General features: G+C 40.2%; 1 protein-coding gene across 1 annotated transcript; it reads left to right on the top strand.

The window, feature by feature from the left end:
- Positions 1 to 13,177: 13,177 nt before the first annotated feature.
- wnk4b (WNK lysine deficient protein kinase 4b) lies at positions 13,178 to 125,920 on the top strand. Its single transcript, XM_063016047.1, has 21 exons — positions 13,178 to 13,813; positions 55,246 to 55,418; positions 57,525 to 57,745; positions 61,219 to 61,376; positions 87,918 to 88,006; positions 90,152 to 90,371; positions 91,590 to 91,998; positions 95,087 to 95,289; positions 98,121 to 98,194; positions 102,235 to 102,370; positions 102,474 to 102,590; positions 106,570 to 106,743; positions 108,006 to 108,063; positions 109,205 to 109,333; positions 109,474 to 109,602; positions 110,717 to 111,540; positions 113,854 to 113,947; positions 119,219 to 119,714; positions 122,891 to 123,096; positions 123,263 to 123,357; positions 125,312 to 125,920. The coding sequence occupies exons 1-21, from the start codon at positions 13,223 to 13,225 to the stop codon at positions 125,312 to 125,314; spliced, it is 4,599 nt and encodes a 1,532-aa protein (XP_062872117.1). The 5' UTR covers positions 13,178 to 13,222; the 3' UTR covers positions 125,315 to 125,920.
- Positions 125,921 to 126,672: the final 752 nt, after the last annotated feature.

Below are 126,672 nucleotides of genomic sequence, written 5' to 3'. Positions count from 1 at the left end.
ATCACAGTTAAATTAAAGGTATATTTTATCTAAATTAACATTTAAGGTAAATTAACACGGTGTTTTTAATCATTGGCTTTGAGTAAAATACTTAAGGGTGGCATGGTGGCTCGGTGGGTAGCACTTCTAAAAACGTGAAGCAGGTTACACAGACCCCCAAAATCCCTTGCTGTGCACTCACTGTATATTTTTGATTACATGTATTCTTTTAGTTTTTATTTAGTTTAATATTTTATTTAACTTACTGGGTCCTGGGTATGATGGGTGTGAGTTTCCTTCCACAATTCAAAGATGTGCAAGTGAGGTGAATTGTAGATACAAAACCAGTAACTACCTGTACAGTCATGAATGTAACCAAAGTGTGTAAAACATGATGTTAAAATCCTTACTCACTCTCTTAACCGCTTATCCAATCACAGTCGCGGGGGATAAGCGATAAAGAACCACAGATAATTCCACAGTCTGAACAATTCTGATCTTTGATTGGAGAGACATCTGAAGATCTTCATTCATTCTTCTTCTGCCAAGTGCCGGTCTGTGTCGTATTTCCTGACTGCCGGAGCCACTGTTGGTAATAATTGATACAACTGTGTGAAAGCTGTCCACCACTTTGATATCTCCATTAATGGTAAAGTTAGTGGTTTTTCCTGTAGTCATGACCTCTGACTCCGTCATATTGAGCTTAAGTTCCATCTTTAGATTCTTTTCTCTGTTCTTTAACTTTCCTAACAGTGGCCTTAGGGACTTCCTGATATCCTGTTTTGTGTGATTGATCCACCATTCTTAAATCCTTGATTATCTTTCTCCAGTCCTGTTTCTATCTTATTACAAAACAAAAGAGTGAAGAAGAGTCGAAGTACACTAGACTAACCAATCAGCAAATTACGAATGTGGTAGCTGCTCACTAGTATAATATAACGTATTTATACAGTATAATTCTACACACCTACGTGGGAACGTGTGTCTGTGTTACGGCATTAAGTGGGTGACAAAAGATTTTAAAAAAATCAGTAATTATCAATATGTCTGTGTGATCTTGTCTTTGGTCCAGAATAAAGGTCAATGGTAGCTCAGCAGTTAGTGTACTGAGCTAGTAAAGAAGGTTAATGGTTAGAAAGTGCATAAAAAGTCCACCTACAACCAGAGGAAGTTAAAGCAGTATTAAAAATCCCACCAATGCAGCTACACTTAATACACTCATACCAGAGCAACACACACTACCATGTTTTTACCATGCTGGTGCTCTGTCGCCTCACAGCAAGAAGGTCCTGGGTTCAATCCCCAGGTGGGGCAGTCCGGGTCCTTTCTGTGTGGAGTTTGCATGTTCTCCCTGTGTCCGCGTGGGTTTCCTGCGGGTGCTCCGGTTTCCTCCCTCAGTCCAAAGATGTGCAAGTGAGATGAATTGGAGACACTAAATTGTCCATGAGTGTGTTCAATATAACCTTGTGAACTGATGAATCTTGTGTAATGAGTAACTACCGTTCCTTTCATGAATATAACCAAAGTGCAAAACATAACGTTAAAATCCTAATAAACAAACAAAACCATGCTGGTGTCAGTGTGGTTCTGAGAATGATCCAAAGCCAAACGTCATCTTATCAGTCAAGGTTCTTTTCACTGATTAATAAGTCATTACAAGGAATGATAAACTGTACAGATAAGCTCGAGTTAGTAATTGTATTCCCACAGCATTCATCTTTATAGTAGGTTCATCTTTATCATCTTTATAGTAGCTTGAAAAAATATTGAATGAACATACCAGATAGGTGTACCTAATAAAGTGCTCTATATAGATGTATATTACATCTAATATTTTAACATTGCACTTTTCTACAGAACTGTACGTATATTCAGGTTTATTGGAAAATAAAAATAAAATGAAAGCAAATACAATTCATATAAAAATGGTTTGGGACCTACAGTGCCACCTAGTGATCATAATGACTGCAACTTGAATCCTCATCCTCTTGTGTCTACATTTTGTTTTTGTTTAGATCCTGTAACATTTTTTAAATTTAAAGTAAGACTTAAAGGTGGCTCTATGGTGTAGTGGGTAGTGCTGTCACCTCACAGGAGGAAGGTCCTGGGTTTGATTCCCTGTTAGGGTTGCTTTAAATGTGTGTGTGTATGTCATGTGATTGGCTACATGTCTGGAGTGTTTTCTACCTTTGGTCCAATAAATCAGACTAGTGCTGGTAAATTTGGTTCATTTTAGGGACTCAGGTTAATCCGAGTCACTCAGTAATGTGATCCGGTTCACTTGAGTCACTTGAGTCACTTGTACTGACATCTTGATTGCAATTGATTTACTGCATGAAAATGCATCCAAATATCACTTGTCCTCCGTGCACTCATCTTCTGTAAATAAATACTTCTCTCTTAATTCTCTTGGCACCTCACACTTCTCTTGTCAGTGACAAGTTGACACTTTTTTTCTAAGTGGAATCTTGATCATGGGGGAGAGGGGGGTGGACTCACCTATTAATCAGATGGGTATATTAATGGATCAAGGGTTAAAGGGGGATGGTCAAGAACAAATTGCCATGGTATCCTCACCCAGTCAGGCAGCCACAGTGGCACCAAAACTAATCTACACCTTTACTAATCTATACCACTACTACTGATAATAATAATAATAATAGCATGTGCATAAAATCAGCCACATAACGAACACCAGTGTGTTTAACCGCTTGTTTATTGGAAAATTTAACTTATTACTTATGTTCACTGACTAGAGTGAAGTCGGTTCAACCAAATCACAGTCTGCAGTGTTTCCGGTAAGTCTGCTCACTTGCCTTGTGTACTTAACAGCAGCCAGTCAGAGGACTCCAGAGGATCCCGGGTTAATTGAGATTTCGGACTCGTGATTCCTGATTCAGTACAAAGATTCGAATCATTAACTTGGGTGATTCAGGAACCGCCCAGCTCTAAATCACACCCATGCGACCATGACCAGGATAAAGCTGTGGTAAAACAGACAATGAATAAATTAATTAATTGTGTCCATTGTTCAGTTGGAGAGTTGTTTCTACTACATCAGCTATAGTCACAAGTAACTTCTTTACCAGAGGCCATCTTCCTACCACGACTGAGAAGATTTCATAATCCTGCCTTTTTTCATTGTGAAGAATTATAATCAGTGTGCTCATGGTTCTGTGCTTATCTGTAATTTAGAACTTGTTCTACCATGAAAACATGCTGTGCAGGAATGAATGCAGGAAGTGCATTATTAATCTTCATGTGATTTACTCTGTTTTTAGATCAGATGGGACATGAGGAATTAAACAAGAAAGTTGCTAAGCATTACTTTTACCTATGCTGTAACAGTTAGGGGTGCTGGAGTCTCATGCTAAACTCTGCAAAATTGATGTCTTATTATTAATGATTTTAGTTATACTTTAACTTCACCTTCTGTTTTTTTTTTTTTTTTTTTTTTTTTTAACCCCAAGCTGGTTCTGACATGAACATTTTAACAATGCTGTTCCTACTGGACTGCTGGATGTGATGGGAATCCCCCGTTGACTGCTCTCATTATGTTATACAAATAGATTTGTCTGGACTTTACTTCTAAATTTAAGGATTGGGTCAGCCAAAGAGAGGAAAGGACCTGCCCACCAGCTGGGCATTTATGAATATGAACCTGATGACCCTCAACTACCAGGACCAAACCTTTGACATGTACGTAAGTAACACACAGAAAAAACATTTGCATACTCTTATACTTCCTTCTGGTTGGCTGGAAGGCCTTGGTTAATTCTTCATATTAAAAGGTCTGCTACACTAGCCCACCACCCTGCATAGTTTAAGATCTTGAGTTTAAGTCTTAGTGGTGCTACCCACCACCCACCCTGGCTGTGCACGCAGTAGTCACAATTGGCCGTGCAATAGCAAATTCTTCTGTATGGTCAGGGCATAAAGAAGCAGCCGGTGCCTTGACATGTGTTAGAGGGGGCAGGTGCTAGTCTACGGCTCTCCTAGGCCAGTGTGGGGATAGAGCAAATGAGAAATTGTAGTGAGATTCAAGATTTTTCTACTTTTGCACAACAAATCCACCATTTGGGATTGTTTCAGCCCAATTAAACCCCTGATTATAAATGGTGGCATTAGACTTTGGCTGAGTCTCAAATAGTGTACTTGTGTAGTGCATGTTAAAGCTGTAAAGAACTGTGCAAAATTCTAAAATACTCACTATAAACTAGAATGTTAACCTTAACATAATGTGTTCACAGCCATGTAGTTAATAACCAAAAATTAAGTGACCCTGCAGAATATGATGGATCGACCCTGTAGAAACACAGTAATTTACACCACATCAGACTCAGCTACTTATAAAGCAGTTTACCAAACTAACATATCTTTATCATGTCCACATATTATTGACCACAGAGTGTATATTTATTATGTGTTTTTGGAAGGATTACGCAACCTCATTATAAGTACAGGTCAAGATTTTCTGCTGTTGTGAAGCCCTTAATTTTTTAACCCACTTAATGATTCAACCTCTTGTGCAATGTCCTGTCAACCCTATGTCACCTTTATTACCTATACTTCACTATTGGTCTTGTAGCAGCACTACTAAATCTCCAGCGAGTAAATATTTTACTGCTTTATGTATGGACATAGAGCTTCTATCTTTTCTTTTGAATGGTTTATAAAGGAAACACAGGCAGCTCAGACTACACATCAGGACTTACTTGTATACTTACTATAATAGTTTATATACTTATTATAACCCAGTTTTATACCTACTATAACAGTTTTTATTATTTCTGTGGTCACCCTTACCTCACCACATCATTGCCTCACTTTACAGCTGTTTCTTATAAACCTCAGTCCTTGTCACCTCTATTAATCATGTGCAAATATCCTCCAACTATGAGTGAAATCGTTTCATTTCTTTCTAACCACTGAATAGGAATGTGTTTGTGTTAAAAAATTCAATTTTTTAGTCTATGTGCTACACACTGTGTGATCACATTAGCTCTTAAAGTCTAAAGTCTATATTTCATTTAAAGTCTATTTTTAAGGGTTTTTTTTAGTAATTTTTAATATTTTATTTATTTTCACCCCAATTTTCTCCCCAATCTAGTTTTTCCCCAATCCAATTTCCTTGATTATGTTATGCCTCACCTCTACCAATATTACCCTCCACTGCTGACTGAGGAGCTTCAAAACTGACACACAGCCCGACATGTGTGCAGTACCGACTGCATCTTTTCACCTGCACTGGGCGAGTTTATGTGCGGATCAGCCTTGTGTACAGAGAGCACCACCCTGATCAGCATTATTCCCAGCTCTGTGCAGGCGCCATCAATCAGCCAGCAGAGGTCATTGAACCAGTTATGAGGAACCCTGGTTCGGCTAATACCACCCTGTGAACAACAGCCAATAGTTGTTCATATAGCCCGCCAGCCCAGCCGGATGACGGAGCTGAAATTCTATACAATGTATTCAAAATCCCAGCTCTGGTGTGCTAGCATATTTTACCACTGCGCCATTTGAGTGGCAATATTTATTATTTTTAGATTTTCTTTTTTCTTGCTGTAAAAAATTATTTCCCTGAGGGGATCAAGGAAGTCTCATCAATAAATGACTGTTTTTATTTGTTTTCTTTTAAACTTAATGCTATTAAGTACTTAATGCAGTTTCTTAAAATTCCCCTTATTGTGTTCATTTTAAGCAGTTTAAATGATTACGAGTGGCCTTTAAATGTCATCTTGACACTTATTAAAATACCAAACCCTATAAACAAGAGCTTACAATTAGGAAATGCCACCCTTGTGAGAAATATGGCCATTATCTGGTTATCTTTTTCTTGAAAGTTGTCTTGTTGCACCAGGTATAAAATATATTTATATATAAAAATAATCTTTATAAAAGTTTGCCACTGCTGAGTCATGAACTGGGTCATTTTGCAACACAGTCTTAGACTAATTAACAGGAAAAGTAAGTGACAGGTCAGTGGTCCCTTGAAAAGGTTACAGGTTGACCCAAAAACCTTTGAGCCCTTAGACAGCATTGCATAAGGAATTATTATGCTACTGGTATTAATATATGACCAAATGGATTTGAGAGTACTTCGGAAAACAGTTGTCTTAACTTAACACAGTCTATTGCTGCATCAAGAAATGCAAACTATTAAATATGTTCCAGAGTTAGATGAGTCACTGAGATCTCTGTGCCACTGATGAAAAGAATCCTCCACATTCAGTGAAAGGTGCAAAAGCCAACATCTGTCATGGTATGGGAGCGCCCACAGCATGGGTGATTTTCATGTGTGAAGGTACCACTGACACAGAGGTGTATAGAAAGACATATGCTGCCCTTAATGTAACATATTTTTCCATTCTTTTTACTTTTTGCACTTAAATAAAGGTTTAAGAGAAAGAAAAAAACAAATCACAGATTTTTCTTCTTATTACATTTCACAAAATGCCAGTAAGTAAGCTCTGGAGGCCGCTCAGGTGGCACAGTGGTAAAAACACACGCTGAACATGCTGGATCTCGAATACATCGTATCGAGTCTTAGCTCTGCCTGCCGACTTGGCTGAGCGGCCACATGAACAACGATTGGCCTGTTGTTTATATATATTGAAGCCGGATGGGGTCTCTCTCTCATGACTAATGCAATTACGACCTCTGCTGGCTGATTGATGGCGCCTGTACAGAGATGAGGAAAAAAGTGCATTGATCAGGGTGTGTCTCTCCGTACACAGTACTGATTTGCATGCACACTTGTCAAAGTGCACGTGAAAAAAATACATACGGCTGCAACCCACATGTCGGAGGGGCCGTGGGTTAGCTTCGTTCTCCTCAATCAGAGTCGGGGTTGGCATTAGTGGAGAGGAAGTGTGACGCAGTCGGGCAATTAGATGCGCTAAATCGGGAGAAAATGCATAAACAAACAAAACAAAAAATGTGCATAATGAGCCTTGGCCGCCCATGACCCTGTCGGCGGTTTACCACTGTTCCTTCCTTGGACCACTTTTGATAGATACTGACCACTGCAGACCAGGAACATCCCACAAGAGCTGCAGTTTTGGAGACGCTCTGATCCAGTCGTCTAGCCTATTCGGTGTATATGCAGTTTAAAGCAAAAGTTTGGGCACCCTGAGTTAAATTCCATGTTATATAGATTTCTTAAGTAAAAGCAAAACAACACATTCAGGATACAAGATACACTAAATATATCAACATGTCACCACTTGACTAAATATGAAAGATTTGCACATTTTTTCAATATTTTAATATAACATCCACAGAATACACACATTTACAAGGAGGTTTCCAAGCTTTTGCATAAGACTGAATAGCAGAGAATTCATGTTAATTAATGATGCTAATGTTCCACTCAGATAGATGAGCATGTGCTGTTGGGTGGAAGCGAGAGGCCCAGCAGCAGCAGATCAATGTGTTCATGTACTGATAAAACACACAAACACATGATTGAGTGCACATCCACGTTTGCACAGTCTTGCATGTTTTGGCACGTGCATAGAAAGCACGTAAACCAGTTTGGAGCAGAACAGTAACAATTTCATGCTGGTTGATCCTGCTGCCACATCTGGTTCAAGCACAGCAGGCATGGTACATGATTATTCGGTTAATTTCACTAACTGCTTTATCAAGGGTATAGTCGTGGTGGTTGCAGTGTTGGGTGCAAGGAATGTACAGCAGAGGTCTCGACCACCGGGCCTTACCCGGTTGCACAGAAGGAATAAATAATTAGAGATCGCAACATCAGCAATGAAAACACTGCTTTTTTTACGGGTATTATTGTCCTCAATCACCCCTAGGTGAAAGCAGCATCTCATTGCAGCGAACAAAAAAGCTAATTTGTGAGTAGTACAGTTATTCTATTTTAAATCCCCCGCCCCTGCCAGTCAGTGAAATTATATCTTATATGAAACCAATCCGTGGTGCAAAAAAGGTTGAGGGCCGCTGCTGTACAGGATGCCAATGCATCTCAAGGCAAAACACCAACATACATTACAGTACCTCTCACTTGCTGATACTTAGGTGCAATTCAGAGCAGCTAATTCATGTTTTTTTAAGGTAGGAGTGTATTTGATCACTTGAGTTTAATTTAAGTTAATGATTATTAATATTTATTCATTGCATATGTCCATTCCAGATGCACACAATATCTTTTTGCATTTACATTTTCGGCATTTGGCAGACGCTTTTATCCAAAGTGACTTACAGTACTGTGACAGTATATTGTTTAAGCAATTGAGGGTTAAGGGACTTGCTTAAGGGCCCAACAACCTGGCAGTGGTGGGTCTTGAACCAGTGACCTTTCCATTACAAGTCCAGTACCATAACCCCTAGGCTACAACTGCCATTTATAAGGAAAAACGTATGTGTTTATAGACACAAAGGCTTTTTTTTTTTTTTTTTATTGAAGGACAATGGTAAAACAGACAATGAATGTTAGAATTAATTGATTAATTAAAGTTCTTAAATAATGCTTCTAATAATAATAACACAAGAAAAAAATTTTTGTTTTTTTTTAGTTTGCAACACTTTTAATGGAAAAAACAAGCACAAATGTCTGCAGATGAAACTGTGCGCACAAGCTTTTAGAAATAAATAAGAAATAAAAACAAACGTCAAATGAAATATAGAACTTTTTGACATTGATTATTATGTGATCATCCCAAGAACTGTGTCATTAGAATTTTGTTACTATAAGTGCAAACTCCTTTTTATTTATATTTTATTTATGACTTTTTGTAGTTTCTCAGTGCTTTACATCTCTCCATCTGAAGCTTGGCATTATGCTTGGCAATGTAAGGCTTGCATACAGCGGCTCGGCCATGAAGCTCCTGGTGCACAGTTTTGAGCTGTTGTTAATAGCAGAGGAAATTTGAAATTCTGTAGTTATTGAGTCAGTGGTGCCTTATGCACTATGCACCTGAGTTGGTGTGATTCCTAAAGGCTTTTGATTTATTTATTACAGTTGATTGTGGGGGAAAGAAATGTCACTAACTGACTTGTTGGAACAGTGGCATTCTGTTACGGTACCCCACTCAAATTCAGTGAGCTCTTTAGAACAAATGTTTGTAAAAACAGTCTGCATGGCTTAGTCAAGCCAAAATCAAGTCAAATGTATTTGTATAGCACGTTTTACAACAGACATGGTCTCAAAGCAGCTTTACAGAATCCAGGACTGATAGACCAAAAAACTCTGTTGAGCAAGCCAAGGGCGACAGTGGCAGGGAATAACTCCCCTAAAATTGCAGAAAAAAACCTTGAGAGAAACCAGACTTAACAGGAACCCCCATCATCCTTCAGTTGCCTGAAGAATAATTTAAAATTTTAAGCAATCTTCATTATTCAGTCCAGTCTGTAATAAAGTCTGTAGTGAGTTCTGGACATTTCTGGTGCAAACATGCCAGGTTTCAGTCACATCTAGCAGGAGCAGCATTGTTCTTCACTTGCAAACAGGTAAACAGGTTTCCGTCAGAACCACCTCTAGGTAAACAACAGAAACTGTAGTTAAAAAGTGAAATCAAATCTAAGTGCTTGATTTTATACACCTGTGCCAATGGGACTAAATGAAACACCTGAAATCAGTGATTAACAGGTGTGTCCAAATACTTTTGTCCATATGCAGTATTTTTTAAGTTCTCAATTCTTCCAGTACAAAGTTTCATTGAAGATATTCTAAAGATTTGTAGACTTTTTTCTTGTATTACGTAACATATCACCAGCATTATTATGTTTTCTTATATTTTCTTTCGTATGTGCATGATCTGCTCTATGGTGACAATCATGTGATCCTGTTACTCTGTGCTAATGTAAATACATGATTAGCCAAACAAGACACAACAGAGTCACATGAAAGCTTCATGCACTTGCATTCTTAAAATAGTCAAAAGTATGTGGACACCTCTTTTAATCACTGAATTTAGCCAAACATATTACTAATAGTTGTATAAAATCTATAATACAGTATAACGGGGAGAAAGGAAGTTTTTTTTTTTTCCTGTTCCAGTATAAATATGCTCCTGTGCACAAAGCAAAATCTAAAAAGACCTGGTTTGTTAAGTTTGGTGTGGACAAACTCCAATAGCCTCCACCTTAGCCCCACTGAACACCTTTGGGACCTGTAGATGCTTCTGTAGTGTGGGTTACCCTGTTATGTCGGAATAATCCTGATGAATGATGAAGCATGTGGTGAAAATATATGAATGATTATGTGTTGGTACGAGTAAATCTCCCAAAATACAGACTTGTTCAAGATGGTAGATTGTTATGGGTAAATAGATGAGTAAAAATAAATATAATACACATTATACTAATTATCTCACCTACCTATGAGGTTTTTCTCGTTTTAAAACAACAAAAACAAATTTTAGTGACAAGTGTGCATTATATAAATGCTATAGTGGATTTATATTTGAATACATTGTATTATTTTATTTTATTTTTTTTTAATATTTTGTTTATACATTTTCTCCCCTTTTTCTCCCTTTTTAGCGCGTCCAATTGCCCGATTGCGTCATGCTTCCTCTCCACCAATGCCGATCCCTGCTCTGAGGAGAACTAAGCTAACCCATGCCCCCTCCGACACGTGGGCAGCATGCCGTATGCATCTTATCACCTACACTTTGACGAGTGCAGTGCAGCTCAGCGTTGTGTACGAAGAGACACACCCTGAGAGCACTCTTTTCTCATCTCTGTGCAGGTGCCATCAATTAGCCAGCAGAGGTCGTAATTGCACCAGTCGTAATTGCACCCCATCTGGCTTAGTCCCCGCCCATATCTGAACAACAGGCCAATTGTTGTTCATGTGGCTGCTCAGCCTTAGCCGGCAGGCAGAGCTGAGATTTAATATGATGTATTCGAGATCCCAGCTCTGGTTCCAGCGTGTGTCTTGATGTAGATCTTAAAAATAAGATAAGATTCCTTTATTTATCCCCATGGGGGGAAATCTGAGTGTTACAGCAGCTCCAGTACAGTGTAGTACAGTAAATATAGTAAATAAAATAAAAATAAAGTAAAATAAATTATAAAAAATATTGACTATTAAATGCAGTTACTATTATACAGCAGTACAACAAATATATCTATACATATATCTATAAATATATCTATAACTATACATATACAGTATATGTATGACAGTTGTGTAAAGTGCCAATGATAAAAATGAACAACAGTCCATCCATCAACATCCAGACCGTTATCAGCAACACGTTCAAAAGCCAGGGTCTGTCATGGTATGGGGTCGTGTCAGTGCCCTTGGCAAAGGTCATTTACACTTCTGTGATGGCAGCATTAATGCAGAAAAGTACTTAGAGCAACATGTGCTGCCAGGGACGTCATCATCTTTTCCAGGGACGTCCATGCATTTTTCAAACAGACAATGCAAAACCACATGCTGCACACATTACAAAGGCATGGCTGTGGAAAAAGAGGGTACGGGTACTGGACTGGCCTGCCTGCAGTCCTGCAATAGAGAATGTGTGGAGAATTTTGAAAGGAAAAATGTGACAACGACGACCCCGTACTGTTGCACATCTTAAGACGTGTTTGCTGGAAGAGTGGGACAAAATCAAACCTGAAACATTAAATCGCTTGGTATCCTCGGTGCCAAAACGTCTTTTACTCTAAGTGTGGTGACAAGGATTGGCAACATTACAAAGTGGTAAATGCTTTACTGTCCCAACTTTTTCTTTTAAATGTGTTGCAGGCCTGAAATGCAGGAATGGATGTTAATTAATAAGTGAAATTAAGTTGACCAGACAACACATGAAATATCTCAGGTTCATCCTGTCTGTGATTAAATAAAAGTCAAAGTAAATGTAAGAAACTCTGTGTTTTTTATTATTATCTGCATTTTCCATGCTGTCCCAACTTTGTCTGATTTGGGCTTGTACAACCATATAAAAAAAACACAATCTATACTACATTTACATTTACTTATCCAGAGTGACTTACAGAAGTGTTTCCATAGTAAACATTTAATTACTCTAGTTTAAGTAAACAGTCCAAAACAGTCCAAGAACACATCTGCTAGAAAACGTGTTTATTTATTTTTTTAAAGAAATGAATGAGTGTTAGTAAGTACAAGTTAGCTTAAGTGCTTACTGAAAAGGTGGGTTTTTTATCGTTTTTTAAAGACAGCGAGAGACATGGTCAGACAGACAGAGGAAGTTCGTTCCACCACTTGGGTGCCAGTACAGAGAAGACCCTTGATGCTTGTCTTCCTCTAGTCCTGGGTGGAGGATCAAGTCGAGCGAGACTATAGTAATATAGGCTCGGATATAGTAACTATATAGGGTTACTCTTTTTTATTTAAATTAGAAGCTATATGACCTTTTTTACAGCATTGAAAATGTGTCAAATGTTGGGTTGTGTTGAGTATAAACTTGAGAGATGTGGCTCACTGGCCACTATTTGTTGTCTGGGTGTAGAACACATTTGAGTATATTGTTACTTAAATGACCAAAACTGATTGTCCAACATTGGTTATTAGTTTAAAAAGTTTTTAATAGCCACGCAAATGATGTGCCCACCCCCTAAAATGCAAGCATGTACCAGCTGTATGGATGTGTAATGCTGTGGTGAGTCCAGGAGGTGGAAAAAACACTTGTAGAGAGGTTGGTAGGAGTAGTCAGGGGGAGGTGCACGCTGCACAGTCAGAGCAGGAGGCAGCCACGGCCAGGCAAATACACACAACGCGTGGAAGGAAGCCAGTGTGTAAGAAGTGCGTGGACGTCTGCTGAGTGACTGCTGAGAGCGCATTTTAATTCGTCAGTGTTATAAAGCTGAAATCGACCCCAAGCAGGACTTGATTTCGATTATTCGGATATTTGGTTTGTGCTTTGGAGTTTTGTGTAAAGAGCGTGTAGAGAGCGTCCTGAAGCAAAGTGTTGATTGTTTTTAGAATTAAAACTCTTAACATCTGTCATGGACCAGTGAGGAAAACTGGACTTCGAATATTCGAACATTCGGATTCTTTAATTAATCGTCTGGATTCTTCTCTCTTAGAGCTTGCTGAACAAAAGCGAAGGTGTTTATTTAATAGTTGTTTTTTGTTTTTTTACAGTATTGCTTATAATAACCGTGCAGCAGGGCAGTGTTTCTGTAATCGATTATTCGAAATGTTTTAACACGCTGTTAAAACGCATCTAAGTTCGCTTTAATTCAATCTCCATTATGGACTGAAGTGCAAGTGCTGGTGCATGTGGACATCGAGGACGCTTGCTTTATGATGTCTCAAGCCGGAGTGGACACGGGACTCGGTTTTTCCAAGTTACCGGCTGTTTTTAACGATTCGTTCCTGACGGCGCGTCTCCGGCGGCGCAGACACTCCGCCACCTCCAGGCGCAACGCGTTCCGCTCGAACAAAATGCCCACGGCCGAGGAGAGCACCGACTACCGGGAGCGCAACTTTCCCACGCTCACAAAAACCCTCTCGTGGTCTGCAGATGACATTTTCTCTGAGAGCAACGCCGGCACGGAGCGGCAGAAAGCGCCCGAGCGGTGCGCGCGCTCTCCCCGCTCCAGCTCGAGCTCCCCGCCGCGCGGTACCACGCGCCACTCCGGTGAAGGCAAGCCGAGCTCCAGAGCCGCGCGCCGCAGCACCGACTCCGAGGAGGAATGCGCGGCTAAACCGGTGACCTCCCCGTCCAAGTGGGAGCAGGAGAGGGAGGATGAAGTGGAGACCAAAGCGGTGGCGACTTCGCCGGACGGAAGGTACCTCAAATTTAACGTGGAGATCGGGAGAGGATCGTTCAAGACCGTATATAAAGGCTTGGATACGGAGACCACGGTTGAGGTCGCGTGGTGCGAGCTGCAGGTAAGCGCGAGGGTTTTTGTTTACTCTGGTTCAGGTTAAAAAACAATTGCTTTGCGCCTTACATTACAGGTACAGTATACAGTCTGAGCAATTGAGGGTTAAGGGCCTTGCTCAAGGGCCCAACAGCAGCAACCTGGCAATGGTGGGGCTTGAACCAGCGAACTACTTATTGCTAATTGATTGCCTTGATTGTTTTTAAGTCAGACGCTCAAATCAGTGCAGAAACTCAAGTGATACTGTCCACAATCAAGCAAGCAAGCCTTACCCTGCCATGGACAGCACACCTTTATATTCGGTTGATTACATAACCACAGGTGGCAAGGTGGCTCAGTGGGTAGCACTGTTGCCTCACAGCAAGAAGGTCCTGGGTTCGATCCCCAGGTGGAGCAGTCCAGGTACTTTCTGTGTGGAGTTTGCATGTTCCCCCTATGTCTGCGAGCTCCAGTTTCCTCCCACAGTCCAAAGACCTGCAGTCAGGTTAATTGGAGAATACAACATTGTCCATGAATGTGTTTGACATTAAACTTGTGAACTAATTAATTATATAACCACACTAAAAGCAGGAAGATTCGCTTGTTTTCGCACAGCATTCTTTAATCTGTAAGCCTATGATCATGCAAAGCTTGCCAGACAGTGGACAGTGTCTCAAATGTGTCAGCAGCCTCATTACTTTGTGGTTCTTGGATTACATCAAACCATCTGAATGTCCTCTCAGCAAAATGTTTTCTTCCAGACCTTTCAGGATACCACTTTTCCATGTATGTTGTAAGGATTGCAGGCAAACTAGTCCTCTTCATACTGGCATTATAAAAGTAGGTTAGTTATGACTGATGAAAACGAAAAAATAATAAATATAAAAATATATAAAAAATAAATTAGTCATTTTAATAAATAAATGCAGTTTTAACTGTTGACTGATAGTGGTGAGCCGAAGTGAAACTTACAGATCACCACAGCCTGTGTGGTCTGAATGTAATTGTTGCAATATACTGTACACCAATGAGGCATAACATTATGACCACATCCTTGTTTCTACACTCACTGCTGTGTCTTATGCACTCATACCAACACAACACACACCAACACACCACCACCATGTCATGGTCACTGCAGTGCTGAGAATCATTCACCACCTAAATAATACCTGCTCTGTAGTGGTCCTGTGGGGACCATTAAAGAACAGGGTGAAAGCAGGTTAAAAAAGTATGTAGAGAAACAGATGGACTACAGTCAGTAATTGTAGAACTACAAAGTGCTTCTATATGGTAAGTGGAGCTGATAAAATGGACAATGAGTGTAGAAACAAGGAGGTGTTATGCCTGATCAGTGTATATTGTTGACATAATTTGATTTCTTTCTAAGACCTGTCATAATTTAGAACTTAATTAAGTTGCAATATCTTTATTCACTATTTTATAAGTTTACATTTTCAACATTTAGCAGACACCTTTATTCAGTACTTACAGTACTGTGACAGTATACAGTCTAAGCAATTGAGGGTGCATCCTGGCAGTGGTGGGGCTTGAACCTGTGACTGGTTGATAACTAGTCCAGTACCTTAACCGCTAGGCTACAATGTCCCTAAGTAATAATACTTATGCTCAGGTTATGTAGACCAGTACCTTCAAGCTAGCAGCAAACATGGATTTACACCGATCAGCCATAACATTAAAATGACCTCCTTGTTTCTACACTCACTGTCCATTTTATCAGCTCCACTTACCATATAGAAGCACTTTGTAGTTCTACAATTACTGACTGTACTCCATCTATTTCTCTACATACTTTGTTAGCCCCCTTTCATGCTGTTCTTCAGTGGTCAAGATCCCCACAGTACCACTACAGAGCAGGTATTATTTAGGTGGTGGATCATTCTCAGCACTGCAGTGACACTGACATGGTGGTGGTGTGTTAGTGTGTGTTGTGCTGGTATGAGTGGATCAGACACAGCAGCACTGCTGGAGTTTTTAAATACCGTGTCCACTCACTGTCCACTTTATTAGACACTCCTACCTGGTTGGTCCACCTTGTAGATGTAAAGTCAGAGTTTTGTGCTGTTTGAGTTGGTCATCTTCTAGACCTTGATAAGTGGTCACAGGGCGATGCCCACGGGGCGAGGTTGGCTGGATATATTTTTTGTTGGTGGACTATTCTCAGTCCAGCAATGACAGTGAGGTGTTTAAAAACTCCATCAGCACTGCTGTGTCTTATCCACTCATACCAGCACAACACACACTAACACACCACCACCATGTCAGTGTTACTGCAGTGCTGAGAATCATCCACCACCCAAATAATACCTACTCTGTGGTGGTCCTGGGAGAGTCCTGACCATTGAAGAACAGGGTGAAAAGGGGCTAACAAAGCATGCAGAGAAACAGATGGACTACTGTCAGTAATTGTAGAACTATAGAGTGCTTCTATATGGTAAGGAAATACCTGAAGTCTCAAAGACTATACTGTCTTTCACAGCATTCGGCCACTGAGGTATTTGTTTTGTTTGTCTGTATTTTTACTTTGGTAAAATGTCATTTTACATGCTGTGTGTGCTGTTATTGTGTTTTAAAAACTGTGTATATTTTCTCATGAATACTGTGTTTAGTTTTCACATTGGATTTGCAGAGAAGCCTTTGGGTAAACCAGTAACAAGAAAGCCACTTGTCTGCCTGTGATTCAGGGCACTTGAATGACTGAACTTATGGTAGTGTGGAGGGGGTGGTAGGCAGTTGCATTTGGGCCTATGGCATTAGGAGAGTTCATGTTAACATATTTCTTGGGCCCTCTTGTATCAGTACTTGTTTACTTACGGCTTATGTTATTTACCAATAATTTTACACATTATTTGTCAGAACATTGTGAAATACTGTGTAGTATACCTGTCCGGGGATTACTAGTGGTTCCATGAACTTTGTCCTTGCAGAGTATCAAACCATTTGCTCTGACAGGAATGTTTAAGGTGTTCTTTAGAAAGCTTCATCACCTTCACCATGACTGCTAGTTGTTGGATGAAATCTTACCAACCAAAAGCAGAAGAGTTTATAATGAAACCAGGTGCAGCTTGAACTAGAACAAAAATACATCTACATTATGGCTAATTAATACAGACTTTTGATTAATTTTTTTTCAATCAGTTATTGTCTTAAGTAAAACAGTGTTTATACACCGATCAGCCATAACCTTAAAACCACCTCCTTGTTTCTACACTTACTGTCCATTTTATCAGCTCTGCTTACCATATAGAAGCACATTGTACTTCCACAATTACTGACTGTAGTCCATCTGTTTCTCTGCATGCTTTGTTAGCCCCCTTTCATGCTGTTCTTCAATGGTCGGGACTCTCCCAGGACCACTACAGAGCATGAATTATTTGGGTGGTGGATGATTCTCAGCACTGCAGTGACATTGACATGGTGGTGGTGTGTTAGTGTGTGTTGTGCTGGTATAAGTGGATAAGACACAGCACTGCTGCTGGTGTTTTTAAATACTGTGTCCACTCACTGTCCACTCTATTAGACACTCCTACCTAATTTGTCCACCTTGTAGATGTAAAGTCAGAGACAATCGCTCATCTATTGCTGCTGTTTGAGTTGGTCATCTTCTAGACCTTCATCAGTGGTCACAGGACGCTGCCCACAGGGCACTGTTGCCTGGATATTTTTGGTTGGTTGACTATTCTCAGACCAGCAGTGACAGTGATGTGTTTAAAAACTCCAGCAGCGCTGCTGATGATCCACCACCCAAATAATACCTGCTCTGTAGTGGTCCTCTGGGGGTCCTGACCATTGACGAACAGCATGAAAGGGGTAATTGTAGAACTACAAAGTGCTTCTATATGGTAAGTGGAGCTGATAAAATGGACAGTGAGCGTAGAAACAAGGAGGTGGTTTTAATGTTATGGCTGATTGGTGTAAATACAGGTAAAACAGTTTGAACATCTGCACCCTTTATTATTTAAATTTCATTATCATGTTTTACCACCTTTTTAACCCGGTCAGGGTTGCAGCAGGTCAGGCTTCCCTGGAGTCACAGGGCACAATGCAATAACACACCCCAGACAGGATGCCACACAGCAACAGCATTGTTATTTATTTTGAAATGGAAGCTTATACTTCATTCCAGACAGACATCTGTGTACATTCAGTTATTTGCTTGTCATGTTGTTGTCTAGGTACTAATGCAGGGAAGCAGCAGCTTAAGCAGTGGTTAAAGTACTGAACTAGTAACCAAAACGTTGCTGGTTCAAGCCCCTGGTTGAGCCCCTGAGCAAGGCCCTTAACCCCCATTGGCTCACATTGTATCCAGACATAATTGTAAGTCGCTTTGGATAAAAATAGTCTGCTAAATGCCATTACAAATATAAATAAATACTAATGCTTCCATTATTACTATATCAGGAATAGTTTAGCCACTTACTATATGTGAGTAAATGTGGAGGCTGTCAGCATAAAGCTAACATCTTTTTGGTTCAGTACTTCCCCCACTGTATTTTTCAGGGTTTCCCTGGGTTTAATAATGAATTCCTGAGGCCTTTTGTAAATTAAATGCTTAATAGTACAGCGACTAAGCTCTTCTTTTACTAAAAAAAGCTCTGTGGTGGGAATGTTTAAGGTTTGCCAAGAATACTTACCACTAAAGGTGGTGAAATGAGGTCTGGATTTAGCTAAAACCTTGAGCGGCTTTGTAACAAAGGCTTCTTATGTCAAGATTCACTTAAAGTAGCCTTGAAGCTAATTACCATTCATTCATTGTCTGTTTTACCTCCGCTTCTTCAGTTCATGGAACCACCCTGGTCATGACGCTAGTCCATCACATAAAACACACACACACACACACACAGACACACAGACACACACACACATACATACACACCTAGGGCACCTTAGTATCTTCAGTTAACCTGACTGCATGTCTTTGGACCGTGGGAGGAAAATCCACACAGATACGGGGAGAACATGCAAACTCCACACAGAAAGGACCTGGACCGCTCCACCTGGGGGTCGAACCCAGAACCTCTTGCTGAGAAGCAACAGTGCAGTTGTGACCTTGATTTGACACCAGTGCAGTGACGGGTTTACATAATAAAGTAATACTATTAGGCACCATGTTTATATTTACTCTAGGCATATTATCTATCCAGAAGATTTAGGACTGGGTGATACACAATATAGTTAAAAGTATGTGGACAGCTGTACTTGAGCTTGCTGAGGATCTAATTTGAAAACGTTCAAACACCCCTTTTTTTTGCTGCTATAACAGCACACATGTTTTATAGAAACTGTTGGGTAATGCCAAAGCTTTGAAATAAATCAGCTTTGTAGACCATTTGCAAGGAAAATTGTAAAACTGGACCAAAGAAACATGTCAGTATAAAACAGGGAAAAACTCAGCCACAGTATATTTCCTAGACTTCCTTTTTAACTCATAAATGACGTCCATCCGAGTTTATGGCTTTCACTGCAGGTTACAGACATGGTGTAACAGGCCCCCTTATTATATTATACAGTATATGCAATAAACAGCCTCTGTTGCATGTTAAAAAATAGCAAAATGTGACTGTTTAACATTAACTTAAAACCAACTTAGTGGTTTAGTTGGTAATGTACTGTAGGTGCTGCACAGCTCCAGGATCCTGGGGACCATAGCTTGACCCCCTGCTTTCAGTCACTTGTACTGTGTCACTGTAAACTTTAGTATGATCTCTCAGTGTCCATTTGCAATTAGTACAGTTACTTTAGTTTCTGTACTAAATGCACCCAACCTCTGACAAACCTATCAGTGAGTGGATTAGCTACCCTAAATTATGTTGTGTCCAGTGTTACACACACTGAAACTCAATGAATGTGTGTTGTTTTCATGTTTAAGCTTTTTTCCCCACCGCTTCCTTCATAAAACAGTCGAATACACAGAGCTCACACTCTCAGGTTTCTGTATCACAGGCAAACAGGAAACAGTCATGTCTTGTTTCCCAGTTCCACTGTATCTAATTGCACTGACTGGATCATTTTCAGGTCTTTTATGAGCTAAAGGTAATTAAAGAGATAAGTGAGTATGTGAGCGCTGGTGGCTTTTCAGGACCACAGCTGTTTTTCTAGCCTGGCAAAATGTAACTGCAGCCAATGTTTATGCTATTTTATTGGTTGGTAGTTTTTCTATAGTGCTGCGGTTAAAGGAAGTCTAGAGTTTGTTATGGGGCCCAACTGTGGCAGTTTGGCAGTGGTGTGGCTTTAACCAGCAACTTTCATATTACTAGTCCTGTACCTTAACCACTTTTGGCATTGGTAATTTAAGAAGCAAATTAATTAATTGTTAGTTTTGTTTTGTTAATCATATTTGAGTTTTAGTCTGTTCTTAATTGGTATTTTTTTTATTACTTCTTACTTCTTATTTTTTATTTTATTATTCTTTTTTTTTATTATTACTTCTAGTCAATAAAAACAATATTGCAGCTCCTCCAGGGATGTAACATGTTTAACATGGAATTCATATTTGGCTTAAAGACGTGTAATGCTTAAGTACTGTTTGCAGAGAAGCAGCCCAGTTGTGTGGGGTTTGTTTAAAAATATGATTTACTATTCATATGGAAATACACTGATCAGCCATAACATTAAAACCACCTCCTTGTTTTTACACTCACTGTCCATTTTATCATCTCCACCTGCCATATAGAAGCAATTTGTAGTTCTACAATTACTGACTGTAGTCCATCTGTTTCTCTACATACTGTTTTAGCCTGCTTTCACCCTGTTCTTCAATGGTCAGGACCACCACAGAGCAGGTATTATTTAGGTGGTGGATCATTCTCAGCACTGCAGTGACAATGACATGGTGGTGGTGTGTTAGTGTGTGTTGTGCTGGTATGAGTGGATCAGACACAGCAGCGTTGCTGGTGTTTTTAAATACCATGTCCACTCACTGTCCACTCTATTAGACACTCCTACCTAGTTGATCCACCTTGTAGATGTAAAGTCAGAGACGATCGCTCATCTATTGCTGCTGTTTGAGTTGGTCATCTTCTTGACCTTGATCAGTGGTCACAGGACGCTGCCCACGGGGCGCTGTTGGCTGGATATATTTTTTGTTGGTGGACTATTCTCAGTGCAGCAGTAACAGTGAGGTGTTTAAAAACTCCATCAGTGCTGCTGTGTCTTATCCACTCATCTCAGCACAACACACACTAACACACCACCACCATGTCAGTGTCACTGCAGTGAAGAACAGCATGAAAGGGGGCTAACAAAGCATGCAGAGAAACAGATGGACTACAGTCAGTAATTGTAGAACTACAAAGTGCTTCTATATGGTAAGTGGAGCTGATAAAATGGACAATGAGTGTAGAAACAAGGAGGTGGTACAACAAAGGTGTACAGTACAACAAAATTATTTCTTTGCATATCCCAGCTTGTTTGGAAGCTGGGGTCCGCCAATATAAGCACCTCTGGAGGCCTTGCTCAAGGGCCCAACAGTGTAATGGGTAAATAATTGTACAGCTATGTGTGAGGTGGACAGTTAATGTGAAATTGTAGATTGCTAGTCACAGCAGATATAATAAGCTAAGCATACAAAACTGCAGCAATGCTGTACAACTGGTTATAAATACAATCCAGATGTGTTTTAGGTACAAAAAACCTTAATGGCATTGTTAATAACTGAACCTGTATTATTATGTGGGTTGAGTGACATATTGTTTATCAGGCATGCCACTTTTTACTGCCTTAGCTCTTTGTAAGAATCCGGTCCTGTTCCTTTATTAAAACATGCCCTACATTTTGCTTTGTGTCCCTGCGCTCTGTGACATTACCCAGACACCCTGATCTTCCAGCACAGTAAGTCATCTACGAACACAGTGTTGGTTCTCTGATACACCTTTAGTTCAGGATTTGTTTTTTTAAATAAATAGGTATTTCTTTAGAGTTACAACATACTTCAGGTCATGTTAGCTTTTGTTACTTTCCAACTAGTCTGTGCTTTCTTGTGTCCTCACTCCCAGTGCCTTACATGAGCCTGTACTTCAGTACACCATACCTGTATTTGTACATTTTACTATTTTTAGTCAGTGAGGTTCTGGCTTTTTTCTAAGCTCCACATTTCCTGCTTTACCCATGCATTTTTTTGCTAGACTATCTAGCCAACAATAAGATTTAGCAGCCTGCCTGTGATTTAAAATGTATTAGTCCTGTTGTACAACACTTTTACCCAATTAGCTCATGCACAGCTAACTAACCTGCCTTTTTCCTGTAGTTTTTCCCCCCTACAGTACCTGTGTTATTAGTCTGTCTAAAAAGTCTTTTTTGGCTAAAATTTTCCAAATCCAAACAAGGATCAGGTAACACAAAACTAGAACCATTTAGGCAATAGTTAAGCTCAAGGACACACACAGAGAGAAATATGGGGCTGGTTTTCTGCAAATAGTGCTGGGGCATTAGACATTACTGAATAAGACCTTAATGAAGTGATGGATATATTAAAGGATATATTTAGTCTCATCAACCATTTACATTTATAGCATTTATCAGACACCTTTATCCAAAGCTCCTTACAATTAAGGGTATACATTGCAAGCAATTGAGGTTGAACCCAACAGTGGCAAGCTGGCAGATGTGGGGCTTGAACTAGCAATCTTTAGATTGTAAATATACACTGATCAGCCATAACATTAAAACCACCTCCTTGTTTCTACACTCACTGTCCATTTTATTAGCTCCACTTACCATATAGAAGCACTTTGAAGTTCTACAATTACTGACTGTAGTCCTGTTCTTCAATGGTCAGGGCCCCCACAGGACCACCACAGAGCAGGTATTATTTAGGTGGTGGATCATTCTCAGCATTGCAGTGACACTGACATGGTGGTGGTGTGTTAGTGTGTGTTGTGCTGGTATAAGTGGATCAGACACAGCAGTGCCGATGATGAGTTTTTAAATACCCACCCACTCACTGTCCACTCTATTAGACACTCCTACCTAGTTGGTCCACCTTGTAGATGTAAAGTCAGAGACTATCGCTCATCTATTGCTGCTGTTTGAGTTGGTCATCTTCTATACCTTCATACGTGGGATGCTGCCCACGGGGTGCTGTTGGCTGGATATTTTTGGTTGGTGGACTATTTAAAAACTCCATCAGCGCTTCTGTGTCTTATCCGCTCATACCAGCACAACACACACTAACACACCACCACCATGTCAGTGTCACTGCAGTGCTGAGAATCATCCACCAGCTAAACAATACCTGCTCTGTAGTGGTCCTGGGAGAGTCCTGACCATTGAAGAACAGCATGAAAGGGGGCTAACAAAGCATGCAGATAAACAGATGGACTACAGTCAGTAATTGTAGAACTACAAAGTGCTTCTATATGGTAATTGGAGCTGATAAAATGGACAGTGAGTGTAGAAACAAGGAGGTGGTTTTAATGTTATGGTTGATCGGTGTATGTGCTGGTGTTTCAAATAGCAACATAAATAATTAAATGATTGTTTTTGCTTACTGTATTTCATAGATTCAGTTTCTTCATGCAGTTTTAAGCTTATCATTTTATTATTTTATAGTTATTTTACTCTACTTAATACCTTAAAAAACAATCTATGCACTTTCTGTTAGGTGTTACCAAGTTACCAGCTATAGTCAGTCATGTAGTCAGTCAGTCAAGCCCCACACACGGGGTCAGGATACCATGTGACTAAGTTAAATGATAAGATAGAACTTGCTGCACCATCATAATAAACGTCTTAAACAAATATAATCTGTGAAGCCTAAGTGTATGTAAACTTTCTAGCTAGTATAGAATTTACCTGATTAAATTATAATGATAATGACTTTGCTCTTATCTGCCTCGTCAGAGCTTTAAAGAAATTCTCATCATGCCATTGATGTACTGATTACATTAAGATTTGATCACATGGTATGATATCAGGTTTTAGATTGTAGTATTTTTATTTGAAGCATTAACAGGATCAGCTTTGCCCTTTTGGCAGGTGTTTTCTAAGAAATAATGGTACCAGCAATTGGTTACGTAATCCTTTCTACTCCACCTAAAACTAGCAGGACCACATGCTTTCACACTTTTATGTTTTAGGTCCCAGTGCCTAAAAGAACTGAACATGAAGTACAATAAGCTCACGCTGTATTCATTTTCTCAGTATTTTTGCACAGGTGAACCCATTACAAAACAAACTTGTTACAGTAAATGAATAAAACGAAGCTTGCCAGGCTCTGGTTTATCAGAAATGCTTTTAGCTTCAAAAAGCCTGGAATTAACCTGTCAATCAGACATGGGTTGATTGTCAACCAGCATTAGTAAATAGATGAGAAGGTATTTGTGTTGTTATCTGTTCAAACAAAGGCTTAAAGTACAGAAAAGTCCCTAAATGCTGACTTCATAAAAAACGTCCCATTCTGTTTGCTTGCCATTGAAAAATGCCTTTAAATAACAAGGAAATATACTACATCGACAAAAGTATTGGGACACCTCTTCTCATTTTTAAATTCATGTGTTTTAGTCACAACAATTGCTAACAGGTGTAAAAAATCAATTAAATTATATAAAAGTAGGAAATTATATTTTTCCAACTATGCAGTAACAGTTTAAGGAAGGCCCCGTCCCTGTTCCAGCATGCCCCTGTGCATAAAGTAAGCTCTATAAAGACATAAAGAAAAGCTTGGTTTAAAGAAAATCCAGTGTCCTGCACAGAGCCCTGACCTCAGCCCCAGTGATCAGCTTTGAAATGAAATGGAACACTGATTGAGGCTTTCTTGACCAACATCAGTACCCAGCCACACAAATGTTTTTTGACTTAATGAGCACAAAATCTCACAGACATACTCCAAATCCTTGTTAGAAACCTTCTCTGAAAAGTGACTGTTGTTATAGCTGAAAGATCACACAGAGGTCACTCAGATTTAATATTACTTGTTTTTGAAATGGGAAGTCCAACAAGCTCATGGTCAGGTGTTCATATACTTTTGTCCATACAGTGTACGTAACATGGTTAAAACAATATACATCAATGAAATAATAGAGCTGCAGTTCAGATTTCTAACCTCATACAAATAGTCCAGAGTCCTGAGGACCTGGGTTCAGACCAGTGATGGCATAGTTACCTTGAAAAAGTAATCTGATTACTGATTACTGATTACTCCTTTAAAAAGTAACTTAGTTACTTTATGGATTACTTGATTTTAAAAGTAACTAAGTTAGATTACAAGTTACTTTATTAGTTATATAATGCGGTCCGCTAATGTATCCCATAATGCAACTGGAGCTGCGATTGAAGCGGAATAAGAAACAAGAAAGACGCGGAAAACGGAGTCCTCTGTTTACAAGTGTAAGTAAGATAAATAAAATAACATTTTTAAAGACAAATAAATAACAAAAAGACGATAAATATCCTACATTTTGGCGAGTGGGATTTGTAATGAGTCTGTAACCATGGTGATATTACGTCATCACGTCCCCACGTCATCACTCGGCGTTGGCCGAGTAGTGCACACTTCCTCCAATCTAGTGCACACTCTGTAAGTAACCGATTCCGGACGCAGCCCGTGACTTAACTGTCGCATAGGCCAGACGTCACTCCCCGAGACGCAAGAAGAAAGCAAATATATATCTTTTTACTAAGGAAAATGACAAAAATAGTAACGCACAGTAACTTGGATAAGTAACTTTAATCTGATTACTGGATTGGAAATAGTAACGAGTTAGATTACTCGTTACTGAAAAATGCGGTCAGATTAGAGTAACGCGTTACTAAGTAACGCGTTACTAAGTAACGCGTTACTGACCTTCACTGGTTCAGACCTTGCTTGTTATTAATGTGTTTTCTTAGGGTGCATTTACATTAGAGGAGACAAAACCGCTTTTGCTCTGGCTGTGCCGTTGTTACCTATGGTACCTCTGAGCAGCGCACACCTGCACACTTTTGCCTTGTTGGGCTCAGGATTTTTGCGCTTGCACCTGATTGAGCTTTGACCCAGTTTGCTGCTGACCTTTTCGAAGCGCCTCTGATAAGACGAACTGCTTTGATAAACAAAAGGTGGTTCTTACAATTTCTCAGCACCTCGAGCTATAACACAAATTTAAAAGTGAAACAGTAGGGAAAATACAGCTGCACATAGATACATGTGGATGCTTTCAAAGTGGATTAGAGGGTTATTTTACACAAATGCGTATTCGTGTCATGGTCACTTTGATGAGGTTTTACCGCACGACTTAAGCCAAGCTCTGAGCAAAGCATCGATTTGTGTCGGGGCTTGCGGTGAGCGAAGCGCAAAATGCTTCTCATGTGAATGCGCCCTTAATGTCCAGAAATAGTTTGTCTGTGTAATTGTAAATAGTTGTAAATAAATGAGTAAATGAGTGAGGAATAAGTGTGTCGTCCTGTCTTGTCCCTAGATTAGGTGGGAATCCAGCTCCTTGGTGATGGAATAACAAATCCAGTGAATTTTGTTGAGGTACAAGCAATAATAAATGATATCCTGTAATTGATTGCATTCCCACTTTGTGCCCAGTGTTTTGTGGTAGGCTTTAGACCCCCTATGACCTTAATTATGATGAAGCGGTCATCTAAAGGCTTTACTGGCCTTTGGGAAAAATTGTAACTTTTCCATTATGCACTTGAATGTGTGTTTACACTAAGCATGAGGGCATGGAAAACCAGAAGTCACTTTGTATTACATGACCATGGCTTTGTTGTGTGCAAATACTGCTGTCTGCTGATCATGCTGTGCTTTAATCAGTTGATCCTTTCTGGGTATTTATAGTTAGGACTATAAGTCCTATAACACCTATTAATTAATAGATTGCTATTTATCTTGCATTACTTATATGGTACAAACAATAGAGGGATACTTAAGTATAGTGTGTTTCTCTATTTGTGCCATGACTCTAAGTGTGAGTCTGTCGCTACACTTGCTGGAGGGTGGGCGTGCCATCCAGCAGTCAGCCTTGGCTAGCATGGGGCGGAGGTTGCCGATACATTTGAAACATTTACATTTTATTTTCGGCATTTAGCAGATGCTTTTATCTGTAGCGACTTACAGTTGTGACAGTATACAATCTAAACAAATGAAGATTGAGTGCCTTGCTCAAGGGCCCAACAGTGACAACCTGGCTTTGGTGGGGCTTGAACCGGCAACCTTTGAGTTACTGGACCAGTACCTTAACTACTAGGTTACAGCTGCACTTGGATGGTGCAGCAATCGAATGTGCTGGCCAAACATTGCGTAGGTCCGAGTCTCCAAATTCTACTGTCTAGTAACTCAGCGGTTAAGGTACTGGACTAGTAATCAGAAGGTTGCTGGTTCAAGCCTCACCATCACCAAGGAGGCCACTGTTGGGCCCCTGAGCAAGACCCTTAATCCTCACTTGAATCACTTAAATTGTCAGAATTGTAGGTCTCTTTGGGAAAAGGTGTAAATGACTGAGGCACTAGCATGAGTGGTAGAGAAATACAAAGAGCACAGTGTGGTCTTCCAGACGTGTTTGGGTGCTCTGTAGGAATCCGTGGCTGACTAGCGTAAAGAAGAGGTCAGAGAAGTGGGGGAAATGCATAAACAATCAATATTAATAATTGCAACATGCTGCTAATGTCATTTGTCCTTAAGGAGTTCACATGTCTGTCATCCGTGGCTGGTTTGAATTGATTTCGCTTTAGTTTTCATACACATTAATTCAAATGTGCTTATTTGTGACTGAACGCCGGTTTGTTGTGCGTATCTATGAAGTTAGAGGGTCATATTGTTATCAAAGTGTAACCCAGGAAGTGTACAAGATGCTAGCAGATATTCCACAGAGTGTGTTTATATACGTAAATAGCATGAATACTCGTGTGAATAATTTCTCACCAGCCTCTGTGCAGTGTGGATCTCAAATGACTTGCTGCTTAATTATCCCGGCGGCAGGTGGTCTCAAAGTGCCTGGAATTACTGACTTTAGCAACTTAGCAACCGCTAACTGAGAAAGTGAAACACAGGACGGAATTGTTCGTGACTGCTGAGCTGAGACTTTCAAAGGAATACTTTACTCAGAAATGTAAGCGTGGTTAATGATTTCTCAGAATTTTGTCGTACTGATTTGTTTGTTTGTACACAAATTGACGCTGAATGACTTTCCTTTTGTCTTGCCCTGTAAAGGACATCATTAAAAGTTCACCAAATGTCAAAATGTCTATTAAACTAATAAATGTTTAAAAATCATGGTTAGCATAGTAATTTATTTTGCTTTTAGTTTAAATGACTTTAAACAAGTATGAAAAAGTGTTTGTACACTACAGTACATTAACTAAGACATGTGGACATCCCTATTATTATTAGCTGTGGACATCAAATTATTGAGTTCAAGCATGCATTTCAGTTACAACCATTGCTATTGGGTAAATAAAATCAATTCTATACAATAATGAATGTATGAGGGTTTTTCTGTGCAGCCGCTCAGATGGCGCAGCGGTAAAAACACACGCTGTTCACCAGAGCTGAGATATCGAATACATCGTATCGAATCTCGGCTCTGCCTGCCGGCTCAGGCTGAGTGGCTACATGAACAACGATTGGCCTGTTGTTCAGATGGGGCGGGATTAAAGCCGGATGGGGACTCTCTCCGACTAGTGCGATTACGACCTCTGCTGGCTGGTTGGTGGCGCCTGCACGGAGATGGGAAAGGAGTGCGGTAGAGAGTGTGGCTCTCTGTACACAGCGCTGTACTGCACTGCACTCAGCAAGTGTAGGTGATAAGATGTTCAATTGCTGTGCACGTGTCAGAGGGGGCGTGGAGCAGCCTCGTCCTCCCCAATCAGGAGCAGGGACCAGCATTATTGAGAGGATGCGCTACAGTGGGAAAAAAGGGGGAGGGGGGGGAGTTTCTGCGCATTTTTAACCCTATTTCAGAAAGAAATGATATAACTTTTCTACACAGTCACCTTCTGGTGCATTTTTCCAGCGTCGTACCAACTTTTTAATGCTGTCAGCAAAAAATGTTTTTGGTTGAGTGTGTAGCCACTGATGCACTGCTGCTTTCACATCATCACATGAAAATCTTCTTCCCCTTAAAGCTTCTTTAAGCGTCCATAACGGTGGAAATCAGATGGTGCTAAATTCGGACTATAAGCTCTCTCAGTCTCGCAGACACAACCAATTACTACTCCTTCCACCTTCACCGTTTCCAATGAAAATATAAGATCTCTCGTATGTACCTTCAACTTTTAACAGTTTGAGAAAGGCCTGTCTTGTTCCAGCATTACTGTGCTCCTGCGCTTAAAGCAAGCTTTATTAAGACAACTTTGATGAGTTTGATGTTGATGAGCTCCGTTGGCCTGCAGAGAGCGCTGACCACTACCTCAGTGAACACCATCAGCCCCTGACCTCATAATTGCTCTTTTCACTGATTGAATGATACACATTTGCCAACACACACTTGATAAAAGCCTGGTTGAATGGTAGAGGCTGTTATAGCTGCAAAAGATCGGTCAAGTCCAAGTACTGTGGTTTTACAACAGGCTCATGTAAGGGGGAGGATGCCACGCAATGCGAATCCTGCTAATTACCCATCACGATTAAACACATACTACCTGAGTGCCCTAAATACCTAAGGGAAAGACAAAAAATCTCCATAGCTGGAACAATGAAAGACATTTTTAACCTTGGAAAAACAGAAAAAAATTTGAACTTCATTACAATCACTAAATTAGGAATACACAAATAATATCAGAGACTATGTAATGGATACAAATAACCCACATAAACCTTTTCTGCCGTGAATGTAACTCACAAGAGTAAACACGGCATTAAAAGATAGATAGATAGATAGATAGAGAGACAACAAACTCATGTTCAGGTGTCTACACACCAGTGGCGGCTGCTGGTCTTTCAAAGAGGGGAAGCTCATTGTCGGCTTACATCATAAAATTTGTCAATTTATTTATACATAAATTCTGTCCTCCGTTCCTTTTCAAGAAAATGGCCTGTGATCTTATCGAAGAAATGGGTTGCAGTTTGTCTTTCGACTTCACTCCGAAGCTCCCAGTGATTAACTGATGGTGTAGATCTCAAAATAGCTGTCAATCAAAACGGGATTCAGCCTTTCGACTGATCCTCCAAGCATCTTGCAGAAGCTCCGTGTCCAGACCCGCCCACAGCTCCATTCACCCCCAGAGACGCTCAACGTCCGGGGGCGGGACAAAATCGTGGCATTTATCCAATGACCGGCGAGTTTCGAAGCAATGAAAAAAAGCGTTGAAGTGAATAGACGCTCAGCTTCCGCGGGCAAATGCATTGACGCTACGGGAATGTATGAGAAGTTAACAAAATCGAGTCAGTCGATTTGTGATAAGTAGCTGATTCTGAACGAATTCGTCTTCGAGATGAACGTGTTCTAACGCATTTGTAGTCAATGAAATGTTAACACAACTGTACATATTTGACCATTTAATTTTTGACATTTTAGGGGAAGCTGAGCTTCCCTTGCAGTCTTAGAGAAATAGCCACTGGTACACACATAATGTACTTCCCACTTATCTAAAGTGTAGATCTGGTCTACACCACACTTCAAATGGTTCTTCCTGGTAGGGAAATCATGGATTGTTTGATTAAGTCTGTCCATACAATAGAGTATTTCCTGTCTCTGTCCATGAGCTCTGCTGCACTGTCTCATTGCTTTGATCATGAAGGATGAGAGATGGAATTTGCATTTTTTCCATCCTGTTTAGCCTTGCTTTTTCCTAATGGATGAGTCTAATTCGTTCTTACCTTTGGACTAAATATCTAAACAGAAACAGATTGTACAGAAAATTGAACGAGGCTGAGAGATCTGTCTTTTGTTACCTCGGATCTGTCCCCACGTTTACGTTAGTCAGTACCCATAAATCCAGGCAGTGTTGGATTTTGATAAATCAGATGACTTCCACATTTTCTATTGTAAAACGTGCATGAGTCAGAGGACGGATGCTTCCTGTGACATGAGGACACTGTGTGCATGTAGGAGAGAATGCCAGGCTGCTGTGTTCCTAAACTGTACTGTTTCTAAGCTATTACTGAAATGGCATGCACATCATTACAATAACCTCTCAGGGTCTCAATCACAGTGGCTCTTTTGCATTTGATCAAAGACTTTTGTCAAATACAATAAGTGGTGATTTGGGAGAAATGCATAACTAGTGTACGTGCAATTTGGTGACGAATTAAAGTAAGAAAACCTTTAAAAGCATCATAGTAAAGCCAGAATTGCTTAAGTGCACCCTTGCATAGAACGTCATTCTTCTGACAGATAATAATTATTATTATTATTATTTTTAAAATTCTATTCATACATGCTCAACACATAGGCGGTGAAACACACTAGCTCACCAGAGCTGACATCTCTAACTCGTTGGTTCAAATCTCAGCTCTGCTACTGGCAGGCAGGATGCCGTAGTTTCTCATAACTGGATTTCTCATAACTGATGCAATTACGAGCTCTGCTGGCTGATTGATGGCGCCTGCACAGAGTCGAGGGATAATGTGATCAGGGTGTGTCTCTCCGTACACTAAGCTGATCCGCATATGAACTCACCTTGTGCAGGTGAAAAGATGGAGCCGGCTAATGCACACGTGTCAGTCTTGGACTCCTCAATCAGAATAAAGGTTAACATCAGTAGAGAGGAAGCGAGTAATTGGATACGACTAAATTGGGAGAAAATCTATTAATGCTTTTTCCCCTTTTCCCCCAAATCTACATATATTCAGTTAGCCAGTTGCAGATCCCTACCATGACGAGAAGGGCCGTACCCATCACATGCCCATGTGTGCAGTTGCCAACCGCTTCTTTTCACCTACCAGACATTGGTTCAAGCAGAGTGCATTATTACATACGCAGAAGCAGGCACTGCTCTCCATTATTCACTGTCTCTATGCAGACGCCTTCGACCAGCCATCAGAGGCTGCGATTGCAGTGGTAATGAGGAATCCTTTTGAGCGGCCCATAGAAAATACAATCATTTTGTGAGATACAAGTGGGATACCAACCGTAGGGACTGAAAGAGCTCAGTTCGAAGGGTGTGTAGGGAGAGAACTGTGTAGGGAGTAGTGAGTAACGGTTTATCACTATACAAGAAGTTGAAAGTGAAATTTACCCATGAATCACTTTGTGTCTTTGGGTTAAGACAGCTGACGCATTATCTGAGAGCAGCAAATGGTTTAAGCAGGATTATGTTGGAGTCTGTGAATGCTATTAGTGCCATTAATTAACTTTTACAAAGCTAATGTTAACTGTGTAAGTTATCCTGAGCTAAATGTTGACTAGTAGCCTGTTTAGCCAAAATATTACTTTTGATAGCAAAGGAGCAGTCAAAGAACAGTCAATGCGACACTGCCTTTAACGTGATGATGTTGCAGGCTATTCCGAAGGAAGGGATTTAACCAAGTGAAGTTCGCTTAGCCAATATTACATGATTAGTGTGTATTAAAATCCACTGCTTAAGGATCCTATGGAATGGAATGCAGCTGGAGTCAATCATGTCTTTGTAGGCACCCAGCCAGCAGATAGCACAGCTGAGATTCAACTCAAACGTCAGCGGTGATGGGCTAGCGCGTTACACCGCTGCGCCACCCGAGCCTACAGATGTTTCTTACCCCCTGCATTTGCTTTGTCCCAACTTAAAATAATTTAAATTCCCCTGCACACTCTGGTGACCTCTGCCACGTGGACAGCACCTCGCGGGCTGAAGAGGGCCTCAGGATAGCTAGTAGAGTATAGAGAGCCCTCATACACACAGAGGATCTCACTTTCTTACCGTTTTCTCTGTTTCTCTATTGTTTGTGCCAGCAGTAGCCAGATAGTAGGGGTTGCTGTTGCAGCACTGCTTCCCCGCTCGGCCTTTTCTTCCTCAGACACGGCCAATTGTGTCTGCTGTATTCACCTGCTGAACCACCTGAGCTCCCTTTCTGCTGATGGTGTTGTGTTTTGATAGTGGTGAAAAGTGCCGGACACTTGAGTTCAAAACGTCCCTTAGATTTTAAGTTGGGTTAAGATCTGGTTAGTGCAGAAGCTGTAAGTCAGATGTATTTGTATAGCGCTTTATACAATGGACATCGTCTTAAAGCAGCTTTACACCTGATTAATATTGCTTTTATTTTCATAAAACCACTTCAGATGATTAAACGTTTTAAAAAGGATTAAAAAGCCATTGAATGGCAAAAAGGTTTAAACTATTCCAGGTTCCTTTGTGATTCTAATTAAATTAGTACCGTTAGTTCCAGGGTTATGTTACTTTTTCTCTGAAACACCGTATCACAATAAATCTTTTTATAGCTCCAAACTCCAGTCACGATTTAAACCAAACTTTAGATTTGCCGTGAGCCTGCTTTTAAACTTCACGCCAACTTTTTCCATGTTGGTGGGTAAATCAGTTCCATGTAGAATATCATCATTTACTATAGGTATTAATGGGCTGTACATGTTTCTTACGGGGCATCACATCAGTCTAAACAGGTGTTATAGTATTAATAATAATGGTAACACTTTACAATACGGGTACATAACTAAGCATATACTAACACTTAACTACCAGTTTATTAACAATGAGTTAATACATCAACTAATAATTAGTGCATCATGAATTAATGAGGAATTAATGATATGTATACATTAACAAATTAATGACTGACATATGAATAGCCATTAATAAAGCCATCTGTTAACTATTAACATATTATTAAGTTATGCTGTTAACTAATAAATTACTTACTGTATTAATTAATTAATACAGTACCAATTAATTAATACTGTAATGCACAATAAATTGTATATGCAGAGACTATTTAAATTAGACACAGTTTATATATCATCTTTATATATACATGTATATAGGTCAAATTATATATCTGTAGTTATCAGGTCTTGAACAACAGTTGTAGTTGGTGTTTTTGAGAAGGTAAATGGAATCAGTATTCTACAGTTTTCTTGTCCTTTATGTTTCACACACAACACTGAATAAAGCTGGGAAATGCATGGAATTTTTTTTTTTGACATTTCCATATACATAACCCATCACTGACCAACTATTTTTGGATGGTAGACCATTCTCAACACACCTGTTATCCTGGTAGTGACATGTTAATGTGTGTTGCAACAACATGAATGTTTCTGGCAAAACAGCATTGCTGAGATGTTGTAGTGTGCACTTACCTGCCCCTTTTATTAGCCATATCTACCTTGCAGCTCCACCTTGCTGTTGTGCTATAGTTAGACTATAGCCCATCCATTGTTTACTGGATATTTTGGTTTGGTGCACTGTTTCATGATTCAAATTTCAATTTTTAAATAAACTATCCACTTAATAATGAACTACATATTTACACATCATTAGTTAATGTATCTATGCATCATGAAATTTGTCTACATTCAGCATAAATTCATGATGATGTGCCCCACCAAGTAAAGTCATGACATACATATACATTTACTAGTCATATGTATACGTATATTAATAAATCATTCATTAAGTATGAGTAACTTACAAATTAGTGAAATGCCTGCTAATAAGTTGCATATCTTTTGAAGTCCATCTACTAAAATGCACAACGTCAAAGTGTTTCTTGCTACATAAAATATGAGATCATAAGAAACTTTATTGTCTTTAGCATATACTTATACTTATACTTATAACATATACAATTATACAAAAACATCTTTACACTGTAAAATGTGATAAGTTGATCTTACTTAAAGAAATCCAGGAAACCAAGGTTGCTTGACAGAAGAAGAAAAACAGAAATACTGTGTGAAACAGTAGAGCAATCTCACAGGGATTGAGGCAGAGAGTTCCAGAGTTTAGGAGCTAGTGTTTATTATAAAAAACAAAACGAACTAAACATCAAGTATGTGGACACCTGACTATGAGCTTGTTGGACATCCAAATATAAAACCATGGTTTTATTACGGAGTTGCCTCATTTGTGGCTATAAGTCTTCATTCTTCTAAGAAAGTTTTCCACAACATTTTAAAGTGTGTCTGTAGAAATTTGTGCCAGTTCAGCTAAGAAAACCTGGCTTTTAGTTCTCATTCCAGTTCTAGTATGGTTGAGTTCAGGCTTTTTGCAGACTACTGGAGTTCTGTCACATCAAACTTGTCAAAGCATACGTTTATAAATCTTTATTCAACATAATTTGAAGCATATGTGGTTCCAAAACACCAAAGCTCATTAATTAGAAGGGTGCCCACATATGTTGGACCATATATTGTAGCTCATAAAAAAAAGCATATACAGTGTATCACAAAAGTGAGTACACCCCTCACATTTCTGCAGATATTTAAGTATATCTTTTCATGGGACAACACTGACAGAATGACACTTTGACACAATGAAAAGTAGTCTGTGTGCAGCTTATATAACAGTGTAAATTTACTCTTCCCTCAAAATAACTCAATATACAGCCATTAATGTCTAAACCACCGGCAACAAAAGTGAGTACACCCCTTAGTGAAAGTTCCTGAAGTGTCAATATTTTGTGTGGCCACCATTATTTCCCAGAACTGCCTGAACATCATTATCATGCTGGAACACTGCCCTGCGACCCAGTTTCCGGAGGGAGGGGATCATGCTCTGCTTCAGTATTTCACAGTACATATTGGAGTTCATGTGTCCCTCAATGAAATGTAACTCCCCAACACCTGCTGCACTCATGCAGCCCCAGACCATGGCATTCCCACCACCATGCTTGACTGTAGGCATGACACACTTAGCTTTGTACTCCTCACCTGATTGCCACCACACATGCTTGAGACCATCTGAACCAAACAAATTAATCTTGGTCTCATCAGACCATAGGACATGGTTCCAGTAATCCATGTCCTTTGTTGACATGTCTTCAGCAAACTGTTTGCGGGCTTTCTTGTGTAGAGACTTCAGAAGAGGCTTCCTTCTGGGGTGACAGCCATGCAGACCAATTTGATGTAGTGTGCGGCGTATGGTCTGAGCACTGACAGGCTGACCCCCCACCTTTTCAATCTCTGCAGCAATGCTGACAGCACTCCTGCGCCTATCTTTCAAAGACAGCAGTTGGATGTGACGCTGAGCACGTGCACTCAGCTTCTTTGGACGACCAACGCGAGGTCTGTTCTGAGTGGACCCTGCTCTTTTAAAACGCTGGATGATCTTGGCCACTGTGCTGCAGCTCAGTTTCAGGGTGTTGGCAATCTTCTTGTAGCCTTGGCCATCTTCATGTAGCGCAACAATTCGTCTTTAAAGATCCTCAGAGAGTTCTTTGCCATGAGGTGCCATGTTGGAACTTTCAGTGACCAGTATGAGAGAGTGTGAGAGCTGTACTACTAAATTGAACACACCTGCTCCCTATGCACACCTGAGACCTAGTAACACTAACGAGTCACATGACATTTTGGAGGGAAAATGACAAGCAGTGCTCAATTTGGACATTTAGGGGTGTAGTCTCTTAGGGGTGTACTCACTTTTGTTGCCGGTGGTTTAGACATTAATGGCTGTATATTGAGTTATTTTGAGGGAAGAATAAATTTACACTGTTATATAAGCTGCACACAGACTACTTTTCATTGTGTCAAAGTGTCATTTTGTCAGTGTTGTCCCATGAAAAGATATACTTAAATATCTGCAGAAATGTGAGGGGTGTACTCACTTTTGTGATACACTGTACATTGATCAGCCATAACATTAAAACCACCTCCTTGTTTCTACACTCACTGTCCATTTTATCAGCTTCACTTACCATATAGGAGCACTTTGTAGTTCTACAATTACTAAATGTAGTCCATCTATTTTTCTACATGCTTTTTATCCTGCTTTCACCCTGTTCTTCAATGGTCAGGACCCCCACAGGACCACCACAGAGTAGGTATTATTTGGGTGGTGGATCATTCTCAGCACTGCAGTGACACTGACATGGTGGTGGTGTGTTAGTGTGTGTTGTGCTGGTATGAGTAGATCAGACACAGCAGCGCTGCTGGAGTTCTTAAATACCATGTCCACTCACTGTCCACTCTATTAGACACTCCTACCTAGTTGGTCCACCTTGTAGATGTAAAGTCAGAGACGATCGCTCTATAGATGCTGTTTGAGTTGGTCATCTTCTAGACCTTCATCAGTGGTCACAGGATGCTGTCCACAGGGCGCTGTTGGCTGGATATTTTTGGTTGGTGGACTACTCTCAGTCTAGCAGTGACAGTGAGGTGTTTAAAAACTCCATCAGCACTGCTGTGTCTTATCCACTCATACCAGCACAACACACACTAAGACACCACCACCATGTCAGTGTCACTGCAGTGCTGAGAATTATCCACCACCCATATAATACCCACTCTGTGGTGGTCCTGTGGAGGTCCTGACCATTGAAGAACAGCATGAAAGGGGGCTAAAAAAGCATGCAGAGAAACAGATGGACTACAGTCAGTAATTGTAGAACTACAAAGTGCTTCTATATGGTAAGTGGAGCTGATAAAATGGACAGTGAGTGTAGAAACAAGGAGGTGGTTTTAATGTAATGGCTGATTGGTGTATATATTATTACAGCATGAACAGTGTATCATAAAGATAAATGCCTTTATTTGTCATAGTATATACAGATACATGTGTACAGTACAATTAAATTCGTTCTCCACATATCCCACCTTGTCTGGCGACCCTGGAGAAGACAGGGTTAAAGGCCTTGCTTAAGGGCCCAACAGTGACTGCATAGCAGAGCCTGGATTTGAACCGACAGTCTTCCAACTGATAGCCCAATGTTATCAATTAAAAGACACTAGGCCACCACTGTCCCATGCCCATAAGTACTTACTGTTTATTAGGCACAGAAAATAATATTACAATACAACCATCACATATAAGGTGGGGTACATTTCCTTTGAGCTGATCTGTTAGTCTTTATTAAGGTGCCACATTAATCTGTGTTACAGAGATTTAAAAGAGCAGGAGAAGATTCATCGTTCTGTTATGTAACAAAGATCATCCATTGTTCCTTTAGTTCCCCGGAGCAGACAGACCTTTTATTGCCTGACAAAGGATTTAGTGCCAAGAAGAGTGGACTACGAGTTCAGACATTTAATTAAAAGAGAGACAGAAAAACTTGTGTTTTTTTATTTTTTTTATTTTAACCTTCTTCTTCCTGTGTGATTTAAAAAAGGACTTATGTTTAGGTTTCTTTAAGGTAAATGCACCATTCCTACTAGCCCGTTATTGCATATTTATTAGTCCCATACAGTCTGTTATTCCCTTTTGAGTACCAATATCAGTCTAATGCTAGCCTGCAACAATGAATCAATGTCAGACTTCATTTTACATGCTTCAGTCCAATCCACTGACGTTTACTAAAACCTTACACAAGAACACAGGATGCAAATCGACTCAAAGACTCTTTCGTCATGCCTGACTTTTTGTCACAGTGACTTTTTCATGACTTGTAGAAAAAAGGAACGTCTCAGTTACTGTAAAAATAGACTTACACTGAAGTGTAAGTCAGTAATTTGTCAGGTTTATGCAAGTGTGGAGCAAAAATTGCAAAAAAGCAGCCAAACAGATCACTACATGTGTATGTGCACTACAGATTATAGGCATGTAGGTCTTGATGCAGGTGCATCAGCAGCACAGTGACAAGAATGATCATTATTGATTATGGAAGCATCATCAGAAAGGGGTGTTTGCACCACAAAGTGCTTCTGGTACTTTAAAACTGTCTCACATTTGTTCAATGTGTGTTTACAACTGGGTTTACAACCAGTGGCGACGCTACACTGCCCCCTCCCTAATGGTCAACCGTCCCGGTGACCCACTCACCAGCGTCCACTGGGTGGCTCCATGTCCGGACCGCACCCCATTACACTGCCAAGCCGCTCTTCCACCCACTGCTGGACCGGGCACCCTGCCCCTACAGCCACCTGGGCTAGCGCACTCAGACAGACCGGGCATATTGGCCCACCGAACCACCAGAGCCACCCAAATGCCACAATCCCACTTCTGACACCAATGTGGCGCCGGCGAGCAGGAAGGATAGCCTCTGGGCTGCAAGTGAGCTGCCTTTGACAGTTCATTCAGCGGTTTAGGGACAGACACCCATTCATACACACATACATTCATACAACAGACAAACATATAAGCTACTTACCCAACCCTCACCGCAGCCACCCCACTCCCAACAACGGGATACACGGCTACGGTGAGCTTAGACACCACTGCCGCAAGGCTTTCTGGGTAAAGCCCGTGCCGGCCCCCAGTGGCGACGCTACAGTATATTGTCTAAGCAATTGAGGGTTAAGGGCCTTGCTCAATGGCAACCTATTAGTGGTAGGGTTTGAACCAGCGACCTTTTGATTAGTAGTCCAGTACCTTAACCACTAGGCTACAACTGCTCTACACCCCGAAAGTCTAATGTAATTCAAATGGAATCAACCAAAAGTATCTACATTTCATTTCTTTTTAATTTCAAATGACCACAGCTGTAAGTCTATGCGTACTAAATATACTGACTGTACATGAATATACATTGATCAGCCATAACATTAAAACCACCTCCTGGTTTCTACACACACTGTCCATTTTATCAGCTCATGGTCAGGACCCCCCACAGGACCACCACAGATTAGGTATTATTTAGGTAGTGGATCATTCTCAGCACTACAGTGACACTGACATGGTGGTGGTGTGTTAGTGTGTGTTGTGCTGGTATGAGTGGATCAGACACAGCAGCGCAGCTGATGTTTTTACATACCGTGTGTCCACTCACTGTCCACTCTATTAGACGCTCCTACCTAGTTTGTCCAGCTTGTAGATGTAAAGTCAGAGACGATCGCTGATCTATTGCTGCTGTTTGAGTTGGTTATCTTCTAGACCTTCAGCAGTGGTCAGAGGACGCTGCCTACGGGACAGTGTTGGCTGGATGTTTTTGGTTGGTGGACTATTCTCAGTCCAGCAGTGACAGTGAGGTGAAACAGATGAACTACAGTCAGTAATTGTAGAACTACAAAGTGCTTCTATATGGTAAGTGGAGCTGATAAAATGGACAGTGAGTGTAGAAACGAGGTGGTTTTAATGTTATTCCTGATCGGTGTACATTTTACATGTAACCGTAGTTTCAGTGGTAGCTTAGTGGCTGAGGTACTGGAGATACAAAATTGTCCATGACTGTGTTTGACATTAAACTTGTGAACTGATGAATCTTGTGTAACCAGTAATTACCGTTTCTGTCATAATTGTAAAGTGTGTAAAGCATAGGTAAGGTTAGGTATGAAATGAAAACAGTCTCTTTTTGTGGTAAATGGGATGCTTTTGATGTTGAAATGTTACTTAAATTAATTGAAATTAATTAATAAGTTAATTATTTGGTGTTTGTAATACAAAAACTTTGTACCTCTGTGGTTTCCGTATGGTACCAACCTAATAAAATTAACATAACACAATCATAACATAATAATAACATGAAAACGATGTCAAAAACATTTGGTGACTTTGGAAAACAACATTTTTGTGTCTACGGAGTAAACACTTACCTTTTGAACTATACCCCATGTGATCTTACTACACATGAGTGTTATGCTGTAGATGCCCCCATACATGTGTTCATCTGTAAATACAACAAGTTAAAAACATGTCGGTGTTTAAACTCATGCAGGACAGACTACATAATCATGCATTAGCAAGGTTACTGCGGTTAGAGGGATTTAAACTGAGCTCTGATCTGTTGGTGAGGGGGGTAACAGTGTTACAGTGTTATTAGCTGTATGAAGTGCTATTACAGGAAATGTGTTATGATAAGCTCTATCTGCTGTAGCACAGCTGCCACTCTTACCTATCCTGTCCTTCCATAAACACTGTAGCATAAAGCCAACACTGCCTGTTCCTGATAAGACCCCATCAATACTCCTCCCTCATTCTAATTAATGTGCACGCGTGCGTGTGTGTGTGCACACACACACACACACAGAGAGTGATAGGAAATTCCTATTTAAAAGGGCACTAAAGATTCTACAACAATCAGCCATAACATTAAAACCACCTCCTTGTTTCTGCACTCACTGTCCATTTTATCAGCTCCACTTACCATATAGAAGCACTTTGTAGTTCTACAATTACTGACTGTAGTCCATCTGTTTCTCTGCATGCTTTGTTAGCCCCCTTTCATGCTGTTCTTCAATGGTCAGGACCCCCACAGAACCACTACAGAGCAGGTATTATTTAGGTGGTGGATCATTCTGAGCACTGCAGTGACACTGACATGGTGGTGGTGTGTTAGTGTGTGTTGTGCTGGTATGAGTGGATCAGACACAGCAGCGCTAATGGAGTTTTTAAACACCTCACTGTCACTGCTGGACTGAGAATAGTCCACCAACCAAAAATATATCCAGCCAACAACGCCCGTGGGCAGCGTCCTGATGCGTCAGCGTGACCACTGATGAAGGTCTAGAAGATGACCAACTCAAACAGCAGCAATAGATGAGAGATCGTCCCTGACTTTACATCTACAAGGTGGACCAACTAGGTAGGAGTGTCTAATAGGGTGGACAGTGAGTGGACACGGTATTTAAAAACTCCAGCAGCGCTGCTGTGTCTCACACACTCATACCAGCACAACACACACTAACACACCACCACCATGTCAGTGTCACTGCAGTGCTGAGAATGAACCACGACCCAAATAATACCTACTCTGTGGTGGTCCTGGGAGAGTCCTGACAATTGAAGAACAGCATGAAAGGGGGCTAACAAAGCATGCACAGAAACAGATGGACTACTGTCAGTAATTGTAGAACTACAAAAACTACAAAGTGCTTCTATATGGTAAGTGAAGCTGATAAAATGGACAGTGTGTGTAAAAACAAGGAGGTGGTTTTAACCTTTTGATGCACAAGCTAAGCAAACCCTTTCTAATGCACAACATGGGTCAAAAATGACCCATATTCATCCATTCAAGAATATGTAAACAGCTAGCAAGCAAATAGTATTGGACATATTCAAGATTCAAGAGCCTAATCTTTGGTTGTCTTTCAAAAGATCAGTAAATATGTTTTTGACTACAAACACTTACAAATGTCAGTAGTTTCTGTCAAATTCCATAGTAAATACATAAGGGTCATTTTTGACCCATGTTGTGCATTAGAAGGGTAGTGATACAAAAATGATTTTTATTAAAAAAGTAAAAAATATAAAACTGATATAAGGATTTGTGATGATCAAAAACAAGTTAATTGAGGAATTAATGGAAGCTTGAATGACGAAATTAATTTATTGCAAAGATGTAGAAAATAAAAACTCAGTTGGGTCACTTTTGACCCAGGTTGTGCATCAAAGGGTTAATATTATGGCAGATTGGTGTAAAATATATGTGTTAAAAAAAAGTCACACATACTTTGCGGCTTAGGCACAAACACAGCAATTCAGAAACCCTAACCGGTGCACTGTATGCAAAATAGCTTCTCTGTGTAATTTCTGTTTGATGAGTTCACCACCATGCACATGGCCTGACAGGTGAAAAGACAGTCCTGTTATTCACTGCACCAATTCATGATGTTAGCAGACATGCTAATGCTTGTGCTACACTGAATTAAATCTTAACAGAAAAAATAACTTCAACAGTATGCCAAACTGAAACTGTCATAAATGACATGGAAAGTGACAGTGTGCACCTGGTTTGTTTATTTTTTTGAGGTTTTAGGTAAACTATTTAGAAAAATGCATAATGAAGGGCAGTTGTAGCCTAGCGGTTAGGGTACTGGACACTGTATCTAGAAATAAATAGCAGTAACTATTATATATTCAGTATATTTTAAATACTGAATTCTGTTAGCTAGATTCTAATGCCACGCACATCTACTTACATTGACAAGCATGTGTTTACCAGTACAGCTTGCTACAGTAGCACACAGTGAAATATTCAGAATATCCTGTCAGTGTTTACGGTTGTAAACTATAATTATAGTCGCAAGAGCTCTGGCGTCGTCTCTGTTTTGACATGGCTTTTAAATCTTGTCATGTGATACCCTACAACACTCCGGCTTATACACTATATGACCGGGCGGCACGGTGGCTAAGTGGGTAGCACTGTCTCCTCACAGCAAGAAGGTCCTGGGTTCGATCCCCAGGTGCCTCAGGTCGGGGTCCTTTCTGTGTGGAGTTTGCATGTTTTCCCCGTGTCTGCGTGGTTTTCCTCCCACAGTCCAAAGACATGCAAGTGAGGTGAATTGGAGATACAAAATTGTCCATGACTGTGTTCGATATAACCTTGAGAAGTGATGAACCTTGTGTAATGAGTAACTACCGTTCCTGTCATGAATGTAACCAAAAGTGTAAAACATGACGTTAAAATCCTAAAAAACAAACAAACACTATATGGCCACAAGTATCTGGACACTTTTTCATAAGCTTGTTGGACATTTAATTCCAAAACCACAGACACTAATGTGGAAATGACTCATCCTTTGTGGCAAAAAACATCCCTAATTCTTTTTAAAAGGCTTTCTATTGTATTTTATATTATTTAATTTATTTTAAAGTGTATTTGAGAATTTGTTGGACATATAGTGTATCTGTCAAGTTTTAGTGATTTTAAAGTTTCAAAAATAAAAAAAAGTTTTAATCCACAGAGTACTTATTTTTTGCTGCCCATTATTTATTTACTTTTTTTGCATTTTTCCCATTTTTCCACCCAATCTAGTCATATCCAATTACTCGATTGCATTATGCTTCCTCTCTACTGATGCTAATCCCCACTTCTGATTGAGGAGAGCCAGACTCACACACGCCTCCTCAGACGTGTGCAGTAGCCGACTGCATTTTTTCACCTGCTTGAGGCGAGTTCATATACAGATCAGATTTCTGTACGGAGCGCCACACCCTGATCAACACATTATTCCTCGACTCTGTGCAGGCGCCATCAACCAACCAGCAGAGGTCGTAAATGCATCAGTTATAAGGTCCCAGCTCCGGCTTCCCACCCTGTATGAACAACAAGCCAATTGTTGTTCATGTAGCCGCCCAGCCCAGCCAGATGACAGAGCTGAGTTCTGAACTGACGAGTTTGAAATGTTAGCTCTGGTGTGGTAAAGTGTTTTACCGCTGCGCCACCATCTATCTCGTTATAGGATAGTGGTACTGTAGGTCTGAGCCTAGCTGGAAACAACAAGTGCAAGATAGGAACATTACTTGGACACAACTAACAATTATTTATACAATCAAAGCACTAAGAGAAATCTCACATGGACATGAGAAAATTTTTTTAAAGACAGTGACCACAGGGTGCTTGGGTGGCCCAGCAGTAAAACACCCTAGCCCACCAGTGCTGAGATCTCGAGATCTTGACTTCGAATCTCAGCTCTGCTACTGGCCGACCGGGTGCCAAGACAGACGTGATTGGCTATGTTTGAGATAGGCGACTATACAGAGATGGAGAATAATGGAGATCAGTGCGTGACACTCCTGATACTCATCTCTGTGTAAAACGTGCCTTATGCTGGTGAAAAGAAGTGGTTGACTATTACACACATTACACACAGTGAGAAGTCTGTAGGGTGTGTGTTAGGTACGGCCCTCCTGTGTCAGGGTAGGGGTCTACATCAGTGGAGGAGATACAACTGGGTAATTGCATATGACTAGATGACAGAGAAATAGAGTAAAAAATTATAGTGACCACTCCATACTAATCAGTTCATTTGCTGGTATAAGCATAACTGTGAACACACATGCGACTTCGACACATGCATTCTTGTGCTGCCAGGCGGTTTGTCAGCTTGTTTTTTTTCTGAGAAAGGATTATTCCATGCTGTCAGTTTGACTTTTGGCACCAATAATTTGGAAGATATTACATTCCACTCTGCAAACATTTTTTAAAACCCAGCTTGTTTTTTAACATAGATTTTGGACCGCTCCACATTACAGAAACAAGGAGCCTCAGTTTGGTGCCAGCTCTCTTTAAATCGAGGCAGGATATGTTGAGTACCACTCTTTCAGCAGTGAGGTCAGTTTAAATTATTTTGCCAAATCGCCGGTTATTTGCTGGCGTAGGAAACCCAGACCAACACTGATCTCCTGTCTAACAGTAGATCCACTGGACTGAGACCAGCCCTTATTCCTACCAGCTTGTTAGTGCAGATTGCCCATGCTGACGTAACTCATTTTAAAGTTTTGCTCGGAGACCCATTAATGCATGAGGACATCCAGTGAAATAGACCATTCATAAGATAAGCCATTCGTGAAGTGAACCATCAAGGCCAACCAAATTACTGTTTATTTAAACTAAACACTTTTAAAAATGAGGCAGCACAGTGGCTTAACGTGCAGCTCTGGAGTCCTGCTGACCAGTGTCCAATCCTGGTCTTCTCCAGTTACTGTCTATAATGTGGTTGGCATATTTTATATTCTACCCACCTTCAAGAACCATGCAGAATGTGGACTGGGTCATATTTGTGTAAAAGTGAAGGGTGCAGGACCCCTAAAAATAAATTGAGAATTGGAATATGCAAGAAATATACAACACAAAAATAGATAAGGAGCATCATATGTACATAGAATAGAATTCTTTTATTTGTCATATATACACATACACGTTGTACGGGCACCCCTGGAGCAGAGAGGGTTAAGGGCCTTGCTCAAATGCCCAACAATGGCTGCATTGCAGTCTGGAGACAAACCGACAATCTTCCAATTGATAGCACAAAGTTCTACAAACTAGGTCCGAGAAACTAACACATGATAATACATTATAATTAGGGCTGGAACCGATCCGATACTCCGTATCCGTATCGGTCCGATATTGGCCCAAATCACTGGATCGGATATCGGAAGGAAAAAAACGTGTAATCCAATCTGAAACTCTTGCTTAATGTAAATAACACTTAATGTAAATAAGGCCATTGTTTGTGTGTAAAGCAAATAACACACGAAAATACGTTCCAACAGAGTGTTGTAAAATAATTCAGGGTTCAAACAATCGAGTCGGGTTTCACGAGAACGCTACATTAATGTCACACACGCTCAGTCGGAGACTATCATTTTCTAATCTCTTCCCTACACACTCGCTCCATGTACCCTCGTATTGTACACTTAACATTCTTGAAGGGCCAGACAATATATATGTAATTCACATTACATGACAAGTGTCCTTTATTGCCACTTACAATTGATGACATCATTAACATGTGCCACTGATCTACAACTCATCTGCAACAGCCATTCAGAAATTAAAACACACTGATCTACTTAAACTTTTAGCATTTTAAAAAATCATCTAGTACTGCCATATCTAAAAACACTGTTTAAACACAATAAAAATCGTTTTATAAATCACTTTATAAATGATAAAGCGGACTTGGATAAATCGGCCTTGTCCCGGCTTGGAGATCTCTCACATCCTCAACGATTAATCCATTAGTGTTATGAAATAAAACAAACTACACTGTTTCCCGTTTTCCTCTTCAATATCCAGCAGGTTTTTTTAATAAGCGTGCTTTGTTTTTTAATAATCTAAAAACGTGACAGAACTTTAGCGAAAAAAACAACAACTCTGCGTCAATTCTAATTGGTCCATCACGTTTGATTGACATCCATATCTTCCAATTGTAGACACTTTTGTTTAACAAATAAAAACAGCAGTTTTGCATAAGTGTGATGTTGTAGGTTCTGTATTTATTTCTTTAGAATATTTGTTTCACAGTCTGAGCATTGTTATTTAGATAGCTAGTTTAACCATGGTGCATTGAGACGTATTATTACTGCTTAGTTGTTTGAGAGGAGAAATGACGGTATCGGATTGGTATCGGTATAGGCAGATACTCAATTTGCAGTATCGGTATTGTATCGGACATAAAACAGTGGTATCGAGCCAGCCCTAATTATAATTACTGCCCTACTAAATTCACAAGAAAATTTTGAAAAGTGCCGCATTTTACGGCACTTAGTAAATAACACTCATACACTCATAAATTGAATAATGTCCATGTTTTCACTCCCCCCCTCTGTAGTCACATAATCGGTTGGGAGTTTTCCAAACTCAGTTACCTGAGTCGTGTTTTTAGCTGCTTTACACTTCGACATTATGGACATTTTGTCTAACCGATTGCTAATGTAACTGAGCGCCTTTAGAGTTTGCTGAGTTTATAATGGGCCCCTGGTGGTGCATTAGATACCACTAAAAAGATGGAAACATGTAAAAGAATATCTATTTGTCATCAATAACCTGAATACAGTGGTATAGTGAAATACTTTTACGTGTGTTAATGTGTAAAAATGTCAGTAATGTACAGTAATCTTATATAATATTGAAGATTTAGCATCACAGCATTATCACATCTGTACTTTGTAGCATAAACAATAAGCATGATTACAGATCACAACACTAATGTATCTTAATCTGTTCATGAGCTTTGGCTGTATTTTATGCTGTATTAACTTACTGTTAATGTAATTGAGTAACAGTGTTGCTTTACATCGTTAAACAGTCCTGAAGTCCTGAAGTGAATCTCGTGCTATTGCTACATAATCAGATCACTAATTTTGAGAAAAAACTATAAACAGAAATGCCACTAACAGAATTATTATGCAATAACCGCTCATAGCCAGTGCTTTCAGCCTGTTTGGTACTTCGACACCCTAATTAAAGCCCTGGCTTGTTGATAAACAGACACAGACATGCCAGTGGAAAATGAAAAGTGAGAACACCCAGTCTGTGCTACCTAGAAACCACAGAAATCAAATATGGAGAGTAGAGGACATTTGGGGTTATTGGCATTGGCCTGGCCGGTGGGTAAAAGTGTGGCTGTGATATTTTAGGAAACCTGTCTTCAGAGTCAGATGAATAGCTGTGCTGTTGTGCTCTTTAGTCTCGCCCCCATCCCGACACTTACGCAATAAGTAATTAAACCATTTATTTTATTAAACTATATAATACATTTTATAAAATAATGATAATAGTAGCAGTAGTAGTAAAAGAAAGGTAAGAAAAATTAATGTTATCTATTTTATTAATTTTAAAATAAAACAAATTATTTAAACAGTGAATTACTAAACAATAAATTGATATCTATCTGTCTGTCTGTCTGTCTGTCCGTCCGTCCGTCCGTCCGTCCGTCCGTCCGTCCGTCCATCCATCCATCCATCTATCCATCTATCTAATAGCACGGCAGATAGGCATAGTTCTGTAACCAGCAACCCCTGCTGGTCTCTACATGGTGGCATGGTGCTATTCTCTAGGTTTTTTTGTGAAACAATGGACTTTAATACGAGGACTTTAAAGTTTAATGTTTTTTTTAATAAAACCTGAATTACTTGCAGTGTTACTTCTGGTAAGTGTCTTTCGTGCTGTTTGTGTGTTTTTCCTTGACTATTTTTCTTTGCCCTTACTTCACTTTTCCCAGAATGGGAATGGATTATGTGAAGAGCATTTACAACACCTTAGTCTCTTTATTAATGACTTGACTGATTATAAGGTTCTTTATTCCTAATCGGCATTTTATTGCACTATTTGTTGGAGACACTCAATATAATGAAAACCTTTGTCTATGTTTGCATTTGGATTGTTAGTTTTGAAGATAAAGTTGGGGGGCAACCCAATAAACAGCACCCATGGGTATAGAGCTGAATGCTAGCTCTGTAGTTTATTACTCTTTAGTCTTGTTCATGTTTAATTACCTCAGCTTTTAATGATCACACTTGAAATGCTCTGAATGAGATGAACAGGGGACTCTGTTTTAGACCTTGGTGTTTATGGTGCTTGTTGATGTTCTGAGCTGAAAAACTGAGGCAGGACTTGCTTGAGCTCCTGGCTGTGACGTCTGGCAGTGGCAGTACGTGAAGCAGTCTACTCAAACCAGCTGTGGAAACACAAATACATGCAAACTGCCGAACAAACCTTGTCCTGAACTCACTTTCTACTAGTACGTTTGTTCAAATTTACAATGCAAACACTCACAACATTTACAGCGACAGGAAAGCAAGTTTATAACCACTTGTGTTATTATTTATTATACTTTTTTTTTGTTTGTTCTCATTCCCACCCAATTCAGCTGGAGTCTATCTCTCTCTCTCTCTGGCTGCTCCTGTCACACACCCCCTCCAACACACGTGCACCCACCAATTGCTTTTTATCACTTGGTCTCAGTGATGCACTGACATCTGTAATCAGCCGCCCCTTGTGCAGGCACGTCAGCCAGAACCCTACTTTGACAAATGTCCCTCCTCCCCACAGACACACAGCCAATCGTATGTCTGTGTAAGAGCCCGGTCGTGGTGACCTTGAGATCCCAGTGGTGGTGAGCTAACACGTTCGAGCACCGTGTTAAGACTTCAAATAATGTCTTTTGACTTTGTACTTATACATCTGTATGAAAGTTGCATGTATTTAAGTACGTATACAAATATTTCCTCAAAATAAAATTATATAGACATTTACAATGATAATTAAATAACTTTTTTAATTAATTAGGTTTAATTTCGACCCACTCATTTTGGCTAGTTTATGTTGATCTTCCAATAGACAATTACACCGATCAGCCATAACACTTCTTGTTTCTACACTCACTGTCCATTTTATCAGCTCCACTTACCATATAGAAGCACTTTGTAGTTCTACAATTACTGACAGTAGTCCATCTGTTTCTCTGCATGCTTTGTTAGCCCCCTTTCATGCTGTTCTTCAATGGTCAGGACTCTCCCAGGACCACTACAGAACAGGTATTATTTGGGTGGTGGGTCATTCTCAGCACTGCAGTGACACTGACATGGTGGTGGTGTGTTAGTGTGTGTTGTGCTGGTATGAGTGGATCAGACACAGCAGCGCTAATGGAGTTTTTAAACAACTCACTGTCACTGCTGGACTGAGAATAGTCCACCAACCAAAAATAACCAGCCAATAGCACCCCATGGGCAGCGTCGTGTGACTACTAATGAAGGTCTAGGAGATGACCAACTTAAACAGCAGCAATAGATGAGCGATCGTCTCTGACTTTACATCTACAAGGTGGACCAACTAGGTAGGAGTGTCTAATAGAGTGGACAGTGAATGGACACGGTATTTAAAAACTCCAGCAGCACTGCTGTGTCTGATCCACTCATACCAGCACAACACACACTAACACACCACCACCATGTCATTGTCACTGCAGTGCTGAGAATGATCCACCACCTAAATAATACCTGTTCTGTGGGGGTCCTGACCATTGAAGAACAGGGTGAAAGCAGGCTAAAATGTATGTAAAGAAACAGATGGACTACAGTCAGTAATTGTAGAACTACAAAGTGCTTCTATATGGTAAGTGGAGCTGATAAAATGGACAATGTTATGGCTGATCAGTGTATAATTACTGCATTTCAAGACCAGAGAAGTTAGGCAATGCAAATGTGACTTGATTTAGTATATTGTTTGGAAACCTTAAGTTATTTTGACTGTTTGAGGTGTTTAGTTGAAATGTTCATATTATCCTCCAAGTGTAGTTTTTTTTGTGGGAAGCCGATAAGTATACATTCTTCTGTTTTGTGTCCCAGCTCATCATTCCATGCATTTTTTCCTTTCAAAACATCTAATGGCTTTTTAGATATGCATCGTTGTGCTTCTCCTTAGCAGAGTACCCTTATGTGGGGTGTAAGATAATTGCAGGGCAGCTTTTTGTTTACTGTGTAACTGTTGTTTTTACTGCTTTTAGTTCATCCAGCAATTCTTTTCGAATGACTTTAGACTTCTTTCCTACTTTTCTTTGTTGGATGTTGAAAAATCTTAAGAGGCACCTGATCACAGCTGTTCGTTTAGTAATGGTTCATCAAACTTATCAAAGCATTTTTACTAAAAAAGGGAATCTTGTCATTAGCTTTGTCCTTTTATATGTTGTTTAAGTATATTTATTTATTTATTAGGATTTTAAAGTCATGTTTTACACACTTTGGTTACTTTCATGACAGGACAGGTAGTTACTGGTTACGCAAGATTCATCAGTTCAAGTTTAATGTCAAACACAGTCTTTAAAGCAGACAGTCCACCGATACCCCTTTTCCACCGACGTGGATCCGGCTCGTTCCGGTTCTCGAACTTGATCTTGAACCAGTTCTGCGTGTTTCCACTGAATAAAAGAGCTTCCAGACAGAGAACTAGCGTTCTAATCTGGCACCACAAAATACTTTTTTTTTTCAGCGTGAACCGTGACGTCATCGGTGGGCGTGTAAAAGTCTAGACGTTTGGGTGCTGTCACATGAGAAGCTGTAAAACCGCTGTGCTGTTGCCTTGTATGGAGTTTAATGCTGCACTTCCAACTTTTAAAGTTCACCTGATTACATTTTGATCCAGTTTTCCACTGATATTTTCAAAGCGCCTCAAAAGAATGATGAACTGTGTGATATGACGTGGTAAAAGCGACCATACGCGGAAAGTACGAACAACGCTCTACGTGAAAAATAAAGCGTAACATGGCTTGTTGTACTAAAACAACTGGGCAGTACAGAGCAATTATAACCAGTAATAACAGAGAGAAATGTAGGGTTCTGTGTCGTACTTTTAGTACATTCAGCCACATTACGCTTTATTTTTTACGTGAAGCTTTTTCCACTCTCCCGATTCAGAACCCTGAGCTGCATAAACACCACACGTGAAGTAAATCCAGCTAACCACAGATACATGTGAAGCTTTTAGAGTGGATTTGATGGTTATTTCACACAAATGGATATTCGTGTTGTGGAACTTCAGTGATGTTTTATTGCTCAAGCCGAGCGCTGAGCAAATCGGATATTTGCGCCGAGGGTCGCGGTAAGAGCGAAGCGCAAAACGCTTCTCACGTGATGCACTAAAGAAAGCAACAATGGCGACAAACACGTCTACGTCTTCTTATCACCAATAGTTAAGTGATGCTTTTTGCATAAAAACGAACATCTGTAACAACAGCACACATGCTCGCAGGTAACCTACATGCTCCTCCATCGTGTTACTACTCTTTACTTTCTTTATGTAACACCCACCATTTATGACACAGGCTAAAAAACACCAAGGTTGAAGAAACCCGAACAGAACCAGTTCAAGAACCAGGGTTCTTTTGGTGGAAAAGCGCTACTATTGGCATGTTTTGGGGACTTTTTATCTTAACATCCTAACAACAATGCCATTACAAAAAGATAGAAAAATAATAATGTTATTTCTTATACCCTCCTCAGAAATTAAAAAGCCCAAATAATAATTTAAGCAAAGTTTCTTAGTTAAAACCCTTTGTAACTGGGCTTTTCAAAAGGACAGTTTCAAGTACTTGTGTTACCTTCATTACTGATGTAAATTTGCAGTTGGGACATGCCTTTGGTGGAAGCCCTTTAAATATTTTACCATTGTGGTACTGCCAAAGCTCAGTTTCCAGCTCACAGGAGACAGTTAAAAGTTCTTCTTAGGTTGGCATGGTTTCTCATACCATTAAGATTCATGAGTCCCAACTAAAGTCCAATTGATACTTTAGGAACACTGTTCTTGTAAAAGTCTAGCAGTGAGTAAAGTTGCATCAGTGTTTCCATTCCTGGTTGTAAGAGGGTGTTTTGTGTTTCGGGCTCTGGGATTGGACAGTTCTCTGTTTCCACAACTACAGAGCCAACCACATATATCACGCTCTGTCAACATTTTCAACCAGGCTTCTATTTCCACCCAATTAAAGTTGGGGTAATTGGATAGATAATATCCTGTCGAAAGACCTGCATCTGAGGGACAGCTTTCTGACACTGGGCTGTACCGTCCACTCCAAAATGCCTTTATAATCATCTGACCGGTCTTTTTTGTGGAACTGAGAGGTTCGGATGTTGTGCCCCTTTCAGTGGGGTTCAGATGTTGTGCCTCTTTCAGTGGGTATCAGATGCCGTACCCCTTTCAGTAGGGTTCAGAAGTTGTGCCTTTTTCAGTGGGGTTCAGATGCCATGCCCCTTTCAGTAGGGTTCAGATGCCATGCCCCTTTCAGTGGGATTCAGATGTTGTGCCTTTTTCAGTGGGGTTCAGATGCTGTGCCCCTTTCAGTGGGGTTCATATACCATGTCCCTTTCAGTGGGCTTCAGATGTTGTGACCCTTTCAGTGGGTTTAGATGCCGTGCCTCTTTTAGTGGGTTCAGATGCTGTGCCCCTTTCAGTGGGGTTCAGAAGTTGTGCCCAAATCAGTGGAGTTCAGATGTTGTGCCCAAATCAGTGGGGTTCAGATGTCGTGCCCCCCAGTGTGAAGGTAGAAGGTAGTGTGAATGTCACAAAGCTGAAGAGATTTGAGACCTGGGTTCAAACTCAGGCTCTTAATATAGGGCAATAGTAGCTTAATATAGGGCAAAAGTACTGAACTAGTAATCAGAAGGCTGCCGGTTGAAGCCCCACCACTGCCAGGTTGCCCCTGTTTGGCCCCTGGGCAAGGCTGTTAATCCTCAATTGCTCAAAATGTATTCAGTCATAATTGTAAGTTGCTTAGGATAACACCTTAAATGATTTAATGTGTTCATGGTTAAGGTGCTAAAGCATTAATTAGAAGGTTATGTGTTCAAGATAAGGCACCAACAATGTTTGCTCCATACTGTCACTGTCTTGGGGTGGGTGTTCCCGAAACAGCCTAATCATTAGGTGGTGGACTTGTCGGTGCCCGCCCCAAGCCCAGATAAAATGAGTGGAGATGCATCACGAAAGGCATCTGGTGTAAAAACTGTACTAAGTTTGGTATGTAAAACCAGATGTGCTGTGGCGACCTTTAAATACAGGAGCAGTCAAAAGAAAACAAATTTGACTCCATTTTTTATGATTTGCAAACAGATGGAGTCAATAAACACTCAAATTACGGCGACAATTATGGAGAGGGCTTTCAGTGTGCAGCATGAGGCGTGTGGGAGGCACTTCAAATCACTGATGTCACCTACATTAAAACACTCCACTGAAGCGAATGCCAGCACTCGCGATCCTACCTGAGACATCAAATTGCTATTACATAACAGCTCATAGAAAAACAAACGTGAATAACATTTCTGCTGTCGTGGACAAACTGTACATACTCATTATCATCAGTACATCTGACAGATGATATTATAAAAAAATTTAACTGAAGCAGATTCTAATCTGTGCTGAATTGGATTGGACCGATTTCAAATGTGTAGCCCAAAACAAGCTGCAAAAAGAACTAAAAGAGCCAGAAACATACAGAATAAAGTGCTTTTGGACTGTATGAGTATGACATGACATGAAACACCTAATTCATCAAGCTGTAAAGTGCTGACATATAAAATAACATCGTTCATAGACTCAAAGAGCTACCAGTCCCAGGTCCCATTAACTAAAAAGCACTTTTTTTAAGTTGCCAGTATATACACTATACAGTCAAAAGTATGTGGACATTAACCCCCCCCCCCACACACACACACACATATATAAACCACCTCCTTGTTTCTACACTCACTGTCCATTTTATCAGCTTCACTTACCATATAAAAGCACTTTGTAGTTCTACAATTACTGACTGTAGTCCATCTGCTTTTTTACATACTTTTTCGCCTGCTGTCACTTCAATGGTCAGGACCCCCCCACAGGACCACCGCAGAGCAGGTATTATTTGGGTGGTGGATGATTCTCAGCACTGCAGTGACACTGACATGGTGGTGGTGTGTTAGTGTGTGTTGTGCTGGTATTAGAGGATCAGACACAGCGGGACTGCTGGAGTTTTTAAATACCGTGTCCACTCAATGTCCACTCTATTATACACTCCTACCTAGTTGATCCACCTTGTAGATGTAAAGTCAGAGACGATCGCTCATCTATTGCTGCTGTTTGAGTTAGTCGTCTTCTAGACCTTCATCAGTGGTCACAGGACACTGCCCATGGGGCGCTGTCGGCTGGATATTTTCGGTTGGTGGACTATTCTCAAGCCAGCAGGGACAGTGAGGTGTTTAAAAACTCCATCAGCATTGCTGTGTCTGATCCACTCATACCAGCACAACACACACTAACACACCACCACCATGTCAGTGTCACTGCAGTGCTGAGAATGACCCACCACCTAAATAATACCTGCTCTGTAGTGGTCCAGGGAGAGTCCTGACCATTGAAGATCAGCATGAAAGAGGGCTAACAAAGCATGCACAGAAGCAGATGGACTACAGTCAGTAATTGTAGAATAACAAAGTGCTTCTATATGGTAAGTGGAGCTGATAAAATGAACAGTGAGTGTAGAAACAAGGAGATGGTTTTAATGTTATGGCTGATCAGTGTATATACCACAGTCATAATTTACCTCACAGTCATCATTAACCTTACAGTTATTATCTACAGCAAAGTCATCAACCTATCAGAAAAGGGCCGTGCCAGTACTGTTTCCACAAAGTTGAAAGCATATAATGAATTTTATAATAGATTTTATATATGTGAACATTGTGTGCAGTTGAAACCTTGACCCCAGTTGTAGTGTTGGCGTTCATAAATGCTAAATAAATATAAAGTTCATAAATATAAAGTCTAAAGAAATATTAACTTTTTTCATCATGTTTTCTTATCAGACACGGAGGCTGACCAAGGCTGAGCGCCAGCGTTTTAGCGAGGAGGTGGAGATGCTGAAAGGTCTGCAGCACCCCAACATCGTTCGTTTCTACGACTCCTGGAAATCAACAGTGAAGGGCCACAAATGTATCATTCTTGTTACTGAGCTCATGACGTCAGGAACACTGAAGACGTAAGTTCTGTTCTCTGAGGCAGTGTTACAATCGGCTCTTAAAATTGCTTACATGTGGCTCTGAGATTAAAGATGCAGGACGTGTATGCATACTGGACTACTGTGCTGGGGTACAGAAAGTATTAGACCCCTCTTATTTACATCCACGTACTCTCTTATTTAATTAAAGGGATTTCTGAGGTTTTCTACTGACCTAAAAAAATAAACAATGCACTGCTTATACAGTATTGCTTCATTACCATTACTGTGTTATTACTGTGATATCATCTATTGAAACCATTCAATCCAGATGTTTTCAGTTTAAGTCTTCAGTGAAATCCATTTAGTTTTTTTTTCTTTGTCTTATGTTCTTTATATTCTTCTGTTTTATATGTTTTAATTTGTTATATCTTATATCTTATTAGCTATATCTATACCCAAATCAGAAAAAGTTGGGACAGTATGGAAAATGTAAATAAAAATATAAAATGCAGTGTTCCTTACATTTACTTTGACCTTTATTTGATTGCAGACAAATTAACCTGAGATATTTCATGTTTTATCTGCTCTACTTCATTTCATTTATTAATAAACATCCATTCCTGCATTTCAGGCCTGCAACACAGGAATTTAGGGCTAGTAATGAGGTATAAAAACTAAATAACGATGTGATTCCAAACAGGTGATGTCTACAGGTGATTGTAATCATGGTTTGGTACAAAAGCAGCATTCAGGAAAGAGTCTTTTTCATGAACAAAGAGGATCTCCAGTTTGTCAACAAATGTGTGAAAATTGTATTGAAATGTTTAAAAACAATGTGTCAATTAAAGATTGGAAGGGATTTGCATATTTCTCCCTCTACATTGCATAATAATATTATTAAGCGATTCAATGAATCGGGAGGAATTTCAGTGCGTATAGGCCAAGAGCGCAAGCTTCGATCCCTCAGACAGCACTGCATCAAGAACCGCCACTCAACAATAGCTGATATAATCACATGGGTGAGGGATTACTTTGGCAAACCTTTATCAGGCACTACAATACGGAGTTACATGCACAAATGCCACTTAAAACTTTATTGTGCAGTCTAATGTTAACCAGTCTAATGTTAATGTCCAGAAGTGGCGTCAACTTCTCTGAGCTCTGAGGCATCTAGGATAGACCGTCACACAGTGGAAACGTGTATTGTGGTCAGATGAATCAGCAGTCCAGGTTTTTGGAAAAATTGACGCCGTGTGCTCCAGACCAAAGAGGTAAAGGACCATCCAGTCTGTTATCAGCAACAAGTCCAAAAGCCATGGTATAAATGTCATGGTATGAGGCTGTGTCAGTGCCCTTGGCAAAGGTCATTAACACTTCTGTGATGGCAGCATTAATACAGAAAAGTACATTGAGATCTTTGAGCAACAAATGCTGCCTTCAAGACGTCATCTTTTCCAGGGACGTCCATGCATTTTTTAACAAGACAATGCAAAACCACATGCTGCACACATTACAAAGGCATGGCTGCATAAGAATAGGGTACAAGTACTGAACTGGCCTGCCTGCCTGCAGTCCTGATTTGTCCCCAGTAGAGAATGTGTGGAGAATTTTGAAAGGAAAAATGCGACAACGACGACCCCATACTGTTGTACATCTTAAGACGTGTTTGCAGGAAGAATGAGACAAAATAAAAGCTGAAACACTAAATCACTTGGTATCCTTGGTGCCAAAACATCTTTTAAGTGTGGTGAAAAGGAATGGCAACATTACAAAGTGGTAGATGCTTTACTGTTTAATGCTTTATCTTTTTGGAATGTGTTGCAGGCCTGAAATGCAGGAATGGATGTTTATTAATAAATGAAATGAATCTGAGGAGACAAAACATGAAATATCTCAGGTTCATCCTGTCTGCAATATACTGTCCCAACTTGTTTTGGGGTTGTAATAAATTTGCTACAAATTTAGTAATACCTAATATTATGGTACATTAGTAGCCTACACACAAAAATATTGACATTGCCTCTTTAATGTGTAACACAGAGTGCAGACTGAATCACTGCATCATAATAATAATTATTATTAATAATTAATATAAAATGTTTGCTTCTATAAATCTCCCAATTCCTGTGATTTTCGTTTTCTCAGGTACCTAAAAAGATTTAAAGAGATGAAGCTAAAACTCCTCCAGAGATGGTGCCACCAGATCCTGAAAGGCCTTCACTTTCTACACACCCGAACACCTCCCATCATTCACCGCGACCTCAAGTGCGACAACATTTTCATCACTGGTCCCACCGGCTCTGTCAAGATTGGAGATTTGGGGCTGGCTACATTGAAGAGTGCCTCTTTTGCCAAGAGCGTCATCGGTGAGTTGCTGTTATATCTGTGGTGTTTATTAGAGACCATTAGAGACCATTAGAGACCTGCAAGAACTATTTGTAGTGTTCTTGTACAGTACTTGAGCTTGTTTATGTGTTCACTTCATTTAATTTTATTCACTTTGTGGCTCATGCTTTCTGAATTACTCTACATAGATAAAATATGTGGACACCCATTCTGATTAGTATATGTTATGGCCATGGGCTTGTTGGACGTCCCATTGCAAAAACAAACAGAATTAAAATAGAGTGACCACAGTTGATGTTCCAGTTCATTCCAAAGCTGTTCAGTAGGGCTGAGGTCAGGACTCTGTGCAGGACACTGGAGTTTCTTTAAATTGAGCTTTTCTTCATGTCTTTATAGACTTTGCTTTGTGTACAGGGGCACAGTCATGCTGGAACAGGAAAGGGCCTTCCCTAAACTGTTGCTGCAAAGTTAGAAGCATATCATTTCATTTTACATTACATTTTACATTTTCAGCATTTAGCAGACGCTTTTATCCAGAGTGACTTACAGTACTGTGAAGGTACATTGTCCAAGTAATTGAGGGTTAAGGGCCTTGCCTAGGGGCCCAACAGTGGCAACCTGGCAGTGGTGGGGCTTGAACCGGTGACCTTTTGATTACTAGTCCAGTTCCTTAACCACTAGGTTATTAATGCCCTTAACCTTTATATAATTAATTATATAATTATATAAATAGTTATACAGTATAATTAATTTATTACACCTGTTAGCAATTGGTGTGTCTGAAAAATGTTCAGGTACTGGACTAGTAATTAAAAGATTGCTGGGTCAAAGCCTGCCACTGCCTAGTGACACTGTTGGGCCCCTGAACAAGGCCCTTAAACTTAATTCCTCGAATTGTATTCAGTCATAAATGTAAGATGCTTTGCTGAATGTAAATGTAAACAGCCAGTTCACATCACAGCATGTTTGGGCAGTTGTAGCCTAGCAATTAAAGTACTGGACTAGTAATCGAAAGGTTGCAGGTTCAAGTCGCACCACTGCCAGGTTGCCACTGTTGGGCCCTTGAGCAAGGCCCCTAACTCTCAAGGGCTTTAGTTCATATATTGTATATACGAACCTCTTTTTCGGAAAAGTTGGGACATTTTATGAAATGTGATTTGTTAATTTTCTTTTACCTTTATTTACCTGACAAATATAAAAAGAAATGATTTTAATATCTTGGCTGACCAACTTGATTGTGTTTGGTAATTATAAATACATTTTAAATTTGATGCCTGTGGTACTCTACACGGGACAAGGGCAAAATAAGAAGGAGATGTTCAGGAACATTCAGGAATGTTTTTTGGCAGGTGAATTGGTAATAAGGGAGGGTATCATGATTGGGTATAAAAGAAGGATCCACCAAAAGCACAGACTTTGCCATCAGAAATGGGCTGTTAATAGTTAATAGTGTCCTGGTGAAAGCTGGAAACAGTTCCATAAGAGCATTAACCAGTAATGGCTCCTTCGCTCTTAATACCTTGTTATCTTGGCGTAAAAGTGACCTTTACAGTTATTACTGCAAACATAACCTGCGCCGCACACCGCTACTATCAAGAGTATGTTTGTTTATTTATTCTTGCCATATTCATGCCAGCAACTGCTGAACAGAGACGTAAGTCTTTCTAGAAACTGGTAGCTGGCTGGGCCAGAATCATGAGTTTACAGATACAGATATGTATTAGCTGATTAGCTGCAGATTTGGCTTTATATACAAATGGCTCGGTGGGTAGCAGTCACTTCACAGCAAGAAGGTTCTGGGTTAAGGTGGGAGCGCCGGCCTCCCACAGGCCGAAAACATGCAAGTGAGGTGAATTGGAGATACAAAATTGTCCATGACTGTGTTTGACATAACTTGTTAAAAACTTAAACTGATGAATGTTATGTAATGAGTAACTACCATTTCTTTCATGAATGTTACCAAAGCGTGTAAAACATGACGTTAAAATCCTAATAAATAAATAAATATGCAAATATGAATAGACTAAGATTATGTAATAACCAAGCTTGTAGGACTTCTGTAGGTCAATTCAAAGTCATACTGTTTAGACTTGAGTATAATGTTTCAGGAAAAACTTGGCATTAATCTACGTTATCATTTATTTCAGTTGACATTAGCAGTCACAAAGGCTGACTGTGTATATTCTTACCCATGTTTCAGCAGTTTTTAATTCATAACAGACATTTTTTGGTGGTTTTTGGATTACATCCAACTGTCCAGACAAATTTCCTTTCAGCATGCAGAAGGATGACAGTTTGTGTTTTCTGTCCAACCTTGGCAGGGGAACACTGGTTCATGTATGTTTCTCTGGGTGACCCAAAGTGGCTATATGTATACAGTTGCAATCAGAAAGGTTCAACCCCCTTCATCGTAATGATCGTAAAGTTGTCATACACTGATCAGCCTTAACATTAAAACCACCTCCTTGTTTCTATACTCAATGTCCATTTTATCAGCTCCACCTACCATATAGAAGCACTTTGTAGTTCTACAATTACTGACTGTAGTCCATCTGTTTCTCTACATACTTTTTTAGCCTGCTTTCACCCTGTTCTCCATCAGCGCTGCTGTGTCTGATCCACTCATATCAGCACAACACACACTAACACACCACCACCATGTCAGTGTCACTGCAGTGCTGAGAATGATCCACCACCCAAATAATACCTACTTTGTGGTGGACCATTGAAGAACATCATGAAAGGGGGCTAACAAAGCATGCAGAGAAACAGATGGACTACAGTTAGTAATTGTACAACTACAAAGTGCTTCTATATGGTAAGTGGAGCTGATAAAATGGACAGTGGGTGTAGAAACAAGGAGGTGGTTTTAATGTTATGGCTAATGTCAGTGTCACTGCAGTGCTGAGAATGATCCACCACCCAAATAATAAGTTTTAATGTTATGGCTGATCGGTGTAAATTTAAGTTGAAATTAAAGCATGTAGTTCTCTTGATGAATGTCCATGTTCTTTATTATTCAACCCCCAGCCTCAGTACTTGATGAAAGTGCTAACAAGTTTCTGAAACCTCTCTTGTGGAATCTTCACTCATTCTTCTCATGCAAAAGCTTCCAGCTCATTGAGATTTAATGGTTTTGTGCAAAAACTGCTTTCTTTTGATCCCACCAAAAATCATCATCTTGCTGGAAAGTTCAATTTCACCACAGAAGGTGTAACATTCCTCCTTCAAAATGTTTCAGCATTTCTGTGAATCCATGATGCCAGTCACATGGCCAAGATTGCCAATTCCCGCAACAGAAAAACATCGCCACATCATCACCGACCCAATTTTGTTTATAAGTTTTAATTTATAACAAATAAATTAGAGATGACCTATGATGGACTGGCGACCTGTCCAGGGTCTTTCCTGCCTTTCGACCCGTGAACTGACGCTTTATTAGGTTCTGTTTTGGGTCCTTTATGCTTTTAACTATTGTACTCTTTTTTTTCAGGCACACCTGAGTTCATGGCTCCAGAGATGTATGAGGAAAAGTATGATGAAGCTGTAGACGTTTATGCTTTTGGGATGTGCATCCTAGAGATGACCACGTCCGAATACCCTTATTCAGAGTGCCAAAACGCAGCTCAGATCTACCGGAAGGTCACTAGTGTAAGTAAAACCGTTTTACTCATTTACTCAGAAATGTATTTATGTATTTGGATAAATCACAGGTTCTAATACGAGAGATTAAAATGTTAACAATAGTCCCTACTAAATTTTCACAAATCCACCCTCTCTGTGCTCCTATTTGCCACACCCCTCTATCTGGGAGCACTCTCAGTCTCCTGTCACACCCCCTTTACTGTGATTAGTCTCCAGCTAATTATCAACAGCTGTACCTTGTTTAACGTCAAGACATATAAGGAGGCAGCTTTGAAGGACTCATTGGAGACTAATTTGATTTGGTTTGGTTTGGTTTGCTATGCTATGCTATGCTATACTTTGCTTTGCTTTTGATTCCATCCATCCATCCATTCGTCTGTCCAACTTTGCTTTGTCTTTGCCTTGCATTTGCCTTGTTTTGCTTTGTTTTGGTTTGTTTGTGTAGTTTGTTCTTGTTTGTTCTGTTTGCTCTGTTTGTCCTGTTTATTTAGTTTGCACTTGTCCGTGTGCTCATTGTTACTAGTCTTGTTTGGCTTATGGTTTGTTCGTCTCAAATACAAAAACTCTGCATCCACAGAATCGGTTGCTTTAGACTTTGACATCTTGGACATTTTGACTAACCGATTGCTAACTGAATTGCCGTAGGATTGCTAGGATGCCTCATACCACAGATTAACGAGTAAACATAAGGCACCTGAATGAAAAATGTTAAATTGCCAAACACAAACCCTAAAGATTGAATTGTTTCACGATCCATGATTCAATTTTCACGGCCTTGAAGTAGGTAGAGCCCTATTCATTATGTACAAAAAAGTAAAACAGGATATTACATGTTGTTTTTGTAGCATGTGAAATATGCCAAGCTCTTCAAAAGACCTTCTACTGTTTGTCTCTTTGGTATCTTTTGAGGCACGTTTACAAAGTAACACATTGTTAATGTGGCTGCAGACGTTTTTGAACACAGCTCTCTCTGGGACATTGTGTTTGCAGCTGGACATCCTTGTGAAACCACCCATGAGCTTTTCTTTCACTTATCTATACAAACTACAGGCCTGGGTGTCTGCACTTTAATAGGCTCCCTTCTTTTCTGAGCTTTTCACGAGCCCACTAATGGTTGTCTGTAGCCTGTATGAATGTCACAGGAATATTCCTCCACTGCAGAGGGGACAATTAACACGTCTCCTCAGAGCTATAATTCCATTTGGAAAAAACAGAGGCGTCCCCTTTCATTCATGATAATCAGGCTCTCTTCCAGCCGCAGGATTGCAAATTGCAGGACTACAATCTGTTATTAATTACGCTGTTGGATCCGTGAGCGTGACGCCAGCTTGCCACAGTCTGCTGCGAGTGTCTGATTCGGATTTTGGTGATCTCACACATCACGTCGTCCTCACTGGAGATCTGTTCTGCGTGGAATGGTTTAACGTTTTGGACTCCAGTGAATCATAATCATATTAATAATATGACAAGAACAGCAGGCACACACATCTCTGGAACAAAAGCTGCTGTTGTATCAAGTGTTAGGCGTTTTTACACTTATTTCAGAGCCAGGTCTGTTTGTAGCCCAAGTTTTCAAGCCCTGGTTTGCCTAAAATTACAGTCTCAAATCATAATTTGTTTTATTTTGTATCCTTAGAGCGAACACAGTGATCAAGGTGGTCCCACAGATGCTCAGTTGGGTTCAGGTCTGGGGAATTAGGAGGCAAGCGTAGTACTTAGAAGTCTTGGTCATGCTTTTCCAACCAAAGTCATGGCGCTTTGTCTTGCTGGAAAATCCTCCACAGGGAAGACAATCAGCATGTATGGGTGTATGTGATCTGCAAGGATGGATTCATACCCAAATCGGTTGAGAGTGCCTTTCACATGGATGCAGGGCCCAGAGAATGCCACGAAAACATTCCCCAGACCATAACGCTGCTACAGCCGTTGAAAGTAGGAAGTTTTGACACTGTCCACAGTCAAGTTAGCTTTATATAGCCAATGTATTACAGGCTGCTGTGCAAGAAAGAAGAATCAGCATGGGGCAGTTTGCTTGGCTGTGGACTGGGGTTGCCACAAAAAACTGGACATTGTCATACTGATGACCATCTGACCTTTTTTGTGGTTCTTCCCTTGTGTTTAATCAAAATTTTAAAGTAAGCATATGGAACAGGTAGCAGAAAGTAGATCGCCCACTTGCGTTGTAGTCTGTTTCGTTTTTTTTCCTCCCAATTTAGTGCACTCAATTTTGTCTTCCGCTGCTGAGAGATACCAGATTGCATCTAAGGAAAGCACGTCGCTCTTCTCGCCCATGCTTTCTGCATAGGCGTCTCTTCCGCCAATCAGGGTTCTTACACAGTGTATGAAGACCCACCCACCCACATATAGTCCGGCCCCCACCCTGCAGATACGGTGGGCAATTAGTATCTGCTGCCGGCACTACCAATTATGCCCACCAGATAGCACCCAGCCGACCGGTGGCAACACCAAGTTTCGAACTTGTGTGCTAACGGAATATCCCGCCACGCCACCTGGGTGCCGTAGTCTGTTTCTTTTTGACTGGCCTGTCAGATTCAGTACACAGTCTCATCTTTATCTTTCGTCTTGCTACCCCGTTAAAACCTTTTCCTGAAAAAAACATTACCATTAATTAGTAGATTCATCGCAATTTGCCGTCGTTAACTGCTGTCTTGATGGCCAATTTCCTCAGGAAGCTAACTGATCGACCGCCTGATAAAACGTGGGAAGCAACAACGGTATGCAACAGAAACTCATAGAAAACCAGGACATTAAGTGTCCTGGGAGAGAGCTAAATTTTTCGAGACCCAGGAAAACTGGGACAGGTGGCAAACCTACTGTGGACAGAGGGGTTTTTTTTTATTTGTGGCAGACGTGTATGGTGGTTTGCCAGGGTTTTTTGGTGAATTATGCCTAACCCTTTGGACAAACAACTACACTTTGTTTTTTTCCCCCTGAAGTTTTATTAAGTTAATGGGTGCAATCAAACTAGCCCTATTTATTAAATGCTAAACTGGAAGTTATATACTTTTGTTCCTTGCTAGCTACAATAGCCTTAGAACTTTAATGCAAAACTGAACAAAAGTTCTGTCACAAACGTGTCTTGGCTTTTTTTCTGAACCAGTTTATTTAAGGGTGAACTATAGCACCTCCCTTTACTCACTTATAAACAGCCAGAAGACGTGTGTATGGTCACAGTATAGTTTAGCACAGCATACTTTAGCACTCATGTCTTTACCAGCTTGGCCTTGAGCGTTGTTTTGTTTTTGTTCGATGTCTTACATTTCTGTTACGACTAGAACCTCTCATATCTGTTTTACCTGATACTGAAAGAGGAAGTCAGTATTTACATGAACTCATTTGTAAATGCTTCTTATACAAAGTAATTGTTAAGAGGATTTTACTTGATTATAGTCTTAGTCCTGTGCTGTTTGTACATTGTGTGAAGTACCAAATTAGGGAGTAGGGACAGTCTGCTTTTCTGTTTTCTTTTTGAATGTAAGATGGAAACAGACCAAAATTTGTCAGGTGATGAGAAAATGATGAAGATCAGCAAAGTCTGTAAAACTATTACATACACATGACTTACACATGTTACATGTTTATATTAGCATTGATCACAAATCAATACTGTTAAACTTTGTGATCATTTGAATCTAGGTTGTTGGTTTGGATATGTACACTGATCAGCCATAACATTAAAACCACCTCCTTGTTTCTATACACATTGTCCATTTTATCAGCTCCACTTACCATATAGAAGCACTTTTTAGTTCTACAATTACTGACTGTAGTCCATCTGTTTCTCTGCATGCTTTGTTAGCCCTCTTTCATGCTGTTCTTCAATGAGCAGGTATTATTTGGGTGGTGGATCATTCTCAGCACTGCAGTGACACTGACATTAGCCATAACATTAAAACCACCTCCTTGTTTCTACACTCACTGTCTATTTTATCAGCTCCACTTACCATATAGAAGCACTTTGTAGTTCTACAATTACTGACTGTGGTCCATCTGTTTCTCTACATACTTTTTTAGCCTGCTTTTACCCTGTTCTTCAATGGTCAGGACCACCACAGAGCAGGTATTATTTAGGTGGTGGATCATCCTCAGCACTGCAGTGACACTGACATGGTGGTGGTGTGTTAGTGTGTGTTGTGCTGCTATGAGTGGAGAAGACACAGAAATGCTGATGGAGTTTTTAAACACCTCACTGTCACTGCTGGACTGGAAATAGTCCACCAACCAAAAACATCCAGCCAACATCGCCCTGTGGGCAGCTTCCCGTGACCACTGCTGAAAGTCTAGAAGATGACCAACTCAAACAGCAGCAGTAGATGAGCGATCGTCTCTGACTTTACATCTACAAGGTGGACCAACTATGTAGGAGTGTCTAATAGAGTGGACAGTGAGTGGACACAGTATTTAAAAACTCCAGCAGCGCTGCTGTGTCTGATCCACTCATACCAGCACAACACACACTAACACACCACCACCATGTCAGTGTCACTGCAGTGTTGAGAATAATCCACCACCTAAATAATACCTGCTCTGTAGTGGTCCTGTGGGGGTCCTGACCATTGAAGAACAGCATGAAAGGGGGCTAACAAAGCTTGCAGAGAAACAGATGGACTACAGTCAGTAATTGTAGAACTACAAAGTGCTTCTATATGGTAAGTGGAGCTGATAAAATGGACAGTGAGTGTAGGAACAAGGAGGTGGTTTTAATGTTATGGCTGATCAGTGTATTAGAAATTATATTAGAAAAGTATAAAGTAATTGGAGTTTATGATATTTTAGTTAAGTCTGTGGTAGAGTAAAATCTGAGAAAGATTTTTAGACATTGTGAGCACTATCACTGCAGATTCCTATCACATTACCATCACACGTGAAGAGGTACATGTCAGAACCACCTCAAAGTAAAAATTACCCTTATTTAGGTCATTTAGGAGTGACTGCTGGCTTTATTTACCTGTCCAGGCACAGTTTTATTTTAATATCATGAACTTTTCTCTTCTTGTTTATTAAACTAATTGTACCGACAAGAATGTTTAAGGTGCTTGCTATTTCTTTGTGGTATTTTTCCTCATGAAGTGTTGTTTAATCATTCTGTGGTTGAAAACTTGTGCCCCCCACTGTAAGTAACATTCCAAGAGAAGTCTTTGTTTTGGTTGGACAGCTGTGGGTAAGAATAGTGAGGGGGGGTTGGATGTGAGATCTGGTGGAGGTCACTGGGGGAAAGTGTGGCATGATAGGAAAGGAACGACAGGCAGCTGACGCCAGTATGTCGCTGATAGACACAGTCGAGTGTTTCTTGCTGGCCCCACAAACTAAGCAGTGACTTTCACGGTCAAGAGAAGGAGACTGGCTGAGACTTCACTCATCCTTATGCAGGAAGTATTTATAGTGATTGTAGAACCAATGCATAAGGGTCATCCATTGTACCACACCCCTGGAGCCAAGAGGGTTAAGGGCCTTGCTCAAGCGCCCAACAGTGGCTGCATAGCAGAGCCTGGATGAACTCGCAACCTTTCAAATGACAGCCCAAAGCTCTACCTACTAGGCTACCACTGTCCAAATAATAATAGTAATAATAATAATAATCTACAATCTAGGACAGATGAACGCCTTTATTTGTCTTATACACTATACACTGTGGCGTGCGATCGACTTGCCATCGTAGAAAGGCAACAACATTTCTTCAGAAATGGTGCTCAAAATTAGCATAGCATAGCATAGCACATTTTGTATTCATGCTTGTGTTGAATTTGTGAATGACCATTTTCGTTAAGCGTGTTAAGTTTGGTGATCTGTCTGTTCCAGTGGCGGCTGCTGGTCTTTCAAAGAGGGGAAGCTCATTGTCGGTTTACATCATAAAATTTGTCAATTTATTTATACATATATTCTGCCCTCCGTTCCTTTTCAAGAAAATGGCCTGAAATGGGTTGGAGTTTGTCTTTCAACTTCACTCGCAAAATCCACGATGGGACTGAAGCTCCCAGTGATTAACTGACGGTGTAGATCTCAAAATAGCTGTCAATCAAAACGGGATTCAGCCTTTCGACTGATCTGCCAATCATCTTGCAGAAGCTCAGCGTCCAGACCCGCCCACAGCTCCATTCACCCCCAGAGACGCTCAGCGTACGGGGGCGGGACAAAATCGTGGCATTTATCCAATGACCGGCGAGTTTCGAAGCAATTAAAAAAACCCTTCCATGCAGTCCCATAGAAGTGAATAGACGCTCAGCTTCTGCGGGCAAATGCATTGACGCTCCGGGAATGTATGAGAAGTTCGAGTCAGTCGATTTGTGATAAGTAGCTGATTCTGAACGAACTCGTCTTCGAGATGAACGTGTTCTAACGCATTTGTAGTCAATGAAATGTTAACACAACTGTACATATTTGACCATTTAATTTTTGACATTTTAGGGGACATTTTATCCCTTGCAGTCTTAGAGAAATCGCCACTGGTCTGTTCTGCTCACATGTTCAGCAAGTGTCATATATCAGATCTAATCTCTTTTCCATGCCCTTGTGATTCACACAAAGCAGTTCCTAAATAAAAGAGCTTCCTCTGACATTAAAAGAGCATTATTTTTCCTTACATCTCGCTGATGCCACAATACGTATACAATATATATACACCGACCAGGCATAACATTAAGACCACTGGGAAGAAGGCAAGTCGTAGGAGGTAGTGTGATGCTTTGGACAATGTTCTGCTGGGAAACCTTGGGTCCTGCCATGCATGTCGATGTTACTTTGACACATACCACCTACATAAGCATTGTTGCAGACCATGTACACCATGTGGAAACGGTATTCCCTGATGGCTGTGGCCTCTTTCAGCAGGATGATGCGCCCTGCCACAAAGCAAAAATGCTTCAGCAATGGTTTGAGGAGCACAACAAGGAGTTTGAGGTGTTGACTTGGGCTCCAAATTCCCCAGATCTCAATCCAATCTAGCATCTGTGGGATGTGCTGGACAAACAAGTCCGATCCATGGAGGCCCCACCTCACAACTTACAGCAGTTAAAGGATCTGCTGCTGACATCTTGGTGTCAGATACCACAGCACACATTGAGGGGTCTAGTGGAGTCCATGCCTCGATGAGTCAGGGCTGTTTTGGCAGCAAAAGGGGGACCAACACAATATTAGGTCATAATGTTATGCCTCATTGGTGTATTTTTTTTTTTTTTTTTTTTCACATATCCTGGCTTGTTTGGAAGCTGGGGTCAGAGCCAAGACGGTTAAGGGCTCAAATGGCAGAGCCAGTATGACAAAAAAGCCATTCTGCAAAATATCAGTTTATTTAAAGTAATACATTTCTACTAGTGAAATTCAAAACCACTGATCAACATAAATGAAAAAGATTATTGGCACATAGGGAATGTTTTTGCCCAGATGCTGCATATAAGAGGAACATTTTTGGTGTAATGCAGTATTTGTCAGGATTAAAAAAGAAAAAGTAGCAGTGCAGTAACGACGTCACTGTTTGTCCCAAACATTTTAGTCATTTAGGGGTTATGAATAGATGATATACAGTAAATCTAGAAAGTATTCAGACCCCTTGGCTTTTTGCACACTGTATTGTGCTTTGAATTTGATTTGAAATAATTGGCCTTTTTTTCCATCAGTCTACACTTACTTTCTTAAAATGACACTTGAAGTAAAAAGCAGGTACTCTTTTGACCCTCAATTCAATTTTTTGTAAAGACCCAGCAGTAATTACAGCTGCCAATCTGTACAAGCTTTACTGGATTTTGACAGGTTGTCCTTTTGTTCATAGAAAGCTCTGAAGCTGTGTCAGATTATGTGGATGGTGAGCATCTTTCATCTAAGGTCATTTTTACAGATATTCAAGGCGCTTTAGTCTGGGCTTTGGCTGAGCCACACAAAAATGTCCCTTAAGTACATTTACTGTCTCTATGCACTAATGGTGTACATACTGTATGTACAGTATATGTACAGTGTATCACAAAAGTGAGTACACCCCTCACATTTCTGCAAATATTTTATTATATCTTTTCATGGGACAACACTATAGACATGAAACTTGGATATAACTTAGAGTAGTCAGTGTACAGCTTGTATAGCAGTGTAGATTTACTGTCTTCTGAAAATAACTCAACACACAGCCATTAATGTCTAAATAGCTGGCAACATAAGTGAGTACACCCCACAGTGAACATGTCCAAATTGTGCCCAAAGTGTCAATATTTTGTGTGACCACCATTATTATCCAGCACTGCCTTAACCCTCCTGGGCATGGAATTCACCAGAGCTGCACAGGTTGCTACTGGAATCCTCTTCCACTCCTCCATGATGACATCACGGAGCTGGTGGATGTTAGACACCTTGAACTCCTCCACCTTCCATTTGAGGATGCGCCACAGGTGCTCAATTGGGTTTAGTCCATCACCTTTACCTTCAGCTTCCTCAGCAAGGCAGTTGTCATCTTGGAGGCTGTGTTTGGGGTCGTTATCCTGTTGGAAAACTGCCATGAGGCCCAGTTTTCGAAGGGAGGGGATCATGCTCTGTTTCAGAATGTCACAGTACATGTTGGAATTCATGTTTCCCTCAATGAACTGCAGCTCCCCAGTGCCAGCAACACTCATGCAGCCCAAGACCATGATGCTACCACCACCATGCTTGACTGTAGGCAAGATACAGTTGTCTTGGTACTTCTCACCAGGGCGCCGCCACACATGCTGGACACCATCTGAGCCAAACAAGTTTATCTTGGTCTCGTCAGACCACAGGGCATTCCAGTAATCCATGTTCTTGGACTGCTTGTCTTCAGCAAACTGTTTGCGGGCTTTCTTGTGCGTCAGCTTCCTTCTGGGATGACGACCATGCAGACCGAGTTGATGCAGTGTGCGGCGTATGGTCTGAGCACTGACAGGCTGACCTCCCACGTCTTCAACCTCTGCAGCAATGTTGGCAGCACTCATGTGTCTATTTTTTAAAGCCAACCTCTGGATATGACGTCGAACACGTGGACTCAACTTCTTTGGTCGACCCTGGCGAAGCCTGTTCCGAGTGGAACCTGTCCTGGAAAACCGTTGTATGACCTTGGCCACCATGCTGTAGCTCAGTTTCAGGGTGTTAGCAATCTTCTTATAGCCCAGGCCATCTTTGTGGAGAGCAACAATTCTATTTCTCACATCCTCAGAGAGTTCTTTGCCATGAGGTGCCATGTTGAATATCCAGTGGCCAGTATGAGAGAATTGTACCCAAAACACCAAATTTAACAGCTCTGCTCCCCATTTACACCTGGGACCTTGACACATGACACCAGGGAGGGACAACGACACATTTGGGCACAATTTGGACATGTTCACTGTGGGGTGTACTCACTTATGTTGCCAGCTATTTAGACATTAATGGCTGTGTGTTGAGTTATTTTCAGAAGACAGTAAATCTACACTGCTATACAAGCTGTACACTGACTACTCTAAGTTATATCCAAGTTTCATGTCTATAGTGTTGTCCCATGAAAAGATATAATGAAATATTTGCAGAAATGTGAGGGGTGTACTCACTTTTGTGATACACTGTATATATGACAAAAGCAATTCTTTAGAATATCAGTTTATTTAAAGAACTACATTCCTACGACTAAAATTTAGAACCACTGACCATTATAAAAAAAAAAGATTATGGTCACACAGGGAATGTTTTTGTCCAGACTGTATATGAGAGGAACATCTAACTCTTGGTGTAATGCAGTATTTGTCAGGATTAAATAGTAAAAGTAGCAAGGCAGTAACAGTGTCACTGTTTGTCCCAAACATTTTAGTCAGTTAGGAGTTATGAATAGATACTATACAGTTCATTTAGAAAGTATTCAGACCCCTTGGCTTTTTGCACACTGTATTGTGTTTTGAATTTGATTTTGAATGGATGTAATTGCCATAATTTTTTACAATGACATTTACAGTGAAAGCAGACACTCTTTTGACCCTCAGTTTTATTCTTTGTAAAGACCCAGCAGTAATTACAGCTGCAAGTCTTCTTACATACATCTGTACAAGCTTTACACAACTGGATTTTGACATGTTGTTCTATAAATCATGGAAAGCTCTGAAGCTGTGTCAGATTGTGTGGATGGTGAGCATCTTTCATCTTAAGGTCATTTTACAGATATTCAAGGTGTTTCATTCTGGACATTGACTGGACCACACAAGAACATCGCTAAAGTACTTATACTGTCCATATGCACTAATGGTGTATATACTGTATGTATATTTATATATGACAAAAGCCATTCTTTAAAATATTTAAAGAACTACATTTCTTTGACTAAAATTCAGAACCACTGGCCATTATAAAAGAAAAGGATTATGGGCACACATACTCTGCATATAAGAGGAACATCTAACTCTTGGTGTAATGTAGTATTTGTCAGGATTAAATAGGAAAAGTAGCAGGTCAGTAACAACGTCACTGTTTGTCCCAAACACACCATCACAAACGTCAGCGTCTTGCCACCGATCAGTCGTTCCAGGGAATGCTGAGAAATCTAACGGCAGATTGACGTACAAGCATATCTAGTATGATAAAATCATATAAACAAAGTACTAATAATTCTTTAACTACTTTAACTTCTGCCATCCAGCAGGCACAGGCGCCAGAGTGTAATGATGTTTTTGGGCATCATATGAATAGAGGTTTAAATGTGTTAGGGAGGAACAGAACATGCCAGCCAGCGAAAATACTCATTTTTGGCACACGTTTGTAACCTGGCACATTTATCGGCTTTGGTCTGCCCCAGTGTTCCACTGTAAACATCGTGAGCAAATTAGCCCCATTAAAGGTGGAGTAAGTGACTCAGTCACAACACAATGAAGCAAAGTTTTACTCACAATCTGGTGATTGTAAATAAATGATTTGCTCAGGTTTGACGTACAGAGAGTTTTAAAAGGTCTTCAGTTAGCTACACCTTTAAATTATTAAATATCATGTACTTTCCACAGTCACTTTCTCTTTCGTCAGGATTCAAGTGTTAAGTTAGCATAGCTGGGGTTTCACTCGTTTATTGACCACCAAATAAGTAAGTCGTTCTGGATAAGAGCATCTGCTAAATGCTGAAAATGTAAATGTAAAACAAAACAACATTCATTGTGCTGAATTTACTGCAGCTAGTGTTTTTTATTTGGTCATCATAAAGTAAACTTGCATGCAAATGTGAACCAAATGCACAACTGCCAGCACAACACACACTAACACACCACCACCATGTCAGTGCCACTGCAGTGCTGAGAATGACCCACTACCCAAATAATACCTACTCTGTAGTGGTCCTGTGGGGGTCCTGACCATTGAAGAACAGCATGAAAGGGGGCTAACAAAGCATGCAGAGAAACAGATGGACTACAGTCAGTAATTGAATAACTACAAAGTGCTTTTATATGGTAGGTGGAGCTGATAAAATGGACAATAAGTGTAGAAACAAGGAGGTGGTTTTAATGTTATGGCTGATCAGTGTATATATCTGCACAATTATATACCCATTAAGACCATATGTATAGTAATTTATTTTACATATCTATATTATATTTTATATCTATATTATATTGTTATTATTTTTGTATACATACCTAGCTATTCCCATTTTTATGCTTATTATTATTATCATTATTATGTATACAAACACTATGAGCAAATTAGTCCTATTAAAGGTGGAGTAAGTGACTCAGTCACAACACAATGAAGCAAAGTTTTGCTCACAATCTGGTGATTGTAAATAAATGATCTGCTCAGGTTTGACATACAGAGGGAACGCTTAGAGACTTTTGAAAGAGCAGGCTTCAGTTAGCTATACCTATATCATGTACTTTCCACAGTCACTTTCTCTTTAGTCAGGATTTAAGTGTTAAGTTAGCATAGCTGGGGTTTCACTCGTTCATTCGACCACAAAATAGCATTTATTGTACAGATTTACGAGGGTTTTCTTGTCTTTATGAAGTAAACTTATATGCAAATGTGAACCTAATGCACAACTGTTTTTCTGCATTGACCTGTAAAGGCACAATTGTTTCATTCACATTGCAGGCTGGTAAGTCGAAAATACCTCTATTCAGTGTTAAATAAATAAATAAAACGAAAAACAAAAACAGTGGCTCCTAGCAAAACGGCTGCATGTACACCGACTAGGCATAATATTATGACCACTGACAGGTGAAGTGAATAACACTGATTATTTCTTCATCACGGCACCTGTTAGTGGGTGGGATATATTAGGCAGCAAGTGAACATTTTATCCTTAAACTTGATGTGTTGGAAGCAGGAAAAATGGACAAGCGTAAGGATTTGAGCGAGTTTGACAATGGTCAAATTGTGATGGATCTCCAAAACTGCAGCTCTTGTGGGGTGTTCCTGGTTTGCAGTGGTCAGCATCTATCAAAAGTGGTCCAAGGAAGGAACAGTGGTAAACCGGCAACAGGGTCATGGGCGGCCAAGGCTCATTGATGCATGTGGGAAGCGAAGGCTGGTTGTCAGATCCAACAGACGAGCTACTCTAGCTCAAATAGCTGAAGAAGTTAATGCTGGTTCTGATAGAAAGGTGTCAGAATACACAGAGCATCACAGTTAAAGGGCTGTTTTGGGAGCAAAAGGGGGACCAACACAATATTAGGAAAGTGGTCATAATGTTATGTCTGATCAGTGTATTTTACACCTGGTTTTGGTAGGTGAAAGAAACGTGCTCACATTTTAGTAAATATAAACTGGAATATTTATTGAGCTGCACATACGAAATCTTTATAGTTCTTTATAGTTTTTTAATGAAATTCATGTTCAAATGTGCTTTAAGGCTTATATACCAGTTCCTTACATATCATGCAAATTATTTTTGTACAGAATACAGAATGCAGCCAACTGAATCTGAAAAATTAGAACCTAGATTATCTGGCCCCTGGTGTCTTTATCTGACAAAAATAACCTTCCTGCATCGGCATCCGTTTACAGCTAAACAGTAAACACAAAAAACACTCTGGCATAAACACTTTTTAAAGGTACACACCACTACAGACTGCACACAACTGTTAATACTCGGGACACTTGTACTTGTATACTTACAAATTACTTATTTAATTTACACCGATCAGCCATAACATTAAAACCACCTTATGTGTTTTTTTATATTGCACAAAAAATACTGCAACATTTTAACCCACATTGTGGATTGCACATGCAAATGTTTACAGGTATGACTGTGTGAATGTGTGTGTGTGTGTGTGTGTGTGTGTGTGTGTGTGTGTGTGAGAGAGAGAGAGAGAGAGAGAGAGAGAGAGAGTTGTGTGTGATAAGACCCTTGTATTCCTTGTATGTGTGAGCATACTTGGCCAATAAAGCCTGATTCTGATTTAATAACTCCTCCTGTTACAGCAGGTAGGATCTTCAATCCATCTTTATTAACTGGAATCAGACAGGTGACGTGCAGTGCCTGTGTTTTACCAGAAATAGTGCTTGCTGTTCTACCCAGAAGGAATCAATATTTGTCTCATTAGACCAGAGAATGTTTTTCCTCATGTCATTTAGCAAACTCACTCATTTGGAAAGCCAGGGTTTAAGGTTGTGCAAAGCTGGATGCATCTAATGGAAAATGAAAGCAAACAGGATGTACCCGATTACAATACGGAGTACCAAAACAACAGATCCTAATACTTTTGTAAATAAGAGATTTTAGAGATTTACATTTTACTATTTACCAAAAAAAAAACCTCTAAAACATTAAACCAGCAGCAACCAGTCGGTGAGCGAAAATCAGGGCAAAATCGTGTGAACTAGGCATTAATCATTAAAACTGATGTAGGGTGACAAGCAAATAAGCCAACAAATGTTCTTGTTGTAAACATATGGCTTAATTTACTATACTTAATTTATTATAGTTTCATATTTCATATTAAAGATTCATTATGAAGCAAAACATGCTCATCATGCTAATCAATTGAAGGAACTGCATAAGCAAGGACATAATGTAACCTTGTAATTAAAATATTAAAACAAACTAAACTAAAACAAATTTATTTGACAGTGTAGGACTGTTCTGATGATAAAGTGCATGTGAAGTGCCTCTTGTGTTACCCTCTTATCATTTGGAGATGCATGGGTGTGAACTATCTGTGGGTCCTTGAGGTCAAAGTAAAAATTCTTCTATCCAGTAACAACAACAGTTTTGAATGTCTGATTGTACTGTTGTAATTCTGAAATTAAATAAACACATATATGAACTGTCTACCTCCTATATATCTGCACAATTATATACCCATTAAAACCCTACGTATAGTAATTTATTTTACACATTTATATTACATTTTATATCCATATTATATTGTATATCTATATTATTATTATACATTCCTAGCTATTCCCATTTTCATGCTTATTATTATTATTATTATTATTATTGTTGTTATTATTATGTATATATTACTAGGTATACCGTATAGACCTAATCCCATATATACATTAATAATAGATATATAAGTTTACAGATTTTATATATAGATAAGTGTATTATTATTATATATTAATATTTATATTTTTTGCGCAATTCTATTATTTTTGTTTTGTCTGCATTTGTCTGTCTGTCTATCTGTCTAGGGGGGGGGTCAAGTATGTTACTTGTTCAAACATCTGGGTTCTACATAACAGCAGTTCTGTTAGACCCCGCTTGTGTTCAAAAACATTTTCTGTGGCCCCCTATACTCAGGTTATGATACTATTCTTACTCTTTCAGTGAGGATGATAAAAGGTATTGTCTTGCTCATGGGAAATTTGATTAATTAATAGGCTCTCTGAGGCCCTCTTTTGTACCCCCCCTTTCCACCAAGAACCACTGCTATATATTACACATTATCATACTTATAAACAAACATATGGGTGACAAATTAAAGGAAAAAGCACAGCAAAGTTGTGAAAAAATCTATATTTGCAGACGGTTAGACTGCATCACATTAACTTTGACTTTTTATTTCTATAAAACTAATGGCTTTAAAATTGAGTTTATTGAAGTAGAGTTGCATTTTGCCACTGTAACAGCATGCTATAATGAACATGCATATAGAAATGTTGCCTAAAAACAGTCTATAGGAAGACATGCTTTTGTAACTTAATGGCTTTGAACCACAGAATTGATTGCTAGGATGACAGAATACCAATGCAAAAACTTATTTGGATGGGCATTATGATATTTTATTGACAGCTGCTGGAATATGAGAAATTTTACAGGTGATTTGATTAATTCCATCTAAAAAGGCCTGGTCATGTTGGGTTTTTTGCACACTTATATATACAGTATATGTCAAGTCAAGTCAAGTCAACTTTATTTATATAGCGCTTTTTACAATATACATTGTCTCAAAGCAACTTTACAAAATCCAGGACCAACAGATACAAAAACCCCTGTTGAGCAAGCCGAGGGCGACTGTGGCAAGGAAAAACTCCCTGAAAATTACAGGAAGAAACCTTGAGAGGAACCAGACTCAGCAGGGCCCATCCTTCTTGGGTGGCCTGGAGGATACTTTAAATAAATACACGATTTACACAAATCATACAAACACAGAATTAAATGATCTAAAAGTCATAACTGGTAATAAATAGATAAATAAACAATTAAATAATAATAGAGTTGTTATCCGCTCTAGTCTTCAATAAAGTCAGTAGTGATTTCTTGTCGTTGCAATTACTCCAGACCCGTCACATCTGACAGGAGCAGCATCGTTGTCACGGCAGTCTCGACTTTAATCCTTAACCTCGGCGGGTAAACAGGTTTCCATCAGAATGCCCTCGGGGTAAAACAACAGAGAATGTAGTTAATAATGTACAATGCTAGTTGACAAACAGTTTTACAGAGAGTTTTAGACTCCGGCAGCCCTAATTATTACAGCATAACTAAAAGGGAGAGCAACCAGGTAACAAGGTCATGAAGGCTTTCACAGGACATCAGCGCCCATCTCCCCACCGTCATCAAACCTGAGTGATCGGACAAGAGAGGCAGGACGACAGCAACCCAACATCCCTGATCACCACAAGTTTCTATGACCAAGAACCCCCAAGCTCTGCACCTTTGTCTATACTAATCAAAAGCCTGAGAAAATAAATATGTTTTCAGTCTAGACTTAAACATTGAGACTGTGTCCGAATCCCGAATAGAGGCAGGAAGATTATTCCAAAGTTGTGGAGCTTTGTAAGAAAACGCTCTTCCACCAGCCGTGATCTTTTTAATTCTAGGAACTATAAGTAACCCTGCATCTTGTGAACGAAATATATATAACGATATATATATATACAGTATATATATATATATATATATATATATAGTGTTACCACATTAACAGGTTGTGTAATTTGACTTTGCAGTTTACTTTTCTCACTATAATTGACGTCCTGTTTTGTAGGTACAGTGTTATATAAATATAGAAATGTGTGTATTTTTGGGCAAAGTATTATGTAAGACCTGCCAAAATGTTGCTACATTGTAGCCAATATAGCCACTCAAAACCACATACTGCTGAAAAACCAGCACAGACCAGTTGGTTACTGGTCTAAAATGGTCTCTGCTGTAAAATACAAATTTTTTGCTGGTTTAAACTGGTCAGTGCTGGTTTTATGTTCGAAACAATACAAATCCTGGTCAGTAGCAAAGACATCCATAAAAATACAACAAATGCTTGCTGATGACCGGAATAACCAGCATTTTTTAACATGGTGCCTGGGTATTGTGGTGCTTTGGTTAGCAGTGTTTAAATGCATTTGTGTGTGTGTGTTTGCCCATGTGTTTGTAGCTCAGAGTTGGCTATAATAATATCCTGCTGCACTGAATTGGACTGTACACTGTACTGTTCATGGTACATAAGCAGAACAAACCTTTTTGTTTGGTTGATGCAGCACATGGGTCAATTTAACAAATAAAGAACAATAATGTTAGCCAGATAAAAACTATTTCCGTTTGATGATGGAATGTTGATGATGAACATGTGGGTTACATTTACATTTTCAGCATTTAGCAGACACTTTTATCCAAAGCGACTTACACAATGAGCAATTGAGGGTTAAGGGCCTTGCTCAGGGACCCAACAGTGGCAACTTGGTGGTGGCGGGGCTTGAACCGGCAACCTTCTGTTTACTAGTCCAGTACCTTAACCACTGAGCTATCACTGGCCCTGGCCCTGCTTACATATTTATAAAAGTCACATGCTAGACCATGCTTGGTCACTTTTCTTGTTCACTTGCTTTTCTCATTTTTTAATTCATGTGCTATGGTTCATTTAGCTCAATGTCCTTGTTTTACTAATCTTTCTAAATTAAAGACTTTAATAATGGCTGTGACTGGACAAAAAGAAGCATTTGGAAGATCAACAAGGTTTCAACTCACCTGCTTTAAAGAGACAAGGCAGATATGAATACAAATGCCTTTATTGTCATTGTACAAGTACAACAATATTCAGTGTGCTCTTCTTAGGAAATAAAATAGATATATACACTGATCAGCCATAACATTAACACCACCTCCTTGTTTCTACACTCACTGTTCATTTTATCAGCTCCACTTACCATATAGAAGCACTTTGTAGTTCTACAATTACTGACTGTAGTCCATCTGTTTCTCTGCATGCTTTGTTAGCTCGCTTTCATGCTGTTCTTCAATGGACAGGACTCTCACAGGACCACTACAGAGTAGGTATTATTTGGGTGGTGGATCATTCTTAGCACTGCAGTGACACTGACATGGTGGTGGTGCGTTAGTGTGTGTTGTTCTGGTCTCAGGTCTCTTCAGTGCCCCGTTTTAAGTATGCGTTCTCAGGGCGCCTAGGTGGCGCAGCGGGATATTCCACTAACGCTCCAGCACCGAGATTCTGAACTCCCGAGTTCGAGGCTCTGTGTTGCCTCTGGTCGGCTGGACGCCATCTGGCGGGCACAATTGGCAGTGCCTCCAGCAGATACTAATTGGCCACTGTATCTGCAGGGTGGGACCGGACTATATGTGGGTGGGTGAGAGTTCATACACTGTGTAAGGACCCTGATTGGCAGAAGAGAGAAGAGGAGGGCTGTACACGTGTAAAGAAGGTGTGGACAGCGGCGTGCTGTCCTTGGATGCAAATCTGTAGTCTATATATATATATATAGACCATACTCTACACTTTAGTTTTTCTGTATAGACACTAAACCTGATTATGGAAGATAATGTTAAGTAAGAATTGAAGAACACATTGAAAAACACTGTGTCTGCTCGGACTGCAAAGATTGAATAAACCATGGAAAAAAAACAAATGCCACTTATTTGCCATCGTCACTGAGAGAATGGAGAGGCGCTTTGCCTTTAGTGCTGTGCTGAACCTTTGCCAGATGAACCAACATCAAGTAATTAGCTTTAATATGGACTGAGTGGGTGAGAGACACAGAAAGAGAAAAAAATAAAAGCGAGAGAGATGGCTGAATCTGGCCGGCTCTGTTTGTTCCCATTAGAGATGATGGGCTGATGATGTCATTAGCGTCCAACAAAGAAGCTTTCTCTGAACTGCAGTTTCAACACAATCTTAGAAAAAACCCCAAATCCCTGAAATACGATAAAATTCTCCATATCGTTCAAACCAGCGTTTTTACATTTCCCTGTTTTGTTTCTGTTTTTTTACTCAGCCATTGTGTTTAACACGAGTGATATCTGACGGAGGAATTTATAGTGGTGTTCTGGTTACATAAACACTGTTCACTTAACACTTCTCAGAAGCGCAGAACATTCTAGTGCCTTTCGTACCTGCAGAAATATTCTGTTCCATGTCCAGCAGGAGGGATAGTGATACATCTACTGTGTATAAGAAGAAGAAAAAGAAGCTTTTATTGTCATTATACTTGCATACAATGGAATTCAGTGTGACACTCCAAAAAAGATAAATACAAAGGATGAAGCAGTCAGAGATGGGGACTCGAGTCGCACGTAAGTCGCACACACAGCGACTTCAGACTCGACTTGAATTCGTTTCAAATGACTCATGACTCGCAAAAAAATGATTCATAAACAACAAGAGTCCCTAGTGTCAGCATGTGTTAACATTAGTTACGTGTTACAATTATATATGTTTCTAATTATTATTATTATTATAAATATTCTGCTCCAGCCGTCTTATAATAACGCTCCAGCCGTCTTAACCTGCAATGCACGCAATGGGTAAATGTTACAGCCAGCTTCCGGTGTAGTGATAAAGCGTCGCTCCCTACTCCCTACACAGTTTAAAGTTCACTTCATTTAAACATTTTCGTTACCTTTGGATTGGAATCTCACTTAAAATGGTGGAATACCCTACGTAGTGCACTTCACAGGAAAAACTGTGGGGAAGGGAACACTCCTACAGAATTGGTGCTAATGGTTAAAAGACCATTTTGGTAAGAAATGCTGTTATTTGCATTTATTCAGTTTGCATCACACAGATGATTGTCAATGAAACGCTTGATTGGCTTTCTAACGAGTTCATGTTTTACTTCACAACCGGGAATAGTTTTAAGGTTTTTAATTATATGCAAACATTTACAAAATAATGGATTATATTCCTAATGGGACAACACACGGTTATAAATGTAATAGCATCTGGAAGAACATAAGCTAAGGTAAGCAGTGGTTATGATTTTTTTTTTGCTGTGTTTTGGATTTTGGCCGCTGTGCCGTGATTTATCGTGCGCTTTTGTATTGCAATGAAAACAAAACGTATCAGTTTAAGCTTTTAACTGGTACCTTCTTGTTACAGAAATTACAATCATTTGCACAATGACTAGGAAAGTAAAGGCACTAAGTAAAACGGCAAAATACAGTTACTAATCTGTTGTTGTTTTTTATCTGAACTTACATATTATTTGTTTCTACACTACATTTCCAATATGTTTTGTGTAGATTATATCGACTCGTGACTCTAGTCCAAAGACTTGTGACTTGACTCTGACTCGTATTTTGTGAACCAGTACAGCTGAAGTATGGATTGCAAAATAAATAAAATAAATGATGAGTATGTATGTGTGTGAAGTAACTGGATGTAAAGACGTTTCTTTAATCTAGAAACATACACACATCCTATAAGATGCTTTCTGCCTTCAGTAGATTCAATTTTTAATTTTAATCCTTGTAAATGATTGAGACAGGATTTAAAGCAAGCACAGAACTGTTCAGAGAACAACAGTGACAACAGTGGTTGTTGGTTTTGTTTTTGTGTGAAAAGTTTCCTCTGTTCTTTTGTCTAACCGCACATGTGGCATTTTCAAAAGATTAAAAGTGGGTTTTGTGGTTAAGATAATGTTTTGGTTACAAGCACATAGTTCCAAACCACAGTCCATGAAATACATCAGAAACAAATGGCAACTTGAATCAGAACACAATAATAAACTTCATGAAATATACCCCAATATCAGCACACACCACAAATCTATGCTAACCAACAGAATGGAACAATCTATATGGACTAGATGCCGCATTGGACACACCTATTGAGAGGGGGACCCCCACCAACATGTAAATTATGACACACCATTATAACAATAAAACACATCATCATTTAATGCCACAAATACAGTACAATAAAGAATCAATTAGGAATCCCAAGTAATATAATAGAAGCTTTCAACCCTAAACACTATAAAAAAAGTTTTATAGTAATAGACTAATCACAAACATCTGAAAGCAGACAACAGAAAACAATGCATAAAAAATTTTACAAAACACCTCTCAGGCATGAATATTAACGTTAACCCCCCCCCCCTGATGATCCTGCCATGAATGTAACCAAAAGCACACAGTTACTATGTTATGATGTGACTGCTGATGTGTTTTATGTCCTTGTTCATGAGAAATTATAAAGTTACTGTTCAGGTTAATTGTGTTACGTTTAGAGACCCCACTGTGCTATTAGAATGTTAAAGCATGGTAGGAGTTGTCTGTGTATTTCAGTTTTAACCTCTCCTTTGTGATTGTGTGTACCTGTTCAGAAGCGATTAAATAAATAGCGTTGCCTCCTACAGTTTAAAGAGCAGAAATGTTTCCTTCACTCTCACTGATGCCACAATATGTCTATGCCTGCTTGTTGGAAATTGTAGTTCAAATTAATGCGCATTCAGGTGGAAATGGTTATTTTGCTACCATAACAGCCTACACTCTTATGAGCCTGCTTTCTATAAGATGTGTCTGCATGATTTAGTTTACATTTAGTTAAAAGACTGTTTGTGAATTCAGGCACTGATGTTGGACGTGTCCAGTGTGGAGTTCAGGGCTCTGGTGCAGGCCACTACAGTTCTTTCACACCAAGCCCGTTAAACTATGTCTTGCTGGAACAAGAAAAAGTGTCTTCATCAAACTGCTGCAATGGCAGCACAGTGGCTCGGTGGGTAGCACTGTTGCCTCACAGCAAGAAGGTCCTAATTTGTTTCACAGGTGGAGAACTCCGGGTCCGGGCATGTTCTCCCTGTGTCTGTGTGGCTTTCCTCCAGGAGCGCAGATTTCTTCCCACAGTCCAAAGACATACAGTCAGGTTAATTGGAGATGCAAAATTGCCCTTAGATATGTGTGTGTGTGTTAGGAATTAGGAATGATGTCAACATACTTTTAGCATTAGTATAGGTTCTTTAGTCAGATAAAAAAATCTGATTGGCTGAGCCGCGTTCGAAGCCCTTGTAAAATCCCCGATAAACGCACACCTAGAACCACCTCACATCATTCCATATTAATACGCCACTGAATCGAAAAAGTTAATGTTATTTTCGCCCTCATGTTGCCTAGCAACACTGTTAATCGAACTATTTAGCGTCGCGGAAGAATGCTTTATTGTAAGTTTATACACGGTAAATACATTTATGAATTAAACATTGTTGTATTTATTATATTTTTTGTTGACCGCCGTTTTATAAAAGCAATAAGCCACTCGAGACCGTGCATTACTGTTATGATTTTAGCACGGGGAAAGAAGTTTTAGGCACTCCGCTTCGCGGCAAAAACGTCATCCCTGTGCTAAAATCACAGTAATGCACGGCTTCTCGTGGCTTATTGCTTTAATAGAGCTTGTTTGAAAGCACTGTAAATTAAGAATCATCTTAGGCTACATGGCATTATGGACTGAGTTTAGCTTTTTGACATTAACTTAAACGGTACAGCTGTTTTTATTACTGTAATGCCACAGAGCTCTCATTCGAGGTGTTGGCTATAAATTTATCACAAATCCATGCTGTTGACCCAGGATGTTCAGTTTATTTGCATCCTGTCTGTCAGCAAATCTGTAAAAACTATTGCTACCCACCAAAGTCAGTCTCACAGACTTCACAAAACGTATCAGTTTAAGCTTTTAACTGGTACCTTCTTGTTACAGAAATTACATTCATTTGCACAATGACTAGGAAAGTAAAGGCACTAAGTAAAACGGCAAAATACAGTCGCTAATCTGTTGTTTTTTATCTGAACGTACATATTATTTGTTTATTTCTATGCTACATTTCCAATATATGTTTTGTGTGTATTATATTGACTCGTGACTTGACTCGGACTATAGTCCAAAGACTGTAAATTAAGAATCATCTTAGGCTACATGGCATTATGGAGTTTAGCTTTTAGCTAGAAGCAGACATTGACATTAACTTTATTATTGTAATGCCACAGAGCTCTCATTTGAGGTGTTGGCTATGAATTTATCACAAATCCATGCTGTTGACCCAATGTTCAGTTTATTTGCATCCTGTCTGTCGGCAAATCTGTAAAAACTATTGCTATTCACCAAAGTCAGTCTCACAGACTTCATATTGACAGCAGTGTGGGAAAACCTTGTACTGTTAGAAAGTTATTTGTGTCTGTTGAAGAAGGTTTCATGATAAAAACAAGTCTTATCATTATTCCTATGTTTAAAAACACAGCACATAGTTACAGTAAGATAAGTTGTCATACTGCTTTCTTGACCTTAATTCTATCAGTGAGCAGCTTGTAAAAAAATTGAAAACATGTCTTTGTTTTTGAACACATTACTGGTGAAAGCTGTGGGTTTAATATAAAAGCAACCACAAAGGAGCTCACAGTGATACGGTCGTTTCAGTCAGTTAAAGCAACAATCATATAGGAAATACCCAGTAACCAACTCCTGACTGCCTTAGGGTGCGATCACATGAAAAGCAGTAGAACCGCTTTTGCGCTGCTGTGCCATTGTTTCCTATGGAGTGTGGCACTTTTGCCGTGTTGGGCTCATGATGTTTGCGCTTGCTGTGGCGCTCAAATGAATGAACTTTGACCCAGTTTGCCGCTGACCTTTTCAAAGCTCCTCCAATGAGACGAACTGTTTGTTATGATGCAGTAAAATCGATTTAGGCCATACGAACAACGTTTAACATGACTTATTGTATTCAAACAACGAGCGAGGAATTTCATTTTTGGAGAGAACTTATGACCAATAATAATTAAGAGAAGTTTAGTGTTCCTGTGTCGTTCTTTTAATAAATTAAACCATGTTAAGTTTTTTTAATAAGTGTTTTAGACTCTCTCAGAAAAGATGATTGTCACAATTTCTCAGCACCTCGAGCTGTAACACAAGTTTAAAAGTGAAACAGTGAGAATACAGTGAAAATACAGCTAAACATAGATGTATGTGGATGCTATATATATATAAAGATGTACTGCATATACATTGATCAGGCATACCATTATGACCACCTCCTTGTTTCTACACCCACTGTCCATTTTATCAGCTCCACTTACCATATAGGAGCACCTTGTAGTTCTACAATTACTGACTGTAGTCCATCTGTTTCTCATCTGACTTATTTAGCCTGCTTTCACCCTGTTCTTCAATAGTCAGGACCACTACAGAGTAGGTATTATTTAAGTGGTGGATCATTCTCTGGTGTGTTAGTGTGTGTTATGCTGGTATGAGTGAATCAGACACAGCAGCGCTGCTGGAGTTTTTAAATACCGTGTCCACTCACTGTCCACTCTAGTAGACACTCCTACCTAGTTGGTCCACCTTGTAGATGTAAAGTCAGAGACGATCGCTCATCTATTGCTGCTGTTTGAGTTGGTCATCTTCTAGACCTTCAACAGTGGTCACAGGACGCTGCCCACGGGGTGCTGTTGGCTGGATGTTTTTGGTTGGTGGACTATTCTCAGTCCAGCAGTGACAGTGAGGTGTTTAAAAACTCCATCAGTGCTGCTACGTCCTGACCATTGAAGAACAGGGTGAAAGGGGGCTAACAAGCATGTAGAGAAACAGATTACAGTCAGTAATTGTAGAACTACAAAGTGCTTCTATATGGTAAGTGGAGCTGATAAAATAAACAGTGAGTGTAGAAACAAGGAAGTTGTTTTAATGTTATGGCTGATCGTTGTATAAGAATATCTATACCTATGTGTATCTGGATAGAATATTGTATATAACGTTGTTTCTGTATACAGAATGTTGCAGAATAGATTAAATGTGTTAGAAATGTAACATCTGTACAAATATCATTGCATTAGAGAAGACATACTGTAATACTGTGGGAGATTTGATCTATCAGGCATTAAGGCATCTAGAAGTTAAGGCTGCTAATAGTGGTGTTATGGTGTAGGAGATGTTTTCCTGGTACGAATTTGGGCGCGTAATATAAATCAATAATCTGATAAATTCTTAACTATTGTTGGTTACTTCATGCATATGGATGTGAAGCACAAAGCACAAGTCATCTTAAACTGGTTCCATTGACACTGAAATTTAGTCTAATTCATTTGCTTCCTCAGTCACATGATCTGAATCCATGTGGTGTTGGGCCCCTGCAGTGCAGATCTTTTTTCTATTGAAACAGTATGGTTTATCATGAAGACAACAGCAACCATGGACTGTTAAGCAGCTTTCATTTGCCTCACATTTACTGGTAAATCTGCACAATGAGGCAGTCCTAGCAAGACTACAGCGATTCAGTTAGCAATTGCTTAGTAAAAATGCCCAAGATGTTGAAGTGTAAAGCAGCTAGAAACTTGACTCAGGTAGTTGAGTTTGTAAAACTTTCAACCAATTCTGGTCTGACATCTTAAACCTGATTCACACACTCACTCACTCACTCACTTTCTTATCCGCTTATCCAATTAGGGTTGCTGGAGCCTATCCCAGCTTTACAATGGGCGCAAGGCACACAGTAACACCCTGGACAGGGCGCCAGTCTATCGCAGGGCAGACACACATACACATACATTCACCTATGGGGCAATTCAGTGTCTCCAATTAAGCTGACTGCATGTTTTTGGACTGTGGAGGAAACCGGAGCTCCCGAAGGAAACCCACGCAGACACGGGGAGAACATGCAAACTCCGCACAGAAAGGACCCGGACCGCCCCTCCTGGGGATCGAATCCAGGACCTTCTTGCTGGGAACTTTATTTATATAGCGCTTTTTACAATAGACATTGTCTCAAAGCAACTTTACAGAATCCAGGACCAACAGACCAAAACCCCTGATGAGCAAGCCGAGGGCGACAGTGGCAAGGAAAAACTCCCTTAAAATTACAGGAAGAAACCTTGAGACTCAGGAACCAGACTCAGCAGGGACCATCCTTCTTGGGTGGCCTGGAGAATAATTTGAATAAATAGGATTTACACAATATCATACACACACAATATCATACACACACATCTGGCAGGAGCAGCAATGTTGGCACGGCAGTCTCGACTTCATTCTTTAACCTCGGGTGGGTAAACAGGTTTCCATCAGAACCACCTCGAGGTAAAACTGTAGTTAAAAATGTAAAATGTGAATTAAGTAAAATATCAGTTTTACAGAGAGTAGATTTAGACTCCGGACAGTGCTACCCACCGAGCCACCGTGCCGCCCAAACCTGTTTCCTTAACACTGAAATTTAGTGCCGCTCAGGTGGCACAGCGGTAAAGTACGCTAACTCACCAGAGTTGGGGTTTCTAAAGCATCGTATTGAACCTCAGCTCCGCCTTTCCGACTAGGCTGGGCGGCAGTATGAACAACAGTTGGCTGTTGTTCTTAGGGGTAAGAAAGTCGGCTCATAGGTCCTCATAACTGGTGCGACTGCGGCCCCTGCCGGCTGACTGATGGCGCCTGCACAGGGCTGAGGAATAATGCTGATGGGGGTGTGGCCCTTCATGCACAGTGCCTGTCAAGTATATGAACTCGACTCGTGTGGGTGAAAAATGCATCTGTACTGACTGTGCGTACCGGAGGGGGCGTATGTCAGTTGAGAGGCGTCCTCAGTCAGCGGTGAAGGGTCGAATCAGTATAGAGGACGCAATCAGGGTAATTGGACACAACTAGACTGGGGGATAAAAATTGGGGGGAAAAACCACTGAAATTTTGTCTAATTCATTTGCCTTCCCAGTCTCACGATCTGAATCCGTGTGGTAAAACCAAAGATTTGTAGCATGAATGGGCAGCGGATAAATCTGAATCAGTGTTTCAAACACCTTACAAATGTTTTTTGTCTGTAAAGACATTTGTTTTTATTTTATTTGTCAGCATTTTTTATTTTTAAGTCCTGCCATTTGACCTCTGATCACCAACTTACTTTATTTTTGTCTCTCTGGCTTTTTCACAGGGCATGAAGCCAGACAGTTTTTTCAAAGTGAAAGTTCCCGAGCTGAAGGAGATCATAGAAGGCTGCATACGCATGAACAAGCATGAAAGGTACAACCGACACCAGGGCAAAAAAAAAAAAATCACTTAAACACCTGTAAGCGTGTGCACGTTGACTGGATAATAATTAACCTGAATTCACTAATGTGTTTGTGTATGTGTTAGCTCATATGCTATGAACTTATCAAAGTCTCTGGAGTATTTAAAAGCAGATAAAATGGATTTTCCTGCTTGTGATAACAAAGCTCATGTCGGTGTTTTTTTGCTATTCAAACAATAAGCTGAAGAGGTAATAAAGAAGAGTGAAGCTGCTATTCCTGTTCCTCAGCGGCACTGAACCGGTGACGCAGATGGATATAAATATAGCCGTGTAAAACACACCAGGTTGCCAGGTTACAAATCCATGTGAATTAGCCTGAACAGGTTAATTTATCAAGCCTAATGCAATCTGCTGTCATAAGAATTATGAGTAACAAGTAAAAGCAAGTATGCTTGATTTCGTTAATTATTAAGTTACAGGCTGAGGGAAAAAAATAACAGGAATGTCAAATCAGGTTTAACTTGACATTGAATTGACTTTATCATAATGATAAACACAGCAGTACAGGTCAGTTTAGTACATTGTTTACATTTACATTTACATTTTCGGCATTTAGCAGACGATTTTATCCAAAGTGACTTACAGTACTGTGACAGTACACCGATCAAGCATAACATTATGACCACCTTCCTAATATTGTGTTGGTCCCCCTCTTGCTGCCAAAACAGCCCTGCAAACTGTGATGCACTGTGTATTCTGACATCTCAGCAGTTTGAGCTACAGTAGCTCGTCTGTTGGATCGGACCACACTGGCCAGCCTTCGCTCCCCACATGCATCAGTGAGCCTTGGCCGCCCATGACCCTGTCACCGGTTTACCACTGTTCCTTTCTTGGACCACTTTTGATAGATACTGACCACTGCAGAGCTGCAGTTTTGGAGATGCTCTGACCCAGTCGTCTAGCCATCACAATTTGTCCCTTATCAAACTCTCTCAAATCCTTACTCTTGCCCATTTTTCCTGCTTCTAACACATCAATTTGAGGGTAAAATTTTCACTTGCTGCCTAATATATCCCACCCACTAACAGGTGCCATGATGAAGAGATAATCAGTGTTATTCACTTCACCTGTCAGTGGACATAATGTTATGCTTGGTCAGTGTATATTATCTTAGCAATTGAGGGTTAAGGGCTTTGCTTAAGGTCCCAACAGTGGCAGCCTGGCAGTAGTGGGGCTTGAACCAGTGACCTTTCGATTACTAGTCCAGTTCCTTAACCACTAGGCTATAACCTCCCTATAATATTGTTTAAAATGAGCACTTTTATATGTTAGATTTTTGAAGCAATATGAGTTTTAAAGAGACCAAATAATCAGTGATTGCACATGCATTAGTCACAGAAACTGAAACAATACAAACCTTGTTTCTAAAAAATATTGGGCACAACAAGAATCAGTATTTTGTGAATTCCCTTCAACCTTCATTAAACTTAAATATTTTAATGAATTTAATGCCTACAAAATACTCACAAAGTTAGGACAGGTGAATAAGTAACAGGTGAAAGAATCATGATTGGGTATAAAAGGAGGATCCACCAAAGAGAAATCAGTCACTTGTTTTAGGTATTTCACCATCTACTGTACATATAAAATATTGTAAAAAGATTCAGAGAGTCAAGAGAAATCTCAGTTCATGTAGGGCAAGCCCCAAAGCCTATTTTAAATATACATAACCTTCACACCATTAGGTAGCACTGTATCAGAAACAGTCATGTTTCTGTGATAAATATAACCATATGGGTTATAGGAGTACTTTGGAAAACTGTTGTCACTCATCACAGTCCGCCACTGCATCAAGACATTAAATTTGAAACTCTGTTATGCAAAAATGCCGGTCAGGGTCGTAGTTGGTATGGTTTCACCCTAAATCGCAGAGCCTTGGCAACCCCCCACTTTTAGATCACGTCTGTATGCAGGCGTCCAACCGGATGATAGCACTGCTGGAGATTCGAAGCCTGAATCCACCTCGTACTAAAACACTAATCATATGGCTAATCGTACTGAGCTAAAAGATGCCCAACTTTGAATATTTATGAGGTGAAACTGCATCAGGTAAAACGACAAAACTGTATGACTTCTTCCACGTTTTCTTTGGTCAGGTACACCATACAGGACCTGTTAGAGCACCCCTTCTTCCAGGAGAACAACGGTGTGCACGTGGAGCTGGCTGAGGAGGACGACATGGTAAAGTCTGGACTCAAGCTCTGGTTGAGGATGGACGACACCAAGAAACTGCACGGCAAATACAAGGACAACAATGCCATCGAGTTCCTGTTCGAGCTGTACAAGGACGTTCCTGAGGAGGTGGCACAGGAGATGGTGATGGGCGATTATTCATGTCAACACAAAAAAGAAAGATACACTGTATGGCCAAAAGTATTCGGACACCTGACCATAAGCTTGTTGGACGTTCCATTTTAAAAACTAATGGTATTAAAACAGAGTGACCTCTGGGTGACCTTTTAACCTAAAACAAGCCTCTCTTCTGAGAAGGCTTCTCACAAGTCCTTTGAAGTCTGTCTGTGAGAATTTGTGCCCATTTAGTCATTTTTATGACTGGGCAATGATGTTGCTCAAGAAAGCTTCAGTTGATGTTCCAGTTCATTCCCAAGCTGATCAGTGGAGCTGAGCTTCATGCAGGACACTGGAGTTTCTTTAAACCAAGCTTTTTTGGCACTCAGGTGGCGCAGCGGTAAAACATGCTAGCGCACCAGAGCTGACATTTCAAACTTGTCGGTTTGAAACTCAGCTCTGGGCGTCTACATGAACAACGATTGGCTTGTTGTTCATACAGGATGGGAGCTGGATAGGAACCTCATACCTAATGCAATGACAACCTCTGCTGGCTGATTGATGGCGCCTGCACATGGTCGAGGAATAATGCATTGTTCAGGGTGTGGCTCTACAAACACAAAGCTGATCCGCAAATGAACTCGTCTCATGCAGGTAAAAAGATGCAGTCGGCTACTGCACATGTGTCAGAGGGGGCGTGTGTCAGTCTCTGCTCTCCTCAGTCAGGGCGGGGATCGGCATCAGTAGAGAGGAAGCATAATGCAATCGGGTAATTGGATACGCCAATAGTCGGGAGAAAAGGGGAAACATTTTTTTTCTTAATGGCTTTATAGATCTTACTTTGTACACGGGTACAGTCATGCTGGAACAGGAAAGGGCCTTCCCTAAACTGTTGCTGCACATTTTAAAGCATATCATTTCCATTATATAAGTATTTTTTTAAACCTGTTAGCATTTGTTGTGGCTGAAACACATGAATTAAAAGAAATTAGAAGGGGTGTCCCAATACTTTGGTCTATATAGTGTATAACCACTATAAGTTTTAACCATTATTTGATCAAACCAGAGGTGCAGTAAATTTACCAGAAGTAAGTGTGTAATTATTTGGCACAAATACAGACTTTTTTATATTGTAAGGGTGACAGTGAGGACACCACACACCCACCAGCTCACACCTAGTGTTAATTTAGAGCAGCTCATTCGCTCTCCTCGAATTGTAATACTAACAAAGCAACGTTCTCTTAGGTGGTGCTAGGTTTTGTCTGCGAAGCTGATTACAAGCTGGTAGCCAAGGCCATCCGCGATCGAGTCAGTGCCATCAAACGGCAGCGCGAAAAACTCCGCCGGCTAGCCGAGGAAGCACATAGGAGGCGTCAGGAGGAGGTCATCGAAGAAGAACCAGAATCGGTTCCCGATGGAGAACCTTCTGCTTCCAACCTCCCGACTCTCCAGGCTCAAGCATCGGTGGAGAGCGGCGTGTTCAGCCCTGCTCAGACGCACCCCACCGTCACCGTGTCTGCACCGCTAGCCTCCACAGCCAGCAGCTCGATGGACTCTGGAATCAACGCCAGTTTCACCACAGAGCCGGAGGAGCTCGAGACGGATCACCGGGCACACTACAATATCCACCACGCCTGCTACTCATCTGCTACGTGTAAGTGTGTGGAGTGTGTGCTGGTACCACACGTAACTGACAGTAGTGTTGTTTGCTTTAGGTTAATGTAATCAGAGAACTAATCAATCAACTAAACTAATCAATAAATTAAGCAATCAATGAGTCATGTGGTTGGTCTTTGTGGAAAAAGAAACAAAAAACTCCCAGCAAAACCACAAATAACAATTCTACAGTCTAATTAATCTAATTTAAACATATGACTGACTCAGAATCTTGCTAGATTTTATGAAATAATTTATAGTCATGCTTAAGGAAAAAAACAAACAAAAAACCCAACAAACCCACAAATAACAATTACACAGTCTAATTCATCTCATTCAAACGTATAGCTGACTTAAAATCACTGACTTAGAATCACTGACTCAGAATCACTGACTCAGAATCTTGCTAGAATTAATGAAATAATTTATAGTCATGCTTGAGGAAAAACAAACATAAAACTCCCAACAAATCCACAAATAATTACAGTCTAATTGATCTCATTCAAACGTATGACTGACTCAGAATCACTGACTTAGAATCAATGACTCAGAATCTTGTTAGATTTAACGAAATAATTTATAGTCATGCTTGAGGAAAAAAAAAAACTCCCAACAAACCCACAAATAATTACACAGTCTTATTCATCTCATTCAAACGTACGACTGACTCAGAATCACTGACTCAGAATAACTGACTCAGAATCTTGCTAGATTTTATGAAATAATTTATAGTCATGCTTGAGGAAAAACCAAACATAAAACTACCAACAAACCCACAAATAACAATTACAAAGTCTAATTCATCTCATTGAAACGTATAGCTGACTCAAAATCACTGACTTAGAAACACTGACTCAGAATCACTGACTCAGAATCTTGCTAGATTTTATGAAGTAATTTATAGTCATGCTTGAAGAAAAAACAAACATAAAACTACCAACAAACCCACAAATAACAATTACACAGTCTAATTCATCTCATTCAAACATATGACTGGCTTAAAATCACTGACTCAGAATCACTGACTCGCAATCGCTGACTCAGAATCACTGACTCTTGCTTAGATTTTATTAAATAATTTAAGCTGTGTTTGGTAATGTTGTATTAAATACACTGCATTTAGTAATAGTTCCCTTGTTCCCCAATTTTCCTCGTAATCTAGTCATATCCAATTACCCGATTGCATTTCGCTTCCTCTTTACTACTACTGACCTCCACTCCTGACTGATGAGAGCCCTGACTAACACACTGCATCTTTTCACCTGCACGAGCTGAGTTCATATGGGGCTCAGTCTTGTGTATGGAGAGTTTACGCACTATTCACGCACTGATTTACATTATCCCACGTCTCTGTGCAACTACCATTGATCAGATGTTTTGTAATAATAAGATTATTTATCATCAACACAAAAAAGAAGGATACACTTTATGGCCTTTATACACTTTATGGCCAAAAGCATTCTGACACCTGACCATGAGCTTGCTGGACATCTTATTTCAAAAACTAATATTATTAATATAGAGTGACCTCTAGCTGATCTTTTTAGCTATAACAACAGCCACTTCTCTGAGAAATCTTCTAACAAGACTTTTGAAGTATGTCTGTGAGAATTTGTGTCCATTCAGTCATTTGTATTGCTGGTTACTGGTTACAAGTGCCAACGATTAGCAAACTGAGGTTGTAATTCCCGTCAATCCCATCCAACCGACGAGCCAATCATTGTCCTTGTAGGTGCAGAGCTGAGATTCGAACTCACAAGTCTGAAATGTCAGCTCTGGTGTGCTAGCACCCCACCTGAGCGCCCCAGTAAACGCTTTTGATATTTTGGTCAACTGTGTATTGACGCAAAAGTTTGAAAATCAACACAACAGCACATTTGTATTGACAGTCAAAGTCAGAAAATGTAAACTTGGCTAATTTATTTAACGTTATTTTGCAGTAAAAGTTGCCATTAAAAAGTAAATGTGTATCTTTATCTTTGTTGACCAGGTCTCAACAAAGCTATGTTAGCTAACTAGCTTCTACATTCAGTAGAAAAAACCCAAGTATCAGTAATTCTTATTGCAAGTATTCAGATAAACAACACTACAACCATGTGATACTCTTAATACTTCCTGATATTCTTCCTGATGTCTAAGAGTCTTTTGTGTCTTGCTTAAAACACACAGTGCTGCCTTGCTGCCTACTGCCTACCTGAGCAGCTGCCTTAGTAAAGAGGATTCTAATAAGACATCGAACTTATAAGGCAGATTATTTAGACGCACTACTTTACGGTGATTAAATCATCACAGTTTTTGCTTACTAAGCTAACACAGTTAGCCTCAAGTTATTCAAACTGATGGACTGAGGCGGCACAACCCGCTAGCATGTCAGCTAACATCTCTCTCCTGTACCAGAAACAGTTAAACTGCCACTGACGTCTATGTAGAGAGATCACTAGGTTTTCGGATAGAACGTATAGAATCATTTTTCATGTTGTTTCGCCTGTATTATTATTATTATTATGATTTAAGTATAGAACAGTCTAAACATTAACATGTAAGGAAACGTCTGATGAATTAGAGACGAGGGCAGGGACTTGAGCACCCTGAGCCTGATATCACAGCTATCAACTCGCCCGTGCATGTTGGAACCTGATATAAGATAAGGACTCAACCCAGTTTTAGCAAATGCAGTTCCAAGAATACTGTGTAGGGCAAGCCGTAGCCTAAGGGTTAAGGTAGAGGACTAGTAATCAAAAGGTCACTGGTTCAAGCCCCACCGCTGCCAGGTTGCCACTGTTGGGTCCTTGAGCAAGGCCCTTAATTGCTTAGATGATATACTGTCACAGTACTGTAAGTCGCATTGGATAAAAGCGTCTGCTAAATGTAAAATATAATTTGTATACACCTGTTAGCAGTGGATGTGGCAGAAATGACTAAATTCAGTCATTAGGAGGGGTGTCCACATACTTTTGGCCATATAGTGTAATTGGCCTGTCATGATGTCTGGTATTTACTTATGTTAGGGTAAAAAGAAGTCCTAACACACACTAATAAAATGCTTCTTTTTTCATGTATTTGCCGGATCCTGTTTGGCATGGCAGCCGACTGTGAGACTGACGGCTACCTCAGCCCCTCTGGCTTGCAGGAGCCCCTCGAAGCCCCGCCTCCTGTGACGAACCCCACCCCCACTGTGCTGGCAACCCCTAATGAAGCAGTGCAAATTGAAACGGCAGCAGTTGAAGCCCCGTACACCGAAGCCCCGTCCGTGCCGGGTACACCAATCCCAGCACTCCGCTTTCCATCGGTGAGTACAGGGTGGGGCTGGTGTCCTATCATTATTAATAAAGACCTTTATATGGACATATCTGTCAATTGTTTTTAAGCTGTTTAAGGAATCCTGAGGATTATTAATAAACAAGTGTTTTAAGTTTTTGGGTTTGTCCCTCCTATCATGGTGAAGTTCACAAGGTCTTGCTATCAGCCTCAACATAATGACTGTGAAAAGGCTACAGGATGAGACCTGGTCACTTTTATTTAAAAGCAAACAAAACAAGCTAAAACAAATTTTATTTTCTGTAAGAAATCATGTTATTTACAGTTAACATACTTATATATGGTCATACATAACGTTTATTAATTTTATTAATTGTCCTATTATATGAATACATAACTTTCACAGTATTATGTTACACGAAATTATGTTCACCTCATGCACAAGTTTTCCTTGTCATTTTACACATTTGTATCTCTATTTTCTACTAAATTGCTTCTATAATTTAATATAATATAATATAATATAATATCAAATTTAAAATTTCCTATAGGGCAGCTTAGTGGGTCGGTGGGTAGCACTGTTGTCTCACAGCAAGAAGGTCCTGGGTTGATTCCCAGGTAGAGCGGTCTGGGTCCCTTCTGATGTTCTTCCTATGTCTGTGTGGGTTTTTCTCCCACTGTCCAAATACATGCAGTCAAGTTAATTGGAGATACTAAAATTGCCCTGGATGTGACTGTGTGTGACTGGCTGCCTGTCCACGGTGTTTCCTACCTCGTGATCCTAACCAGGATGGTATGATGGTAAAACAGACATAAATTTCCAATAAACACTAACAGTATTGTTTATGTCTTCAATGAACACATGAATAATCATTCATATTTCAGACTGAACATAGTTACTGAAACTCTGGTTTACTGTACTAAATACTAACTGAAGCAGTACTAGGTCAGTGTTTAAGGTACTGGACTAGTGATCAGAGGCTTGCTGGTTCAAGTCCCACATCTGCCAAGTTACTACTCTTGGGCCCCTTAGCAAGGCCCTTATCCCACAATTGTGTGCCTTGTATTCAGTCACAAATGTAAGGCACTGTGAATTTTAAGAAATTGTTCTATATTTGTTGTTCTCTCTCATAATTTAGCTAATTTTTAATGAACTGTCTTATGCTGCTCTCTTTGTTTTTATCTTAATTATTCTTGATGTTGATGTACTATTTTGATTTTGTACTATGATTTGTATGGTGTATGTACGTATTTGTTTTGATTATTTGTCTTATGTAAAGCGTCTTTGAGTATCTTGAAAAGCGCTATATAAATAAAATGTATTATTATTATTATTATTATTATAATGTAATGTTAAAGTTACATGTAAATGTAACTTCTAAATTCATCTGCTCCAGTTAAAGCCCTGCATTAGCACATAACGCCAGCAGGATCTGCAGGTCTGGTACAGCTGGAACTGATTTGCAGGGTGGCAGGCTGTTGAAATGCAATTGTGCACTTTAAACCAGTAGGATTGCACAAAGGGATGATTATTGTATGTGTGCTGTAAATGTAGCAGTAGTGCGTGTGCTACGTGAGATGAATATGGCCAAAATATTAACAGGAGCCGGCTGCTACAGGATGCAAATTGGGTGGCATGGTGGCCTCACAGCAGAAAGTTCCTGGGTTTGATTCCCAGGTGGTGTGGTCCAGGTCCTTTCTATGTGGAGTTTGCATGTTTTCCCCGTGTCTGTGTGGGTTTTTCTCCCACAGTCCAAAGACATGCAGTCAGGTTAATTGGAGATTGCCCTAGATGTGACTGTGTGTGAATGGCTACCTGTCCACAGTGTTTCCTACCCTGCCCAGTGAATTGCACACACCACAACCCTGACCAGGATGGCATTGAATAAATGAATGAATATTTCCTATAACACTAACAGTACTGTTCATGTCTTTAATGAACACAATGAATAATCATTCATAATTCAGACTGAGGGTGACACGGTGGCTCAGTGGGTAGCACCACAGCAAGAAGGTCGCCTCACAGCAAGAAGGTCCTGGGTTTGATCCCCAGGCGGGGTGGTCCGGGTCCTTTCTGTGTGGAGTTTGCATATTCTCCCCGTGTCTGCGTGGGTTTCCTCTGGGAGCTCTGGTTTCCTCCCACAGTCCAAAAACATGCAGCCAGATTAATTGGAGACACTTAATTGCCCTATAGGTTAATGAGTGTGTGGGTGTGTCTACCTTGCGATGGACTGGCACCCCGTCCAGGGTGGTACTGTGTGCCTTGTGCCCATTGAAAAGCTGAGATAGGCTCCAGCACCCTAATGACATAAGACAGTGAGTGAGTGAGTGAGAATCCAGACTGAACAAAGTTACTCAAACTCTGACCCTTCACTAAATACAAACTAGAGCAGCACTAGGTCAGTGTTTAGGGTACTGGACTAGCGATCAGAAGGTTGCTGGGTTAAGTCCCACCTCTGGGAGCTCTGGTTTCCTCCCACAGTACAAAGACGTGCAAGTGAGGTGAATTGGAGATTGTCCATGACTGTGTTTTATATTACAAATTTGAACTGATGAATCTTGTGTGACCAGTAACCTTTCATTAATGTAACCAAAAAGTGTGTAAAACATAATGTTAAAATCCTAATAAATAATAAATAAGGCAAATCTGTACAACAAAGCCATAAAATGTACAAAGCTTAAAGTGTTATTTGTTTAGGCAGGATGTTTTTGTGATTTATGATGAAGTACATGTCATTCTAAAGTGAAGGTTCACAAACTTGCTATTATATGTGACTTGCTATTGCTATTATATGTGACAAAGAACAGCAATGTCCATACTTCTGTGTCATTCACTTGCACACTCTCTATCGCCTCCTGCAGAGCATCGCCGTATCCCATAATTCAGAGCGAGCCCACTCCAGCGGCGCCAGCGGGTTCTCGTCTCCTGTCGACAGGTAACCATAGCAACCAACCTCTTCCACCTTGCTGTTTTGCTTGTTTCGTGGGAAATGTATCCTATAATGAATTACTTCTCTTTCATAGCTTTAAAAGTTTCCTCCTTTTTATTGTTTTTTTCAAATAGCTATTAAAAATATTTCTTCTAAAAAAGCATCAAACTTGAGGATATAATCAAAAGTGTTATTGATTGATTAATTGATTGATTGCTTTATTGATCCCAGAAGGGAAATTACAGTGTTACAGCAGCAATTAACAATGATCACAAGCATTACATAACGACATGTCAGTGTAGTACAGGAATGTAATGCAAAAATTAGATAGAAAAATATTAAAAAATAAATTATTAACATAAAAAAATGATAAGAATATAAAAACATCTAACACAGAACAAAAAACTAATGTGATAAGCCTAAAAGGTGCTGTTAGATTCATTATGTGTGCACTTATAAGCTGTGCAAATAAAACAGTACCATGTGCAAATTTGCTAATCAAATAGTTAGACAGATGATAGATAGATATATAGACAGACAGACAGACAGACAGATTCACATTATACAAACATTATACATTATACAAACAAGTATCTGTATAATCACACCAACACAAACCAAGGGCCTGAGGGTACATATGGAGGTGTAATTTTGGTATACATCGTAAGGCTGGTATAGATTGTAAGTAGAGAACTGTAAAGTATAAATTATAAAGTGAACTACAGTGCAGATCTAAAAAAAAATGTGCAGATGGATGTACAAAAAGGTGCATATGTGCCTGTCTGTGCATGTGCACGCATGTGTACACACAAATGTGCCCACCCACATACACAGATATATACAGGGGTTGGACAAAATAACTGAAACACCTGGTTTTAGACCACAATAATTTATTAGTATGGTGTAGGGCCTCCTTTTGCGGCCAATACAGCGTCAATTCGTCTTGGAAATGACATATACAAGTCCTGCACAGTGGTCAGAGGGATTTTAAGCCATTCTTCTTGCAGGATAGTGGCCAGGTCACTACGTGATGCTGGTGGAGGAAAACATTTCCTGACTCGCTTCTCCAAAACACCCCAAAGTGGCTCAATAATATTTAGATCTGGTGACTGTGCAGGCCATGGGAGATGTTCAACTTCACTTTCATGTTCATCAAACCAATCTTTCACCAGTCTTGCTGTGTGTATTGGTGCATTGTCATCCTGATACACGGCACCGCCATTGGATGCACATGGTCCTCCAGAATGGTTCGGTAGTCCTTGGCAGTGACGCGCCCATCTAGCACAAGTATTGGGCCAAGGGAATGCCATGATATGGCAGCCCAAACCATCACTGATCCACCCCCATGCTTCACTCTGGGCATGCAACAGTCTGGGTAGTACGCTTCTTTGGGGCTTCTCCACACCGTAACGCTCCCGGATGTGGGGAAAACAGTAAAGGTGGACTCATCAGAGAACAATACATGTTTCACATTGTCCACAGCCCAAGATTTGCGCTCCTTGCACCATTGAAACCGACGTTTGGCATTGGCACGAGTGACCAAAGGTTTGGCTATAGCAGCCCGGCCGTGTATATTGACCCTGTGGAGCTCCCGACGGACAGTTCTGGTGGAAACAGGAGAGTTGAGGTGCACATTTAATTCTACCGTGATTTGGGCAGCCGTGGATTTATGTTTTTTGGATACAATCCGGGTTAGCACCCGAACATCCCTTTCAGACAGCTTCCTCTTGCGTCCACAGTTAATCCTGTTGGATGTGGTTTGTCCTTCTTGGTGGTATGCTGACATTACCCTGGATACCGTGGCTCTTGATACATCACAAAGACTTGCTGTCTTGGTCACAGATGCGCCAGCAAGACGTGCACCAACAATTTGTCCTCTTTTGAACTCTGGTATGTCACCCATAATGTTGTGTGCATTGCAATATTTGAGCAAAACTGTGCTCTTACCCTGCTAATTGAACCTTCACACTCTGCTCTTACTGGTGCAATGTGCAATTAATGAAGATTGGCCACCAGACTGGTCCAATTTAGCCATGAAACCTCCCACACTAAAATGACAGGTGTTTCAGTTATTTTGTCCAACCCCTGTACATGTGCCACAATTCAGTCTTCAGTTCCTCCCCACCCCCTGCATAGAGTTAAAGAGCCTAATGTCTCTGGGTACATAGGAGCCTGTCCGTAGTGCAGTTTTGTGACAGTAGTCTGTTACTGAACACACTTCTCTGTTTCAGAAAAGTTGAGTGCAGTGGGTGGGTTTGATTGTCCATAATGGAAAGCACTTTGCACAGAGCCGTTTTCTCTGTCACAGTTGCTAGTGATTCCAACTCTATAGCGACCACCCTTCCGGCTCTACTGACCAGTTTGTTCAGTCATGTTGCATCCCTCCTGTTAATGCTGCCTCCCCAGCACACCACAGCATAGTTATCAGTAAATGTTTATTATAATGTGAAGCATCTTTGACCCAACATGCTTTCAGTGTAATTAAAAATGTCAAATACAGGTTCTCCCTGTGTCTGTGTGGGTGTTCTCCCACAGTCCAAAGACGTGCAGGTGAGGTGAATTGGTGATACAAAATTGTCCATGACTGTGTTTGATATTAAACTGATGAACTGAACTGATGAATCTTGTGTAACCAGTAACCACCTGTCCTGTCATGAATGTAACCAAAGTGTGTAAAACATGAATTATAAATCCTAATAAATAAATATGCATGCATGGCAATAAAGGCTTCCTTTTAAATATTAATATAAACACTTAGCATGGATCATCCGCTGAATGAATTCAGCAGTGAGTCAGATAAAGAGTCTTGTCCTTCTGCATTTCCATTTTGGCTGGCAGAGGGGGCATGGAGGCACAGATGATTGATGTGTCTGTTTCTCCTGATTAATATTTACCTGCACCTTGTTAGTGTTAATTCTCTCTCATGTTCACCAACTCTTTTGTTGGCATTCTTGGCATTTCTCTGAAGATGTGATACTGGTACTGATCCGGTCTTCTGCTTGCTTTTGTTTTTTTGGCAACCCAACTCAACCCAAGTGTTGCTGTGTTTTGGGCCTCACATCGGAGTCACTCCTGGAGAGCAAATGCCCCAGAGGTGTCATGATGTCCCTTTTTTTTTATGCATTTTCTCCCATTTTTAGCGCATCCAAATCCTTCCTATCTACTGGTGCTGACCCCCACCCCGATTGAGGAGAGCAAACTGACACACGCCCCCTCGGACACGTGAGCAGTAGCCGACTGCATCTTTTCACCTGCACGAGGCAAGTTCATATGCGGATCAGCCCTGTGCATGGAGAAACACACCCTGATCAATGCATTATTCCCTGTCTCTGTGCAGCAGGGGTTGTAATTGCACCAGTTAAGAGGTCCCTATCCGGCCCTGTCCCTAGAAGAACAACAGCTAAATGTTGTTCATGTATCCACCAAGCCCAGCCAGATGACAGAGCTGAGATTTGATACGATGTATTCGAAATACCAGCTCTGGTGTGCTAGCATATTTTACTGCTACGCCACCTGAAAGGCCTATGACGTCCCTTTTTCAGGGTGGACCCCACCCGTAAATCCATGACTGTGTTTGACATTAAACTTGACATTAACTTACATCTTGTGTAACCAGTAATTACCTGTTCTGTTGTGAATGTAACCAAAGTGTGTAGAACATGGTGTTAAAATCCTAATAAATAAATAAGGCCAATTTATACAATAAAGACAAAAAAGCTTAAAGTGTTATTTGTTTAGGCAGAATGTTTTTTCACCAGCTCCTTTGTTGTGCCATTTTGGGCCTCACAATGGAGCCGCCCTGAAAGAGCGGATGCCATAAAGGTGTCATGACGTCCTATTTCCAGGGCGAACCCCACCCGTAAATTCATTTTATGGGCGAGGTGCACCAGTTGGTGGCCAATTATGTTTATTGAGTATCCATACCGATGGCATTGCCAAGATTTTGGACTCAGCAGTGGTGGGCTAGCATGGACAGGGCTTGGATGCTTTATTGTTGTACTGTAAGTAACTGTTTTGGCACCACATAACATTTGCTCTGTTAACAGCTATGCTTCTGATGTAACATCTGGTTTGAGTGATGGGAACGAGGGCCTAACAGAGATGAGCACCAAGGGTCCCAACAAACGCACTGGAAGTAAACTGCTCCGGAAAAAAGCCCGCTCAAGACTGCGCATTACTGGGGTATGGACCACAGTCAGAAATGTCACTTGAAAGAAGACTGCATATAAACTGCACTTACAATAAACTCAGTAAATAAAATATTTCTTTCTTATTTCTTATAAAGCTGTCGGATAAAGTGGATCGGGTGGTGGAGTGTCAGCTTCAGACACACAACAGTAAGATGGTGACGTTTAAATTCGACCTGGATGGTGACAACGCCGAGGACATTGCAACAGTCATGGTGAGCTCCAACCCTTTCAAGATCTTATTTACAAACCCCATTTCCAGAAAAGTTGGGACGTTTGTATAATGCATCAGTTTGTATGATGCATCAGTTTGTATGATGCATCAGTTTGTATGATGTAATAAAAACAAGAATCTACAGTATTAATGTTCTTAAATCTTTATTATAAAACGGATAGTTCCGGTCCTAAAATCTGATTGGCTGAGCCGCGTTCGAAGCCGTTGTAAAATCCCCGATAAACTCACACCTATGACCACCTCACATCATTCCATATTAATACGCCACTGAAAAGAAAAAGTTAATGTTATTTTCGCCCTCATGTTGCCTAGCAACACTGTTAATCGAACTACATTGCGTCGCGGAAGAATGCTTTATTGTAAGTTTATACACAATAAATACATTTATGAATTAAACATTGTATTTATTATATTTTATGCTGACCACCGTTTTATAAAAGCAATAAGCCACTCAAGACCGTGCGTTACTGCAAAAACGTCATCCCTGTGCTAAAATCACAGTAACGCACGGCCTCTCATGGCTTATTGCTTTATTTAACCTTTATAAGTAGAAAAAATTGTTTTAATGTTTTGGCTGACCAACTTAATTGAATTTTGTAAATATAATTGCATTTTAAATTTGTCACCTACAACACACTCAAAAGAAGTTGGGAAAGCCACTCAGGTGGCGCAGCAGTGAAACACGCTAGCACACCAGAGCTGACATTTCAAACTCGTCTGTTTAACTTGTTATAGCTGTACAAGAGAAGGGTGGTAAAAACAGAAAGAAAGAAAAAGTAAGTTACAGACTTAAGAGCTGCTAGACAAAATTGCACACATAGTGTGTAGTTATTTACACTAAAGGGTTTGTTATATTATTATGAATATAATATATGCATGATGATGGGTCATTCTCAGCACTACAGTGACGCTGACATGGTGGTGGTGTGTTAGTGTGTGTTGTGCTGGTGTGAGTGGATCAGACACAGCAATGCTGATGGAGTTTTTAAACACCTCACTGTCACTGCTTGACTGAGACCAAAAATATCCAGCCAACAGCGCCCCGTGGGCAGCGTCCTATGACCACTGATGAAGGTCTTGAAGATGACCAACTCAACCAGCAGCAATAGATGAGCGATCTTCTCTGACTTTACATCTACAAGTTGAACCAACTAGGTAAGAGTGTCTAATAGAGTGGACAGTGAGTGGACACGGTATTTAAAAACTCCATCAGCATTGCTGTGTCTGATCCACTCACACACTAACACACCACCACCATGTCAGTGTCCATATCATCCACCACCTAAATAATACCTGCTCTGTAGTGGTTTTGTGGGGATCTTGACCATTGAAGAACAGGGGGAAAGCAGACTAAAAATGTATGTAAAGAAACAGATGGACTACAGTCAGTAATTGTAGAACTACAAAGTGCTTCTATATGGTAAGTGGAGCTGATAAAATGGACAGTGAGTGTAGAAACAAGGAGGTGGTTTTATTGTTATGGCTGATTGTATATACATATAAATATATATGTGTGTGTGTGTGTGTGTTTGTGTATGTGTGTGTTTGAAGGCTTGCCTGGTAGCTGAATAAGCAAGGCTTGTGTTTCTCCATATAGATGTGCTGTAACTGCAGTCTATTTTTGTTTACTCTGTCCAACTCTGTCTCATGACTGGATTTAAGATTGTATACATGCCTTGTCTGTGTGTGTGTGTGTGTGTGTGTGTGTGTGTGTGTGTGTGTGTGTGTGTGTTATACAAGGTTATTTTCTATTTGTGTAGGAGTCTATTTGAGTAGGATTACAGAGACTTAAATTTATAGTGTCAACATTTGAACACTCATTTATTCATCTCATCTATCAAATCATTCACATTACAGCTTACTGTACAGGTTTTTAACCTGGGTATGTTGAGTCCACTGTCAAGCAAGCTTTGGGCTAAGAGACAAAGTTTGACTGATGTATATTGCTGATCACATGAAAGGAAAGGAGCAGGGAAGTAGGATCAGGGGTGTTTTCTTGCATGACAGATATAAACCCCATGCCCTTAGGTGGTTCTTAAAATACATCCACCATACACCATCCAACAAACCTCCTCCCAGCATTAGGTGACAGTTAACGTTTTCTTCCCACTTTGTTTCTGTTACTTTTTTAAAAGATGCACTCAAACTTGCCCTGTTTTATTGATAAAAAGTTTTTTAGACAAAGCGTTATGTTGTAAGGCACCCAGGTGGCGCAGCGGGATATTCCACTACACACCAGAGCTGAGATTCTGAACTCCTTGGGTCAAAACTTGGCATTGCCATCAGTTGGCTGCTTGCCATCTAGCAGGCATAATTGGCATTGCGTTTCTGCTAGGGTGGGATGACCAGACTATGTGGGTGGGGTCTTCAAACGCTGTGTAAGGACACTGATTAGCAGATAGAGAGGCGCCTGTGCAGAATGCATGGGTGAAAAAGGTTCCGCTAAGGCAGGGGTGTCACACTCATTTTCATCGAGGGCCACATCTGCATTATGGTGGCTCCCAAAGGGCCAATTGGATTATTTGTAAATATTTCTCAACATCATCTAGTGGCGGGATTTGATCACTTTGCAGGTCACAAAATTGACATGTAAATGTAAATTTACGATTTTACAGTGTATTTTAAGACAATTGTTCTGCCCTTGTTAAAAGTTTTTCCTCCGTTTTCAGCTAGAAAGACAGACAGACAGACAGCTCCCTCCAAAACAATTAGGTCGGTTTTATTAGCTTCCCAACTGTACACTGTGTGCAGCAGAATGGAGTAAAACTACAAAATACAAACAATAAAAACAATTAAAAAAAAGTTAATACAGTACATGCACATAGCTGTAGCTAAGTTTACATCAAGTACAATATGAAATCTAACCAAACATAAAATAGCACTAACGAGTTAGCATTTTGTGTAAAAATACTAATTGCTATAGTAACGGTAATAACCGTATTTTATTAAGGAATTACGGTAAATTCGTAACTGAAACGCTGTAACGTACTCGCTAAACATTTACAAACAACTGAGAATATAAATGTCTACTACTTACAGATGATGATTCTGTATTGGATTGCAAAAGAATTAACTTCTATTTATTATTTTTTACGCTACTGACTTTACCCCGCATTTTTTTATTTTCGCTAACACGTAAAAGTGACATGGCTTCTTAGCAAAGGTCAAAGTTAGTTGCCATGACTAAGATGTCAACGGTTGCCGCTTAATTGCACAGGTGTCCCATTAAATTATAAGTGCGTCTTCGTAACTACTCGAACCATCACAACAATCATACGTCTTTTAAGCTCTTGCAGGCCACATTAAATGACGTGGTGGGCCGGATTTGGCCCGCGGGCCTTGAGTTTGACACATCTGCGCTAAGGGCTGCGCACAGGTTGGAGGAGGCGTGAGCAGCAATATACCCACCTCGACTGCAGTCAGGGACATATTAACTACGCTAAATTGGGAGAAAATGGGAGAAAATTAATTTAAAAAAAAATAGAAAAAAAAAGTATGTTGTAAACGTTTAGTCCAAATTTATTTTAATCCAGATGTTGTTTAAGTCTGTTCATACACGATACTGGGCTTTGTGAGACTCAAGTTCTGACAGGTCAAAAGAAGCAACTAGCGACAGAGCATTATGAAGGATGTGTGTCGCCTTGTTCAGGGTGGGAGTGGTGCAAGGGGTGGAGCAATTTCAATCTGGAAATTGATTCTTTATCTTTCAGATATTTCAAGGTACAATCAAGTTGGTCAGCCAAAACATTTAAAGTATTTTCTTTGTACTTCTGTCATTTAAATAAAGGTTCATACAAACAAATTAAAGGTTTTTTTGTGCATTTTACAAAATGTCCCAACTAAGGTGGAACGTGTCCAAAACTGTTCCCACTCCCCGTTCAGCTCACCAAAAATCACACTTCTACTGACACATATTGCCTTTGTCGTTCTGATTTCATCATGATTTCTATCTCTCTCAGACACACAGTGAGTTCATCCTGCCCTCAGAGAAAGAGGGTTTCATTCATCGAATGAAGGAGATCATCCGCCGTGCTGAGACCCTGATGAGGAGGGAACCTCTGGAGCCACTGGGGCCCGTAGAGGCTCTCCGTCTGCCCTACCTGAGTGGAGCGGGTACACTCTCAGGCTCACAGGTGGGTTCATGTTAAAAGAACTAGCAAGGTTGCTTAGCAGGTAGTGTAGGTGCCACACGACAGTATGGGTCCTGGGGACCTGAGTTTGATCCTCACTTCTTGATGATGTTTGTAGGAAGTTCACATAGCGGCTTGGTTTGGCCATTTTTAAGGCCAAAAAATGTAATGTTGACACAATTTTGAGAAGTTAGTTTGTAACATCTTTTTATGCTATCACAGGCTGCATCCCAGACCTAATACACTACTGTAATAGTAAATAATGATGGTGTAGCTACTATTTTGACAAAATGTTAAGTGCAGGGGTGTCCAAACTTTTCTTGTTGGGGGCCAGATGGAGTAAAAAATATGTAAACATGGGGCCACAGACTCTTTTGTAATAAAATAAAAATATAATAGATTTTCTTGATTACTAACAATTACACTTTTTTTTTATTTGAGTGACAAATGATCTATCATCTACAGTGTCGTGTAAACTAAGATTTTGCCAATTTTACCCACCAGTTTATAATCCTAATGGGAAGATTATTATACTTCTTTAAATTAAACATACCCACTTCCCTCTGAACTGAACTTTTCACAGTGCGCCTGAAATCCTCTGCATTTGCTGTCTAGTTTTTGTTTCTTTGGAGCCACCACGTTTATTCAAAAACTCATTTGGTCATCCCTGGTTTAGTACATAGGATGTGGTTTGAGATGTAACCAATGATAGCATCTATGGTGCATACTGTTTATCAATTTAATACCTGCCCTTCATTTGTATTTAATTTCATAGTAATCTTATTCATCAAAATGACCTTTGGGCTTGATAAATCACATGGTAGTTGATAAATCATTTAATTTGCATTGACCATGCCTTGTATTTTGCTTCCTTGGTTTGAAACACCTCAAATTACATCAATTAAATCAAATTTGCCAATTAAGCAAGACATGTTTTTGCTGTTAGCTCTTCAGGACATTTTGGTGCACACATTTTAAAGTAAACTTAAGTGTGTTACTTTAAGTGGTTAAAGTAGTAATCAGAAGGTTGCTGTTTCAAGCCTCAGCACTGCCTGTTTGCCATCATTGGGCCACCAAGCAAGGCCCTTACCCCTCAATAGCTTGCATTGTATACTGTCACAATTTTGGATCGCTTTATATAATCATCTGCTAAATGCCATAAATGTAAGTGTCATTGTTATAAAGCAAAGCTTAAATAAAATAATGCTCTTAGTATCAAATATGTTTTGAATTTGACTTTTGTTTTGATGTGTTATATTTTACAGCCAAATCTGCACACACAGCAAGGACTGGCACGCACACACTCCTCCTCCTCCCTACCAGGTAATTCTTATACAAGTTATGCTGCTGTGTCTTATCCACTCATACCAGCACAACACACACTAACACACCACCACCATGTCATTGTCACTGCAGTGCTGAGAATGATCCACCACCTAAATAATACCTGCTCTGTAGTGGTCCTGGGAGACTCCTGTAAGTGGAGCTGATAAATTGGACAGTGAGTGTAGAAACAAGGAGGTGGTTTTAATGTTATGACTGATCGGTGTATGTCTCCCCCCTTCTTCCTGACACCCACACAGTTGCCAGCTGCATTCTTTTACCTGCCAGTAGTGGAGTCTCACCACATACAGAGAGACACTATACATTTTGTGAATATCCCACCACTAGTGCAGAGGTAACAGTTGTCCAGTCGACCAGTCAAAAAGCAGGTGCTTTCCTCAACATACTTCCTATTGAAAGTTTACTGTTTGAAAATAGGTGCTTATTGTAATCATACCCTAATTATTTTATTACATCTGCAGTAGTGTAACTTTTAGTATGTTGGGACTTAGTTTGTGGGTTAAAATGTATCAAAAGAAATTATCAGTTATGTAACAAGCCCATCTGCCATGGAGATCAGTGGCATGACTTGGTTGCAGAATCATGTCCTTATGCCTTGCCAAATATGGAAAAGGGGGGCATGGAGGTGCAGATGATTGACTTAGCAGTTTCTGTAGAGTTAGCCAACAGTCACCAGTACCTTGTTGAACATTAATTCTCTCCAGATGGGAGTGTTTCTATTGATTACAGATTTTTCCGCACATATTTGCCAGCTCCTCTGTTAGGAAACCTGCTTTTCTCTTGAGACCTAACACAGGATTATGCCAGGTCATTACATGCTAAAAAACAATTGAGTTTGTTATTTTTGTAATGTTTTTTTTTTGTAATAAAGGAATAGTTTAGCCAAAAAGCATTTAAGTAAAATACATGTTAGCAACATTGTGTGGGAAAAAATACAATAACAAAAACCAATCATGTCTTGGCTGACACCAAGAGGACAGTTGTGTAAATGGTGTACATTTTGGCCAATCTATTCACTTAAATCCTTACATATTTCCCATCTGTTTCTTCTCACTCTTGCCATTCTCACCTTCTCCTCATCAGTACTAATTCTTTGTGCTTGTGTGCATGTTGAATTCAGATTACACTGCAGTAAGTGCGGGTCAGGTAACATTAGGCTCCTCCCCCGGAGTGGGTGGAGACTATTACCTCGACCCTGATGCAGCTGTACCAGTGCGCCCCCTTCGCTCACAGTCTTTCCACACTTCAGGTATCTCATAACTGTTTACTCCTGCCATCCATCTGCATATCTGTTTGTCCATCACATTAACTATTAAAACTACCCGCTGGGTCTCATAGCTGTTAACTGACCGATAACTGACCGTGTGTGTGTGTGTGTCTGTTACACAGATTACACAGCTGCACATGCAAATCATGTGACAGGAGGCACCTTCCCTGGGTTGGCCAAAGACTTGTATTTTGACTCTGATGCTGGACCACCAGTTCGGCCACTTCGCTCCCAGTCCTTTCACACTTCAGGTAAGTGCTGATTATCTATCTATCTATCTATCTATCTATCTATCTATCTATCCATCCATCCATCCATCCATCCATCCATCCATCCATCCATCCATCCATCCATCCATCCATCCATCCATCTATCTATCTATCTATCTATCTGTTTGTCTGTCTATCTGTTGTCTGTCTATCTATCTATGTATCTGTCTGTCTTTCTGTCTGTCTGTCTGTCTGTTTATCTATCTGTCTGTCTGTCTTTCCATCTGTTTGGCTATCTATCTGTCTGTCTCTTTCTGTCTGTTTGTCTATCTATCTGCCTGTCTGTCTGTCTGTCTGTCTATCTATGTATTTGTCTGTCTCTCTGTCTATATGTCTACATCTATCTATATCTATCTGTCTGTCTGTCTATCTGCCTGTCTGTCTATCTATCTACCTATATCTATCTATCTATCTATCTATCTATCTATCTATCTATCTATCTATCTATCTATCTATCTATCATCAGCCTATCAATCTGCCTGTCTGTCTGTCTGTCTATCTATCTACCTATATTTGTCTATCTATCTATCTATCTATCTATCTATCTATCTATCTATCTATCTATCTATCTATCTATCTATCTATATCAATTATCTGTCTCTCTGTCTGTCTGTCTGTCTGTCTGTCTGTCCGACCATATCAACCTACATTATCCTGGTTTGAATCTCAGTGCTGCTATCAGTCAGCAGGGCACCCCTAGCAGCCACAATTGGCAGTGATTGTAGCAAACAAAGCTGGTTACTAGTCTGCTGGTGGTAAAAGACTGCTGTATACAAACCCTGGTGACTAGCCCAAGGTGCCTGTAATGAAGTTGGGGAATGTGGAGATTAGTGTATGACTCTCCATGCGCAGTCCTTACACGAATCTACCAAAGTATGGGCCAATAAGAAGGGGTCAGTGGACTGTGCACACGTCGGAGGGAGCGTGTGTCTGCCAAATATACCCTTCTGGGATGCGATTGGGGTCCAAGCAGTGGAAGACTACTTGGCTACACTAAATTGGGAAAAAAAATGACTTAAATACAATGTTAAAATAAATACATGAATAAAAACTCTACAAAACATGTTTTAAACTTTGTTTTTGTTTATTTTTGTAGGTAATGAGCAGTATTTACAAGCGTACTGTTCTCCTCGAGCCCATTACCCACAATACCCCAACCCTGAAGGCATTCCTCTCCTTCTGCCCAACCAAGTACCCACAATGCCTCCTCAATACCCCAACCCACCTTACATGCCCAACTCACCCTACCCTTACCCCTACCTGGTCAACCATGCTTCTCTTCAAGGCTCTATCCAGCCAGCACCTATTCCCCAAAGCCCTACCCCCAAACTTTCCCCGTATTCTTCACCTGTAGCACATCAACCAACTGATATGCAACCAGAAAACATCCCTCTACCCCTCTCCGCTGCCCACGCCATGCCTCCAAACGCGCCCGGCATGTGGCCCGCCCATTCCCAACAGCCACTCTTCTCGCTGGCCAACATGCTCACTCTGGCCATGAGCATGGCACAATCCTTCATGCCCCCCACAAGCATGCCAAGCAGCCTACCCCAGACATACATGCCTCCCATGACACCCCAGCCTGGTTATCCAGCCATGTTTGGAGCTCAGCACCCAGCAACAGGGCAACAAGAAGCTCCACAAGGTCAAGATCCAAACCAGAAAATTGACACCACCTCACAGGCCGGAAGTGTTCCCACTGTGGTTCCAGAGATGCCGGGACAACCCATGCCAGACAGCCAAACTGGGAGGAGCTTGAGCCAGCAGGAAGCACAGGAAAGTGGCAGGGAGAGCGCATCATCATCTTCCTCCTCGACTTCTTCTTTATTCTCATCATCATCTTCATCCTCCTCTCTGTCCTCTTCTGGTAGCTCAAGCAGCTCACATGAGTCCTCGAGATCAGCCACCCCCCAAAATACAGTAAGTATAGAGTGTGTACTAGAAGTAAATAACCAGACCGGCGCCTCCATGCCCTATCTGCTGGCCAAATTTGGAAAAGCAGAAGGACATGATTCCCTATCCAAGCTACACCACTGATCATTTCAGAACCAAAAATTAAAGCAATTCTTTATTTAAATAGTCCTGTTTGCGTTGTTATGGTGTGTTACTACAACACACTCATACACACACAAACTCACTCTATTCAAACTGTTGAACACACTGCGTGAACTTTACCCTGTTCTCCTTCTCACCCTAACCTGTGTTTAACCACAAAAGCACAACAAGGAAATTCCAATGCTGCCACCTTCTTCTTAAACCTGTTCTGTACACATAATAACTCGAACACACCCCGACACACACACACCGAGGATTTTAAATACTTTTTACACTTAATGACCTCTTTATTAGAAACACATACCCTATTGATACACATTGTACAGTTAGTGATAAAAGACTAGAGGAATATTAACACGCACTGTTTGTAAGAAAAGTGAACAGCTATGATCTCACACACACACACACACACTTATCTCACAACTGTCAAGTCTAAAACCATAAAACCCAAATGTAATATAATGAAAATGGGGTGGTGTGTGGATAGAGCACACATAACTTGGTTGTGACAATATGACAGGCTGCTCTGGCTTTCTCAGTTCTCAGAGAGAGACTCCTCAAAACCAGCCAAGACCAGCATGCATGACTCATACCCCAACCTCACCAACTGGCACTCTCAGGGTTGTTCCTTCATGAGGCCCAAACAATACGTATTTCATGAGTTCCCAGAACAAGATAAGCATGCTGGCATTGCACACCAGCGAAAAACCAGCTGGCAAGTCTGAGAAGGAGAAACCGTGATGTATAGAGGGACTCCCCCCGGAGCGAATTAATGATTACAAGGTACCTTTGCTGGCCAAAATGGCAACACAGAAGGACTTTTAATGTGAATCCCTGCCGAACTACTTAAGCAGCTGCCATGTTACACGTTACACGTTGATTATATTTTCAATGGTTAATCTTAGATAAAGATTAAGTCAAGGTAAGTAAAACTAAGCCATTGGCCATTTCAGTTAACAGAAAGAGTGTTACAGTGTGTGTTAATCCTCCTCTAGTCTTTAATCAGTGGACATTTAACCAAAGTGTAAAACATGACTTTAAAATCTAATAAACAAACAAACAAACACATTAATTCCAATAGAACACGTGGTCCTTTCTTTCCCTTGATTGAAATGCCCAATGACTTAGTCTAACTTAGTTTTGACTTAGGCCAACACTTGGGTTTCTTTACCGAACAATAACCTTTAAAAATATAATTGCGCTTTTTCTGAACCACATTTTTTATTTTGTAATACAGGCCTTTAGTGTAATGTGGCAGCTGCTTAAGTAGTTCGGCAGTGTGTCGCAATAAAAGTCCTCATGTGTTGTCATTTTGGCTTAATTCGCTCCAGGTGGGAGTCCCTCTATACATAACGGTTTCTCCTTCTTAGACTTGCCAGCTCCGGTCTGGTTTTTCACTGGCATCCATTGCCAGCATGCTTGTCTTGTTCTGGAAACTCATGAAAGACCTTTTTTTGGGCCTCATGAAGGAACCACACTGAGAGAGTGAATTCCCAGTCTGTAACCCCATGTTATGCACGGACAGGGCCAGTTGGTGAGGTTGGGGTACGACTTGTGCATTGCTGGTCGTGGCAGCCAGAGCAGCTTATCATATTGTCACAACCAAGTTATTGCTCTATCCACACACACACACCATTCTCATTATATTACATTTGGTTTTTGCAGGTTTTAGACTTAATAGTTGTAAGAAGTGTGGGGGTGTGTGTATGTGTGTGTGTTAGAGATCATAGCTGTTTGCTTTTCTTATTTACATTGTGTGTTAATCTTCCTCTAGTTTTTTATCAGTGGACACTTTATGATCACATGATGCTGTTGGGTTCTTCTTTGGTTGAAGCACTATTTATTTGTCTTCCAGTGTTAATGTTATGCTTTTTTAAAACCCAACAACTGGCACATCTGTTACACTCATACCATTAAAACACATGGTTGTTTATTTTCATTGATTGAAATGGCCAGTGGATGTAATAAATGTATATACGACATAGATTCATCCAAAGAAATGACTGGAGAGTGAATGTGTATACACAAACATGCATTGAGACACATGGAAGTGCACACACACATTGACCTGTGTGGAACAGAGTATGGGTGGTGACTGTTATTTACATGCAGTGTGCTCAGTGGGCTTTGTTTTGTGTTTACAGTATCTGTGTGTTGTTTCTTCCACGCCTCTCTCAGGTATCTGAACCCTGTAGCAAAAGTTCACCTGCTCCTAGTGTGTCGGATACCGCTGTCGCCACAGCCAAAGAAAAACTGTCTCCCATATCTGAGGGTAGGGCATGCCATTAACACATACATACACACACACATACACACACACATACACACTTAATTACATAGGGTGTGTAGACGTACAGGTTCAACAGTGTAGTACAAGTTTGCCTGTTTTAACTCTATGACAAATTCAATTTCATTGTACATTTCATGTACAGTAATACTATCTAAGTGTAATGGCTAATATTGTATAAAGATGATAAAAAGTCAACATTTCAATTTTAAATGTAATATTTGAGGACAAATAAAGAGGCTAAATACAATCTTAAATCAGAAAAAGTTGGGACAGCATGGAAAATGCAAATAATAAAAAACACAGAGTTTCTTACATTTACTTTGACTTTTATTTGATTGCAGACAGGATGAACCTGAGATATTTCATGTTTTATCTGCTCAACTTCATTTCATTTATTAATAAACATCCATTCCTGCATTTCAGGTCTGCAACACATTCCAAAAAAAGTTGGGACAGTAAAGCATCTACCACTTTGTAATGTTGCCATTCCTTTTCACCACACTTAAAAGATGTTTTGGCACCGAGGATACCAAGTGATTTAGTGTTTCAGGTTTTATTTTGTCTCGTTCTTCCTGCAAACACGTCTTAAGATGTGTAACAGTACGGGGTCGTCGTCGCATTTATGGTTTCAAAATTCTCCACACATTCTCTATTGGGGACAGGGCAGGACTGCAGGCAGGCCAGTCCAGTACCCGTACCATCTTCTTCCTCAGCCATGCCTTTGTAATGTGTGCAGCATGTGGTTTTGCATTGTCTTGTTGGAAAATGCATGGACGTTCCTGGAAAAGATGACGTCTTGAAGGCAGCATATGTTGCTTTAAGATCTCAATGTACTTTTCTGCATTAATGCTGCCATCACAGAAGTGTAAATGACCTTTGCCAAGGGCACTGACACAGCCCCATACCATGACAGACCCTGGCTTTTGGACTTGCTGATAACAGTCTGGATGGTCCTTTTCATCTTTGGTCCGGAGCACACGGCGTCCATTTTTTCCAAAAAAGACCTGGAATGAATGGTTTAATGATATTATGCACTGTAGAGGGGGAAATATGCAAATCCCTTTCAATCTCTCTTTGAGGTTCATTGTTTTTAAACATTTTAATAATTTTCTCACGCATTTGTTGATAAACTGGATCCTCTGATCATCTTTGCTCATCAAAGACTCAGCCTTTCCTGGATGCTGCTTTTGTACCAAACCATGATTACAATCACCTGTTGACATCACCTGTTTGAAATCACATCATTATTTAGTTTTTTCACCTAATAACAAGCCCTAAATTGCCCCAAACCCAACTTTTTTGGAATGTGTTGCAGGCCTAAAATGCAGGAATGGATGTTTATCAATAAATGAAATGAAGTTAAGCAGATAAAACATGAAATATCTTGGGTTCAAACTGTCTGCAATCAAATAAAAGTCACAGTTAATGTAAGGAACACTGTGTTTTTATTTTATTTGCATTTGTCCATACTGTCCCAACTTTTTCTGATTTGGGGTTGTATAAAATTCCTGACGGCAACATGGCCCAACAAAGTAGTTTGCAAACAAAGAGACCTGACCTCAAACCTATACAACACCACTGGGATAAACTAACAGTGATAATGAGCCAGGGATTCTCATCCAGCACTAGGGCCTAAACTCACAAATGCTCTTTTAGGTAAATGGGTGCACATTTCCAACCACAAACTCCAACATTGTGAATAGAATGACTCATTTTTATTCCTCTTTTTCTGAGAACTGAGACAGCAGAAGCAGCCTGTCATATTGAGACAACCAGTTCACCCCATCACAAAATGTTTGTGTGTGTGTGACACATTTGGACATGTACCACCAGCTTTAGACATACACAGTAATAACCCACAGAACCAATATAGCATGTTTTTTTTTTTACTAGGTGTATAAACGTACACACGAAAACAGACATGCATTCATAAACTGCCGGTATAAACCAGCGCACACTCCAGCGCATTCACACAGCCTGTAATAGAGGTGAAGAAATTAGATTTTTGACAGCTTGTCACTTTCACTAACATGCATACACAGACGTGCACTCAAGAAGGTAGAACACCAGAACTGGGTTCAGTTTTTCCATACCATGCTTACTAAACCACTATTCAGAAGCTGTTGGGCACGATGTGTTTTTACAGTTAGATTTTAAAATGAGAAGATCTAAGTAAAAATGTAGATATAATAGTGCTATTACACAATTTATAATTGTGCACAATGCACAATAAAAGTCTGATTTTTTTATCTGTTGATGCATGCTCAATAATCCAGGTACACAAATCCACAAAGTTGAATCAGTTCATCTGGACACAAGTTTGTTGTAGAGATACGTTTCGTCACTCAATCCGAATGACTTCTTCAGTCTGAACTTGTGTCCAGATAAACTGATTCAACTTTGTGGATCTGATCTTTTTAATTAGTCTAGCAGGAATCTGGTTATTTAATTGTATGTGTAAACTATGTCTAAAATGTCTAAAAATGTAAAATACATTTTATGCATCCAACACTGTGGCAGTTTGTTGTTCCAGCATGCCCTTGTCCACAAAATCAGACTGAATGGACACACCTGTGGTTTTGTAATGGAATGTCAAACAAGATCATGGTCAGATGTCCACATACTTTTTTTACTCATGTACTGTATAAAGTAGAGCTGGGATTCAAACTCTCAACCTTTCAACTGATAGCTCAAAGCTCTATCACTCGGCTACCACTGTCCATAAAACACCTGAATTAGGACTGATGTCCACATACAAACTCCATTACTTGAAAAGTTGGGACACTTGCAAAATGCAATAAAAAGAAGAATGTGTCATTTGTTAATTATTTTAAATCTTTATTTACAGAAGAACAAAAAAATGATTTTTGATGTTTTGGCTGATGGACATGATGATATTTTGTTCATTTAAAAATTATAATTCTTCTTCTTCTTTCGGCTTTTTCCCTTTTTTCAGGGGTCGCCACAGCGAGTCATCCTCATGATCGCTCATTGATTTGGCACAATTTTTACGCCGGATGCCCTTCCTGACACAACCCTCCCTAATTTATCCGGGCTTGGGACCGGCACTACAATGCACTAGTGCATCTAGCAGCTAGGTATCTATAGGACAATTCAGTGTTTCCAGTTAACCTGGTGGCATGTTTTTGGACTGTGGGAGGAAACCGGAGTACCCGGAGGAAACCCACGCGGACATGGGGAGAACATGCAAACTCCGCACAGAAAGGACCCGGACCGCCCCACCTGGGGATCGAACCCAGGACCTTCTTGTTGTGAGGCGACAGTGCTACCCACTAAGCCACCGTGCCGCCCTCATTTAAAAATTATAATAATAGAAAATAATTATAACTGAGTTACATTGTTTTGAAACATTCCTAATACGTGAATCAGGAATAGGACATCTATTAAAAGCTCTACTTACAGGAAGCTGACTCATTAAGAGGCAGTAACCTTAAGATAATTGTGCTTCCAACCAATCAGCTATGAATACTTTACATGCTTTAAATACCATATAATGCACTTAAAGGAAAATGAAATATTTAATCATGTTATCAGCATGATTTCCTTTTAAATCGGTTACTACTCATTTTTAATAGTGATACTACAACCTCATGGTCAGAACATTTACAACCCCAAATCAGAAAAAGTTGGGACAGCAGGGAAAATACAAATAAAATAAAAATTCAGTGTTCCTTACATTTACTTTGACTTTTATTTCATTGCAGACAGTTTGAACCTGAAATATTTCATGTTTTATCTGCTCAACTTCATTTCATTTGTTAATATGCCTCAATTTCTGCATTTCAGGCCTGCAACACATTCCAAAAAAAGTTGGGACAGGGGCAATTTAGGGCTAGTAATGAGGTGAAAAAAATAAATAATAATGTGATTCCGAACAGATGATGTCAACAGGTGATTGTAATCATGGTTTGGTACAAAAGCAACATCCAGGAAAGGCTGAGTCTTTGATGAGGATCCAGTTTGTCAACAAATGTGTGAGAAAATTATTGAAATGTTTAAAAACAATAAACCTCAAAGAGAGATTGGAAGGAATTTGCATATTTCTCCCTCTACAGTGCATAATATCATTCAACGACTCAGTGAATCAGGAGGAATTTCAGTGCATAAAGGCCAAGGGTGCAAGCTTAAGCTGAACGCCAGTGATCTTTGATTCCTCAGACGGCACTGCATCAAGAACCGCCACTCAACAATAGCTGATAGAACCACATGGGCGAGGGATTTTTTTTGTCAAACCTTTGTCAAGCACTACAATACAGAGTTACATGCACATATGCCACTTAAAACTTCACTGTGCAAAAAGAAGCCTTATGTTAACCATGTCCAGAAGTGGCGTCAACTTCTCTGGGCTCAGAGGCATCTAGGATGGACCATTACACAGTGGAAACCTGTATTGTGGTCAGATGAATCAGCATTCCAGGTCTTTTTTGGAAAAAATGGACACCATGTGCTCCAGACCAAAGATGAAAAGGACCATCCAGACTGTTATCAGCAACAAGTCCAAAAGCCAGGGTCTGTCATGGTATGGGGCTGTGTCAGTGCCCTTGGTAAAGGTCATTTACACTTCTGTGATGGCAGCACTAATGCAGAAAAGTACATTGAGATCTTAGAGCAACATGTGCTGCCTTCAAGACGTCATCTTTTCCAGGGACATCCATGCATTTTTCAACAAGACAATGCAAAACCACCTGCTGCACACATTACAAAGGCATGGCTGAGGAAGAAGAGGGTACGGGTACTGGACTGGCCTGCCTGCAGTCCTGCCCTGTCCCCAATAGAGAATGTGTGGAGCATTTTAGAACGGAAAATGCGACAACGACGACCCCGTACTGTTGCACATCTTAAGACGTGTTTGCAGGAAGAATGAGACAAAATAAAAGCTGAAACGTCTTTTGTGTGGTGAAAAGAATTGGCAACATTACAAAGTGATAAATGCTTTTTTGTCCCAACTTTTTTGGAATGTGTTGCAGGCCTAAAATGCAGGAATGTTTATTAATAAATGAAAATGAAGTTGAGCAGATAAAACATGAAATATCTCAGGTTCATCCTGTCTGCAATCAAATAAGAGTCAAAAGTTATTATTTTCATTCTCCATGCTGTACCAACTTTTTCTGATTTGGGGTTGTAATTAAACAGCATTACCACTCATGTAATGAACTATCACATGGCAGTATTATATTTACACCTCGTTTATTTGTAATAACTTGTGATGTGTCCTCATTGCTTTCCCTACAGAGCAAAAATCTGGCCTCATCGTGGGGCGCTTCCAGGTCACGCCCAGTTTAGAAGCCAGCACACCTACAACTTCTGAACCCCCAGCTGCACTCCCTACTCCAAATACAACCTCCTCCAACCTGAGCCAATCAGCCAGCAGTTTTGAAGAGCAGCCCGAATTGGAGACCCGCCTCAGCAATGTCAGCTCCTCTCCTCCCATCAAACCCGCAGAGCCTCACACGGAGTTAAACAGCGCCCCCTTTTGGAGTACAAACTCTGAGGCTAAAGAACCTGAAGCTGGGGAGGAAGAGGGAGGTGAAGAGGAGGTCAGAGAGGGTGAGATGATGCAGAGGAGGATAAGCGTGAGCCTCTGGGAGGGGTTGACGGGGGCGAACGGGATCGGGAACGTTAACCAGCCGTGGGTGAGCTACACACGCAGCGCCTCGTACGGCAGCAGCGATGAGACTGACAGTGATGGTGAGGACATGTGGGAGGAGCTGCAGGAACTTCGTGATAGGTGAGGATGTTCTGGATCTTCAGCAAGCTTTACACTGACTCTCTTTATATCTGCTTAGTTATACAACTAAAAATAGTCCCACACTGAGCGAGCAATGAAGTTTTGGTGTTATATTCTATGACCACAGGTACAATATATGGACAAAAGTATCAGGACACCCCTTCTAATTATTGAATTAATGTGTTTCAGCCACAACAACTGCCAACATGTGTAATATTTACACCGATCAGGCATAACATTAAAACTCACTGTCCATTTTATCAGCTCATCTTACCATATAGAAGCACTTTGTAGTTCTACAATTACTGACTGTAGTCCATTTTTTTCTACATACTTTTAAGCCTTCTTTCACCCTGTTCTTTAATGATCAGGACCACCACAGAGCAGGTATTATTTGGGTGGTGGATCATTCTCAGCACTGCAGTGACACTGACATGGTGGTGGTGTGTTAGTGTGTTGTTGTGCTGGTATGAGTGGATCAGACACAGCAGCGCTGCTGGAGTTTTTAAAAACCTCACTGTCACTGCTGGACTGAGAATAGTCCACCAACCAAAAATATCCAGACAACAGCGCTCCATGGGCAGCGTCCTGTGACCACTGATGAAGGTCTAGAAGATCACCAACTCAAACAGCAGCAATAGATGAGCGAGTGTCTCTGACTTTACATCTACAAGGTGGACCAACTAGGTAGGAGTGTCTAATAGAGTGGACAGTGAGTGGACACGGTATTTAAAAACTCCAGCAGCACTGCTGTATCTGATCCACTCATACCAGCACAACACACTAACACACCACCATCATGTCAGTGTCACTGCAGTGCTGAGAATGATCCACCACCCAAATAATACCTGCTCTGTAGTGGTCCTATGGTGGTCCTGACCATTGAAGAACAGGGTGAAAGCAGGCTATAAAGGTATGTAGAAAAACAGATGGACTACAGTTAGTAATTGTAGAACTACAAAGTGCTTCTATATGGCAATTATAGCTGATAAAATGGACAGTGAGTGTAGAAACCATGAGGTGGTTTTAATGTTATGGCTGACAAGTGTATATTTATATAAAGATAGTTTAGGGAAGGCCCTTTCTTGTGCCAGCATGACTGTGACCCTGTGCACAAAACAAGCTCTAAGACATGAAGAAAAGCTCAGTTTAAAGAACCTCCAGTGGCCTCATTGAACAGCTTTGGAAAAAACTGGAACATCAATTAAGGCTTTCTTGATTAACATCAGTGCCCAGGCATGCAAATACAGTCATCCTTTGACTGAATGGCACAAATTTCCACAGTCATACTTCAAAGTCTTCACAAAAAGTGGCTGCTTTTATAGCTGAGAGGATCACATGGAAGTTGCCCTATTTTAATTCCATTAGTTTTTACTCATGTTTAGATGTCCAAATACTTTTGGCCATATAATGTATGTGAACACCCCTGCTAACTTAGTTCAGGTGTTTCAGCCACACCCATTGCTAACAGGTATAAAATTAATCCAATACTTTGTTGTTCCAGCATACCCCTGTCCACAAAATCAGACTGAATGGACACACCTGTGCTTTTGTAATGGAATGTCAAACAAGATCATGGTCAGATGTCCACATACTTTTTATGTACTGTATAAAGTCCTTCCAGTTTTGCTTTTCACAGTATTAATCAACAGCGCTCTCTAATGGTGAAAAATGGTGGTGAAAATAAAGTTCCATTTCAGTCATGTTGTAATAATAATTTACTGAAGTGTATTGCTGCCACACACAAGAAAAAAGCCGTCAGTATGTCGTTATAACAAGATAGTATGTCATTATAACGAGATATTATATCATTATAACGAGATACTTTTCTCGTTACAACACACTGACTGCTGTGGCAGCAACACACATCTGTGTGGCAGCAATACGCTTCCGTAGGAATTAGATATGCCTAAATCAAAGAAATGTTTCACATCATTTACAGCCCACCATACAATTTGTTTCATTCATTCACTTACTCACCCATTCACTTACTCACTCACTCACTCACCAATTCACCCTTTCATTTACTCACTCACCAATTTACACTTTCATTCACTCACTCACTTACCCATTCACTCACTGACTCACTCACCAATTTATTCACTCACCCTTTCATTCACTCACTCACCAATTCATTAATTCACTTATTCACTCACTAACCAATTCATTAATTCACTTACTCAACAATTCATTAATTCACTCACCAATTTATTAATTCACTCACTCACCCATTCAACCTTTCATTCACTCACTCACTCCAATTCATTAATTCACTTACTCACCAATTCATTCATTCACTCACCCATTCACCCTTTCATTCACTCACTCACTCACTCAGCAATTCACTAATTCACTCACCAATTCATTAATTCACTCACTCACCCATTCAACCTTTCATTCACTCACTCACTCCAATTCATTAATTCACTTACTCACCAATTCATTAATTCACTAACTCACCCATTCACCATTTCATTCACTCACTCACAATTTATTAATTTACTCACTCACTCACCAATTCATTAATTCACTCACTCACCCATTCACCCTTTCATTCACTCTCTCACTCACTCACCCATTCATTCACTCTCACTCACCCATTCACCCTTTCATTCACTCACTCACCCATTCATTTATTCATTCACTCACTCACTCACTTACCCATTCATTCACTCACTTACTCACCAGTTTATTCATTCACTTACTCACCAGTTCATTCATTCACTCACCCTTTCATTCATTCACTTACTTACCAATTCATTCATTCACTCACTCACCCATTAACCTATTATTCACTCACCTACTCACCCATTCATTTATTAATTCACTCACTCACCCACCCATTTATTTATTCATTCACTTACTCACTCACCAACTCATTAACTCACTCACTTACCCATTCACTCACTTACTCACTCACTCACCAATTCATTCATTCACTCACTCACCCATTAATTCACTCACTCACTTACCCATTCACTCACTCACTCACATTTTTATTCTTTCACTCATTTACTCACTCATACACACATTCACTCACCCATTCATTCACTCACTCACTCAGTTCCCGGTGAATTGCACACATTGCACCCCCAAACAGGTGGTGCCAAAACACATAATGAATGAATGAATGAATATTAGGGTTTAAGATTCATTTCTCAATTTCTCTTGATCAGACACGTGATTGAGGTCCAGGCCCTGCAGGCTTCTCAGAAGCGAGAGATTGAGGAGTTGTACGAGAGGATGGGGAAGGTTCCTCCTCCAGGCATCGTCTCTCCAGCCGCCATGCTGTCCAGTCGTCAGAGGCGTCTCTCCAAGAGCGGAGGCTACCCCGGCTCACGCAGGAACAGCCTGCAGAGACTCGACATACTGCCCCCTGCTGGTGAGTTATCATAAAACATACAACACTCATAGCTGATGGTGATTACACCATTTATAATAAGTAAATAAATAAACTAAGGGTATGTATGGAATGTTGGGGGTCATCATGCACCTAATTTATAAACATGACTCTTAAAGGACGTGGGTGTCGACTGTTTATCTATTAGGTATCATGAGGAAGAATTCGGTAAGCGGAAGCAGCAGTGGATCTCAGGAGCGAGGAGCAAAAGGAGTCACATTTGCACCTGACTTTGCCAGAGTGGTGAGACGTGCTGGATTATATGATTTATTCATTCATCCTAATCAGGGTCTCAGTGGGTCCAGAGCCTCGCCATGCAGTGAAGTTTAAATAAACATAGCACCAAGTAAACACAGACATGATTAAACACTTGATTAAATACTTTCATGGCGCACAGTCTATTACGCTAGTCCACCATCGCTAAGACGAGGGATCGAATCCGGCTGTTTTTTGGTGACCAAACCCTGCGATGGATTGGTAACCTGTCCAGAGTGTATTAATGCCCAGCGCCCAATGATTCCTGATAGAACCAGACCTGCCGTGACCCTGACCAGGATGAATCAGGTTGATAAAAATGAAATGGAAGACAAGGAAACAATAAATTACAATCCAGGCTTTCTCGTCCAACGTTAGTGTCTGATCTAAGAAATGCTCTTTGTAATAAATAGGTAAAAATTCCCACAGACATAAATGCAATAATAGGTAATGAACAATTTCTTCTGGCTTCTCCCATTAGGGGGCACCACAGCAAATAATTAATCTGCATATTTGATTTGGCACAGGTTTTACACCTGATGCTTGGGATGTAACAATGCACCACAAGACAGTTAAAAATCGATTCACATATGTAACGGTTCAAATCGGTTTACATGTATAATGGATCGATATTCACTTTAAACAGCAGAGGGCACTGGCGCTATTCACCTCGCCTGGTTGACATCACTACAGGGTTGCCAGGTTCTGAATTTTCCAGCCAGATTTAGTTATGTGAGGATACTTTCTTTATTTGTATTACCTCAGAAATAAAAGGGCATTCATTATTTAGATAAATAAAAGATAAGCACAAATACAGTATTTTATTTATTTTTTTTTAAAGAGAAATAATAAAAGGAAACTTTGTCATAATTTGTCTTAAATTTCATTTGTTTAAAAAATCGGGAAAAAATTGTATCATGAACCCAGTATCGTGAATCACATTGCATCGTGGGTAGAGTGTATCGTTACATCCCTTCCTGATGCAACCCTCTTATTTATCAGGGCTTGGAACCTCCGCTAAGGGTGCACTGATGTGTGTCCCCCTAATGGCCATGTTCACGTACCACCATGCACCTTCTGTATTTGTGAGCCCAGCACAGGATTTCAAACCCCTGAACTCGGGCACTGCTGTTACCAGGAGTGTGCTACTTACCATTATGCCAGACAAGCTTACATTAAGCTAATAAAAATGTGTCAGATGTGGTACGTGCCAGCCTGCAACCCCTGTTGGGCAGCTTGAGTGTCCTGCATTTGGTGGTGGTTGCCGGAGCAATATGAAATTGGACATGACTACATTGAGATAAAAAAGGACATATGCAAACAACATATGCCAGCAAGACTGCTGCTACATTTAGTATCTAATGGCGCTTTAGTTGCTTTCCCTTATTTAAAGTCCTGACTCCTGATTGGTTAGTTGTCCAGGTTGTCTTCTTGGTTGTTGGGCCCTTGATTGCTTAGACAATATACTGTCACACTACTGTAAGTCGCTTTGGATAAAGGCGTCTGCTAAATGCTGAAAATGTAAATGTAAAATGTAAATGTGGTGGCTTGGTGGGTAGCACTGCCGCCTCACAGCAAGAAGGTCCTGGGTTCGATTCCCAGGTGGAGCAGTCCGGGTCCTTTCTGTGTGAAGTTTGCATGTTCTCCCCGTGTCTGTGTGGGTTTCCTCTGGGAGCTCTGGTTTCATGCTACAGTCCAAAGATGTGCAAGTGAGGTGAATTGGAGATACAAAATTGCTCAAGAAGTGTGTGTGTGTGTGTGTGTTTGCCCTGTGATGGACTGGTGATCTAATGATTTGGACCCACCACGACCCTAAATAGGATAAAGCGGTGATAAAACAGACAATGAATGAATAAATAAAATGTCTGATTTATTTTATCTGACTGTTAGAAGCATGGTTCGAACTGTACTGACACGTTATTCTGTTAATTTCTGTTTCCAGTAATTCTCAGAAAAGCCTTTGCTCCTTACTGACTTCCTGAGCATCCTGGCTCCGACATCATGGACGTGACATTATGAATCGCATGCAGACCTCATCGTCAGTACCAGAATGTTTGTCAGGACTGATCGTGGATCCCCTCCATCAGTAAAAAGCAACACACCTTTCAAACGTTATTTCAGTGGGGAGTGAATATTATAAGATAAAAACAGAGAGATCTGGATTCTTTTGTAAATGATTATGCATCGATGCTCAGATCTCCACCATCAGCTGATAAATAAAAGAGACTGCGACAGAACAAGATCATGAGTGACTGTGCTCTGGTCTCTCTTCACGTAAAGGCTGCGATCCAATCCACATGCCATGTATCTGTATAAATACTGCCACCTTCAGTACAGTAATATGTGATTTAGGATACAGCACATTTCCTCCAGTCTGTGGAGACAAACAGCTGATACAGTGTTACGAAAGCTTTACTGTGCAAATCAGTATGATTCTCACAGCTGCCTGTAAAGTAGCAAACACTCTTTTACAACAGGGTTAATCTAGATGTACTATATGGCCAAAAGTATGTGGTCGCCCCTTTGAAATGTGGGTTTGAGTTTGGGTGTTTCAGCCTCACTTATTGCAATCTATTTTATAATCAAATCAATTATATAAAAAGTAAGTACTTAACTGAATTTGTGACAACATCTTGGGAAGGTCAAATCAGTTTGGACATCCCTGGAGGGACCCCAGTGGACATTTCCTGACCTCTACCCAATAGACAGCTTATATATATATATATATATATATATATATATATATATATATATATATATATATATATATATATACACAGTGGGGCCAAAAAGTATTTAGTCAGCCACTGATTGTGCAACTTCTCCTACTAAGAAAGATGAGAGAGGTCTGTAATTTTCATCATAGGTACACTTCAACTATGAGAGACAAAATGAGGAAAAAAATCCAGAAAATCACATTGTAGGATTTTTAAAGAATTTATTTGTAAATTATGGTGGAAAATAAGTATTTGGTCAATAACAAAAGTTCAACTCAATACTTTGTAACATAACCTTTGTTGGCAATGACAGAGGTCAAATGTTTCCTTTAAGTCTTCACCAGGTTTGCACACACTGTAGCTGGTATTTTGGCCCATTCCTCCATGCAGATCTCCTCTAGAGCAGTGATGTTTTGGGGCTGTCGCTGGGCAACACGGACTTTCAACTCCCTCCACAAATTTTCTATGGGGTTGAGGTCTGGAGACTGGCTAGGCCACTCCAGGACCTTGAAATGCTTTTTACGGAGCCACTCCTTCATTGCCCGAGTGGTGTGTTTGGGATCATTGTCATGCTGGAAGACCCAGC

This window comes from Trichomycterus rosablanca, chromosome 2, assembly GCF_030014385.1.
Source record: "Trichomycterus rosablanca isolate fTriRos1 chromosome 2, fTriRos1.hap1, whole genome shotgun sequence".
Classification (NCBI taxonomy): domain Eukaryota; kingdom Metazoa; phylum Chordata; class Actinopteri; order Siluriformes; family Trichomycteridae; genus Trichomycterus; species Trichomycterus rosablanca.
Note: the sequence above shows the minus strand (reverse complement) of the source record. Positions and strands in the feature narration are given on the sequence as shown.

Coding starts and splice junctions, on each gene's coding strand:
- wnk4b (XM_063016047.1), top strand. CDS start 13,223: ATGATGTCTCAAGCCGGAGTGGACACGGGACTCGGTTTTTCCAAGTTA. Junction 57,746..61,218: donor TTTTGCCAAGAGCGTCATCG/GTGAGTTGCTGT, acceptor CTTTTTTTTCAG/GCACACCTGAGTTCATGGCT. Junction 119,715..122,890: donor CTGCAGGAACTTCGTGATAG/GTGAGGATGTTC, acceptor TCTCTTGATCAG/ACACGTGATTGAGGTCCAGG.